The sequence below is a fragment of the Mustela nivalis genome (genome assembly GCF_964662115.1).
Source record: "Mustela nivalis genome assembly, chromosome: 2".
Lineage (NCBI taxonomy): Eukaryota > Metazoa > Chordata > Mammalia > Carnivora > Mustelidae > Mustela > Mustela nivalis.
The window spans coordinates 36,089,478-36,196,420 of NC_139021.1; the positions used below are offsets into that span (position 1 = coordinate 36,089,478).

At 40.1% G+C, this 106,943-nt stretch overlaps 3 protein-coding genes across 7 annotated transcripts; 1 reads left to right on the plus strand and 2 right to left on the minus strand.

Annotated features, from left to right (window-relative positions):
• Nucleotides 1-1,345: 1,345 nt before the first annotated feature.
• On the minus strand, nucleotides 1,346-71,231 carry SPAG1 (sperm associated antigen 1). 5 transcript variants are annotated; one of them, XM_082722732.1, is made up of 20 exons: nucleotides 70,731-71,231; nucleotides 67,074-67,215; nucleotides 65,921-65,998; nucleotides 64,529-64,688; nucleotides 56,860-56,985; nucleotides 52,933-52,997; nucleotides 51,945-52,054; nucleotides 51,080-51,185; nucleotides 47,484-47,614; nucleotides 44,099-44,205; nucleotides 39,171-39,330; nucleotides 26,708-27,070; nucleotides 26,323-26,422; nucleotides 20,684-20,836; nucleotides 16,471-16,637; nucleotides 13,628-13,760; nucleotides 12,115-12,241; nucleotides 4,206-4,370; nucleotides 2,439-2,810; nucleotides 1,346-2,330 (listed from the first exon to the last, which is right to left on the minus strand). In XM_082722732.1, the coding sequence occupies exons 2-20, from the start codon at nucleotides 67,211-67,213 to the stop codon at nucleotides 2,199-2,201; spliced, it is 2,895 nt and encodes a 964-aa protein (XP_082578858.1). In that variant the 5' UTR covers nucleotides 67,214-67,215; nucleotides 70,731-71,231; the 3' UTR covers nucleotides 1,346-2,198. The 5 variants fall into 5 exon arrangements, with proteins under 5 accessions (XP_082578858.1, XP_082578859.1, XP_082578860.1 ...); XM_082722733.1 differs by lacking the exon at nucleotides 65,921-65,998; XM_082722734.1 differs by lacking the exons at nucleotides 52,933-52,997; nucleotides 65,921-65,998 and having other exon boundaries at nucleotides 70,731-71,229.
• A 2,762-nt stretch (nucleotides 71,232-73,993) lies between these two features.
• On the minus strand, nucleotides 73,994-76,648 carry POLR2K (RNA polymerase II, I and III subunit K). The gene is made up of 4 exons (XM_082722777.1): nucleotides 76,545-76,648; nucleotides 75,901-75,970; nucleotides 75,061-75,153; nucleotides 73,994-74,375 (listed from the first exon to the last, which is right to left on the minus strand). Exons 2-4 carry the CDS (start codon nucleotides 75,959-75,961, stop codon nucleotides 74,353-74,355), a joined length of 177 nt encoding a protein of 58 aa, XP_082578903.1. The 5' UTR covers nucleotides 75,962-75,970; nucleotides 76,545-76,648; the 3' UTR covers nucleotides 73,994-74,352.
• A 4,406-nt stretch (nucleotides 76,649-81,054) lies between these two features.
• FBXO43 (F-box protein 43) lies at nucleotides 81,055-95,498 on the plus strand. Its single transcript, XM_082722740.1, is given in 7 exon segments — nucleotides 81,055-81,854; nucleotides 81,857-81,890; nucleotides 81,892-81,920; nucleotides 85,726-87,181; nucleotides 90,005-90,107; nucleotides 94,698-94,901; nucleotides 95,005-95,498. Coding segments are annotated over 7 exon segments (2,091 nt in total). The 5' UTR covers nucleotides 81,055-81,838; the 3' UTR covers nucleotides 95,254-95,498.
• Nucleotides 95,499-106,943: the final 11,445 nt, after the last annotated feature.

A 106,943-nucleotide genomic window follows, 5' to 3' on the forward strand; every position in this document is an offset into this window, starting at 1 on the left:
TGGGTGGCTGAGTCAGTTGAGCATCTGACTCTTGGTTTCAACTTGGGTCATGATCTCAGGGTCCTGGGATCAAGCCCTGCTTTGGGCTCCCTTGTCAGTGAGGAGTCGGCTTTGCCCTGCCCTCTGCTCCCTCACCCCTGCTTATGCACATTCTCTAAAATCATTTTTTACAGAAGTATGTATTATTGTATGTAGTTCCCTTCCTAATTGTATGTATTTTCCTTCCTAATATCATTTTTTTCTTCGTAACTAGTTGTGTCCTTCAAAACAGTTATTCCGAATTCTTCATCAGCTAGATTCGCAATATTGTGTGTCTTTAAGATGAATTGTTGAATTATTGAGATCTTTTGGGGGTGAAAGTTTTGATTTTCGTGTTTGTGGATTTGCATTGCTGTTCTCCCATTTCAAGTAGCCGCCGGCTCCAGAGCCTTTACTGATTACCTTCTGACAGGAGTGCTGCTCCCAGGCCCTGCTACCTTCACTTTTCAGCCACTCCACTCTTCTTGCTCCCTCTAGTGGCAGAATTCTTAAAACTTTATCTTTTCTTATAACTCACCAGGCTGGCTGCTCGACACCTATTTTCCGGAAGGTGGCGCTATAGCTCCAAGGCTCCAGTTGGCGATTCCTCCCTTGCCCACAGACCCTGGTCCCTTTTTCTGAGAACACTCTGATCAGCACACCTGTTCCCACTGCCCCATCAGGAGCATGCACGGGCACCCAGCCACATAGTGGGAGCTGCTGTGAGTTTAGCACTTGGGGCTGCGGGGTGCCTGTGGACCCGGTGGGGCAATGTGGTTGGGAGATCCTTGAGTGGGATACTTCCAGAGGTATATGGGCAGACTTCCTGCTGAAGTCTTGAAGCAGTTCGCAGCAACTGCGTTCTTTTAATGCCCTTTGATATTTTATCTGCTTCCTTCCCTTCCCTCCCCTTCCCCTCACAGTCATGGCGGTCCCACTGCAGTACCCTGGCTGCTGCTGGAGACAAATGGGATTTCTCCCGCCATGACCCACAACAGGCACTCACTGCTTTGCACCTCCTCTGAAGGAGAGGTCTGCCACCGCCAGACGGCTTGTGCAGCTAGGTGCTGGGTATGTAACTGTGGACAAAAGAGAAGGTTTCCTTTTAAGGTCTCTGAAGTTTACTAAAACTTTGCTTTGCCTGAAGACTAGAGTCACAGATTTTCATTAATGAACAAAGAACAGTTAAAAAGAAAAATGCCAGAGCTTGAAAATTATCATTTACCCACAGTGATTCTTAAAAATTCTGTAATTCTGAAAGATCTGATACTGAATATGAAAAGAGAACTGACTCTAACAACTACAGGAATAAAGGACAGTACATTGATACAGACCTGAATGTTTTATTTTAAGAAATGCCTTTACTTTGACCAAGTTAACAAAGGAATTTTCAATATGATAAGATCTCTTCACTTCAAGGTAATAAATACGGTCATGCTTAAAGGAGGAGGAAAAGGGACATTTAAACTTGGAGGAAAATGTGGAGGGGACAAAATGCAGGCTTAGTCTGCTTTTATACAGTAGTGATTTTGTTATTTACATAAGCAAGATATTTAATTTAAAATCTAGTAAAAAGTAGTAGAAATTTTTGCCAATTTTTGTTCTGCATGTTTCCATGTTAAGAAAAAAATAAGTTCCTCTTAAAGCTCTTAAATTAATAATCACTATTAATCATTTATTATAAGACTTAAGTGTTGCATTTCACTCTAGCTTACTGTAATATACAACTAGTACAAAAGGGATTTATATATATGTATCACAGCAGGAAATAAAGGTAATATAATAATCACTGTTAATGATTTTTAAAGAAATACATTTCTATCACACTTTAGAGGAATCCTTCATAGTCCAAAGAAATGTAATTCAACTCAAATTTTCAATGAGAGTAATTAAAAGAAAATGTGTACTATAAATTAAAATGTACTTTAAACAAGCTCCAAATATAATTGTTAAATATAAAGATGTTAGGTCTTGGTACGTAAGAAAATATTTACAACTGATAAAAAGCATATTGTAGAATATACATGTTCTATGTATAAAAATAAGTAAAATACTTTATACTCCAGATCAAAGGATCTTTTCTAAACCAGGTTTCATCCATGCAACTCTATTACAATACCATCCCACTAGCATTACTGCAACACATACATGCATGGAAGAAATCTAACAACAGTCTTGACTTAAAGCTCATAGTTCCTTTTTAGGGCCTGTACATCTTCTAAAGTAAAATGCTTGTTAGGTGTGCCTGAGAGGTCATCAAACAGCTGTTCAATTTGCTCCTTTTGGCCCTTGCTAATTAGTGTCAACATCATCTGGAAGAAAGAGGAAAAACTTATTAGCTTAATTAAGAAAAATGAACATTTTTGAGTTACAGAAACCCTGGAAGAAAATCAGGTATTATTAAGTTATTTTGCACTTACCTTGAACCTCTCTGCTTTACTCAGATATAAAAGATGCTGATACACCAATGAGGGATCTTTACCAATAAGATTATTTTTCAGAGACTGAATAAGGAGGAGGAATGTATCCCCTTCAAGTTTGTTACTCAACAACACTGGCAAATCTTTCGGTTCAGTGAGGGTTAAAAGGTGTGCACAGGCTTCTTTATCGTTCCGCATACTGATAGCATTTATAACCTGACCAAACTCATAGGCGTTGTTAGGCTTGGTGATGGGTAGTTTTTCATAGAATTCTGGTGGCCCACTGGTTGTGTCCCCGTTCTCAGAGACCGGGCAGTCAGTGGAGAGCTCCTCCGAGGTCCTTCCAGGCTCCTCTTCCCGGCCTTCGCTCACCTTCATGAAGGAAAAAAATGAAACCGTGACATAACAGCCACTGCACACATCCCAAGATACAATTCCTAAAATGGGAAGGAGCTGGAAAACACTAGTAAGCTATATTTTAGTCAAATTCGAAGTGAAAAGTGTGTAATTTATAATAGTAAAATCTACTCATTTTAGGAAAAAGTTTTAAATATCCATTCATGAAAGTATTTTAAATTTTTTTTATAGTTTTCCATGAAAGAAGACCCATAACAACTTTATCTTTTTCATGATAAATTTTACGCTTAATTATTTTCTTACATTTAACAGAGACATGAACATGAGACTTTTTCTTTCCTCCTTAGAGGGACAAGATTTCTGGTTTCTCTCACTTTTTGGCTTTTACTCTATAATGGAAATATAAGGTGATAAATGGGATGATATCCGCATTCGTGAATACACAAGAATTCAGGAACTGGCTTTTTTTGGGTGGAGCGTGCGCGTGCGCACACACATGGCAGGGAGGAGAGCAGCAGAGGGAGAGAGAATCCTAAGCCGGACTCCACGATGGGCTCAGAGGCTGACGCAGGGTTTGATCTCACAATCCTGAGATCATGACCTGAGCCAAAATCAAGAGGCAGACACTTAACCCACTGAGTCACCCAGGTGCCCCATGAGCTGACATTCTTCAACAAAGGCAAAGCAAAAAGCTAGAGCACAAGAAACTGAGTCTGAGTCAGGAGTGACTGTCCAAGACCTCTGATGAGGCCAGTCCTGTTTCCGAGTGCTAACAAGGCCTAAATCAATCTAAAAATCCCTATTGTGTATGGCAAGGCCACTGAAATTTTCAGGATTTCAGTCCTATCAGGATTCTCCAGGTCTACCCTGAAGCAAAGTTCAATGGCGACAGGTCCCCAGAGCAATCCGGGTGGAAAACCACGCAAACTGTAGGCCAGAGTAGGGGGGAAGGCAGAGAAAGGAGGAACTGCAGTAATGCAGAATCCCAATACCCTCCGTGGACCCAAGCTGGGAAATACAATGGCTAATTATGGCAACGGAAAATTCTGTCTCTGTAACTGGTTATTTCTTCATTGGAGATTAGAATAAAAACAAAACTGAGGACATTTTTTGCTGAACTCCTAGGAATCTGAGTTTAGAATCCAATATAAAATCCCCCGAAGAGTACTTTTTTTTTTTTTTTTTAAGATTTTTTTTTTTTTTTTTTTTTATTTGACAGAGAGAGATCACAAGTAGGCAGAGAGGCAGGCAGAGAGAGAGAGGAGGAAGCAGGCTCCCTGCTGAGCAGAGAGCCTGATGTGGGGCTTGATCCCAGAACCCTGGGCTCATGACCTGAGCCGAAGGCAGAGGCTTAACCCACTGAGCCACCCAGGCGCCCCCCGAAGAGTACTTTCAAAGATTATCAAATACCTCTTGAATCTCAATTTTCCTTCTCTCCTTTTCTTTGCTGAATGATGTTGTATTGTCCTTAATGTTAAGGAATCTGGTTACTTCTTCCAGTTCTATCTTTGCCTCAATAATACTTGAATCTAGTAGAAGAACTTTATTGAGATCGTTTAAACTTTTCTGATAATCCTGAAAAGAGGAAGGCAGAGAAAATCATTTTCATTATGAAGCACAGATAAGCTCAAGTGGGAGTGAGAATGATTAAGCTGAGTAGCACAGAACGTGTGCAGGGGTTCCCTTTAGTAGCCGGAGGATGACGTCAGGCCCACACAGTAGTCTTGAACTAAAATATTAATACCCGTAACACAGAACATCCTCCAGAGAAGAGCGAGCACAGAATCTGGAGCTGGAAGACTCAAGTTCAATTTGGGGTCACCACAGCCTTCACAGTCCTTGGTATACGAGAGGCATGTGTTGCTGCTGAGTGCAGTGAGTGGAAGAATGAAGACCCTCAGGTTAGCAACTACTAATTATGAAACGGGAACAAAATCCTACCTCATCTTTTGAGTTTCCGTTTTCTCATCTTTAAGGATAACAAAAGCTTATCTACTCTGGTTTTCACAAGGCTTGTACCAAGGATAAATGAATTAATAAGGAAAACTTTAAACCTATGTAAAGGCTGCCCAGATGTCACTTGTCACATAATACTCTGCACTTGTGTCAAACCCTTCAAAGTCGTATGCCATTCGAGCGGCTGGCAGCAACATTTGTTCTTCCAGAGAGTCAGACAACACATTGGGAAGGCTGACGGAAAAGAAAAGGAGATCTGAGCTTAACAAAACATAGCAAAGAATCTGGTAGTAGAGATAGATACCACAAAATCACAGTCTGATGTGACAAGCCATTTAAGAATTAGAGACTAGACCAATGTTTTGATTAAACCAAAATTAATTCTGTAAGGAGGCAAAGAATTCAGTGATGTGTAGCCTCCCTAAGTATTTACGACCCACTGATTAAGAATACGCACTGGAGGCCGAGGCAGCGAGTGCTTATGGGGCGTTCCTGGGGCGCTCGCCATCAGGCCGCATCCCTCCCCACCTCCACCCAGCAGGACACAAGAGCAAAAGTGACCTGTTTAAACAGATAAATGTAGTTCAGTAAAAAAGGTAAATTATTTACAAACCATAGTCCATCACATTCTATTAGTCACAAACCACATACCTCTGTGCCACAACAGTGCAGCTGGAACCGACTACAGAAAAACAATGACACTGTATGTCCAGCCCAAGTGTTCATCCCAGGAACCAAACTGGAAGGCAAGGAAGAGGGGCAACGGGGCAAGCTACGGTCGTAGTAACTCTTAACTCTTCCCATTCTCTGCATTTAGTATTAGTTTACCCCCAATAGCCCTATACATACTAACTGCTATCCCCATTTTTTAAAAAGATTTTATTTATTTATTTGACAGACAGAGAAATCACAAGTAGGCAGAGACGCAGGCAGAGAGGGAGGGGGGGGGAAGCAGTCTCCCTGCTGAGCAGAGAGCCCGGTGCGGGGTTCGATCCCAGAACGCTGGGATCATGACCTGAGCCGAAGGCAGAGGCTTAACTCACTGAGCCACCCAGGCGTCCCTGCTATCCCCATTTTTAAAGATAAGGAAACTGAGGCACAGAGAATCCTTGGGACGATCACGGCAGCAATGCCCACCAAGCGAATGAGAACACAGCTGTGGAATCCCAGTGAGAAGCCTGGAAACAGATTTGTACACTATGGTCTTGGAAATGGAAGAAGTCCCACATCACAGGGGACTTCAACTTACATTTTTGTTTTGTATTTAAAAAAAATCTGTGCCAAAAGAGCGATCTGTCTGGAAGAGACTTAAGAAAACATGAAATGACACTTTGCTAAGAGTTGCAACAGGGGCAAGTAAATGTAAAGAGAGAACGAGAGAGAAGAGTGCGGAGTCCCTCTGCCAGATCCCAAGAATGGTCAGGCAGCTACGGCCCCGTGGAAGCTTCTGTCTTAGGAAGGGGAACAGTTTTTTAAAACGTAAACAAATGAATAAAGTATGGCCTAGCACTAATGCAATTAAGAAAGCCAAGGTTTTCCATGGATCCTAATGATGGGGAAGGAGTCTCCTTTTGCTACACTTGTCAGGGAACACAAGCGCTGGAGAGACACAGCGTGCGGCAGAGGGAAGAGCAGAGCCTACACAGAGCAAGTGTGACTCCAGCAAAAAGAAGGAAAAGTTGAAGTCGCTAATTACCTCATTAGGCCTTAAAGAAAAAAAGTATAATCCCACATGTTTATGTAAATATATACTTTTTTAAAAAATTTTTTTAAAAGATTTTATTTATTTATTTGACAGACAGAAATCACAAGTAGGCAGAGAGGCAGGCAGAGAGAGAGGAGGGGAAGCAGGCTCCCTGCTGAACAGAGAGCCCGACACGGGGCTCGATCCCAGGACCCTGGGATCACGACCTTGGCTGAAGGCAGAGGCCCAACCCACTGAGCCACCCAGGTGCCCCTGTAAATATATACTATTAATAGGTGTGCTTCAACTGTAGTAACAATTCCATTACCGTCTGCTAGTCTGGGCCTTACAGCACAGCCCAGTTAATGGGTGCAAATTCCCTAAGGCGACACTACGGGCTCTTCACCGCTGCCAGCGCAGGAGCGGCACTCGAGCAAGAAAGTCTGAGACAAATACCACTGGACTTGACTCACACGTGAAGCTTACGAAACAAAACAAATGAACACGGGGGAGAAAGAAGGGACGAACCAAGAAACAGACTCTTCTACAGAGAACTGCTCCATCCGGGAGGGGTGTTGGGGCGGGGGAGGGGCGCCTGTTGGGATGAGTGCTGAGTCCCCGAATTCTCTACCGGAAACGACTAGTGCACTGTGTGGTAACTGGAATTGATACAAAAATTTGGAAGAAAAAAAATATTTTAAGTGAAAGCCCTACGATTTTCAAAGTTGCACACAGTTAAAGTCATCTAGAGAACAAAAGATCTAAGAAAGCGGGTGCTGGGCTGGGAATTAGCGGCAGGACACTGGGAGCCTCCTCGCGACAGACACATGAAGGGGATCCGGCTGTGAGTCCTGATGCATTTTATAGGCAGCTGTCGCCTTTGAGGATCCTGAAATTGTATTTGCTCGGCACATAACTCCAATGACAGGATATATAAATGAAGCTACAAAAACTTAAACCAGAAAAACCAACTGCCAGCCTCAGAACCTAGTGGGATAGGATTACTCCAATTTGGGATTATCTTTCTGCATAATACAATTTCTAGAATTCATGCCAAAGAGGTACTTTCATTAAGTACGCCTTCTGCCTTTACGTCAGGGCAACATGCTCCAAGAACCAGGCAGCCAGCATGAGGGAAACCTGCTTTCAGTCTGGACACACCCACGATCTACCCTCACCGGCTGGAATCCACACAACTCCGAAAAAGCGGAGGAAATTTTGAAGCAGCCTCTCTTACTTCAGGGTGCCACACACCAGCAAAGAAACCTTTACTTGAGGTTTAGGAAGGAGCGTGTTGCTAACAGAAGGGGGGGGGGGCGCAGGGGTCAGGTCACAAGGGGAGCCAGGGGCCTGCTGGGTAGACAGTAAAGGCCCCCACGCGCAGGGAACGTGGTGCAGCCAGCCTCGCGCAGACGGAGGCTCCCGTGCTCAGGACCCGATTACGTGTGTTCACGACCCGATTACGTGAGTTCACTCGGCTCTGGATCTGTGTCCTTTACAACATCCCTAAGAACACGCCGGGCACCCCCTCCCCTTCCTGCCCATCCCCCGCCCCCGCCCGGCGTGTTTCCGCAGCGCGAGGGCAGCTGGAGCACCACCTCAGTGGATCTAGGATCTAGAAAACAGAAAAGTCTGGGCCCTGGATGTGCACAGCTTGGATTCATTGGCTGTATTACGTAGAAAAAGGGCTGACGCTCGCAGCAAAACCCAGGGTTGACGCTCGCAGCAAAACCCAGGTTTTGTAGAAGATATTTTTAGATATTTCCCTGTCAGTGATGAGTGATGGGCATGGAACTGAAAGAATTCTCTCAAACTCGGTAAGGTTAAACTGAACTATCCCTCTCCCTCCTCCTGAACACCCCCATTATTGCACTGCACCCCTCAATCCCCAAGCCAGGAAGCAGGGAGCTACCCACTTTGCTCCTTCCCCGGGACATGTTATTCTCAGGTGTTTACCTTTAAACACCTTTGAATTAGCCCCTCACTTCCTGCTACGGCTAACCTGTGTCCCCCTGAAAATTCTTCTGCTGGGAGGCTTCACCCACAGCACTTCAGAATGCACCACATTCTGAAGAGACAGATTCTTTGAAGAAGTAATCAAGTAATCAAGTTACCATCAGGTCGTCAGGGTGGACCCTAATCCAGCAGGACCAGTGTCCTTACTAGAAGAGGAAGCTGGCAGACAGACGTGTACAGAGAGACGGCAAAGTGAAGACCCGGGGAGGAGACAGCCATCCACAAGCCAAAGACAGGGGCCAAGAATGCGTCCTTTCCTCACAGCCCTCAGAAAGAGCCATCCCGGCTGACAACTTAATCTTAAAATTAAGAACTCTAAGAACCGTAAGAAAACACATTTCTGTCATTTAAGCCACGATGTGTGGGGTACTTTTTGTTATGGAAGTTCTGGGCAAACTAATACTCTTCTCTCTTCCCCCCGCTATTTGTTACCTTCCTTCAGGCAGGTAACCCTGCTGGGCCCCCGGTGATCCAGCTTTGGCGCTGCGGCCCAATCTGACTCTTCATGTCCCCTTGGCCCTCAGGGGTTCCCACCACCTTCAGCATCAAGCCTGTCCACCACAGCGAGACCTCCCGGGCCCTCCATGATCCGACCATCTCGCCCCATCCCCAGTCCCACCTGCACCTGGCCTCTCGCTGTACCAGTTCATGTGCAACTTCGTAAAAAATGTGGGCAGGAATAATCACAGCACCTTGATTCTTAACAGCCCCAGAATGGAAACATCTAGAAGTAATTAACTGGTAAATATGTGTAAAAAAAAGACTGTGATATATTCAGTAATAAAAAGAAACAATTCCAGGTACAGAATATAGATAACTCAAATGCTATGCTGAGTTAAAAAAAAAAAAAGCCAAAGAATACAGTACATTCTATACAATTATACTGTTACTGCCAAAAAGAAGCAAAACTAATCTACAGTGATAGAAACCAGATGAATGGCTACCTGGGGGTGGGCAGAGAAGGAGGGAAATAAAGGAAAATGGGCACAGGGAACTTTCTGGAAAGATGTGAATGTTATTTACCTTGACTGGAGTGGTAGCTACATGGGGATATATACATTATTCAAAAATCAAAAACTAAATTAAGAAAATTCTACTTATAACTATCAAAAAGAATAAAATATCTCACAATAAATTTAACCAAAAAGGTGAAAGATTTGTACATACTATATATAGTGAAAACTGTAAGACACTGACGAAAGAAACCAAAGATGACAGAAATTAATGGGAAGACAGTTCATGCTCATCGGTGGAAAAATTAATACTGTTAAAATGTTTATACTACATGAAGCATCTACAGATTCAATGCAATCCCTATTCAAAATTCCAATGGCCATTTTCACAGAAATAAAACAAACAATCCTAAAACTTCTATGAACCTGGCAACACCCCAAACAGCCAAGCAATCTTGAAAAGGAACAAAGCCGAAGGCATCACAATTCCTGGTTTCAAGATATATTAAAAAACTATAGTAACCTAAACAGTAGAGTACCAGCATAAAAACAAACACAGAGAACAATAAAACAGAATAGAGATCCCAGAAATAAACCCATGCATATGTGGTCAATTAATTTATGACAAAGGGATCAAGAATTCTCACGGGAAAGGACAGTCTTCAATAAGTGGTGTTGGGAAAACTGGACCACTCTCGTATACTGTACAGAAACAGCAACAGAAAATGGGTTAAATCCAAACATAAGACTTAAAACCATAAAAGTCCTAGAAGAAAACATAGGCAATAAATCTCCTTGACACTGGTCTTGGGCTTTGGATTTGACACCAAAAGCACAGGTAACAAAATCAACAAGTCGGACACACCAAACTAAAAAGCTTCTGCACAGTGAAGGAAACCATCAACAAAATGAAAAAACTACCAAGTAGGAGAAAAATATTTGCAAATCACATATCTGATAAGTAGTTAATATCCAAAATACACAAACAACTCCTACAACTCAGTATCAAAAAAAAGAATCCGGTTAGTAAAAGAGCAGAGGAACCGAAGAGATTATTTCTCCAAAGATGACACACAGATGGGCAACACGTACATGAAAAGATGCTCAACATCACTGACCATCAGGGAACTGCAAATCAAAGCCACAATGAGTTATCACCTCACACCTGTCAGAATGGCTAAATTCAATAAAAAAGAAACAACGGGTGTTACTGAAGATGTGTAGAAAGGGGAACCCTTGTGCACTGGTGGGAATGTATGGTGGTGTGGTTATTACAGAAAACAGCATGGAGGCTCCTCAAAAAACAAAAAATAGAACTACCATCTGATCCAGCAATCCCAGCTCGGGGTATTTACCTGAAGGAAATGAAAATACTAAATCGGAAAGATCCCAGCACTCCCATGGTCACTGCAGCAATATTTACAACAACCAAGACGTGGAAACCACCTAAGTGCCCATCAGTAAATGAACGGATAAAGAAAATGCAGTGTACCTACACAATGGAGGATTATTCAGTTAAACAAAAGGAAATCTACCATTTGCAACAACATGGATGGATCCTGAGGGCATATGCTAAGTGAAATGTCAGAGAAAGGCAATTACCGTATGACTTCACTTGTACAAGAAATGTAGGGAAAAAACAGAAAACAAAAACAAAACTGAATTCACAGGTACTAAGAACAAACTGGTCATTGTCAGAGGCAAGGCAGGGGGTGCGGAGTGGGTGAAATGGGTCCAAAGGTACAAACCTCCCATTAAAATATTAAGACATGGGGACATACAATAATGTACTGCACAGTGACAACAGTTAACAACAGTTAATAACAACAGTACTGTAAGTGAAAGTTGCTACAACAGAAGAACTTTAAAAGTCCTCATTACAAGAAAAAACAACAGTAATGATGTGCGCGGGTGAGCTGCTAACCAGACTTAACCGTGGTGAGCATTTTGCAAATCGATCACTACTCTGTATACCCAAATACCATGCTACATGTCAATTATACCTCAATTTAAAAAAATCTCTGACAGGCTTACAACATGTGAAGTGCACTGTATTAGACCCTAAAAAAATTGGTTTTAAAGAAATACCATAATTTCAAGAAATGCCAGAGCCCCCTATGTTCTAATTTTTCCTTGTGATGTCATTTTCTACAAACATGAACATTCATTCAAATAGTTCCACACAGAAGAATCAGCCTAAGTAAAAGTGTAACTATACAATACTTCCTCTGGAAATAAGGATGTGGTTCTCTATCACTCTACAGTCACACTGATGACCAGCCAGTTGAAGGCCCAAATCACCATGAGCCTCCCAATCTCCACTATGTCTCTACCAACTTCCACTGAATCAATCAATCTTCCATTCCAACGCCTTCCTCCCACCCCCATAGACAACCCCAAATCTTTGGTGGAAGAACCAGTGACACCGCTGGTTGCCTTCAGTGATTCAATCTTCCTATTCCTTCAAGTAGACCTATGATAACTAAAAAAATTCCTTAGAAAATCAGGAAATAAATCCTCATTTTTGAGCTGGAAGGAAATCTTAGAAATTACCTAGTTCTACATCAATGGTAGGGGAAATGTGAAGTCTCTTCCAAGGTCATAAGCCTGATTCGCACAGAACCAGGATTAAATCCAGGATTTATGTTCATAAAATCCACATGCTATTTTCAGAGCAGCAATTTACAGATGAAAATGAAGCTTTCCTCACCTTGAGTCCTTTATAAGCCAGAGCTCGTCTATAGCATGCTTTCACGTTCCCATCATGGATCTGAAGTGCCCGATCACAGTCCTGCTTTGCCTCTTCAAACTGGCACAGTTTCAAGTAACAGAGAGCTCTGGTAGAACGTAATTATGAAAGTAATGATGCGTTATGAACAGCAAAAACAACGTATCTGGGAATTCAGACAGCTCATAAAAACCAGAACATAGCTCAGCTTCAACACCACAGCTGTCTCACAGAACCCTAACATTTTACTCCGACCGTGGCATTTTCATGCAATACATGTAATTACGGCATTGGGGATAGAAATGCCAACAAAATAACAGTCCGGGCCCCTCAAGGAGGCTACAGTCTAGTGGAAGAGAGAAACAAGTAAATCGTGCAAACACACTAATATCTAAAACAGAATGCTCTGGGAGCACACAGCTGAGAATCTCACTGCATCTGGTGGGGCTGAGGCAAGGGCAGGAGTCGTCCAGGAACAATTCCCAGAAGAAGTTACATTCAAATTGAATTCCAGAGTAGGAGGTGAGAATTATTCAGGTCCAAGGCACTGGGCTGAGAATTCAGATGTAGGACGGGAGAGTGGTGGCCAAGGGCCCAGCATAGCAGAGTCTCACAGTGAGAGTGAGAGTGAGAGAGAGAGAGAGAGCGCATCCGCATGCAGTGCTCTTGATGGGCTAAGAAAAGTGCCATATGGCTGGGTGCAGGGGTGAGGTAGAAGGGAGGCCAGGCCAGATGGTGAAGGGTCCCATAAATCATGGAAAGAAGGCTGAGCTTTCTCCTGAGCTTCATGGAGGTCCACCGATGGGTTCTCAAACGGGCTAACATGTTTACCGGGTTTTAGAATGATGGCTCCAGCTGCAGCTTGGAGAACGAGACAGAGGGAAGACGACATGCGGGGTGCTACGGAGGGTGCTGCACACATTAGGAGGAGACGTGGTGGCCCAGGACAGCGGCAATGGTGAGGGCGGAGAGAAAGGCTCCCACCAAGGAATTTGGGACGAGGACATCCAAGCTCAGGGACAGCCGGGGAGAGGGAGGAGTCAGTCAGGAGTGCAGACAGGAGTGGACTGCTCAGGTCTGGAGCCCAAGGGGAGGTGGAGGGGGGCAGGGGTTCCCACGGAAAGGCGGTAGTGGGACTGCAGAGAAGATGGACTGGCTCAGAGAACATGCAGAGTGAAACAGGGATCTACACCTCAGAAGCCTGAGAAGGGCAGGGGAAGGCAGGCCGGTGGAGGGAGGACAGGACAGCTGGGCGGTGAGCTGTCTGCACTGACGCCGAAGGGAGAGACGGTTTCAGGCCCAAATGAGCGGCTGCCAGTGCCCCCCAGCCCGCGCACCGCATGCTGTCAGTCTCTCTGAAAAACACTCACTTAGGACAATATGCTATATAAATTGTCAAAATGATGGGAAAAAAAATACTTTGGCAATTAATTTGTCTGTATTTTTTAACCAAAAAAATTAACGTAAGAAATACATAAAGTTACAAAGAACTTGCCTGTTTGTATAAATGGCACATTCCTTGTTGTTAATCTGTAAGCATTCACTGTATTTACTAAGGGCATCTTTATAGTTTTTGTCCTTTACACATTGATTTCCTTCTTCTTTAAGGGTTTTAAACATTTTTTCATCTATGGGACACCCCCCAAGGGGGAAAAGAAAAGAAGGATTCACATAAGCACCTCCACAACATCTTCAGTACATATGTAAGCAGATATTCTCTTGCAAGTTAACCTGATCACTAACTACACAGAGCTGAAGTTGAAGTGGAATGAAACTTTGTATACAAATTAAAAAGACAAACTGACTATAAGTAAAAATCATACAATTACAACAATATTTTTTTCAAATTGGAAAATAAAACCTAAGTAATCACATCACTTTACCCATATTGGTATGTCTTCTCTACTGGAGATACAAACATATACAGTGTTTGGTTTAGTAACTATTTCACAAAAAATGCACAAACGAACCTGTTCACAGCTGAGATGGACGTTTGTCCAGTACCCCATCTCCTTGGAAAAACCACACCACACCTCCCTCGTTCTCCGTCCTGCAGTTTAGGTAAAGCGAGCCCTACCCTAGCCCAACTCTTTGGAGTAATCTTTGTGTTACCATCAGCACATTATACTTCCTTGGCCTCAGTAATCTAACTCGTCAGGGATGGGCCTATGAGAGCCAATAAGCTACAACCAGATTTTTGTGGTCACTTCTGGTATCACTTGCTCTTTCTCCTAGAATATGAGAAGAGGAGCTACCCTGCCATCTGGTGATTACAAGGGGAGACTCTGTATTTCTAAGATCGGGTCAAAAAAAGCAAGAAAGAGGCCAAGACGGAGAGCTAAAGAAGAACCTCTGAGTCCTGAATCCAGCCATCCATGCAGCTACTCTACCTGCGGACGTTTCCATGATAGGAGCCAAGAGACCACCATTTTCCCTTATACCATAAAAGGCTGGGTTTTCCGTTATCTGCAGTGAGAGTCCCAACTATTACCATTTCCTGCCTTGCTCTCCTGCAGTGACCACGGCCAACTCTGCTTAGGGTTCATCTCCCCTTCCTAATGGTGCCTTTATGTCCACTCAGCTATCACCCCCCTCCTACTCAACTTAGGGGTTCAGGAGAAGCTGACCCCACCCATCAGGAACACAGGCCTCAGCCAATCGGGGCACGGCATATCCTTGTCATAGGGACGGCTCAGGAATGGGCACGTGACCCATTAAAGAGGTACCAACAGAACAGGAGTCAAGAAAGTAACAGCATAGATAAAAAAGCTAGGGCTTGGTTACCCTACCCAAAAAGCTAGGGTAACATAGTTTCTCACTTTTAAATTAATGCCACCCAAAGCAGTGGTGTCTCTCTCCCTTTGGACATTCACAGACCTCTACCCACAAAGCCTACAACTGCTAAGGTTCTATTATTTTCAGTCAGGACTGGAGCCCTGCTGAACCTTCAGTTACATGAGCCAAGATATTCCTTAAACCATATTAAGTCAATAGATTTTCTGTACTTGCAACAGAAGTTTTCTATGACACATAAAGTACGAAAACCTGAAGTTTTAAACCTATGTAATGAAATCTACCTAATGGAGTAACTTGATAGAAAACTGGAATCCATAAATTAAAATTTCAAATATACCTTTAAATTTCCAATCTAAACATCTTGATATCTGAAACTTATAGTATAAACTTGGAATGTAAACAATAATCTTATTTGTCCCCAGCACAAGGGCATAAAATAGTAACTTTTTGCCCTTTATTTCAAATCACAGAGTATTTCTAATGTTTTGTGTTTCAAAAGACCACACGATGGGACCAAATGACACTCCCCATACATCCTGCTGTATGTAAGCCCTAAAATAGAGTATCACAGGGATTCCTCCCTGCCCATTTGCTGAAAAGCTTTCCTTAAGCTTTTCCTCTCCCACTGTATTTAAGCTTTTGGCACCTATTCTAATAACCACATAAATCTGGAGAGAAAGCGCTGATTATACTCATGCTTGTGATTAGCTGACACAGATCTGCAGTGTAGTTAGACGTGCCCTTTGTTAATACACAACTACACTTAACTGAGCAAATGCTTTGTGGGAGACTCCACTGATAGCCAGCTCTAGAAAACCAGAGAGCTCCAAGGTTTTCTAAGAACTGCCGAATAATCTTAAAGCCTTAGTAGATGTTCCTGCATTTCCCTTCTATTCAATGAAGAGGATGAGGGTCTAACGGGAGCCACATCATGACTCAGGAATCTCAGGGTCTCTACAAGATAAGCCTCAACCAGGGACCCACATGGAGTCCCTAAGCAGGAAGGAGAAATGGGGCCCCAACCGGCTTTTAGCAGAAAGCAAGAGTGGGGTCCCATTTATTAAAGACTTTTCACAAAGCAATGAGGTAGGTACTACGGGAATGTAGATATGCTAACAACAATGATATAAGGCAGAAAGAAATACCTGCTAGATATTTATGTGGTAGAGCTTTGTTCTTTTATTTCAAACACACCAATCTTATTACTTGAAGCCCTGCCACATACAGGTGTAGGAAAGAACTACATGCTACTTCTTTCTAAAAATAATACTGTTAACTAAACCTTTATTAAGTATTTTGTATGCAAATCTCCATTTATTCCTGAGAACAAGCCACAGGACAGTTATTCTAATCCTCCCCTTTCATACACACTAGACAGTGGATGTGGGAAGCAACTTCTTACAACTGTAGAGGGCAAACAGGGTCTTAACTTAAACCTGGGTCTGATGCCCGAGTGCATGCCCTTATCCTTCTGCTTTCCTGTGAAAACAGACACGCAGCTCAAGGTAACTTCGAAAAGAAGGATGTGTAGGCTTCCCCCACCTGCGATGCTGGGCTGGGGCCGGCTGCAGGAATCTCCCCCTTGGTTGGGGGGCGTCTTGGCCACAGGCTGCCAGGCTCGCACATGTGCAGCAGTGGGCACAGCAGGAATGGGTGACAGCTTCTCCCGCCAGCTTGGTCCATCCAGATTCATTAAAATTCTTGTTATTCTAAAAAGAAAATGAGTTTTCTCCATTGATCATGTCATTTTTTTATATCACTGAAGCTCAAATCAACAGTAAGATTTACAGTGCTGCATTTGTGTACTTCCCTACAGAAAACACAGTCTTAAGCTATCTGCTGTCCCCATAAATGGTCTTTAAAAGGATTTTTAAAAGTTGCCCAAAACTATGTTAACTTTAGATCCTTTTTGTATCAAAAGAAAAAATGAAGGCATTTCTAATTGGTTTAAAAATTTTTAAATGCATATGTGATGTGATAAAAAAGTAAAATATAAAGGTAAAATTTAGGAGGCCTAGCAGAAATGTCCCACATGATTATCTAATGTAATTACTAAACTGATAATGCATTACTCTTGAGAATAATCAAAAACACTTAGAATGTCTATGCCCAAACCATACACCAAAGACAGATATACAAGACCGCATGAGGGCAAGCTGCTGTATGGAACACTGTTTTTGTTTCCTTTTTGGAACATTATTTTTTCTTAGAACATTTTTTACATATGGCTGAGATAGTCTTACCTTGAAATTTTTTTGGTCTCTACAATTATCCAATTACTGTGCTTTCATATACACAATGATGAAAGGCAGGATATTGGAAGGGCCCTTACGTTATTAATTTACCTAATGGCCATCATCAAGTTCAGATTAACATCCCTGATTACCACTTCGTCATCATTTTAAACATACATATTTAAGTTTAAAAACAAAACTGAATTATGTCTTTCAAATGAAACTGGTTTAAAAAAGGTGTTCCAAGACTGAGAAGATTTACAGGTAATTAGTAGAACACATTCAAGTTAGCTAACTCAGCAGTACTTTTTGTGTGAGTAGTTTTTATATTTATACAGAGACAGATACAACCCACATACTTTTTTTACAGTTTTTTTAAACTAAAATTTCAATAGTGATCTTTGGTTATGCAAACCAAATTTCATACATCTTAGTGTAAAGAAACTAATTTCAAAAATAATGTAAGACCACCCACAACTGCAGAAGAAAAAAAAAAGCTTTAGAAAAGAGAATTTTCAAGCAAAACTTGTATTACCAGCAGAGAGGAAGGAAGAAGCAGCTGAAAAGAGATGATGTGTTGCCAGGGAGTAAATAAGTATATGCAGGGAAATTTAACATATAAGATTCCTGGAGAGGAAGAGAGGAATATGGTTAATGGAAGACAGAAACAAAATAAACCCAAATGTTTAAATTAAAAAAAAAAAAAAAAAGCTGCTGTTGCTCACATGGAAAAGCAAGCATAAATATGGGATTCATGAAAAAGAACAGTGAAATTTTATGAGTATTGTATAGAAAAATATATATGGCAAACCAGACAAAGCCTCCTCATCTTCTTATACAGTAACAGAAACACTCAATTAAAAAATGAAAGAATCTTAAAACTCAATCTGTATAAAAGAACCTAAGTACATATTAAAAGTGCAACACAATCCTCAAAAAGCTAAACATAGAATTCCCATATGACCCAGCAATTCCACTCCTAGGTATACCCCAAGAGGAACGGAAAACAGATGTGCAAACAAAAAGTTGTACACAAATGCCCACAGCAGACGATTCCCAATAGCCCAAAGACGGAAACAACCTCAACGTCCATCACTGATGAACGGATAAATAAAACGTGCTATGTCCATACAATGGACTGTTATTCAGCTACAAAAAGAAACAAAAGCACTCACGGAGTCTACATACAACATGAACCTTGAAAACGTCATGCTAAGTAAAAGAAGCCAAGCATGAAAGGCACGGACTCTAGGACTCCCAGGGACCACCCAGGGCAGGTAGAGCCGCAGACAGAGAGCAGATGAGTGGCTGCCAGGGGCTGAGAGAAGGGATGAGTGGCTGTTCATGGGATACAGGGTTTCCTTTGGGGATGATGAATGTTCTGGAACCAGAGAGAGGTGGTAGGTTGTACAAGTGTACGTGTGAACTAAAGGCCACTCACTTGCGTACTTTAAAATAGTCCATTTTATGTTCCATGAATTTTACTTCAAAATACATAGTGCAGAAGGTTCACAGATAGGAGTAATCACAGCCTCTCAGGTAACTACCCCTCCCTTCAGACCTTCCCGCCTATCACTGTGAACTGGCTTTCCTACAACACCTCCCAAGAGGCCCTTCCTCGCTGTCGGCTACTTCAGCTGTCTTCCCACTTCGTTTCACAGGAAGCCCAAGCTCTGTGAGAAGATCCTTCTTTCCCAATTACCTTGGAGATGACCGGACAGATGATGGCCAAATTAAAAGCCAACCAGAGGAGTGAATTATACTCTCTGTGTTGAAGAATGAATTCATTCAACACATCTTACTGACGTTATCTACTGTATGAAATACTTCAACTACACAGACGGATAAAATACAATTCCTGACCTCAAGGAACTTCCAGTAGAATGACAGAAAAACAATTATACAAAAAGGGAGGGACAGAGAATTTACAAATGATATGGAAGCAGGGTAATAATAGAAGGCACCGTGTTCCGGGGGAGCTGGGAAGGGCGCCTGAAGTAATGTACACTGGAGTGTAGGTGGGTCTATCGGGGAAAGTCATTTCCTGGAGGAAGCAAGTCCTCTCCTAAAGGACAGGAAGGAATTAACCGGGCCAAAAAGAAGAAAAGTGTCTCCAGGCAGCCGATGACATTTCAGCAAGGCAGCTGTGCCACAGGGCAAATGGTTGAGACTCCCAGGTGACGCTGTCCAAATTTTACAAGCTCAAGATCAAGAAGGTTGTGAAAGCCCAAGGCTCGATGAGGCCCCATTTCAGGTCCAATAACCAATGAATACCCCTTTCAGACATGGGTCAGACAGGTTCTGCGGGACCAGAATGGACACTCCAGGAAATGGCTGTTGGCTCTACATACAGATCTTTCTAACAGTCCTCTACAAAGTGCAGTGGGACTGTGGGGGAGGTAAGGTATATTTCATCAAATGAATTCATCCAAAACATGCCATTCTCCTCTTGCACAATTTTGCTCAAGGTCTCCTCCTGTCCCAACAGTCCTCTTCAAAGACCTCGTCAGGCGCTCGCTCGCTCTCCAACAAATGAAGCCTACACAATGGGGCCCGGCCTCCCTGTGATCTCCCCACCTTACTAACATATTTTCACTGCTGGGGATAATCTGTCTTATATTTTTTTCCCCTAGCTATATTTGGTTTGCTTAAATACAGAAACTAGGTTATTTTTTCCTTTTTTGTCTTGGTGGGGGGCAGGGCATGGTACATCAGACCAACACAGGGCACAGTGTAACACACAGAGTAAGGTATATTCTAGACAAATGGGATCAGAAAATAGAATACATAACTAGCAATATTATCCAAATCATAATTTTTTAATTTCACTTGAAAGCAATTTATGAAGTCTGGAAATTCTTACCTTCCCATGCTCACTCAGGGGGCAAATAGGTCATAATACAAATTAGATCCAAATTCTTTGCTATTTCACCATATAAATTAATACTCATCCTATGATGAGTGTCTATTTAAAGGGCACAGAACACAAAATCTAGCAGGCTCATGAAGACATCCACTCTCCTGAGGAGAAACAATAAGCGGCTATGTTTCCACTGACAGATGTGGTGCAATGAGCATGTGCAAAACCCTGTAGGAGAAGAAGATTCGATATGGCAGTTTTCACTACATTCCTGGATCTTGTCCTAGAATTACTACTGATTTACAACATCACTGAGGACACCTTCCTAATGCCACAGATGTTTACAAATACTGTAAAATTAAATTCTGTGCATTCCGAACAGCAAAGATCTACATTCTAAGCTTAAAAAAAATTTTACTGTAATTAATGGACCAGGACGCAAATATAAAGGTGTTAGAGGACAACTCAAAGTGGATTATAGGACAGTTAGAAATTAAGCTAGAGACAGAACCCTCTGGTTTTGATGGGAGTGAAAACCATGCATGCAAAGTGAGTAACTGAGGACATGTCTACACTCTGACAGTGTTCTCAGAGGGGAGAGAAAAAAACATGTAATTCCAGTACAGAACAAGACGCGAGACACCGCCTCAGGCTGGCTTACCTGTTAATACTGTCGTTTGCCAGCTGGATTCTGCAGTCTATCTGCAACACTGTTTTATAATCCACATAAGCTTTCTGATACTGCTCTAAAGTTTCATAGGCCATTGCTCGACGAAGAAGAGGTTTGACTGAGAATGGATGAAGTTCCAGAGCCCTAAGACAAAAACATTATGTCATTTGTTTTGAAAATTACTCAGCTTCTAGTAACTAAATATACACTATAGTACTAGACTTTCAGAAAAGGGTACAGTTGGTATTTCACACCAAGGACACAGGAATACACCAGAAAGACAAACTCAGGGCTAAAGAACAATCAAACTTGCGGTTATTTCCTTTATTTTATTTACTTTGGGTTGGGGGAGAGGGAGAGAAAAAGTCCTAAGCCGGCTCTACTCCCAGTGCAGAGCCTGATGCAGGGGCTTGGTCTCACAACCCTGAGGTTATGACCTGAGCTGAAATCAAGAGTCGGATGTACCAACTGAGCCACCCAGGTGCCCCCAGTTCCTTTATTTTAAACCTGTAGCAAAGCACATTAGCATTTACTCTTCCCCCACTGAGACAGAGCTCCCTGGCAGCAGAGAGTGCGCCCCACCCTCTCCAATGCCCCATCCCTTCCCTCTGCCCTAACAGAGCCGACCATGGCACCAAATACAAAGTCAGCTTTCAACAGATTCTTGTTACCTACTGATAGATTAAAAGGAAAATTTTTATTCACACCTGTGTTTAATAAGGCACAGAACAGAACCACAAAAATCTGCATAACATTTTGAAAATCAGCTCCCTTAATTTCAGTTTATTATGATTTACTTGCTGGCAAAGGGCTTCAAAAATGGACCAGAGGGAATCAAGGAAGTAAGTATATGATGATTTCTTGGAAGTCATGAATTTTCATCTTGCATTTTTTTAGGCTATGAAGTATTTCCAACATCACCAGAGATGTATTTCAAAGTTATGTTCCTTGGTTTTGTTTGAAGTAACTGTTTAAAGCTACTTCACAAACAACAGACTTCATTACATTCTGAAACAGAACAATCCAGAGACCGTATTTATGAATGAGAACTATCATACACTGTTTTTGCAAACATAACTGGAACTATAAAACATGGTGAGCAGAAATCCTAGGAAAAACCTACTTGCTAAACACCCAGCAGGAAGGGTCTGTGGCCCCGGCCCCCTATATCGGGGACGGCAGGTCTGCTTCTCAGGGGTCACTCTTCTGCTACAAGCAGTTTTCACAGCGGATGTGTAACGGGCTTCAGGGAAAGCACAAGTGAGGGCTGCTTTACTTCTTCTCCAACAGTCGTGGGGATCTGCTGTCTACTCCTGTCTACAGTAATCTGGCAAGGAGGAAGCTGACAGGACACCTGCCACCTGACACATCTGCCGCTGGAGACTCTCACCGAACTGCCCAAGAGGGCAAGTTCAAGTTCATACTGCAGGTGAGGAGATGGAGGGGAAAGGAGTGTGATCTGCCCACAGGGCAGTTCTTTTGAATTTTGGCTTTGGGAAAGCCAGGACAGTGCCTGTTCCCAGTGCCCAGATCACCACCTGGCCCGTGGGAGGCACTTAGCCAATACCTCCTGAATGAACCTATGCTTTGCCTACCACACACATACAAAAATACCATAAATAAGGGAACTCTGCTGGAATCATTCACAATTCTCCACATTGTAGAGATACTTCACCGCAAAGGTGGGTATGCTCCCAGGCTGGGCACCGCAGAGGCTGTCACTGACCAGCGGTAAGATCTAATCAATTTTGTTCTGCCTGGGTGTGTTACCACTGTGGGTTATTTTAAGGATCTCTGCTGTACTGCACTGGGATTAAAAATTTTTTTTCTGAAAAATGTGTATTACTTTTATAACTTAGGAAAGTCAAAGCAAAGTAAAACTAAGGGGTGCCTGGGTGGCTCAGTCATTAAGCGTCTGCCTTCACTCAGGTCATGTTGGGTCCTGGGATCGAGCACCGCGTCAGGCTCCCTGCTCAGTGGGTAGCCTGCTTCTCCCTCTCCCACTCCCCCTGCTTGTGCCCACTCTCTCACTGTATCTCTGTCAAAGAAATAAAATATTTTTTTTAAAAAAGTAAAACTAAGATCAAGTAAAAACTCTTAAAACACTAGAGAACTGATCTCTGAGCAAAAGAATCCATCACTTTTATTTATTTATTTAAAATATTTTATTTATTTATTTGACAGACAGAGATCACAAGTAGGCAGAGAAAGAGGAAGGGAAGCAGGCTCGCTGCTTCACTGAGAGCCTGATGCGGGGCTCAATCCCAGGACCCTGGGATCATGACCTGAGCCGAAGGCAGAGGCTTTAACCCACTGAGCCACCCAGATACCCCAAGGATCTATCACTTTTTACCATTCCCTTAAATCTAGCTTTGTTTCATACTTAGGGGATATTAACAACATGAACCAAGATGACAAACGTGTATGATACTCCTACAACTACCCAATGTCACCACAATTACCCCATGTTCCCTCAGACTTCCAATACCCAAGGTGCTATTCAGCCACTGAAGACGGACCCCAGGTAGGCACAGAATATAACACTGAGACGATGCATTCAATTTTCAGCACTCCGAGCCCAGTAAATGCAAGGGTTTTTTTTTTTTCTCTTTAACCACAATCCTGAAAATGAACATGAGCTTATAAATGGAAAGTCCACTAAGAAAAAAAAAAAAGGGCATTCATTCATAAAAACAGAACTTTTAAGCCAGAGCTCACAAAGGCTTAACTATTCAAGTTAATAAAGTTAAGACCCTGCCGAGTTTTAATTTGAAGCCTCTCAGAAAGCAGCAAAAAAGGAGCAAAAGCAGAGAATTACCAGGCAACATTCATTTTTAGTCAATCTGTCAAATTATTCTCAATGGAAAGTCATCAGAAGGTTTTTTTTGGTGTAGTGTAGATAACCTCAAAACGTTCTCTAGCATGGGAAAAGAGGGTTTGTTTTTGTTTTTAGCTGATAAACAATTCTGAAAACATACAGCAATTTCTAGGACAATGGTTTTAAACTTTTTTCCCTGATTCATGGTTCACCTTGAAGACTAAAATAGAAACATGGAGACGCTGTGGTCTGGAGAGGGGCAAGGCCCAGAGTCCCCTTGAGCTCCTCAAAAGCCCCTTACTCTCCTAACAATGATCCATCCTCTCAGCACACCCCTGGGACACACCTCAGAGGAAGTGTTTCAGAGCAGGCCCCAGGTGTTCAGATGTGTAAAATCAAACACTTTTCCCCCAAACTGTATCAAAAGTTATTCTTCATAGGTCAAGCTACGAAAGTTAATTCACAGGTTCCCCTCTCTCCCTTATTTGAAAGTTTTCCCCCGTGAGTTTATTTTAGTTTTTTCCTTAAGTTTGACTCCTATTACGACATGTCTTGGAATAAGGGCTCATGGCACACAAAACAACTCTCCAAAGAGCGGGGACAATTCAGTGAAAAACTAAAACATAGGTTTCCATGAAAATGTATGGAATTTTCTTTAAGTGAAAAGGAAATAGTCCTACTTTGGCTACTAAATGACTGCTAGTTCATACAGATTAAAATACATTTATTTCAACATGTTCACAAAAGCAAATCATGGTTTCTAGCATTAAAAGTAGTTTGAGGTTCACTGCTTTGGAGTAAAATCACCTCATGCCCCTTAGGTTGGGACTCACATGCCAGGTATCAAGAAAACACCTAAGTAGGTCGGGCTCCAGAGAGGTCAGTACTGACCAGCAAAACAGGATTCCTTGGCCTAGAACACAGCTCTTATCTAAGGACATCTTAACTAAACCACCGCCCATCTCCCTCCCCACCCTAAAGCCTGTCTCCTGCTCTCCTTCCAGACAAACCTCCATTCTAGCCTTCTTAGACACTGGGGCTGGAATCCCGTCTTTGACTTCCTCCCAGATGTACACTGAAACACAACAAATTTTAGCAAGAAAATGCTACCTTAAACCATCTCACTTAAGGTTAAGGTGAGCCCGCTGTTTTGCTGTAGCTCTAACTGTAGGGTTCCCACATTTTAACCGTATCTCTGAACTCCCTCACTAGAAAGACCCAAGATAAATCTAAAGGTTAATGTGTTAGCCACAGACACTTGTGCTGCCTATCACAATGTGCTTGATATTCCACAAATTTGTATGGTCTTATTAGTTAAATGCAGTGGTAAATGTTTACCAACCAGCTCTCCTGAGAAGAAAAACCCAGATTTGAGGTGCTTGCCAATTTTCATCGTGTCAGTACTCCAACCATGACAGATTTCAAGCTACCAATTTGACTTCAACCAGCTCCTAAAAATGTAATAATCAATGTGAGCCAGCCCAACAGTGGATGGGGTCTAGAGTCAGGGCCAAGTGAATATAAATAGTATTTATTTTAAATTTGAATATCTAAAATTTGCATAAAAAAAAATCCAAGCCCCTCAACACCTTATTTTTAAAGATTTTTTTTTTTTTTATTTGACAGGCAGAGATCACAGGTAGACAGAGAGGCAGGCAGAGAGAGAGAGGAGGAAGCAGGCTCCCTGCTGAGCAGAGAGCCAGATGCGGGGCTCATCCCAGAACCCTGGGACCATGACCTGAGCCGATGGCAGAGGCTTTAACCCACTGAGCCACCCATGCGCCCCAACACCTTATTTTTAAACTGTAGGCACAGATAGTAGCAAGTTTTTACCCCTATCAATACACTGATACTAACACTGAAAAAAAATAATAAATTGTTCATCTTATAATGAGGTTGTCCACACAAGTTATTGTTCAACCTAGGGCTTCTGAGAGTGAAAAGGGGAGATGTTAGTAATTTGCCAGACAAGAAGAGTAAATCAGGACTGTGAGGGTCAAGCCAGAACACACAACTTATTTTTTAGATGCACTACTAGTAGCTTCTTTCCAAAGGATTTCTGAAACAGGCTTACTACTTGATGGTGGAAGAGAACAAATTTTTCATGTAAATACATTCACCAACCTCAGTATGTAACTTGTTGAGTACCATGGTTGCCTACAGTGCTTGAGGGATGCAAAGCTGTCTGAAACATGGGTCCTGACTTCATGGAGCTGAAAATCGAGTGTAGTGGATAACGCAAGTACCCACAGGTGTGAGAGTGATAGTGTACCGGTTAGAGCCATGCAGGGGACCAGGGAACCTGAGGTGACCAGGAAGGCAAAGAAGAGGCGGCAACTGAGCAGGGATTTCAGAAGGCAAACATGTGTAGAGGGCATCACAGTGGCCCAAATGAGAGCAGAAAGCTTGGGGGGGGGGGGTCAAGTTGTAAGAGGAGCTTATAATTCTCTGCAACACCACACTGAGCCACGGAATACCTGTTTGAACTGCAAAAATAATGCTTCAGGAAAAGTTGTTCTGATGCTACAGTGGAGGAGCCAAAGAGACTAGATGCAAGGCTTCTCCAAAATCTAGAACTAACCTGAAAAGAGCATGGATTAAGGTGGTGGCTGTGGAAATGAAAAGAGTTCGCAGTCTTCTATTAATTGTATTCGTATATATGAAGGAGAAAAATTTATCATTTTTATGTAGAATTCAATTAACATGTCTTTAAAGTCTCTAAGAAGTTAGATTCCTGCAGAAAATTCATTAAGCAATGAAATACTGCATTCATTCATCACACTGCTGACAAACCTGAAAACGCGCCGTTTACCTGTTACAGTCTTGAATGCAGCCGCTGCAGTTTCCTTCTTTTAGGTAACACGCCGCTCTATTTGAATATAAGATACTTAGATCCTCTGCATTTTCGCTTCCTAAAATCACAGTTCATTAAACACGGTTAAAATCCATTAGCGCAATCCCGGCTCCGCAGCAGGCCGACGCCTGAGGTCTCCGGGGGTCACTGCGGTCCCACAGGCCGCCCGGTGCCCGCAGTGGCCGCCGAGGGCGAGCCAGCGAGGGACGGACGCAGACGCGCCCCGCCCGGGCACGTGCTGCGCGTTCCAGGGTGCCGCTCGCCCGGGGCCGTCCCACCGCGCGCTGGGCCCCGTCCGCACCAGCGCGAGCGCCTGTCATCCGGGCGGCCGCCCCTCGCCTACCTGCGGGCTCCAGCTGCGCGACCGCCGCCGAGTACTTGAGGGCCGCCTCGGCGAACTGGCCGCTTTTGAACAGCTCGTTGCCCTGGCTCTTCAGGTCCGCGGGGCCGAGCGCGGCGGCGGGGACCGGGCCCGCGGGAGCGGCGGCGGCGGCGGCGGGGTCCCCGGCGCCCCGCCCGCTGCCCGCCGCCGCTGGGGCCCGCAGACGGCCCCGCTTGTCCGCGCCGGCCCCGGGCGCCCGACCCCGCCGCGGCGCGCCCTTCTCGGGCCGCTTGCCGCCCTCGCTTTTGCCGGTCAGCTTCTTCTGGATGTTGCCCATGGCGCGCGGCTCGGCGGCGCTCCCGGGTCCCGCCGGCTCCGCGGCCTCTGTGGGAAGTGGATGCGGGAAGCGAGTGTTTGCATCATCAGGAGAAACTACCTACCGCGGCGGCCGCGGGGGAGCCCGGCGCAGACGCGCGTTGCAGCGCTCGCGGGGGCGGGTCGCGGCGGTGGCCCGGCGGGCACCGCCCCCGCGGGCGGAGCAGCGCTGTTCCCGGCACCTCCAGGGGCACGTCTGCCGCGGGGCCGAGTGCGGGGCCTTGCGCTCCCCGGGCCGCGCACCGAGCCACCCCGTAGTTAACTGGTTGAACGCCGATGGGCTTGGGACGCGAGCACGGCTCCTCAGAATCATTCCCTGAGTCAAAGAATCCGTGGCAGGTACAGCTTACAAAAACGTACCTTTCTCCCATTTCCGATTTATGAGTGCATGAAGTTACCAAACCTTGAGTACGATCATTGCACCCAAGAACGGGGTGCCCTTTTTCTTATGTTAAAGAACTGGGAGAAAAAGATAATTTGAAAGTAATATAAAATCCAAGTGAGTTAAGTCTTTTTAAATGAATTTAGCAAAGAAATTACATAATATAGGCCCCAAGTTTTTTAAGTGAGCCTTAAAAAACATCCATTACAATACCTTATTCAAGCTTAAATTCCTTTGATCTTGATCGAAAGACTTCAGGCATTAATCATAGCTTTAATAACTGATTACTGAATCTATTATTTTTAAATATGAAAATGATGTATAAATATTTCACGGATAGGTGTCTTACCAATATTTAAAACAAGGCAGTTATTTCACAGCACTGTTAAAAAACACTTAAGTACATGGGGCACCTGGATGGCTCAGAGCGTTAAAGCCTTTGCCTTTGGCTCAGGTCATGATCTCAGGGTCCTGAAATTGAGCAGCATCAGGCTCTCTGCTCAGCAGGGAACCTGCTTCCCTCTCTCTCTCTCTGCCTGCCTCTCTGCCTACTTGTGATCCGTCTGTCTGTCAAATAAATAAATAAAATCTTAAAAAAAAAATACACTTAGGTACAGAGACTGCCAACAAATTCTAATCTGATTTCTTTTTAAAGTAGGCTCCATGCCAAACACAGGGCTTGAATTCAAGACCTGGAGATCAAGAGTGGCAGACCGCACCACTGAGCCCAACTAAGCCAGCCCCTCTAATCTGATTTTTTAGTGGATGTATTTTCCACTGTGTTTCAGGAGTGGTAAAGCCAGGATTTGAACCACAAGGACAAGGAGAATTGAAAACCACCAGTATTTAAATGAAAATCAGTGGGTGGTCAACCTAAGGCAATCATTTAATATAAAAACACACAAATTAGTAAATATGAGTTTCTATATAGTGTAATAAACAAAAGAGGCTTCATTATGAAAGCAATAAAAAGATCTTGTTATAACAATAAATCCCCAGATTGGAACCAGTAGGATTATCAGAGCAAGACTCCAGTCTTCTTTGTCTGGTATCTGCTGCTCAAGTCCCCACCCAGCATAAAAACAGATGAAAGCACAGATTCCTGTCAGCAAAAACAATAGACAATTTAGTATTATTCTCCACTCCTTTGTATGTTATCCCCTCACATCTTACCAGTACTGTTACTAAAGAGCTGCAGATCATTTAGAACATCATATGGGTCAAGATCTTTACATATACCATTTTCCATTATCATTAATCCTTACACCCAGTATTATCTCCCCCACTTTATAAATGAGGCAACAAAGACAGAAGGGAAAAGCTAAAGGCTGTCCCAGAGCCAAGAGAGCTAGAAATCAGCATAACTGGTTTACGGAATTCAAATGAAATGAACCAAAATTAACTAAAAGCCATACCTCTCTCCTTAAGACTGAGATGTCCTTGAACAACTCTGATAGTCTCTAAAGGTAAGCCAAGGCCTGATCCTGAAAGACCTGTGAGTCCTGGCATGTACTGTACTACCTGTGGGACATTCCAGAAGTGTTGTTCAGAAGGTGGCTCTAAATGCAGTTCAGAGGTGTGGCCTATCTTGAGTCTTCAGATAAGTCTCAGTTGACTTGGGAGTTGCTGATATAAATAGGATCATTAGAGTCTGGGTGTGGATGAGGTCACTGAGATCTCCGGAAGGATCCCTAAGAAATACTAACACATAAAGAATGATAATAAGAAAAATCTTCAATGGAGATGGAGGAGTATCTAGAAATGAGAGAAAGCCCAGGAGGGAGTACTGCCTCAGAAACCAAGAAAGAATATTTTAGGGAGGAGGGAGTCAACAATAGTTAAGTATCAAAGGAAGGGACGGCCAGCAGCCTCAGCTGCCTAAGGCCTACCAACGACCATTAGATCTAAAGCCATGAGGATTTAGTTCAGTAGGCTTCAGTAGCTTGGGTAGTTGGTAGATGCAAAAATACCCAACAAAACACTAGCAAACTGAATCCAAGAGCATAGTACAAGGACTATACACCATGACCAAGTGGGATTTATCCCAGGAAGTAGTTCAACAGTGCAAAATCATAGAACACACCACATTAATAGAATAAGGGGGGAAAAAAACCACATGACCATAACTGACAATGAATAGGCACTTGACAAAAGCCAACACCCTTTCATGATAAAAAACAGAAAACTAGAAACAAGTGAAATTTCTCAACATGATAAGCTACATTCATGAAAAACCCAATCAACATCATCATACTCAATGGTAAAATTCCCAAAGCTTTCCCCTAAAGCTCAAGAACAAGACAAGGATGCTGTCTTCACCACTGCAACTCAACATTATACTGGAAGTTGTAGCCTGATCAATTAGGAAGAAAAAAAAATACAATAAAAAAGCATCCATATTGGAAGGGAAGAAGTAAAACTATTTATTAATAGATAACATGATTATTACATATATTTTATATTATATATATGGGTGTGTCTATGTGTATGTGTTTATATTTGGGGGTATATATAATCCTAAAGAACACACATACACACACATACACACACACAACTACTACTGCTACTACTACTAGGGCAAAAAAGCAAATTCAGCAGTTTCAGGGTACAAGATACACCAGCAATGAACAATCTGAAAATTACAAAAGCAATTCCATATACAGTAGCATCCAGATGAATAAAATATTTAAGGATACATTTAACCAAGGAGGTGAAAGACTTGTATGTAAAAAACTATAAATTACTGGATTAAAACCAGTAAATGAAAAGATATCTCTTGATCATAGATAGGAAGGCTTAGTGTAAAGATATCCAAAGTAATTTACAGATCTGACATAATCCCCTATCACATTTCTACAGGCTTTTATGCAAAAATGGAAAAGGAGATCCTCAAATTCATATGGAATTTAAGGGGTCCAGAGTAATCAAAACAATCTTGAAAAAGAATAACAAAACCAAAGGATTTACACTTCTGATTTCAAAATTTACTAAAAGCTTCAGTAACCAAAACAGTGTGGTGCTGACATAAGGATGGACATCAAGGCCAACAGAATAGAACCGAGATTCTATAAACCCATACATCTATGGCCAGTTGATTCTTGACAAGGATGTCAAGTCCATTCAGTGGGAAAAGCAGAGGCTAACAAATGGTGTTGGGACAACCAGGTTTTTACATGCTGAAGAAAAAGCTAAGTTTGACTCCTTCCTACCTCAATCAATCAAAATAAGTCAGTGGCCTAACTATAAGAACTAAAACCACAAAATTCTTAGAAGACAACATGGGGGTAAATCTGCATGCCCTTGGATTTGATGATGGATTTTTATTTAGCACACTGAAGCCACAGGCAAGAAAAGAGAAAAATAAACTGAACTCCATCAAATTTTAAAACTTTGCATACATGGATATTATCAAGCAAGTAAAAACACAACCCACAGAAAGGGGGAAATTATGTGCAAGTCATATATCTTACCTGCAAGAGTCTAGTATCCAGATTATATAAAGTATATTCATAATGGAACTATAAAAAGACAAGCTAATTCTTAAATGGGCAAAGGACTTGAATAAGCATTCCTCTAAAGAAGATACACAAATAAAAATAATAATACACACATAAAAATGGTTAATGTAATAAGTGGAATTCAAATCCTCATATATTGTTGGTGGGACTATAAAATGCTGTAGCCATTTTGGAAAACAGCCTGGAAGTTCCTCAAGAAGTTAAACAAGAGTTATTTACCAAATAACCCAGCATTCTACTCCTAGTTATATACCCAAGAAAATTAAAAACATGCACACACACAAAACTTGTACATGAATTTCATAGCCACATTATTCAGAAGAGCCAAAAAAGTGGTGATAAGCCAAGTGTCCATCAACAGATGGAGAAAATGTGGTATTATCCATGCAATGGGGTATTATTTGTCAATAAAAAGGAATAAAGTACCAATACATGCAGCAACATGGATGAACCTTAAAAATATTATGCTCATGAGGGGTGCCTGGGTGGCTCAGTGGGTTAAAGCCTCTGCCTTTGGCTCAGGTCATGATCCCAGGGTCCTGGGATCGAGCCCCGCATTGGGCTCTCTGCTCAGTGGGGAGCCTGCTTCCCCCTCTCTCTCTGCCTGCCTCTCTGCCTACTTGTGATCTCTGTCAAATAAATAAATAAAATCTTTTAAAAAAATTATGATCAGTTAAAGGAGCCAGACACAAAATGCCGCATATGTTATGTTTCCATTTATATGAGATTCTCAGCAGAGGCAAAGCCACAGAGACAGAAAGTAGATTAATGGTGGCAAGAGGAGGGTGATGGATGTGACGGTTAGTGGGTATGAGATGTCTTTTTGTGATGATAAAAATATCCCAGGATTAGACAGTAGTGATGGTTGTACAACTTTGTGAATATAGTAAAATCCACTAAATTTGAAAAGGGTGAATTTTATGAAATATGGATTATATCTCAATTAAAAAAAAGAATGCTTATTTTACTTTACTCTTTTTTTTCTTTTCTGTTTTTCCATTTTACTCTTGACAACAAAGGATACTTTACTGTTGTTTGTAGGTTTTTTTTTTTAATCCCCCATCTAGGTCAATTTGATGGGAGAGAAAAAAAAATCTACCTTTAATTTTCTTTTTTTGTTAGCAATACAAAATTTGTTGATCATTTAATTTCTCCGTTAGTGATTAATTGTTCATATGCTTTGTTCATTTTCATACTGGGCTCTTTTAACATTTTCTTATTATTTTGTAAAAGCTCTTCGTATTTTAAGGTTATTGACCCCTTGCCATTTGTCCTAATTTATCATTTACCTTTTAATTTTTTTATAGCATCTCACTGATAATGGTTTTTCACTTGTATTTTTTTTTTACTTTTTTTTGTTGTTGTTGTTTGTTTTATTTTTGTGTGTGTGCTTTTTTTTTTGTAAATGAACTTTTTTTAAAATTTATTTTTTATTTATTTTCAGCATAACAGTATTCATTATTTACTTTTTTTTTTTAAGATTTTATTTATTTAACAGAGAGAGAGAGCATAAGCAGGGGGAGCAGCAGGAGAAGCAGGCTCCCTGCGGAGTTCAATCCCAAGATCCTGGGATCACAACCTGAGCCAAAGGAAGATGCCCAACCAACTGAGCCACCCAGAGCGCCCCTGGTTTTTCACTTTTCCAGTCAACATCATTCACCTTTCTTTTCATGATTTTATCTATTTTTTAAAAAGATTTTATTAATTTATTTGACAGAGATCACAAGTAGGCAGAGAGGCCCGCAAAGAGAGAGGAAGGGAAGCAGACTCCCTGCTGAGCAGAAAGTCCAATACGGGGGCTCAATCCCAGGACCCTGGAAACATGACCTGAGCCGAAGGCAGGGGCTTTAACCCACTGAGCCACCCAGGCGCCTGATTTTATCTACTGTTTTAACTCCTGGAAATCCCTACCCTTCCACCTTCCTGATCCCACCATAGAATTGACATAGACAAGAGAAATAACTTTATTTTATTCTTCAGCTTGCAAGTTACTACTTAATCTTCTTATATTTCATTTTTAAGTAGGGATTAAGCATCAGCAGAACAAGGGAGGTTAGATGCTTATTTTCCTGTGATTACTTCTCCCAGACTCTGTAAGAAGACAGAATAAACACCAAAGTCTCTGACAGCTAGTGGTACACTGATGCTCTCAGTGCTCTCCACTAGGGAAGGAAAACTCAAAGTGATGGGGAGTTCCCAAGAAAGCCCAGGAACTCAAATCCTTGGGTCTAATCAGCCTGGCAAATAGGTATTCCTTCAGATGAGTCCCTAGGAGGACAAGTGTCAGTTGTCTTCTCTCTGTACCTGATACAGAGCCAGTGATCAGGGTCTATTTAACCAACTGTACTGACTACGTCATACCTTAGCCAGGATGAGCTGGGCCTGCCCAGCCCGGGTGGCACTTACAGGGGAGCAGCGTTATCAGCCGAGCTCACACAACACTCAAAGCTGCATTTTCCCAGGGGCTTCAGCGCTCCCTGCACCATACCCCATAATGACCAAGAATTCTTTCTTGGAATGTGGTGGGAAGGGGAAACATATGTAAGGATCCCATCCTGATAACCTTCCTCTGGGCTTTAATAGGATTGCCTAAAAGTGACTTGCATTTCTCCTGTCTTGTCCAAGGTTCCAGGACCTCTTTGTACATGTCCTCTAACAATGGACCTTGGTAGAGGTGAGCATGAGACAGTCCTATTGACTTCATTTCGTTTTAAAAGGACTACTTCTGAGCTTCCAGCCATTTATTCCACCTAATTTTGATTTGCTTTCCTGATAAAAGGGAACTAACTAGTCTTAAAATTTATATTCCTATCAAGACATTTTTCTTTTCAGAATCTCACATATTTTTATGTATTCCTTAATCTACCAAATAATTATTGAGGGGCACAAATGCCAAGATCATAAGTGATTCGCTTAGGGGCATCTGGGTAGTGCGCAGTTGGTAAAGCATCGGCTCTTGATTTTGCTCAGGGTCAGGAGATGGAGCCCTGTGTTTGGCTCTATGCTGGGGCTGGAGCCTGCTTAAGATTCTCTCTCTCTTCCCCCCATCCCCACCCAGCAACCCAGCAACATGCTCTCCCTCTCAAAAAAAAAAAAAAAAAGGAAAAAAAGAAATGGTTTTCTTAAAGCTCTGGCTGCTTGGAGATCTGAACAGGAACATTGTTTCTCTGTGGTTCTGATGTTAGGGTTAACACCTGACTCAGAGAGAAACATCAACCTATTAAATGATATTACACAACAATTTTGCTGACTCACTTTTCTAATCACAGAATATTACTCATTGCTTAATGATTAGCCCTTTCCTGTTTATCTGTTTGTGGGAGGAGGGCCTTTAGAATCTCCACCCCCACCTCCAGCTTTGAGATATAAGTGACAGGGAACACTGTATACATTTAAAGGGTACAACTTGGTGATCTGATACAGATATGTATTGTAAAATGATTACCACAGTAAGGTTACCTAGCACACCTATCACCTCACATAACTTTTTTTTGTAATGAGGACATTTAAGATCTACTTTCTTAGCAACTTTCCAGTATACAATATCATAGTGTTAACTGTAATCACCATGCTGTACATTTCCTTCCCCAAACTTACTCACGGGTGAAAGTTTGTACTCTTTAACCAACTTACTCCCAAAACATCCACCTCTGGCAACCACCATTCTACTCTCTATTTCTACAAGTTTGGATTTTTTTAGATTCTACACATATATAAGATCACACAGTATTCATCTCTCTCTGACTCATTTCACTTAGCATAATGTCCTAAAGGTCCACACATGCTTTTGCAAACAGCAGATTTCCTTCTTTTTTGTCGCCTAATATTCTAGTGTAGGTGAGTATGTGTCTCACATTTTCTGTCTCCATTTATCTGCTGAAGGACACTTAACGGTTATTACTGATGAAGGATAGTTGGAAGAAAGGCAAGAAGAGACAAGGATAGCTTCCCACTCTAAGAGGAAACCACCCATAAAAGGATTTTACACCACACTGGATAGAGCCTTCCACCCTTTCCCATGTGACAGATAGATGACAAAAGCCTGATTGGATGAAAGGCCCAAGTGGAGGGTTAATCAGATTAAAAGAGCCCACCAGCAAGCCCATAAACACCCCTAGACTTAGAAACTCTGGTGGCAACCCTCTCGGGTCCCCTCTCTCTTTGGGAGCTCAATAAACCTTGCTTTGCTGCTCACCACTCTGTCTGGTCTACCCCTTCATAATTCAAAGTGGCATGACCAAGAACCGCAAGCACCAAAGGAAAAGAAATCCTGCACCATTACCATGTCTTGGCTCTTAAGAATGCTGACATGAACACAGGGGTGCAGATATCTCTTTAAGACAGTGTTTTCATTTCTTTTGGACATATACCCAGAAATGGGATGGGTGGACCATAGGGTAGCTCTGCATAAACAGTATAGAGGGACCCTCTATACTGTTGTTCATAGTGGCTGCAAAAGTTTGCATTCCCACCCACAGTGCATGGCGTTCGCTTTTCTCCACATCCTCACCAACACCTGTATCTCCCATCTCCTTGACGACAGCCATTCAAACACATTTGAGGTGATATCTCATTGTGGTTTTGATTTGCATTTTCCTGATGATTAGTGATGTTGAGCACCTTTTTCCTATATCCATGGGCCATGTGAATGTCTTCTTTGGAAAACTGTCTATTCAGTTCCTATGCTCCTTTTTTTTTTTTAATCAAAAATAATCACAGTAGTCTTTAACTCACTTGCTCTTCAACATAAGTTCAGCTTCTGGTAAGTGTTGTTGGTACAATACCAGTGAGCACGAGGGAGATAAACACCAAATTACATGTTTGTTTGACAAGGCAGCCTGGTGACATTCAGTCTGGATTTTATAGAACCTATGCTTTCCTAGTTGGCATCCACTACCCACTTTTATGAGACAGACTTTGAGTCACACAGGTTTAGGCCCATACCCTAGCCATGTGATTAATAGCCCATGAAAATGTGGCAAATAACTGAAACTTTCTAGGCTTTCATTGCCTAATGTATAAAAGTGTGGGTTACAGCTTCCTTGAGGATTAAATAAAATAACCTATTTAAGCAACCTGTAGTTCTTCAAATGTGCTAATCCTTCAAAAAAATAGTAATGAGAAAGGCAGTTATGTCAAAATGGAATAAACACACTCTACCCATCTCTCCCCTTCAATATAACTAGAAACCCGAGACAGAACTGATGGAATAGCCACAGGAGGACCCTGAAAAATAAATGGTAGCAGGCTAGCTGGGAAAAGGGCCTAGAACCTGAAATACCACCAGACCAGCAGTGAGCTGCTCCGTTTTCTTTCCTCTGTCATCTCCTATCCTGGTCCAAAGGCTGTCCAAAACCCAGAGCTTGTGTCAAAATCTTGGTTTCTTTTTTGTTTGTTTTGTTTTTCCTTTCTGTCCAATCCCAACCCCCAGCTAATCCTACATCAGCTGCAGTGGTCATGACAGCCAGTAGGTACATGTAAAATCTGGAGGGAGAGAAACCCTTATCTCTGGTCGGAGAAACTGTGGTCCCGAGAATGTTCCCATTGCTGTTCTTCTCTATCCTCTTGCTGCTCAATCCTGGAGACACAGGGTCATGGGAAGTGTGCAGTAGAAAGGGGAAAGTAAAAGTCTGCCTTTCTAGCTGGAGGAAGAGGAAGGAAAACCTCTGGGCACCAGAAGGAGTGGGGAAGAATCACAGAGAAGGGGAAACTCAAGATAACAACTGCATATGAACTGGTCTCACCCTCCAGGCAATCCGTCTGCATAGTGACCCTAAACATCATGCTAAATGTTTTGAGAAGTGAATTACAGGGAAAGACCACTGCCCAGACCCTGGCTGGTCCCTGAGTGGTGTACAGATGGGACAGATCCAAATAGCACTGCAGAGGTTCTGAAACTAAACTGACATTAGAATCCCAGTCCACAGAAGTCGGGCAGGAAAACTGTTACCCAAACCTAACCAGACTGATTAACTGCCTAAAAAAATTCTCCATAAGATTTAAGTAAGACTGAAAATCGCATATCATAATACTTAAAATTGCTAGTATACAGGACAAAACTATCTAATAAACTAGGAAGAAAGAAAATCTCCACATTTGGCAAGGGAAAAGATGATTAAGAAATATCAGACCCCAGTTAAAACAGATGTGAATTATCAAACCCTTTAAGTGACTATTATAACCATGCTCCAAGACATAAAGGCAAACACTCCTGAAGTGGATAGAAGGGTTTAAAAACTGCAGAGAATTGAAAGATTAAAAAACAAACAAACAAACAAAAAAAGAACTAAATGGAAATTTTAGAATGGAAAAACACAGTTACCAAAATTTAAAATTCACTGAATAGGAGCAACAGTAGATTTGGGATCAGAGAGTTAAAAAATTGGTGAATTTGAATATAGATCAATAGAAACTTTTCAAGCTTAATAATGGAGAGAGTGAGAAAAAAAAAAAAAAAAGAAATCCCCAAGGACTTCTGGGACAAGTCCTAGGTGGTCTAACAATTGTCATAACAGTCCCTGTGGGAGAAAAATTGTGTTGCCCTCCCAGCCCCCCCAAAATTTGAAGAATTTTGACAGACCAATGGTTACCAAGGTTTCAGGTGGGGAAAGAATTTGGCCATAAGAAGAGCAAGGAGGGGGGGCCCTGGGTGGCTCAGTGGGTTAAGCCTCTGCCTTCGGCTCAGGTCACGATTTCAGGGTCCTGGGATTGAGGCCTGCCTTGGGCTCTCTGCTTGGCAGGGAGTCTGCTTCCCCATCTCTCTCTCCTTGCCTCTCTGCCTACTTGTGATCTCTGTCTGTCAAATAAATAAATAAAATCTTTAAAAAAAAAAAAGAGCAAGTAGGAGTCTTTGACATGATGGAATTGTTCTATATCCTGTCATGTGATTTTATACCTGTTAGAACTCTATAGCAAAAAAGTCCACTTTTAGTCTGTGTAAATTTTTAAATAATAATTTACAAATAGGATCAACTGATCTAGTTTATACTGTATTTTGTCCCAGGTAAGATATTAAATGATTTTCTTTAAGATACTTGGCTTGATATCTTAAGATAAAATATAAACCCTTAGAACAATATTTGTTGCCAGAATTTATTTAAAATCTGTCTGAAAGATGAGTTTCAATCCTTGAAAAACTGTTTACTTTAACTTCCCCTTTTTCATTCCTTTGATGCCCTCTCTTCCTTTCCCATCTCCATGGTGCTCTTACTCTGATTCCTTTTTGCTCTTCCCCCCTTCTTTTCTGTTCCTTTGTCTTTACCCTGATTGCACTGATATTTTGTCTTGAGCTGTATATTTTACATTATATTTCTGTATTAAAAATATTAAAATTTTTACTTTAAGTTGAATGAGCTAAACATTTTATACTTTTCTCTCAAAATTAAAATATTCTGTCAAATTACTTACAAGTTAATTTTTGCCTATGAATCATTTTCAAAACTGTTAGTTTCCCTTTGGTTGCTTGGGAGCTCTCAGAAAAGGGGTAAATTCGTACCCCTGCCCTTGTTATGGGAATAGGTGCATCTTCCCCTTTAAAGGTGATATAACTATCATTACTATATATTATTAAAATGAAGTTTATCTAGTCTAGATTCTCTTAAAAAATGGTACCAGAAGTGAAATTATACCTATTTCTTTTGCATATTTAAAAATTTTTTGAGAGGCACATAAGCAATTTCCCAACAATGCATTCATCCCTGTGAAGAAAACACATCTGGTTGACAACCAAGTAGCTGGATACAAAACAATCATCTAGGAGAGGGATTTAAGGTTAACTTGCAAATTATCAATAATGTCAACATACCATGATAAACAAGAATTGAATTGAACACTAGAGGAAAGGTGTCAGGTTAAGCAAAAAAATGGGTTGGGGAGATTGTATTAAGAAAAACAGTAAGAAAAAATTTGGGGCGCCTGGGTGGCTCAGTCAATTAAGTGTCTGACTCTTAATTCCAGCTTGGGTCATGATCTCAGGGTTATAAGATCGATCGGTTCTGCTGCTGGTATCGATCGTCTCTCTCCCTCTCCTTCTGCCCCTCCCCTTGTCTCTCTCCCTCTCTAAGAAAAAAGAACAAACTTATTTGTGGATTTACACGGTGCAGCTAGGAAAGTTTTGGCAGACTAAGAATTTTGGTAGAAATAGGAAATTTGAGCCAGCCCATATAAAAAGGGATGTTTTTGCATAACTAAAAGAGGAAAAATGTTTTACTTTTATCTCCACTGCCGTCTTCCTGGGCTCTTCCGCTGTCCTTCCCACATTCATCCTCTGAGTTTTCTATTTCCTGGATAACCATTCTCTTCCCTTTGGTTTGAGCCCTAGATGCAGGTTCAGAATTTTTCAGATCTCTCTCAACCTCCGACAAGGTCTTCTGCAACATAATCACCATGTTAAAGGAAATGTTTTCCTTTAATTAAAAATACAACCATTCTGTTAGGTAGCTATATGAAAATACTAAAAAATAAATAAAGATGGGGTGCCTGGGTGGCTCAGTGGGTTAAGCCTCTGTCTTCAGCTCAGGTCATGATCTCAGGGTCCTGGGATAGAGCCCCCACATCGGGCTCTCTGCTCAACAGGGAGCCTGCTCCCTGCGCCCCCCCCCCCCACCTGCCTCTCTGCCTACTTGTGATCTCTCTCTGTTGGATAAATAAATAAAATCTTTAAAAAAAAAATGAAAGTTAATAAAGATACATAGGACACCACTTTTTATGGGGATTTTTTTTTCAAATAACTTCACTGCTTTGTCTGATTATAATCATACATGTCCATTGCTAAAAAAAAAAAAAAAAAAAGCATAATGAGCATGAAAAAAAGAAATCATCTTAAATTCTGCCACTCTGATAACAGTGTCATTCTGACATTCTGACATATTCTAATATATTTTGACACATATGTACAGAGATAGTTTTATAAAAATAAAATCATACAACATATATTTTTTAGATTAACGTTTAAAGTTTTATGTTTAAAGTTTTATGTTTTATGCCAATTAGAATGAAAAATATGTATATAGCAAAACATTTTCCTCCCCCCCCATGCCCATTTTTAACAGCTTACGGAGGTAGAGTTCACAAAGTCTCATGCTTAGAATGCACGTTAATAGATTTTGACATAATATATCCCTCATTCCCAAAAGTTTCTTCCCATTTTTTAAAAGATTTTATTTATTTATTTGAGAGAGAGAGAGATAGAGTGTGAGAGAGCATAAGGAGAGGAGAAGGAAACTGGCTACCAGCTGAGCAGCAGCCCCATGAGGGGCTTGATCCCAGGACCCAGATATCTTGACCTGAGTCAAAGGCAGAGACTTAGCCAACTGAGCCACCCAGGCATTGTGGTTCTAATTTACATTTCCCTAGTGACTAATGATATTGAGTAGCTTTTCATATGCTTATTTCCTATTTACATATCTCTTTCGGTGAAGAGTCTGATACTCAAATATTTTGCTTTTTTAAAATGTGCCTGTTTGTGTTCTTATTATTGGGTTTTTAGAGTTCTTTGCAGTTCTTACAGATCTTCCTCAAATTACAACGGGGTTATGCCCTAATTGGAAGGACCTATTTTATATTTTTATATTTTAGCAAGAGGCTTTCATTGAGGTTAAACAAAAACCTCATTGTTTAACCCTTAAACTGTCCCTGCTTCCCTTCCCCCAGGGGATTCACTTAAAAACAAGTCCTGTTTAAAAAAAAAAAAAAAAAACAAGTCCCGGAAACCAGCTCCAGGTAACAAAGCCCAGATACAAGGGTGGGTCAGGCCAGTGAAGACTTGGATCAGTGGGAGGTTGCATACTGTCTAGGTAGCTACCAACGAGTATGGGCCCCGCCCTTTAGAAGCCTTTTTGGCGCCAATCCTAATCAAGGTGTAACAGGCTGGTTCAACTGTCTACTAGGGGAAATTGTAATTCAGTTGGTCACCTAGCATCACTGTGGAGTTTCCTGTGTGTTACAATCTCATTGGTCACCTGTGCGTGGCCAGGCCCGACCGCATAGCCTTTGCCCTTAAAAGCTAGTCTATGAAACAGAGAAGGGTCGCCCTCTCTTGTAAGAGGTGCATCCCTGAATATTCAGTTAGATTCTTGATGCTTGGCGCAAAATAAAGCTTTGCTTGACCTTTGCTTTATATCAGTCTCGCTCCTTTAATCACGGACCCGTTATTGGGGCATAACACTAATAACCCCACTGTAAGTTGAAAATGCATTTACCACACCTAACCTACTAAACAGCATAGCTTGCTTAGCCTCGCCTCCCTTAATCGTACTCAGAACGGCTTATATTAGCCTAAGGTTGGGCAAAATCCTCTAACACAAAACCTGTTCTATAATGAAGTGATGAATATCTCGTGTAACTTATTGAATACTGTACTGAAAGTCAACAACACAATGGTTGCTTGGGCACAGAATGGTTGTGGGTGTATCCGTTTCCCGCTATGAGTACATGGCTGACTGGGATCTGTGGTTCGCTGCCCCTGCCCAGCATATTGCTAGTCTGGGAAAAAAAATGAAAATTCGAAGTTAGGTATTCAATAGAAACCAATCACTTTTGTACCATCATAAAGTCAAAAGGTTGTTAAGCCAAGCCATTGTAAGTTGGAGACCGTGTGTATATTCACGATGAAAGTCTTTTTTTGGACATACCATTTGCAAATTTTTTTTTCCCAGTCTATGACTTGTCTTTTTTTTCCTTTTGATAATGTCTTTTAAAGAACAAAATTTTTAAATTTTGATGAAGTTCAATTTACCAATTTTTCCTTTTATGATTGTGCCATTATGTCACATCTAAGGAAGATTTGTCTAATCCAAGGTCATAAAGATTTTATCCTATGTGTCCTTCTAGCACTCTTATATTCCAGGTTTTACCCTGAGGTATATGATCCATTTTGAGTTAATCTTTGCATTGGTTAAGATGCAATGGTTAAGTCATTGTGTAGTGACATTAAAGGTGGTTTTCCTTGTTTTAGTTTTTTTTTTTTTTTCCGAATATTGTCATGTTAACTTTTCAATAAATATACCACTAAAGAATGAAAGTACTATGGGAAAAAAGATGTGTTCTTCAGCCAGGCCCTAAGCCTAATCCACTGAAATGCTAACTTGACAAATACATAGGACTTCAACTGCCAAAGATGAGAGAGAGACAGATAACCCAATAGGTGTGTGTGGAAACAGAGACAACTCACTGCTGGAAGACAGTTCTCCATGGGTTTCTCACATTTCTAAGTATGTTGTGAGAGGTGGTATAAATAACACTTGTTCTGGACCATCTTTTTTAGGATGTGTTACTAAGAGCAGCCTTGGAAAACAGAGTATTTCTCTTCAGAGAAGAGAGGAGGAGGTGCTTTCCAGTAAAATAAAGATATTTCCCTCCATAACAGAATTTTGGGCAGGTTTCCTTGTATCCCATTATAAAAGACAGGGGTGTCTGAGATTTGGGATTCCTCAGCTGTGATACAAACCCAATGAGAGCAGCTCTATCTGGGTCACTCTGCACCACCCCCATGGGACTTGGGGGTCAGGGGAGCTGACACAACCTTGAAGCTCATCAGTTTGCTGTAGTGTGAATGAGAGTCCTTTGTGTCTGACCCAGAAGTCTTTTCTCTTCTGCTAGACCATCTTGTTAATTTGTAAGTAGGGTAAAATCTCACAGCTCACACTTAATTCTAGTCGTTAGGCCTCAAAACAGCCCCCGGGCTGCATACCTCAGTCGGTCTGCTCAGTCAGGCCGTGAATGTCCTCAGTGGCACTACGCTTACCATGCACTCTTCTGTGGCCACGGAGCGCGCGCCTGATCCTACCTAGGAAACTTCCATATCACTCTGCATAATACATTGAGATTGCCTCAGAGAAAGCATTTTCTACAACACTTCAGTAAAGAGACAAATCAAATATTCCTGTTGTATGATATCACCTACTTGTCACATCTAAAAAAGACAGGCTTATAAGAACAGAAAGTAGAATGACTATTACTAGGAGCCAGAAAGGTACAGGCTTAAGGATACAAACTTGTAATTAGTAGTTGATCAAGTCCTGGAGAGCTAAGGTACGGTACAGAGATTGTAGTCAGCAAGACTGTATTCTAAACTTCCAAGTTGCTAAGAGATGAGAACTTAATTGTTCTTACCACACACACAAAAATAATAATAATTATGTGACGTGACAGAGGTGTTCGCTAAAGCTAAGGTGTGATCGTACTGCAATACATTAACGTGTCAAATCAACACAAGTACCCTTATACACAATGTTACATATCTAAATAAATAAATGTCCTTCAGAAGTAGGCTTAGAGATTTGGACATTTTCAGAGCCTGCTTTCTTCCACTTCAAATAGCTATTAACACTTTCAGGTATTTCTGGGATATACCTAGTTTTTGTTTTGTTTTGTTTTGTTTTCTTTTGGGATAGACCTAGTTTTTAAAGCAGTAACCTAATTCTCAACATCATTCATCCAACAAGACTGATGTCATTTTAACAAATACAGAAATAATAACTGCGGATGCCTGGGTGGCTCAATGGTTTAAGCCTCTGCTTCAGCTCAGGTCATGATCCCAGGGTCCCGGAATGGAGGCCCGCATCAGGCTCTCTGTTCAGCAGGGAGCCTGCTTCCCCCTCTCTCTCTGCCTGCCTCTCTGCCTACTTGTGATCTCTGTCAAATAAATAAAATCTTAAAAAAAAAATAAAATAACTGGGCATCTAGGTGGCTCAGTTGATTAAGCATCTACCTTCAGCTCAGGTCATGATCCCAGGGTCCTGGGATCAAGCCCCAAATTGGGCTCCCTGCTCAGCAGGGAGTCTGCTTCTCCCTCTCCTTCCTTCCCTGCTGCTGTGCTGTCTCGCTCACTAGCTCACTCTCTCTCTCTCAAAGAAATAAAATCTTTTTTTTCTAAGATTTTATTTATTCATTTGACAGAGAGACAGCGAGAGAGGGAACACAAGCAGGGGCAAAGGGAGAGGGAGAAGCAGGCTCCCCGCCCAGCAGGGAGCCCAATTTGGGACTCGATCCCAGGACCCTGGGATCATGACCCAAGAAGAAAGCAGATGCTTAACGACTGAGCCACCCAGGTGCCCCAACATCTTTTTAAAAATTGAAAAAAAAAATAATAAAAAAGAACAACTATAGAATTAGGTGAAGTAACTTTCTGTTACTTACTTTGGCCAACTCATTATCAGGTTCAACATTCAGTACTTTATTCAAATCTTCTATAGCTTCCTGGAGCTTGTTCTGATGTTTATATGTAGTGGCACGGCGCAGAAGAGCTGAAAATTTATCCAAAAAAGTTGTATTTTTAACTGTGGTATCATGGTGAGAGACTATTTTTCAAGTAGAAGGATACAAATAGAATAGCTTAGTGTGCAATTGGGCAAAGCTTAATTACACCTACTTTCATACTGTTGTGTGTATAGAAAATGATACTGGGGTAAACAGAGGAGGCTGCCTTGGGCAACAGTCCCCTCCCACAACCTGATCCTCCAATAGCCCCAGGCCCTGCCAGCTCCTCCAAGCACTCAGAGACCGGACCCTCACAGGCACCATGCCGGACTGCGGTATTGGGAAGCTTTTCAAGAAACAGTAACATTTTCCTCTTAATTATCACCACTAGCATTATTTTGCCTTTTATGAAAATTGAGAAAATCCTTTACTCAAATTTAGTCATTGCTGACCAGCAGATGGCTCAGACTATGAGCCATTAGCAAAGGCTTTATAGCAACCTATAAAATGATTAGAAGAAGGTATTTCACACAGGGAACTGACAGAATCCTGACGACGAGGTTGGCTCAGTACAGAAATTGAGCACGTTGGTAATTTATGTCAGATTTTCTGTATATTTCAAATCATTTGACAATTATTTTTTACTATTGAATTATTTTAGTAGTAATACTAATAAGGAATGCCTTTATAGTCCCATCATTATCCCTGTATTATCAAAGAGCTTCATATAGTTAGTTATTATTTTGAAAAGAATGAGGCTTAGAAATTCTGAAAAGCAAGAAATTTATATCCAATATATTTTTTTATGTTTTATATCCAATATATTTTAATATGCTATCTTACAACATAGAATGAGCCATGAAAATCTACAGGATAAATCATTGTCATAAATTTAACCCAAACTGTATACTATACTTTAAGTACAAGTTTAGCTATTACTATTACTACTCAGAAGGGAACATCCATAAAGAAGTAGGCATGATATAACAGTTAGCATTTTTTTAACTTTTCATTTTTGAAATAATTTTAGATGTATGGCAAAGCTGCAAAGATACTACAGAGAGTTTTCACATGCCTTCTTCCAGCTTTCCCTCATGCTAACTTCTTACCTAATTATGGAATATTTGCCAAAACCAAGAAATTAACATTGGTATTTTATTATTAACTAAGCTACAGGCTTGAGTTGCATTTCACTAGCTTCTCCTCTAAAACATTTTTCTGTTACAGGCTGAACTAAAATACCACACTGCATTTAGAACAATTATATTTTGAGTTAAACATAAAGTTTTGAGAAGGAAATTATTTATTCACTTAAGCCAACATAAGACTTCTTAATGTTTTCTAGCCCTACTCATTACTAGACTTGGCTCTATCCAGTTTGTTATTTATTTTTTTATTTTTTATTTTTTATTTTCATATATTTATTTTTTTAAAGATTTTATTTATTTATTTGACAGAGAGGGCGAGATCACAAGAAAGCAGAGAGGCAGGGGGAAGCAGGCTCCCTGCTAAGCAGAGAGCCCAATGCAGGACTCCATCCCACGACCCTGAGATCATGAGCTAAGCCAAAGGCAGAGGGTTAACCCACGGAGCCACCCAGGAGCCCCAGTTTGTTTTTTAAGTAGTGAAGAATCTGGTGCTTTTGAAATCACTCAAACAAGGAAAAGTGGAAACATAAAGTCATTCTGGTAGCAGATGAGCACTGTGCTTGAGTGTAGGCTCTGGAGTCCACTGCCCAGTGCTGAGTCCTGTCTGCCATTCGCTAGCTGAGTGATTGTGGGTGAAATGCTTAATCTTTCTATGCCTGAGTTCCCACTTTTGTAAACTGAGTGTACTAGCAATAGTATCTGCACCTCTACTCAGCTATTGTGAAATTAGTGGAGTTAATACATGTCAAGAACCTGGCACAGTGCCTAGCACTGTGTTGGTGGGGGCCCATCAGGAGATTGCCAAACTTTTTTGCCACCTCCTAAAACTGGGGAGCCCACCCATACTCTGTGACAGAGACAAATTACAGGCGCAAGAGGATTTTGCTGGCAAAAGGAGGGCAATCCATGGCAATGACTGGGCTGATGTTCCAGGATCTCCCCCCTAAGCATGCCTATGGCTTCTGCACACCCATGTTCACGGGCACACAAGGGTACATTCCGTGTGAAAAAAAGTAAGTGTTTACACTTCCTCAAATCCGTAACATTTAAAGAAATAGAGTGTATTACAAATTATGCTGCTCCCTCGTGGAGTGATTCCTTCTCCATCACAGAGAAAGAGAGCGGAGTCTGACTTGTATAGTCAGGCTTAGACCTGTATAGTCAGGCTCAGACCACAGCAAGGTTGTGCAGCCACTGAGACAGGAAATCCAAACAAAGATATAGTTAGCTTTGGGCACATTTAATTTAAAATGTCTATGGAGGGGCATCTGGGTGACTCAATCAGTTAAGCGGCTGCCTTCGTCTCAGATCATGATCTCAGGGTCTTGGGATTGAGCCTCCCATCAGGCTCCTCGCTCAGCAGGGAATCTGCCTTTCCCTCTGCCCCTCGCCCCTCTTGTGTTCACTCTCTCTCAAATAAATAAATAAAAATAAATAAATAAAATGTCTATGGACATGTAGGTGGAAATGCCCAAAACGCTACTGGCAGAAGGTTCTAGACCTCAAGCAAGGGCTTATTATATTAATGTCAGAAATTTTATATTAAATTACACTTAGATATTTTTCAGATAAAAAGATAGTTCAACAAGCCAGTAACAAAAAGATAAATACTGAATCATTCCACTTAGATGAGATACCTAGAACTGTAAAATCATAGAAACAGAAAGGAGAATTGTGGTTGTCAGAGACTGGCGGGAGGGGAAAGTAGAGTATTATTGTTTAACAGGCAGAGCATGTCAGTCATGCAGGATTAAAAAATAAAAAGTTCTGGAAACGGAGGATAGTGAAAACTGCACAACTATATGAATGCATTTAACACCACTGAATTGTACTGACAAATGATAAAGATGATAAGTTTCATGTTATATATATTTTACCACAATAAAAATAACTGAAAGATAAAAAGAAAACCAACAATGGTTCAAATATAAGCTTGAGATCTTTCTCTAAAACCATATATATTTTATTTAATCTCCTGGGATTATTAACTACTTCACACAAATAGCCAGGAATTTAAATTCCAAGTTAAACTTGAAGTTAAAAGTAACTTTATGAAAGTGATGATTCACAGAAATTAGAGTGTATTTGAAGTAGGCTTAATATAATCATAAGGAGTATCTACAAATAGTCTAACAAATCCTGACATAAATTTAAAGCACTCTGTGAATGTTTTTTACCTTTCAAGTTTCCAGGTTCTAACTCCAAGACCTTTTCACAATCCCGGAAAGCACTGTTCCAGTTCTGTAGTTTGAGTTCTGCTTGAGCACGGTTGTTATAGGCCACCACAGTGGGGAGCACGGATATACTCCTACAAAAGAGACACTTATTGGCAAAAATAGACCAGTGGAAAACTTAAGTAGATAGATAAATTCAGCTAAAATTGTGAAAACAATTATAGCCTGTGTTACGGGTACAGCTGTGTCCCCCAAACTCATATGCTGAAGTCCTCACCCCAAGCAGCTCTGAATATAACTGTATTTGGAGATTGAGTTTAAAGAGATGATTAAGTTAAAATGAGGTCATGAGGGAATACCCTCATCCATTATGACTGGTGTCCTTATAGAAGGAGGAGATTATGTCAGAGACACATGCCGGGGAAAGACCACTTGCAGACAGAGAGAGAAGATGGCTACCTACAGGCCAAGAAGAGGGGACTCAGAAGATACCAGCCCTATTGACACCTTGATCTCAGATTTGCAGCCTCCACACAGTGAGAAAATAAATTTCTGCTTTTTGAGTCCCTCAGCCTGTGGCACTTTGTAATGGCAGCTCTAGCAAACTATACAGCCGACATCATCAAGTATAATAAAATATAGCTGTGTAGACACACTGAATCAATATTTAGACAGATGCTGAACATTCAGTTAAGCAGTTTAAGGTTGACTCTGGCTATAGAAGTAAGCTACATACCCACAGATCTCGTAAAAAAACAGATTAGTTAACATCAAATATCAAATACATTATTTTGACACCTCGGGGACAATTTCCTAGTACCAAAAAAATGGAGCAATCAGCCACAACTAATATCCTATATTAAGTTGCTATGGTGAGTTTACTTTGTAATCTAAAAAGAAGAGTTCAGTTTGTAATCTAAAACTAGACTTAAAAAAAAAAAAACTAGACTTAATTCTAAGGAAATGATCACAATTTAATCAGAAAAAGTTAATGGAAGGAGAGAGTATATTTACTGAGGAGTACAGACTTTAAGAAATTTTGTTACATTAAGGGTATGAAAGCCAAATAACTGATGAAAAGAAGGACTTAAAACCTCCCCTGTTATTGCTTAATAAGTTGATTTGGAGTGCTGTGAAATGATGCATTCCTACGTATAGGAAAGATAAGGGGATCAGTGCACTGAATTTTATAAAGCTGGAAAAAAAATAGAAAATGAAAAGGGAAAAAGCCACAAAAAGTAGCAATTTACTAAGATCATTAAAGATGAATATAAAGAAATCACATGGTTGGGTAGAGACCAAAGACAGACAATACAAGAATGACTAATACAAGTACCTGACACTGAGTGCCTCCTACATGCCTGGCACAAATACCACATTCATTTAATACTCACTACAATCCATGAAGGAGGTATTACTGCTCTTTCTACCTTACAGATGAGAAAAACAGATATGACAGAAAGGCTAAGCAGCATGCCCGAGGCCACAGGCTAGTAAATGAGAGGCAGGACTCAAACCTAGTGTACTCCAGCACCTGCTGTCACTGCCACCAAGTTATCCTGCCTTTGTGTTGTTTTATTAAATCCTCACAGCAGCTCTGAATTAGGCACTGTAACAACCTCATCAATTGAGGAAACCGAGGCCAGAGAGGCAAAGAAACTGCCCAGGGTCAGAAAGTGGCAGTTGAGTTTCCTTACTGCTATGCTGCTTTGACTGCACCACTCTGATTTCTTAAAAGAGGAAAAATTATGCTCCCTGTAATAGACTAAGAGATTCTCTACTGGTGGAAATCTACAAGAAGAGAGAGAACAGCATCAAGCTGATTTCCACCTGCGTGAAAAGGGAAGACAAATACTGAGTGAGAGATAGATTAATAGCCTTTTTACCTTGCATGTTCATTTAAATAGGGGAAACAAACTTCTGTAGAGAAGCAACATTGAAGAAAAAAATCTTCCTTCCAAAGGTGAAAAAAAGATCATAGAGAGTTTATTTCTAACATAGCGTAAGGGATTCTATAAGCACAGTGAGTTTGTAACAATAATTTAGGAAATTAGTCTACTTTTTGTTTCCTGTTAAGAGCTTCAAAAGTACACGTAAGTGGGGCGCCTGGGTGGCTGAGTGGTTTAAGCCGCTGCCTTCGGCTCAGGTCATGATCTCAGGGTGCTGGGATCGAGTCCCGCATCGGGCTCTCTGCTCAGCGGGGAGCCTGCTTCCCTCTGTCTCTCTCTGTCTGCCTCTCCATCTACTTGTGATTTCTCTCTGTCAAATAAATAAATAAATAAAATCTTTAAAAAAAAAGTACATGTAAGTGGACACCTGAGTGGCTCAGTCAGTAAAGTGTCTGCCTTCAGCTCAAGTCAGGATCTCGGGGTCCTGGGGTTGAGCCCCACACTGGGCTCTCTGCTCAGCAGGGAAACTGATTCTCCCTCTCCCTCTACCCCTCTCCCCGCTCATGCTCTCCCTCTCTCAAATAAATAAATAAAATGTTTATTTTTAAAAAGTCCATATAAGTATTTATTAAACATCTACTATGAACCAGGTACTTTATTGGGCCTGGGGATACAAAGTTATAAGAAAACTGATAAGGCCACTCTGCTCTGACAGAGTTTACAGTCCAGTTACTATCAAAATACACAAATTTAAACTGTACCTTCAACAAGTACCACAAAGGAGAGGCAAGACTGCTCTAAGAGCCTATAAGCTGGGAGTCAGAGGTGGGGAGGAATGGAGTAGGGTGGAGACTTAGCTTTGTCAGGGAGGTAAAGGAAGACTTCCCCAAAGAAGTGAAGCATAGGATGAGATCTTAAGGTAAATGTGAATTAACTAGATAATGATAAGAGGAAAGAATTTCTACACAGCAGACCCAGCATATGCAAAGGCCCTGTGGTGGGAGGTAGCATCATGAAGTACCAGGATTAGATCCAGGCAATCTAATTGCAGAGCCTGAGTTCTTACGCTCTATACTATATGAACTTTCTGTCACATTCCATTCAGATGGCTTCTATTTTCTCTGGAAAATGGGAAAGTTGGGACCTCTGTCAAAACTGGGGATCAGGGAGCTTAAGAGGTTGAGAAAAGTATTGAAAAATAAGGCAAACACAAGTGAATTTATGGTAAATCATAATTATAATATCTTCAGTAATTCGGACACAGACTTTTTAACTTATTTATATCATTTCAATGATTAAATATAAACATTATCATGTTTTTTAAATGGCAAGTTTAAACCACAACAAGGGGTTCCTGGCTGGCTCAGTTAGTAAAGCATATAACTCTTGATCTCCAGGTCCAAGCCTCATTTTGGGTGTGAAGCATGCTTAAAAAAAAAGAAAGGTGGGGCGCCTGGGTGGCTCAGTGGTTAAGCTGCTGCCTTCGGCTCAGGTCATGATCTCAGGGTCCTGGGATCGAGTCCCGCATCGGGCTCTCTGCTCAGCAGGGAGCCTGCTTCCTCCTCTCTCTCTCTCTGCCTGCCTCTCTGCCTACTTGTGATTTCTCTCTGTCAAATAAATAAATAAAATCTTTAAAAAAAAAAAAAAAAGTTATATAAAAAAAAAAAAAAAAAAGAAAGGTAACAGAAACAACAACAAAAATCTGCTCACCTAGTATAATACATCACAGCCTCTTCATAGTCCCCTGAGTTAAAAGCTTCATTTCCTTTTTCCTTTTCATGAGTAGCAAGAAAAGTCTTTTCCTTCTCAGTTAGACCTAGAAATAAAAATAAAATTGAACAGAATTTTTAAAAAGTTAAAATCCAAAAATGCTTATTTTAAGAGAAACAGTCATCTGTGAAGTAAATAAAAGAAACATTTCCTGTTTAGGAAATGTTTCCTTAAATAATTCACAATTTGGGAGGGTTTAAATTTTTTAAATTATTATTAGTTGTATTTCACTTTATCTTTTTTTAAAGATTTTATTTATTTATTTGACAGAGATCACAAGTAGGCACAGAGGCAGGCAGAGAGAGGGGAAGCAGGCCCCATGCTGAGCAGAGAGTCCGACATGGGGCTCGATCCCAGGACCCTGAGATCATGACCTGAGCCAAGGTACAGGCCCAACCCACTTAGCCACCCAGTCACCCCTGTATTTCACTTTAAAGGTGCTATACACCTATGGACTTTGAGTGAAAACAAATAAATGCCATATCATTTTGTTTTGAGGCCAAAAAAAAAGGGGGGGGATTTGGAAAAAAACGATTTGAAAAATATAAAGAAAAATTATAGTTAAAAACTAGGTTTATGTTTTTGAGTCTTACTAAATTTAAGTAGTGTAACTATTACTCATATAAAATTAAGTAGTTAAAGGATGAAACTGAATTTGTTAGAAGTGGTAAACTCTAGGAGAAAATCCATAAACTTTTAATGGAAATCTATAGCGCTTAAAGAGAAGTTTATCTAGTTTGATAGTTTTTATTATAATTTTGAAAATGTGAAAACTATGAAATTATTCTTATTTTTTCCCAATTACCTGCTGTGTCTATTCTTGTCTCAATTTTAGACAAATGTGACTTGTTGTTTACTATAGTTTTTTCTTTGTAATCTTCATCAATTTTTGAACATTCCTTTTCCACATCAAACCTTAATGAAAGAAAAAAAAACAAAAAATATACAAAACAAGCAAGGAAATTCAATTTATTATTGATAGTCTTATGTCATACCACTGTGCCTTTAGAGACATATTCTAAAAATGCATAACAGGTTCATATTATAAATCGTCTGTATTTGCTCTTAGAAACCACGTAATTCAAGTGAGGACTTCAAAATTAATCAGAACTTTGTCATTAAAATGTGACTAATTTATCTCGACTTAAAGTTTTTGTTCCTTTTTATTTTTGATGGGCATAGGATTACCTGAATTATTTTTGGTTGCTTTTATAAATGAAAGGATGTTGTAGATATTTATTTAATGAAAAAATAAGATCAAAAGTGCTTATGTTACAGGATTTCTTTTAGCTCCGTGTCCACAGTTCTTGGTCATGCCACTATGAAAAATCAAGGGGTAGACCAGAGGAAGAGTGGTGGGCAACAAAGCAACATTTATTGAGCTATTGAGGCATAGTACAAAACTCCTGAAAAGGGAGGGACTTGAGAGGGTTGTAACCTGGAGTGTCTACATCTAGGGATTTTTATGGACTTGCCAGTGAGCTGTTTTAACCTGGTTAACCGAGATGGGTCTTTCATCCAATCAGGTTTTTGTCATCTATCATGGGGGGGCAGGGAACATTGGAGGACTCCTTTTAAGGGTGGTTTCCACTTGGGGGAGCTTGGGGCTTGCTCCTGCCTGCCTTCCTTCCAACTGTTGTTCATTACTTACACCGGATACTCTTAGTACTCTACCAAAAGTAACTTGGCAGTCTTGATATGTTCAGACTTATAAAAGTTAAGAAGTTACTATAATATTTTATGGTAGAGAATTTTTCAGTGACAAATTTTGTATTATGAAATATAAAACATACTTATCCCATTCTGCATAATCCCTCGGAATTTTCTTTTTAGGTCGTCTGCTATTAGAATATTTTTCCTGAGAGAATAAAAGAATATTTTATGAGACATATTTAAGATTAGTAGGTTTTATGATAAATACAGTGTGAAGGATTTAATTAAGATATACTAACTGAGTGGATAAGAAAAATAGGTCCTCTTGAAGTTATAACAATTCAAGTACTGTAACTATTAACATACAGCACATTAAAAAGGATTTTAAGTCGGTAGTTAATTCTGGGAGCAATCTATTGGACTTTAAGTATGTATATAAGATTTAAAAACTCACATGTATGAAATGTGATTTTTTAGCAATTTTCTTATAATAAAAACATAACCAACTATCATCCATTCTTTTAAAACCTAGGTATTGGAGGGATGCCTGCGTGGGTCAGTTGGTTAAGGTCTGCTTTTGGCTCAGGTCCTGACCCCAGAGTTCTGGAGGTGAGTCCCACATTGGATTCCCTGGTCAGTGGGAAGCCACTACTCCCTCTGCCTGCTGCTCCCACTGCTTGTGCTCTCTCTCTCTCAGACAAATAAATAAAATCTTACAACAAAAACAAAAAACAAACACTAGCCATTGGAGAAATAAGAATAACTACTTTGCTATATTGGAGATATTTTGTTTGCAACAAAAGACACCCGACTTGGACTAATCCTATTTAAAAAGAATAAACTAGGACGCCCAGGTGGCTCAGTCCATTAAGCATCTGCCTTCAGCTCAGATCATGATTCCAGGGTCCTGGGATCAAGTCCCGAATTGGGCTCCTTTCTCACTGGCAAGCCCGTTTCTCTCTGCCTCCTCTTCCTGCCACTCTGCCTGCCTGTGTGCTCACTCTCTCTCTGACAAATAAATAAAATCTTAAAAAAAAAAACAAAACTATTGGCTTACATAACCAAATTGATGAAATTACAGGTGTACTACTAGCTAAAGGATTGTATACTCTCTCTCCCCAGCTCTCCCACTCTCCCCCTGTCCCTAGTGTCTGCTTCTTTCTGCCCACAGATATCACTTTCTCCCCACTGGCTACTTGCTTTTCCCATATAGTAGGCACAGTGGCCACAGGCAGTACAGGATTCTAACCTCACAGGCCTCCCAACCAGAAAGAAGGAGAGTGACTCTTCTCTCCACCTTTAGTTAGAGAAATCTCGGGAAGGACTCGGCATTCCCTAGCTTGGGTCATGCGCCCGTCCCTGACCAAGCACTAGCTTGGTGCTATTCATTGGCCCAGCCTAGGTTGCAGGCCCACTCCAAGCACTTGTGGAAAATGGGAGGAAAGCAAACAAGAGCCATAATGCTCATCAACAGTTTCTTAAATGGTTTCTTAAAAGTCAGTCACAATCTGAAACCAGTTTGAATGGGTTGTTTACTCATGCACAATTTTGTAACACTGGGTGTGGTCATCCAAAGTTACACAGATCTTCCAAACACGCATATATTTCATTATACAATTTAAAAATCTTATCCATTAATATCTTTTTTTAAAAGATGTTATTTATTTGAGAGAGAGAGAGAGATCACAAATAGGCAGAGAGGCAGGCAGAGAGAGAGAGGGGAAGCAGGCTCTGTGCTGAGCAGAGAGCCTGACGTGGGGCTCAATCCCAGGACGCTGAGACCATGACCTGAGCCGAAGGCAGAGGCTTAACCCACTGAGCTACCGAGGTGCCCCTCCATTAATATCTTCATCAAGCTCATCAGAAGAGTCTTTAAGTATCCCCTTTAGGGGAAACTTTTTGTTACAAGCAGGTATTTAAGAGCCGCAGAAGAACATGAAATACTCTTAAATTGTGATGAAAAGCTCAAATTTTCTCACTGGGAAAAGACACTGCCAGTTGTTTTCCTTAAAATGACAGGCCCACTTCATTCATTTTCAATACAACGTTTGTCAAAAACCCAAGTCTGAATAACTATAATTTGTCTGTCAGTCACTCTTTCCGGTTAAACCTGTTCTGGAAAAGAGCTGACTTCAGCTGACAACTCATTTACACGAGTCTTGCCTCTCGAAATAAGTGCCAGGTTTTACCTCACAGTCAAGTGCTTTTTGAATACTTCTGTCACACAGAATATTAGAAAGAGGTGTCCTCAAGACTTAAGACTTAACAATATGTTAAATACGTTATAAATAAAAACGTTTTAAATACGTTTTATTGTTTCATCAAAGACATTTTTAAGTCAGATTGGAGTTTTTGACTATAAATAGGGAGCCGTGGAGAAAACAGCGACTACCAGCCCAGTTTGGCGCCACTCACTGCCTTGATTCATGCTAAGGCCCGACAGCTTCACCTTCAATACAAATGTCAATGCAGTGAAAAGAACAAAGCAGTAGCATTATTTTTAAAAATAGCATTGACTTTCCAGACCCTCTGGAAGGATCTCTGGGAGAACCAGGGCCCATAAATTATGCTTTGGGAATCACTGTACCACTATTCTCTCTATCCCATGGAACTATAAACTCCTGTTATATATTCAGGGCACAGACTTAACAAAAAATGGGTGTTCAATAAATAGAAATATATTGATAACAGATAGTGGCATCCTTTTTGAGGATTACAGTGTACCTCATTTACATGAGCAATTCTTTTTTTTTTTTTTTTTTTTTTTTTAAAGATTTTATTTATTTATTTGACAGAGAGAAATCACAAGTAGGCAGAGAGGCAGGCAGAGAGAGAGAGAGAGGAGGAAGCAGGCTCCCTGCTGAGCAGAGAGCCCGATGCGGGACTCGATCCCAGGAACCTGAGATCATGACCTGAGCCAAAGGCAGCGGCTTAACCACTGAGCCACCCAGGCGCCCTACATGAGCAATTCTTAATGGGGAGGAAAAAGATGCAGGAAGGTAAATTATTAGCAAGTAGTGTAATGAGGAGCTATGGATTTTTTTTTTTTAAATAAAATTGAGTATTCAAAGAAGAAATGAAAATAAAAAGAGTAAGTTAACCCAGAATGAAGAGACTTGAATAGGCAATCTTTCAGAAATGATAGGAATAAAAGAAAAAAGTAGGGCAGAGGGAACGGAATGTGGGGTCCACATGAAAGGCCAGAGGCTCCCAATGCCCAGGACAGATTCTGGAACAACAGGGTCAGGTAGATCTTCTGGCCAGAAGCTCAGTTTTAACTTGAAGTTAAGTATAAATGGACCTGGGACTCCCAACAGGTCCCTTCTCTACGGAACCCATGGGTAAAAAAGGAAAGGTCTACATGACAAAATAGGGATCAGCCACAGAGAAATCGTCATAAGGGGCTGGAATAATATGCAGTAAACAGAGGAATGACATCTTCAGCAGATTCAGAGTATCTGTTTAATACTTTAAATCCCGAGTTCATCAAGTAATAAACTATTTCTTCTACATCTTCACTGGACAGACAAAAGTATTCCCTGAAATTCTTTCCAACTGAATTGGATCTTTTTTTTTGTTGTTTTTTAAGATTTTATTTATTTATTTCACAGACAGAGATCACAAGTAGACAGAGAGTCAGGTGGGTGGGGGGGGGCAGGCTCCCCGCCGAGCAGAGAGCTCAGTGTAGGGCTCAATCCCAGGACCCTGGGATCATGACCCGAGCCGAAGGCAGAGGTGTTAACCCACTGAGCCATCCACGTGCCCCCACTAAATTGAATCTTATGTGCTCATCAAAACTGGTCAGAGAAGAACAGAAGTCATAACAAAAGAAAAAATGAGAAAAGGCAGTGAGCCCAAGAAGCAAGCCTTCAAAGGGAAATGCGGTTTCATCTGGATCTCCAAGTGATGAAACACGCCTCCTGGAGAAGACAACAGCATGCGGTCAGTTTCAAGATAATCCCCAGCTCTCGGAGGACATCACACTGTGGTTATTCTGATTAAACATTAGCTCTCTTAGCCAAAAACAATCTTCTGCCCCCCCCCCACCTCACCCCAAAACAGCCTACCTTACTAACATGAACACAGCTGTTTGAACCACGAACTGGAGGCAAATGATCTTCCATTGCTGGAGATGCTTCAGTTTCATGAAAGTGCATTTTATTTTCGTCTTTTTTAATTTCCGAAACCCAACTCTGAGAAGCAGGAGAAAGAAGAAGATAAACATACAGTTTGAAGTAATTAACCAAGTGTTAGAATTATACATTATCATCATTTCCTATGGGTCCATATTTTGGGTGACAATTTGGTCATGGATTCTACCTGAGATGCCCTTCTACTATGCTTTTAAATTGTGGTAAAATACACAAAACAAAATTGATTATCTTCACCACTTTCAAATGTGCAATTCAGTAAAATTATGCATATCTGTGCTGCCCTTCCTTCTTCTATTATTTTGCAAGTTTACTCTCAACCCTTCCAACAAGCTTTCCCTGAACTGCCTGGTTGGGCTAGAAATGTTCCTCCTCCATGTTTTAACAGAGATTTAAAATAATTCATGTACTATTCATCTCTCTCACATTTCTGTAAGTTCCATGAGGGTAGAACCTATGTCTTAGTCTCCTCTTTGTGATTCAGGAACCTAGCACAGTGTCTGGCACATAATAGGTTCATAATCATGTTTATTAAACTGCATTGTCACAGGTTCTAGGAAGAAATTGAGTGAGAGACTTGTTATCTGTGAAATTCTATTATTGTTATTCAGCAGCTATACGGTGAAGGTCTCATTAAATTAGGCGCCATGATACAGCACTAAACTATACTATCTGTCCTAATTGTGCAGGAGGCAGGGGAACAAAATGGGAGCACAGAGGTGAAAGAAGGAGAAAGAACAGAAAAACAGTAAGAGGAGAAAGGTAAAAAGGAAGAGGAGCCATTACAGAGGAGGACAAAGAGTAAGAAAGAGAATGGGGGCAGAAGGAGAAGTGGCAGGGAAAAGCATGAAAGAAAGGGAGAAGAGGCGAAGTCAAGAGGTAACTGAAAAAGAATATGCAACTGGGAAAAAAGCAGCTTCTGCAACTAAAACTATGCTGTTACTCCACAGACAATAAAGTCAAAGAACTCTGGACACAAACTGTCATTTTAACTTGTAGATTAATTACCACGTTTCCAATTTTAAGTCAGTAAATAGCAAAATGAGAAAGCAGAAAATTTATTTTTTAAAGATTTTACTAATTTATATATTTGACAGAGAGAAAGAGAGAGAGACAATGTACAAGCCAGGGGGAGCAGTACAGGGGAGGGAGAAGCAGGCTCCCTGCTGAGCGAGGAGCCTGATGCAGGGACTCAATCCCAGGACCCTGGGATCATGACCTGAGCCAAAGGCAGACGCTTAACCTACTGAGCCACCCAGGCACCCTGAAAAAGCCAAAAGTTTAAAAAAACATAGCATTCTGGGTTAGAGAATGCATATTCCCCCAAATTGTCTTCAAATGGGGTGCCTGGGTGTCTCAGTGGGTTAAAGCCTCTGACTTCAGCTCAGGTCATGATCCCAGGGTAATAGAATTGAGTCCCACACAGGGCTCTCTGATCAGCAGGGAGCCTGCTTCCTCCTCTCTCTCTGCCTGCCTCTCTGCCTACTTGTGAACTCTCTCTCTCCTGTCAAATAAGTAAATAAAATCTTTAAAAAAAAAAAAAAACTGTCTTCAAATGTTTTCAAATGTAATACATTAATAAAGTAAATTAATATATTAATAAAGTAAAGTAAAACAAAAAATTGTTGCTCCAGGGACACCTGGGTGGCTCTGTCGGTTAAGCCGCTGTCTCGGCTCAGGTCATGATCCCGGGGTCCTGGGATCGAGTCCTGCATCGGGCTCCTTGTCCAGCAGGGAGCCTGCTTCTCTCTCTGCCTCTGCCTGCCACTCTGTCTGCCTGTGCTCTTTCTCTGACAATAAATAAATTAAAAACAACAACAACAACAACAACAAAAAACCCCTGTTGCTCCAGAATCTGTTTTAAGAAGTTATTTCTTGGGGCACCTGGATGGCTCAGTCGTTAGGTGTCTGCCTTTGGTTCGGGTCATGATCCCGTGGTACTGGGATCGAGCCCCACATTGGGCTCCCTGCTCGAAAAAGGGGAAGCCTGCTTCCCCCCTCCTACTCCCCCTGCTTGTGTTCCCTTTCTCACTCTGTCTCTGCCAAATAAATAAATAAAAATCTTTTTTAAAAAGGTTATTAAGCAAAATGAAACCACAAAAGAACTCAGAAAATATAGGTAAATATGCATCTGGTGGAGAGGAAGCTTTCTCAAGTATAAATGCAAGAAAACATAAGGGATAAAACCAAGGGAAAAAGGTGTTTTTTAATGAATAAACATGAAAAACACCACACACAAGATTTAAAAGACTAATGACAAAGGAAAATTTAGAATATATGCAACAGAACTATTACTCATAAATAAGGAACACATGGACAGAAAAATCAATAAAGGGACCTCTCCCCCTGGTCCTGATGGAGTAATAGGGACTGGATCTGCCATCCTGCTTAAACTCTAGAAAACTGGATAAATATATGAAACTGTGGTTTTCAGACATCGGACAACAGGTAGCACGGGAAAATGATCCTTGAAAGAAAGGAAACAAAGGAGGGATTGGGACCTGCACTGGCCCCAATTTACTGCCCATAATTTCCAGGCTATAGAACAGGGAACAGAAACCCAAACAGCCCTGTGGTCTCACTGAATTCAAAAGAACACAGCTCAGCCTTCAGGGAGGAAAAGATTACAACGATCTGGGATGCAAAATATCCAAGAGGAGGGAGCCAGAGAGAGAACTCTAAGGAGGACCTAAGCAGCACTGTATCTGTTATGGAAATGTAATTAAGCGTCAAAACCTTTCTTACAATGAAAAGGTGAGGCCCAGATGGCATCAGTGGTGAATTCCGGGAAAATATTCAAGGAAGAAATAATACCAATCACACACAAACTTTCCTAGAAAATTTAAGAAGAGAGAACACTTCCCAATTCATATTCTATGCTGCCAGCATTACCCCATTACTCAAACCAGACATTACAAGAAAACTACAGGCTAATATCTCTCATGGTTGTATACACAAAAAATCCTTCATAAAATTTTAGCAAATTAAGTCCAGCAATATATAAAAAAGATACAGCACAACTAAATAGAGTTTATCCTCGAAGGCAAGCTGGTATAGCATTTGAAAACAGAGTACATAATTTACCTTATTAATGACTACAAAGGAAATCTTATATTCCTCTCAATAAATGCAAGAAAAGCACTTCATAAAACTCTACACCCATTCATGTAAAAATTCTCATCAAACAAGGAATAGAAGGGACACTGCTCCACTTTATAAAGGGTCATGTCATAAAATCTAAAGCCAACACTGTACTTAATAGCAAATGGCTGGGGGCACCTGGGTGGCTCAGTGGGTTAAGCCTCTGCTTTCGGCTCAGGTCATAATCTCAGGGTCCTGGGATCAAGCTGCATTGGGCTCTCTGTTCAGTGGGGACCCTGCTTCCCCCCCCTCTCTGCCGGCCTCTCTGCCTACCTGTCATCTCTCTCAGTCAAATAAATAAATAAAATCTTTTTTAAAAAATTAGTTAAAAAAAGAAAACCCAATAAATCTACAAAAAAGCTACTAGAACTAATTTGTAAATTTAAGAAGATCACAGGATACAAGGTCAATATAAAAGATCAATTAGATAACTATAGACTTGCAATATACAAATAAAAATTGAAATTAAACTTCCACTGATATGAGGTATTTAGATTAGTCAAACTTATGAAACAGAAAGTAGAATGGTGGTTGCTAGGAGCTGAGGGGAGGGAGAAATGGAGAACTATTGTTTAATGAGTGTAGAGTTTCAGCTCTATAAGATAAAAAAAAAGTTCTGGAGATTGGTTGCACAATGATATGAATATAACACTAATGAATTGCACACTTTTTATTATATTCAGAGATTTTTAGTTATATTGACATTATTATATTCAGAGATTTTTGTTAATATATCACTAATGAACTCTACACTTAAAAATGGCTTAGATGTGGTGCCTGGCTGGCTCAGTGGGTTAAAGCCTCTGCCTTCAGCTCAGGTCATGATCCCAGGTCCTGGGATCAAGCCCCACATTGGGCTCTCTGCTCAGCTGGGAGCCTGCTTCCCTTCCTCACTCTCTGCCTGCTTCTCTGACTTCTTGTGATCTCTGTCTTTCAAATAAATAAATAAAATCTTTAAAAAAAAATGGCTAAGATGAATGCAAGCTGGTGCAACCACTCTGGAAAACAACATGGATGTTCCTCAAAAAGTTGAAAATAGAGGTACCCTATGACCCAGCAATTGCACTACTGGGTATTTACCCTAAAGATACAAACGTAGGGATCAGAAGGGGCCCGTGCACCCAAATGTTTACAGCAGCAATGTCCACAATAGCCAAACTATGGAAAGAACCTAGATGTCCATCAACAGATGACTGGATAAAGAAGATGTGGTATATATACACAATGGAATACTATGCAGCCATCAAAAGAAATGAAAGCTTGCCATTTGCGATGACATGGAGGAACTAGAAGGTATTATGTTTAGTGAAATAAGTCAATTGGAGAAAGACAACTATCATATGATCTCCCTGATATGAGGAAGTGGAGATGCAATGTGGGGGATCGGGGAGTAGGAAAAAGAATAAATGAAACAAGATGGGATTAGAGGGAGACAAACCATAAGAGACTCTTAATATCACAAAAAATTGAGGGGGGGGGCTGGGGGAAGGGGGTAGGGAGAGGGTAGTGGGGTTATGGACATCAGGAAGAGTATGTGGTATGGTGAGTGCTGTTAAGTGTGTAAACCTGGAGATTCACAGACCTGTGCCCCCGGGGCTAATAATACATTATATGTTTATTAAAAATTTTTTTTTAATTTTTAAATGGCTAAGATGGTAAATTTTATGTGATATGTATTTTACCACACCAAAAATAAATACATACATACATATATAAAATTTCATAGTTAGGGTGACTCAGAATGAGCAAAAATAAATGAAATTTAAAAACATTAACTTTTACAATAGCATAAAATATATTAAATACTTAGGAATAAATTAAACAAAAATATGCAAGAACTGCACACTGAAAATTACAAGACACTGGCACAAAAAACTACAGAAGACTTAAATGAACAGAAAACAAACAAAAGTCCATGAATCAGAAATTTCACTATCATTAAGATGTCAGTTATTTTGAAATTGATCCATAAATTCAACACAATCCCAACCCAAAGACAAGCAGTTATTTTGTAACAACTATCAAGCAAAGGACCTAGAATAGCCAAAACAACTATGAAAAAGGGAAACAAAGTTGGAGGACTTTTTCGATCTGATTTTAAGACTTAACCATAATCAAGAGAGTGAGGTACTGGAGGAAAAGACACATTTAGATTAACGAAAGAGAATAGAGAGTCCAGAAATAGACCCATACATACATGGCCAATTGATTTTTGATGATTATACCAATAAGTTCAATGGGGAAAGGATAATCTTTCATTAAGTGGTACCTGAAACCTTGGATATCTATATTATATGTGTGTGTGTGTGTGTGTGTGTGTGTGTACCTCAAAATTAAAACAGATCCTAGACCTAAATGTAAGAGTTAAAATTAGAAACTTCCTAAATCATATGAAGAAACCTGGGGATCTGGGATTAGACAAAGGCTTCCCAAATAGGACACACAGCACACACTGTGAAAGAAAAATTGATTTCATCAAAATTTAACACCTTTATTCTTCCAAAGTCACTGTAAAAAAAATGAAAAGGCAATCCCCAAAATATTTTTTGCAAAAATATTTGCGAAAGATGTATCTAATGAAAGACATGTATGAAAGACATGTATTTTACAACTCAATAAGAACAAAATACTCCAATTTTTTTTTAATGGGCCAAGTATTTAAAGACTTCTCACAAAAGAGGATTTATGGAAGGGAAATAAGCACATGAAAAGACACTCAGCAAAGTTAGTCATTAGAGAAACGGCAATTAAAGCCATGATGAGATACCACTGCATACCCAACAGAACAGCTGAAATTAACAAAACTGGCAGTACTTAGTGTGAACCAAGATGCAGAGCAACAAGAATTTTTATCCATTACTGGCAGGAATGCCATTTTGTTCATCAACTGGTAAATGGATAAACTGAGATATCCATATAATTCACTACTACTCAGCAATTAAAAGAAACAAACTATGGACATGCCACAATAATGACACATCTCAAAAGCATGATGCTAAGTGAAAGAAAACACAAAAAAGACCATATACCGTCTGACTGTATTTATAGAAAAGTCTCAAAAACACAAACCCATAATGGTAGAAAGCAGGTTCCGGGTTACCAGGGACCAGGATATGGGGTCAGCACTGACTTCACAGGGCATAAGGAAATTTTTCAGAGTAATAGAAATGTTTTAGAGCACAGACAGGTGTCTAAACTCAGTGAAATGTAGGCCATTAAATTTTTATTTGAATGTAAATTATGCTTCAATAAAGCAAATTAAAAGAAATCACTGAAGATACAGGCCATTAACAAAAGAAATTCAACTTATGAACAGAAAAATTTAATGTTGTAGGGCACCTGGGTGGTTCAGAGGGTTGAGCCTCTGCCTTTGATTCGGGTCATGATCTTGGGGTCCTAGGATGGAGCCCCAAGTCGGGCTCTGTTCAGTGGGGAGCCTGCTTCCCACCCTGTCTCTGCCTGCCCCTCTTCCTACTTGGGCTCTTTCTCTGTCAAATAAATAAAATCTTAAAAAGAAAAAATTAATCAAACAAATACATAAGTTTTTCAATTATTTAATTAATTAAAAAATGATTATAGAGGGTGCCTGGGTAGCTCAGTGGGTTAAAACCTCTGCTTTCGGCTTGTCATGATCCCGGTGTCCTGGGTTCAAGCCCCACATTGGGCTCCCTGCTTGGTGGGAGGGCCTGCTTCCCCCACTCCCCACCCCCCCGCCTGCCTCTATGCCTACTTGTGATCTCTGTCAAATAAATAAATAAAATCTTTTTAAAAAAATAATTATAGGGTGGCTTAATCAGGTGAGTGTCTTCCTTCAGCTCAGGTCATGATCCCACCATCCTGAGATGGAGCCCTGCATTGGGCTTCCTGCTCAGCCCAGAATCTGCTTCTCCCTCTTCCTCTCCAACCCCCCACCCCAACTCATGTTTGCGCATGCAGGCACGCACACTCTCTCTCGAATAAATAAAACCTTTAAAATTACTATAGTATCCAATGAAGAATACCTTAAATGGGTACTCCTATATATTGCTGGTGAAAAGAGAACAAAGGTACAACTTTTCTGAGAACATGGTACTGTGTTTCAACAGCTTCTGAATTATTCACATCCTTTGATCAAGCAACTTAACTTCCATTAATTTATGCTGAGGAAATAACCAGTGTGGTACAAAAGAAATTATGATCCAGTATGTTTGTATAGCACAATTTATAAAAGCTGAGCGAATTACCTTTCTTTGATAGGAAAGTCATTTAAAATACGCACGTGGATGTCCGGACACAAACATACACATTCATATTATTCTGGGTTTGAGAAGGAACCAATACTACCTAAGTGATTACCACTAAAAGCCCTTCACTGACAAAAAGGAAAGAAGCCTGGGATTTTAGAAAAGTGAAGGAGACACAGATACAACATGAGAATGTCACAAAAACCAGGGTCACTCTATACCTTTATATCGCCGTCAATTTCTTCCCATTCTTCTGCTGTAAAACTGGCCGCTGTTGCTGCAGGTTTATCTTTCCTCAAAGCTCTACTTTCAGGAGCCAAGCCTTTAAGACGATTTTCACAGAATTCCGTAAGTTCAGGATAATATCCTTCCTCACCAGACCTTTAAAAAAATTCAGAACTTTGGAGTCACCACTTTCTTTAGAGCCCATGTACATTTGCAGGCTGGGCTCCCTGGAGCAGTGGGGCTCTGCGGAGCTGTCCAGGGCTGCCCCTGCACTGGGAGGGAGGCTGGGCTGTGTGGGGGCGTCCCACATCCCTTCCTCAACCAGCACAACCTTCATTTTTAGCCGTTAATTTATGGAGTGATGCAGTGAAGGAAAAAATGGAGCTCCAAAAACACCAGCTTCCATCACACACTTTGGAAAGTTGAGTAAATGACATTTTCTCTCCTTTAACATGTGTTCATTTTGTTACACAAGGTAATTTTTAACTTATAAATGAAAATTCAATATTAGAGACAGGCGGAAAGTGAGACTGGATGTTCTTCCCAAGGAGGAGTTTGTGGCTCCTTTTTTCCCCACAAAGGGATAGGAAGAAAATGGTAGAGGAGTGGTTCAGAACAGCAAGCCTCCAAATTCAACCACTCAAGGAACAGAATTCGTTCCTAGAGAGTTGTAAGGAGAACTCTGTTCTTTGTTTTTGAAGGAAAATCAATCTTTTCCCCTTCTGTTATAGATCTGTTTACCTTTAAATTCTTAGAAAAATAGAAAAAAAATCCCATTTTCAAATAAATTTTTCTTAAACATAAATTCTGGGGATGCCTGGGTGGTTCAGTTGGTTAAACGTGTGCCTTCGACTCAGGTCATGGTCCCAAGGTCCTGGGATGGAGTCCCATGGCCGGCTCCCTGCTCAGCGGGGACCTGTATCTCCCTCTCCCTCTGCCCTCCACTTTTGATCTCTCTCACTCTCTAGCTCAAATAAATAAAATCTCTTTTTAAAAAAGATTTTATTTATTTATTTGACAGACAGAGATCACAAGTAGGCAGAGAGGCAGGCAGAGAGAGAGGAGGAAGCAGACTCCCTGTTGCGCAAAGAGCCCGATGTGGGGCTCCATCCCAGGACCTGGGATCATGACCTAAGCTGAAGGTAGAGGCATTAACCCACTGAGCCACCCAGGTGCCCCAATAAATAAAACCTTTACAAATAAGTAAATTCTGAATCAATACTATATAAGTGAATTAAGTTCTTCACAGAATTTCTTAGAACCAACAGTGTGGGGCTTGCAAACTCTTCGATCACATAAACTGCTCATTTTCTTTACCAGTTGGCCACACATAAAAGAAAATGTTTTTCTACTGCTGAGAAAAGGAAAAAGAAAAATACGTGTCTCACTCTCCGTTTCGGAAATGAGGAGGTTGTAACATCGACTGTGTCTGGGCACCAGCGGGGATGCTGAGGGAGGACAGGAGGCTGAAGGTGATGAGAGAGAAAAAGGAGAGGACACAGTGATGAGGAAGGGGGTCAGAGGGAAGGAAACAGAGAACCACCATCAAACAGAAGGAGCACTACTGATGCCGGGGGAGGAGGGATTCATGCTCCACAAGGGCTTTCACAGTAACAGGCTACTCTCCAAATGAAAACCCCTCAGGACACCCCAAATGGGGGGTACCCGCTGGGAGGCCCCAGACCAGTGCTGCCTGAAGTGGGATCCCTTGGCCATCTGCATGTCAGTCAGCCAGGCACTTGTTAAAAAACGAGTGGGCCCCACCCCCAGGTTTCCTGAAGCAGGGTCCCTGGGAATGGGACCCTCAAATCTGCATTTTATTTTATTTTTTTTTTTAAAGATTTTATTTATTTATTTGACAGAGAGAGATCACAAGTAGACAGAGAGGCAGGCAGAGAGAGAGAGGAGGAAGCAGGCTCCCTGCTGAGCAAAGAGCCCGATGTGGGGCTCGATCCCAGGACCCTGAGATCATGACCTGAGCCGAAGGCAGCGGCTTAACCCACTGAGCCACCCAGGCGCCCTCAAATCTGCATTTTAAACAACCATATAAAGTTTGACAATCACCACCGCGGGGCCCTTACCCCGAGAAGGTCAGGATTCCCTGCTTTCTGGTCCCACCTCCAGGCCTCCCCACCAGCTCTCAGGAAGTCACCATCCTGGTTGGCAGGTGGTATGGGGTGGCGGGAGTATCAAAGATCTTTATCAACTGTAGCATGATGAGTTAATCTTATTTCCTAATGGCTACTCTCATGGCTACTTTATCTTTTCTAGGAAATGTGGAGGAAGCAAGAAAAAATGTCCTCTTGCATACTGATGAGCCTTAAGCGGCAAGCTGGAAGTAGACCTAGCCAGAACCTTCTAAACTAACCACAGGATCAAAACAACTATTTTGGAACCTAACGTGGGGAAAACAAAACAAAACAAAAACCTCAACAATCTCAATGTGTGAAAATGTTCTGTAACATTTCTAAGAGTACCAGTTTTCAGAAGGCAACAATGTAATTGGCATACTGAAACATAAAAGGATTTTTGAATGCTTACCTGAGCACATAAAGAATTTTTTCCAAGTGTTTAACATCTGAACATTTTTCAATATACTTAAAATCCAAATGTTCCACAGGAATTTTAAATGTTTTTGTTGTTCCAAAGCCCCATAATGATGGATAATTGTTGGTAGTCATGGCTGTAATGTAGTATAGGAAAATAGTTATGAAGCAAATATGTATAGTAATACTTAAAACTAAATAATAGGAAGCATCTAGGCATTTCTATAACATTTACTTTTTTTTTTTTTTCTATGTAAAAGGAGGTGTGTTTTCTCTAAGGAAGAAGTCTACACATTTTTAACTCTCTCTCCTTGATAAAAACAGTTATCAGTCATGGAACTAAATTACTAAGTATCATACTTAGATTACCTCAATCTCCACTTAAGCAAAATTGTAACACAAAGCACATTGTGGTACTACAGAATAGGAAAACACTTTTCCTCTACTCATTTAAGTTCAGTGTCTGAGACTCCCCAGTTAAACTGATAAAAACACATTAACAGGAGAAAAATGTTTATTTCATACACTTAACGCATGCAGGGGCAGGGCTTCATAGAAAAATGAAAACCCAAAGAAACCTCTAGGTTCGGGAGCCTATATACTGTTTTAAAAAGGGGTGGTAAGTTGTGGATAAGTGATTAGACAAAGGAAAAGGGGGTTTGGCTTTTAGGAGAAGGTAAATATATGAGAGAAACTAATGAAAGATAATGGTTTCCTTATTAAGATTTGTTTTTGCAGCCTTATCCCAGTTCTGGGCGCCTGGGTGGCTCAGTGGGTTAAGCCGCTGCCTTCGGCTCAGGTCATGATCTCAGGGTCCTGGGATCGAGTCCCGCATCGGGCTCTCTGCTCAGCAGGGAGAAAGCCTTATCCCAGTTCTGTGTACTATGATGTGGATTGTTCTCCTCCTGGTAGGAGAGAAGGGGAAGAGGGGACACCTTTACAAAGGGAAATTTATGCCCTGCTATTAAGCAGAAAGGGAGAGGGTGAGAATTCTTCCTGTTGTTTTCAGTTTGATATATCCTTATGCCTAAATGGCTTATTTGGGGATGGCATATTCTGATCCCCTTAGGTGCTCAAACTGCCTTTTAAGATAGCTTTCAATGTTGATTTCAGTGACTTCTGCTTCAGCGGTTTGTTCACACCCCAAACATGCTGTGATTCAGCACAAACATAAATAAAATCCTTTGTCCTTTACATCACCCTCTTTGTCATTCCCTGCAACCCACTCCAGCAAGACACTGAGCCCATACCTTTCTCATAACATATATTTTAATTATGTATTTTTGTCTTCCCTTCTAGATTGTGGGATCTCACTTTATTCATTGTCATATATTCAGGGCTAACAAAGTAGTGCCTTATACCCTTAAGAAACACTTGCTGGGGGCGCCTGGGTGGCTCAGTCGGGTAAATCCTCTGCCTTCGGCTCAGGTCATGATCCCAGGGTCCTGGGATCGAGCCCCGCATTGGGCTCTCTGCTCAGTGGGGAGCCTGCTTCCCTTCCTTTCTCTCTGCCTGCCTCTGCCTACGTGTGATCTTTGTCTGTCAAATAAATAAATAAAATCTTTAAAAGAAAAAAAAAAAAAGAAACACTTGCTGGAGTGAATTGGAAATTAGAGGGCCTCAGACTGTTTTGCTTTAGTGATACTGCTGCTAACGATGATGGTAGTAACACCACTGACAGATAATTACACAGTTCTTAATGTGTGCTGGGCATCACCCTAAGAATTTTACATGTATTACTTCATTTAATCTTTCCACTACTATATCAGGTAGGTTTTATTTTAAGCAGAGAGCAGTAATAAGAGTTACCAGTTATGGAGCTAAATTATTGTGTACCATGGATTATTATCTCACATAATCTTCAAACCTCTCATGAAGGGAATTAATAATTACTCCCATTTTACAAAAAGGGAAATGTTTGTGTTTTAAGTAACTTGCTCAAGGTCATATAATTATTAAGTAGTGACTGAGGATTTGAATCTCAGGAGGAAACTGCAGAGCCCACACACTTAGCCATCATACCCAGACTTTTCAAATTATGGGTGGCAACCCCTGAAATGAGTGAGCTGCAATTAGCATTGTTTTTTAATGAGATACACTCTAGAACAGCAACACAAAAATCTGACTACTTCACATACTGTGAATACTGTTTTGTAAAAACTTTTATGTCGTGTCTATACAAACAAATGACAAATGTGTGAATATAAATGCACATGTTGCAAAATATATTTCTCATCATGAGTCACTGTCAAAAGTGTTTCAAAAACCACTGCAGTAAAACGTATTGGGTTATAAATTTTAAAACATGAAGTAGCAATGGGCCTAATTGACCAAAAGTATTTCCTTCAGCATGCCACTCTCTGGGATTCAGTCATACATCAGATTTCTGAAAAAAAAAAAAAAAAAAAAAAAAAAAAAGACAGAGAGAGAGAGAGAAGGATTGGTGTCAGCTTCTCCTCCATATTCCTGCTAGCTTTAACTGGGCATAGAGCACAGAAGACATCAGCTTTCAGATGAGATCCAGCAAAGAAACGAGATTATGGTTTTCATGCTATACTGGCAGGGCCCAGAATGATAAATGATACATTCATTACAAGGATAGACTTAAGAGTAGAAACTATGGAAAACAACATGAAGAACTTTTAAATTACTGATGCTGCCCAGAACAGAATGGGTTGCACTAGAATTTTTCTAAAGAGTTGGCGGATCTTTGATGGAAGAACTTAAGCATCCAATGGGATTAAAATAGATGATCTCGAATTTGTCTTGCAACCGCTGAGATTACACGAATTGAATAAAATACAGTGAAAAACATTTTAAATGAGAGCCATCTCTTATCTAAGCACATGAATTTCATTCTGCACACGGTTTTAACATTTCTCTGAAAATCCTTTTTGAGACTTCCATGTTTGTTTTGCTTTTCCTGGTAAGATGCACATTTCAAGACTACTAAATGTTAACTTTCAAGTTCTAAAAAACGAGTCATACAACAGTTCATTTGCTCTCGTTAGAACCCTCCCACATCCGGTTGGAATTTCTTTGATTAGGAAAAGCTTTGATTCTAGTTGGATTAATCTCTTCTAGGTCATCCTGATCCACATCCATTTCCCATATTCCCTAATCGGCTGACAGAAACACCTCCATCGGAAAATGAGATGGTTAATTAACACGAAGACCTGTTTTCCTCCACTAGGGAACTTTCTATCCAGCAACCACAGGGTCGAGCGCCCCCTGCAGGCCGAAATCGAAAGGAAATGGTTCCCTTTGCCCTAGCAACGGTTTCTGTGTACAGCACCGCCGGGAGCGGCTGGGGGGTTGGGGGGTTGGGTGCGGCCGCGAACCCAGAGTTCTACAGTCAACCCAACTGTCGGGAGGCACTTTGGGACCCTCTGAAATTGCTCCCCACTCCCCAGCTTTGGTCTTCAGGACTGGTCGCCGCCGGCGGACCCCGGCAACCCCCATGTTGCGACCCTGTCCCAACATCCGCTATCCTCTGCCACAGTAAACTAAAGCCCCCCGTTTATTCATCCCAGAACCCGCTCCCTCAGTCGATTCCGACCGTGCATTTGCTTTTCGGGACCCGCCTTTCACCCCAGTTCCGAAGGGAACTGCGACGGAAGATGTAACTTACTCCTGGCCGGCAGGTACTCACCTGGTTCGTAGACGCCACGCAGAGGATGCCGCCCGGGCACAATTTACCACCCGAGCCGCAGGTGCGCAGCTGGGGGCGCGTCGCCCCGCCTGAGCCCCCACCCGCCAGAGGCCGACCGCCGGGGGCGGGACCAGAGCCTCTGCGGATGATTGGCTGGCCTCGACCAGCTACCTCGCCGATAGGCCTCACAGCCCAGCCTCTCACACAGACGACCATTTAGGCCACGAAAGGAGTCCAAGTGGGAGAGGCTCCTTTCTCCTTAGCGTTCGTTTCCGATCGAGTTTAAACGCCGTTACTGTTCTGGATTGTTACACCGCCCGCAAGATAAATTGATAACTACTCCTATTTAATTATAGAACTATAATTAAACGTTCAGAGTATCTACAACGTGTTTCAGAAAGAGCAATCTGAAGAATATGGAGGCAGCAAGCCTAGTAGCTGGGACACTAATCTTCAAACTAATCTTGCGTGGAAAATAATAATACAGCAATGGTGATAATAATTAACATTGATTAGGCTAAGAGTTTTTACGGATTCATTTTATTTTGCAACTAACCTGTGAGATAAGTGCTATTATTTCCTGCCTACCTTATAAATGAGGAAAGTGTACCCTGGTGAAGTCACACTGTTAACAAAGGACACTGGATATTTGAAACCAAAGCCTTTCACCGAAGTCTGTACTGTTTACTGGGCTCTTAAAATATTAGCCAAGCCATCACTAAGTCCCATTAGCTCAACTTCAAAATGTTATCTTACGCCAGCCACTACTTAGTCCCTCTATTGCTATCACTCTGGCCTGCCATAATCGTTATCCTGAACTACTGTAGGTGGTCCTTAACTGGCTTCCCCATCCATCCATCCCTACGTTACCCATTCTCACAGAACAGCTCAAGTAATCTTGTCTTAAATCGTGTTATACTCCTGTTTACTCCCATCATGAGACCATAAATAAGAAGGCCTCTGCCTACCTCAAAGTTGGAGTCACATGGGCTTCATTCTAAAGTGAAAACAAGGCAAGCTTGCTTTTTTCACCCCTGAGACATTACACTGGCTATTTCCTCAATTTCAGGAATGCTCCTTCCCCTTGTCTTACTATGTCAGGCTCCTTCTCATCCTTCAGCCTTCTGCTCAAATAACTACTCCCTCCTAATTTTCTACACAGAACTTATTCTAGGAAGTGTGGAGATGTCCACACATTTGTGTATGTGAGGAGGAAACTTGTTTTTACATATTCTCAGCTTACACCTTCTCGACTTATAGTCTTATGAATGGCTTTTTTTTTTTTTTAAGATTTCTAAGTAATACCTACACCCAACATGGAACTTGAATTCACAACCGTTGAGGATCAAGAGTTGTACGCTCTACTGACTGAGCCAGGCAGACACTCCTGAGACTATTTTTTGTTTGTTTTGTCTTTTGTGGGGTTTTTTGGAGAGAGACAAACACAGGGTGGGGTGGGGTGAGATGTGCAGAGGGAGGAGAGAGAGAACTCTCACCTCACAACCCTGGGTTCATGACCTGAGCCAAAATCAAGAATCCAATGCTTAACTGACTACGCCAACAAGGAGCCCCAAGACTGGCCATTTCTGATTTCAGCTACTGTTTTCACATTTTTCACAACTTTAATCTCTGAAGATTAACTTCAGAGCCACAAAGCACCATACTGACCATCATAAATTCCTCCACATTGACCATGAAGCTTACGTTAAGTGAACTGGCTAGTCACTGAGAAGCAGGGCTGGATTTGATTCAATCTCCATGCTTTCCTCATGGACATGCATGTCCATAGTCATTGGTAAACATTTTAAGCAGGGGACAAGTTACGTGTTAACTTTAAGCTCAGATTTACTGATATTTATACTTATACAAGACTATTTGAAAGTCTTTCTTTTTTTTAAAGATCTGCTGTTACTTGTTTTTTAAAGAGAGAAAGGAGGGGAGGGACAGAGGGAGAGCGCCTCTGTGCTCAGTACAGAGCTTGACACTGGGCTTGATCCCACCCTGAGATCATGACCTGAACTGAAACTAAGAGTTGGATGCTTAACTAACTATGCCACCCAGGCACCCCCCAAATCTTTTAAAGCAATTTTGTATCTATTTTACCTTTTTTCCCATTAAAACTGTCCAGGTAGGCAAGAGGTAAAATCACTTCCATTTTTATAGATGAAAGGGACACAAAGAAGTGACTGGTTGAAATGCTGGTCTTGAGTTCCAGTGGTAATACTTTTTCCACTAAATCACTGTCTAGTTAACCAAATAATAATATGCAATTAAACTAATGATACATAAAAGACCTATGATAAAATCAAAACAGCTAAGAGCAATATGTCATCCCAAGTGTTAGGATTTGTTTAGGGGACTGTCATATTTATTGGGACTCTTTTGTCTGAAAAAGACAAGGTCAAGAAGAAACAGCAGAATTACAGAAGTTTGAAAGGTATGGCTAAAGGAAAACCGGGACCTAGGAAGCACTCTGAAAAATCTGAGCATGGTAGTACTTTGTATAGCATTTAAAACATTTATAGAACTTAGTATTCAAGGATGGTAATAGAAATACAGGTGCTTTTTTAAAATGGCACAGTTAATTTTTTGAATGTCAGAGATACACACAGCTATTAGTGAAGGTGGAATATACCTATCTTCAAAATGAATGTTAGGTGACATCCCATAATGATGGAATCCTGGAACAGATGGGAGGATGAGTATGGGAGTATCCATATCCCTAAGATCAGGGCAAAACTTTTAAACATTTATCCATAGGCCAGTGTAAACCAGTCCCTATACATATTTTTTTATGTACCCTGAAGGCAGAATTTTTTACCTTCCTGATTAAACCTCAGAAACTGCACCAGCCTTAATAATCTGCTTCATCCACTTTACTGCGAGTTGATTTTTCCTTACAGATGCAACCATTAAAGTTTCTCTCCCCTCACCCAAGACTCAAAATACAGTCAAGCCTTATATACAAATACAGAAGGCCTACATCAAGTAAAAATGAAAAATTTAACTCAAAATAATGCATGCATGCTAAGTACATTGGTATACTCAATACAAAATGATACCGGAGAGTTTACAAAGTTGGTGATGTAAAACAATAGTTTCCAAGGAACTTACTTAATCAGACCTTCACAAGGCCCTAGAAAACATTTTTAACAAGGCCCCCAAAAGATTCTAGGCCTTAATTAGAAGTGTAGTTTAGGGAAGCACTTTAAACTTTCACTCTGTGTCAGATCACATATAAATAAAAGTTATAAATCACGTAATTTTTTAAAAGACTTTATTTATTTATTTATTTAACAGAGAGAAAGAGAGGGAATATAAGCAGGGGTAATGGGAATGGGAGAAGCAGGCTTCCCACTGAGCAGGGAGTCTGATGTGGGGCTCTATCCCAGGACCCTGGGATTGTGACCTGAGCAGAAGCCAGACTGAGCCATCCAGGTGGCCATAAATCACGTAACTGAAAAGTTCTTTATAGAAACTATCAAATAAATATCTACATACAAGATGGTTTTTAAAATGAAATGCTATTTGTATTCATAAAGATATATACACTAATCAAAAGCTATATAACATTAATAGCAAATCCAAGTACAAATGAAGATAATCCTCCAAATTCCATGTTTCATCGAGCATCAAAAACCACCACTGTATTAAAATGAGTTAAGGACAAAAAAAAATTTAAAAATTGTATGAAGGATTTAACACTTCCAAGTCACTTTTTCTTTGCAATCAGCTAGTTATTTAATCTACAGTGTATAGTAGATTGAAACTCAGTATTTACTATGATATTTGGAAATGAAAAGAAAAAAAAAAGACATCAATTTCTAATAGTCCCCTTTCAATGACACAAAAGACTAATGCACCAAAAAAATACTAAAGCAATGTTATCAAAGTAACTTAGCAGTTTAAAAAATATTTTAATTGTACTATTAATTACCACGTAATAATGTACTTTCAGTCTTGTGGCTAATTTGTAAAACTTACTTTATCCATTAAGTAGCATTCATACACAGTATTTGTATTTATTTCTCTGTATAATTTAGTTTGTCCATAAACTCAAAATCAAGGAGTATAAGTAAAATTCGGATCCTGTAAAACAGACTTATGAGAACTAAAATCAACTAATATTCAGATATTTAATATATGCCTCTACACTGAATTTTTATTATGAACATAAAAATTAAATGATTATGAAAATCCTAATCAAGCCCCTTTTTTGGTAGTCTAAGTTATTACCTTTTTTTAAACACCAGAAATTCATGTTTGACTAACAACCCAATCATCATTCTTCACGTCCACCTATTTCATATTTAGCAAGTTAAAAGGATACATCTTTTAGTCCTTTTCTTGTACATTATTCTGTATCCACATTCTCTGCATCTGATTGGATCCCTCGATTTTATTTCATTTTCTGTGTGACATTCTAAAAAAGAAAGCATGTTTATTCGTGTCTAAAGGGCAAATAGGATAAAAAAGCAAATTATCTTAACTGTATTTTTCACCCAAAGCACTAAAATGTACTCAATCTTAAAAGTAAGGTGCTATGACCATGCTGAAAAGAAAACCACAGGCCCCAAACAGCCTCATTTAGGTTAAGATGCCAAGTCAGTAAACCCAGTAAACCAACGCTTAACACTTAACCTAACTGCAGTTTCAACCATGCAGAAATGTAACCTCTGACCAGTCACCATGGGAATTTGTCAGCATTAGGGAATTTACTGCTTTTCTGTTCCTCCTCTTAGAAAGGCCATCTTACCTAAAACAATGGATTCTTTGCTAATAATTTCCTTTTTTCCACTCCTCTCTACCTTTAAAAACCTTTCTTTTTCTGTAGCCCTTTGGAGCTCCTATCTACTTGCTAGATAGGATGCTGCCCGATTCATGAATCCATTATATAAGCCTATTCCACCTTTAAAATATACTCAGTTGAACTTTTATTATTTAACAACAATATACTAAGGAGGAAAGAAAAAAGAGTTATGGGCAGTGCACTTTTCTTGGACAGAAAATGAATTCTTAATGAGAGAACTCTTTTTTTTTTTTTAAATAGTTGATAGTATTCTGCTTTATAAAATTTAAAGATGAGAGACTCATTCAAGACAAAGTTAAATGTAATTACTTCAAAACTCTGAAGTAAAACACTCCTACTTTATGTAAGTTCTATTCTTACCTCCGCAGATATATATCATTGGCTGCTGCTTTGGAGGTTGGACGTCCTTCTGCGTGTCCATTGATAACCCCTGAAATCACAGACTCAAATACTGAGTATCTCAAAAGGGCTCCTCACAAATCCAACCAGGCCTCATTTTTCTCAGGAAAACCGAAAAAAGTCCAAATTCCTAACCTGTACTTTTTCAAACCCATGGGTAGAGCTAATGGACGAAAAACACAACGTACTGCGCACTTACCCCCCAACTGGACACAATAACTTTACACTTACTATTTCACTATAATCTTTACAACAATTCTAGGAGCGATTACTCTTACATTACAGATGAAGAAACCCAGCCTTGTAGAAGTCAACTTGCGCAGAGCTATTCAGCTATTACGAGGTAGGGGGACTGGGATCTGACGGCAAAGCTCGGTTTCCATTTAACCCCAAGTTCTACTTTTCCAAAATTCAGCGGAAGGCAATAAATTATATCCTTCAACACGGGAACGTGCGAACCGAAAATAAGGGGAGAATAACCCCCCAAAGCCAAACAGGGCAAAGGATTAATATCATCTACTCAATCCCCAGCTTCTCCCAATTCTAGTCCCATACCGGACCCTTTTAACCTTGAGGGTCTTAGCTGTTTGGGTTGAAATACTCACGTCTAAATACAACCCACCAAATCCCTAACCACGCAGCCCGAAGAAACTCCGTACTCTAAAACTTCCGGCGGATTGTGGCTCCAGGTTGTGTCTCACCCAACTTCCGGCGCTGGCCTATGACGCTTCTAGTCCCCGCCCCTTCCGCCCCGGATGTGGCAGGGGAACTCGGATTGTCGTATCGCTTGTACACAAGCGATAAAGCCGAGAGTTTTGTGTGTTAGGCTCTGTAGGGAGGGGGTCCGTGTTTCGCCCCAGCTTATTTCGCTTTTCAGGATAGCAGAGCATTTCAGGAGGGAGTCTGCTCTTCTGACTAGTCAGCAGAAAGTAAACTTTTCCAGGAGGGCTGAGGGTTAGAAGAAAAAGCGAAATGACAGCTGCCCCTGGAATCCGAGGCTGACCGTTACTCGGAGGAACACGGAAGGAGCGACTCCATCATTGATTTTCGCTTAAAAAAGCACTTTTCAGATTGTTTTTCCTTGGTACCTGTGCTGGGCCAGTGGAGCAGGCGCCCCCTATCCACATAATTTCATCTTTGCTTTTTGAAACTTTCCTAGGCTCCTGTCGTCCCTCTGACCTCCTTTTACTTGTTTTAAAGGAAAGGCTAGGGGCGCCTGGGTGGCCCAGTTGGTAGAGCTTCCATCTCTTGGTTTCGGCTCAGGTCGTGATCTCAGGGTCCTGCACGGATCCCAGCATCAGGCCCTGAACTCAGCATGGAGTCTGTTTGAGGTTCTCCCTTTCCCTCTCTCTCTCTGTCCCTCTCGCTCCGGCTGTCTCTCTCTCTAAAATTAAAAAAAAAAAAAAAAGCAAAGGCTGTATGAAGGCAGCTACATAAATTAATTCCACTTAAAACTGAGGGATATTGGTAGCAGTCACTATCCATTGATTGACCTTTCCATCGCATGTATTCCTCCCTAGATGAAACAAAACGGTCTGTGCCGTGGAGGTGTGTTTTTTGAAAGATCAAAATCAGTGAGATTAATAGAAGTTGGATTAACAATGTTTACATTCGTTTACTGCTTTCAGAGGTTTTCACTGATAACAGAAGGAAGAAGAAAATAAAGTAATTAAAATTTAGAAAATATTTGTTTATAGTTAAGCAGAGAAACAGACTTCTTTCTCCCCAACATGTCTTTGATTTCTTATTAAGCAGAATATACTGCTTTCTAGTCTTCCCTCCAGCAACCTGAGAACTTTCAGCTTCACCTTTCACTTCCAGAAGGAATTCAAATTGATTGCACCACGTTGGGAGATTTGACTTCATCTTCTTGGTCTTCCTAGCTGCCAATTTTTTAATTTCCAAGGAAACATAATGGATTTTCTTGCTGCTTCCTTCACAGACCGGCCAACATACAGCCTAAGTATTTTGACCATTAGCTCTCAACCAAAAAGAAGAGGGTAATGAAATAAAACAGTCGACATAGGTTTTCCTACAAAAATTACTAGATAAAACTGTTGTTAAAAGAGAAAGATGATGGAGGGGCGTCTGGGTGGTCAGTCAGGTAAGTGTGTGCCTTCATCTTAGGTCATGATCCCAGGGGCCTGGGATTGAGCCCTGCATTTGTCTCCCTCAGCCTCGGAGCCTGCTTCTTTCTCTCCCTCTGCTGCTGCTGCTCTCTCTTGTCAAATAAATAAATAAAAATTAAATTAAAAAAATAGATGGAGTGATCCAGAAAGTATAGCTTAAATCAATGCACACGTTATGGGATTCTGACTCTCCAGTTGAGGTATCAAAATGATTCTGGCACATAACACAGTCTATGGAGATCAGACTGGATCAGCACATGTAGGCTAGAAATGGATCCTGGGGCCCTGTGGAAGGGTCGGGTAATTAGAAGTGGTATCAAGGAGATCCAGAATTTCAACAAAAGTCCATGTTAATGCTAGTTCCCAATCCAACACCCTCTTTCCTATCAGCAGGATCCAGTAGTTTTAGGATTACTATGGAGCATGGTCAATGGAAATTATTAACACTGGTAACAGCTAACTTCTCTTGAGCACTTACCATGTGCAGATATCACTGCATTGCTCTCTCCAAATGAAGGCAGTTGTCTTGTTATCTTGGATACTAGTGCTTTTAATTCCTTAAAATATGGTTGTGGAGATGTAAGTTGCTATTTTCCTCCCTGAAACTGTTTTTCATATTCCTTCATCTTATTTTTTTAAAGTATATCAGCATAGCTTAAGTTATCGTGATTGGAAAAGACTTTCATTATGTTTTGCTGGATGGTCCCCAAAAGAAGAATTAGATCTTGTGGAAAACAGTTGGGTTTAGAATTCTAAGGTCAGTAATGGGATGACTTCCAATCCAGAAAGGAAGCAAAAAGGCCAAAGACTATGGCGGGCAAAGAATAGGAAAACATGGCTTAGTTACTTGTATTTGGAGTATATGAGTAAAACCAGGACAAGCAATAGGTAACTAGATTCCTTTTTGCCCTTTTGGTTGGGGGCAGTGGGGAGGAGAGTAAAAATTATTCTTAGGATAGAAGGGAGTTATGTTATACTTTTCTGCTCTTTAGTTATGCTAAAATAAAAATAAATTAACTAGAGAAAGAGAAACCGCAATGTTTCAGTGGTGTTTGGGATTTTGTGGATTTTTTTAAGCCATAGGCAAAATTCCCTGCCCTGTTTACATTATAGTGGGAGTGAGGATCAGACATTAAACAAAATAAGTAAGTAATATGACATTTTTATTTTTTTAATTTTTTTCTGAGTAGTTTATTTATTTGTCAGAGAGAGAGAGTGGACAAGCAGGGGGAGCGGCAGGCAGAGGGAGAAGCAGGGTCCCTGCTGAGGGGACTTGATCCTAGGACTTGATCCTAGGACCCTGGAATCATGACCTGAGATAAAGGCAGACGCTTAATTGACTGACCCACCCAGGCATCCCAGTAATATGAGATTTTTAGAAGGTGTTAAACTACACAGAGAAAATTCAGCAGAGAACAATGATTGCAAATGCTGTCCTGGGGCAAGGGCAAAATGGCTGTGATAGAGATTTGTTTGAAGAGCTAGAGAGGGGACTACTCTATCTTGGTACATGTGGGTGTCTTCTAGACATAGCACCTTTTAGAGAGGTGCTATCTTGAAGCATGTATAATTCACCAGTTCCTTAAGTCCTACAGGTACCTGAAACATAACAACCTCATACTAAATTAATCTTATTTTCTTCCAAATCTGACCTCTGTGCTTCCTCAATCCCTGCCCCCATGCACTTGATTCTGCTAACAGAATATGTTGAGTCCAGGTTCTTCTCCAACCCCACTGGCTTCCAGAGTCATGCAATAGCTCCCACCCTCATGCAATGCAACCCTCACCTCTTTTCCTTCCACTCTCCCTTCTGCCACCAGAGTGATCTTTCTAAAATTAAAATGCTCTGCAATGCCTAGAGGATCAACAGACTTTCAAATGCATCTGAAATTCTCCTTGACTTGGCTTCTTCCCCTTCTCAAAAAAACCTTTTTTGCCCCTTTCTTGAAATAAATCTGAATTTCTAGGTAGAACAAACTATTTAGAGTTTGCCCAGCTATTCCAAGTTTCCTGCTCTTGCACATTTTGAAATTGAAATCACCTGTTGTCTGACTTTTACATTGTCATTCATCTCAAAATCCACCTCAAATCATGGTCTTTATAAAGTTAGCCCTATCCCTTCTCCTTCCTTAGGGTTAGTTGATCCTCTTTCCTTGGTGCTACTACATCCCTCTATTACGGTGCTTGTGAGCCCCTTAAGGTCATAACTGTGCTGTGCTCATCTTTGTATTCCCAGTACCTCAAGTAGTGACTGGCAGAACTTAGTGTTAGTGAGTTTGATTTTGGATATATTTCATTTTGGGTAACTAAAGGGCATCCAGACAGAGAAAGAAATATCCAGTCGGAGGACTGTGGTGGTAGCTGCTATTATTGGCTTAAAAGTGATGGGAGAGGTTCTGCATAAGAATTATGTAAGCACATAATGGTAAAGTTAAACAAACAAACAAACAAATGCTGAGGTAGGGAAAAGGCAGAGAAAAAGAAGCCAGAAAAAGGAGACTAGGAGGAAGCTGCCAAGAGAGCCTTGCATAGAGTAGGTGTCCGGTGAATAATATAAAATATCCCATCTAGCATAATCAAGCATAACCCCGTGTAGAGATGCTGTAACCAAGTTAGTCATGCCCTTCAGACCTCATCCTGTGTATAGCTCTACTGCTAAAAAGGCGTCATTCGGTTTGTAACCTGCCTTTTATATCTCAACGAACATTTTCATTGAATACTCGCCTGCATTATTTTTAATGCAGGACCCACTACAGGATTAGTGGCCTTTCTATATAATGCTCCCCTAGGTGAGAATGGGGAGAGGCGGAGCCCATGAAGTTAGAAAGCCCTGCTGAGCTTTGGGTAGGGGTGGAAGGGTGGGAAAAGGGAGGACGAGACCTCCTCGGGGGAAGCGGGGACCCGGCCTGGGCCTGCGGGTCGCGGGGCGGCCGGCGGGGGGCGCTGCGGAGGCGAAGGAAGGGGCGGCGCGGGGCGGGGCGGCGCGTAGCGGTTACTCAAGGCGGGCAGTTCAAACCGAAGGAGGGAAACGCGGCGGCCCCACGCGAACGTGGCGTGGGGGTTGCCATAGCCGGGCATCCCTGGGGGCGAGGCGGCGGCTCCTGCCCGGCGCTCCCAGCGGCGGCTGCCTGTCTCCCCTCCCTCCTGGCCCCGCCGCCGGGTCGGTGCGGGTGCGTCTCGGTCTCCAGGTGGGCGGGAGTGGAGGGCCCAAGTGTGTGCGGGCTTCCGGGCGGCTCCGGGTCCGGCCCCACTTTGCTTTCCAGGTGCTGGGACTAGAGAGGTGCCCGGAAGCCGATCTCTTACCGGCTCGCTCCGCTCCAGGGGACGCCCACCCACCCTCCGCCTTTCGGTGGCGTTCTGGGTCCTGGAGGCGGAGCCGAGGCGACCCCCAGTTCCCCCGCCAGCTGGGCCTTGGGAAGGTCCGGGAGGGACGAACGGGGCCAAAGGACGCCCTGGTGAGACCGTTAACCCCCCACCCTCTGATAGCACCTTGGGGGAGTAAAGGGCAGCGCTGCGGCTTCCACTGCATTTTCAGAAAACCCGAATTTGGGAAGGTTCCTCAGTTCCCAGACTAGCTGGAGAGGACAGGGATATTGAAATGACCGTTAATCTGGAAAGCTGAAAGAAACTCAGAATGATTTAGGCCTTTTCATGTGTTTGGAATAATCCGTGCGGTATGTACTTTACGTACCTTTCAAATCTGAGCGGTCATCACGCTGCTGCACGTTCCAATTGTCCAAACTAGAGTTTTGAATTGGTAATACTTTGGCATGAGTTTTAAAGGCAAAGTGAAAGATTTTCTTGTTTGGAAACTCACCTAACTGACATCTAAGAACTCAAGACTTACTGATGGTAAGATTTTCCACTTTAACAAATGAAAATTTGGTTTTAATATAGTTAAATAGTAAGTATTACATTCTCTAACTTAACAAGTGGTCTGAGATTGAATTATAGTTGACATACAATATTACATTAGTTTCAGGTGACAGCATAGCAATTCTATATTTTTATACATTATGAAATGATCACCTTGATAGGTCTAGTAGTTACCTAGTTATATTTCTAATATGATATATATAATTATTATATAATATATATAAGTACTCTAGTATGATTATCTAGTTATTATCTAAGTTACTACAATATTATTCATTGTATTCCTTATGGTGTGTACATTCCCAAGGCTTATTTATTTTTATTTTATATATTTTTTTAAAAGATTTTATTTATTTATTTGACAGAGAGAGATCACAAGTAGATGGAGAGGCAGGCGGGGGGCGGGGGAAGCAGGCTCCCTGCTGAGCAGAGAGCCCGATGTGGGACTCCATTCCAGGACCCTGAGACCATGACCTGAGCCACCCAGGCGCCCAAGGCTTATTTATTTTATACGTGGAAGTTTGTACCTCTAATTCCCTTCACTTATTTTGACCACCCTTTACTCCCATCCCCTCTGGCAACTTTGGATTTGTTCCCTGTATCTATGAGTCTTTTTCTTTTTTGTTTGTTTGTCTGTTTTGTTTCTCAGATTCCACAGTAAGTGAAATCATATGCTTTTTGTTTTTGTCTGACTTATTTCACTTAACGTAAGACTTTATGAGTCCATTCATGTCACAAAGGGCAAGATTTCATTCTTTTTTTATGGCCGAGTAATATTTCAATGCATATATGTACCACATTTTTATCAGTTCATCTATCAATGGACACTTAGGTCTCTCCTATATCTTGGCTCTTGTAAATAATGTTGCAATGAACATAGAGGTACATATATCTTTTCAAATTAGTGTTTTCATTTTGTTTAGATAAATAGCCAGAAGTGGAATTGTTGGATCATATGATAGTTCTATTTTTAATTTTTAAGGAAGCTCCATACAGTTTTCCACAGTGACTGCACCGATTTGCATTCCCAGCAGCAGTGCATGAAGGTTCCTGTTTCTCCATATTCTTGCCAATTTTTTCTTTTTTGAGAACAAATAGAGATGTGTTCTCAACACTCAGGAGCCAGGTGTTTAAAATATGAATACCAAGGAGGCTCATTTGATTAATTAGTGAGCTGTTGAATCAGTAAAATTAAGTAAGTCAATGGTCATTTCAAAATTTTGCACGAGTCTTTTTAAATGATTTAAAAATTAAGTTTTGAAGAATCAAGTTTTGTTTGACCAACGTCTTGGGATAATAAAAAGATGGTCTTGATGACAGAAGAGAAAGCACATTAGAGGTAATTTCAGATGGATAGATGAACAGAAAAAAATTATTTTTTTTCTTTACATGTGTATGTTTATATCAAGTGGCTTATGGGTGGTAGGGGGAGAGGATTATCTGCCTTCCCATTCTAACAATTTGCTTGTTTCCCAAATTCTAGCATGGTGAGACACCTAGTGGTAAGGTAGAATAGTTACAATTGCTCTAAAATTTAAGAAGGATTTCCTGACCTAATTTTAACTTGCTTTGTAGACTGATTCTCAAAGAAAAGGAAATATTCATATGTGGAGGTGCAATGTGAAAGCTCATTATATGTCATTAACTTAATATTTGGAAAACAAAATTGTCTTGAAGCATAATACAAGTTATAGAAAGCAAAGTTTGATTATCTTGGCTGGTAAGCACGTACAGAAGACAGCAGTCATTCTTATGATCTCTGGTGATCTAAATCAGAAAATAACATGTATGAGATTTAGCATAATTGGATATAAGTTTAAAAGGTTGAAAAACACTTAGATATTTTGTCCAGTAGTAATCATCCCAAGATTATTTTACCATAAAAAATCTTGTTTTGTGGTTGAAATAGCATTTATTGTTGTTGTTTTTAAGAACTCATTCACTTAAGCACTTAATTACTATGCATATACTCTCATTCATAAATATAAACTCATTCACTTAGGCACTTAATTAACCTAGGCATAAGTATATTACTTTCTCCATTATAGACAACTAAAATATACTTTCCCAGGATCTTTCAATAGAGAAAAATCATGCATTTGGTCTGGAGAAAACTTTGAAAGAATGACAGTTTTCTTAGTGTTCTTTGAATAATCTGGAGAAATACCAGAAACTATGATAATTTTCTTCCCTTCACACCCTTTAAGATTTGAGTTTTGAAAAAGAAGGAATGTGATAATACTGTTAAGAAAAGGTTGAGGAACAGACCTGTACCCCTGGGGCAAATAATACATTATATGTTAATAAAAATAATTAATAAAAATTTTAAAAAATAAAATACAGGAGTTGACTGCTGAAAAGAACAAAACGCTGGGGAGAAAAAAAAATCAAAGAGAAAAAGTAAATTAAAAAAAAGAGAAGGTTGAGGAGGATTTCCTAGTGTTGTTCCTTACACATATAATTACTGGGTAACTCATTAAGTAATTACAAAGTAATTTACTTGAATTCTATACTTGTAATTTCAAGAATATTATTAAGGGTGAGTTTCCCACAAAGAGTTGTCTGTTACCTGTGAATTCAAGCCTGCAACTGGACCTGATGTCTTAAAATTTAGAAAATGAGACAAGAATAATATGCTAGGTTTGTGATGGCCCTGTATCTCTGAGGCACTGGTTCATTTTGGTTAGCTCAAGAAGAAATGTATTAGTAATTTATCAATCAGCCAAGGAGTCTTTGCAAAGTAATGCATCTGGGAGCTCAGACCTTGAGAATGGTCATGGGGATTGGATATCTGTGAGAGGCCTATGTTACAAGTATGAATAACATTATCCTGGCATTGCTTGGTCAAGTTGCAGTCAAATCTAGTGGCAGCACTTATGTTCATTAATCCATGAACATGACACATTTCCAAAAACATGTTCAAAAATTGGCATAAAGTTTTTTTTTTTTTAAGATTTTACTTATTTATAGAGATCACAAGCAGGGACAGAGGCAGGCAGAGGGGGGGGAGCAGGCTCCCCACCCAGCAGAGAGCCCGATGCAGGGCTCCATCCCAGGACCCTGAGACCAGGACCCAAGCCGAAGGCAGAGGCCCAACCCATTGAGACCCCCAATGCCCCTGGCATAAAAGTTTTTTAAACAGCTTTACTTAAATACCAGAACTTTGAAGGGAAATATCCAGCTGACTAGATATAGGCCAGTATGAATAAGCTAGAATATTGAAACTATTATTATGTATTGTTAAAATCATAAGGTAATAAAATCTAAAAATGATGCAGCCAGATTTTTCCCTCAAGTGTAGTTTAAGAAAATATTTGTGCGTAGCACTTAGACTATGTTTAATCGAATTGTCTGTGAATATGTATAACTCCCATATTTTGGTTTTTGTGATGCTAAAAGTTGGGTAAAGTAATATACAAATGAGTATATAGTAGAGTAGATTTATTTTTTATTTATTTTTTAAAAGATATTATATATTTACTTGACAGAGAAAGAGCACACCATCAGGGGGAGCAGGCAGAGGGAGGAGCAAACTCCCCGCTGAGCAGGGACCCCCATGTGGGGCTCCATCCCAGGACCCTGGGATCATGACCTGAGCTGAAGACAGACACCTAACAACTGAGCCACCCAGGCACCCCCTAGATTTATTTTTTAAAGTAACTTTTCTTATTGCCATAACATTTTCTGTTGTTTTTCATATTCCTAACAAGTAATATATTTTGGTATAAGCTGCTAGACTACTCATTTCAAAGGAAGAATAAAATTTGTTTTCCCTTTGTAGAAACAGATTTGAAGATGTCAGAGAGACATTCAAGTCAAGCTTGCCCTGGAGCGGGAAATAAGGTGGACCGTCCTGCTGTCAATTTCAAATACTCCAGCTTCAGAGACTTTTGCTCCACATCTTCATTTCAAGATAGTGGCTACAATGAGTTCTTACAACCTTGCAACTTTGAGAATACAGATAAAGAATTTTTTGGAGAAAAAGAAAAAGGCCCAACATTAATCCATGAACATCCTGAAACTTCAAATCTGGGCTTAACTCATACTTTAGAATCTCCAACTCAAAAAAAGAGATTTTTCTTTTCTAGGAAGGAGAATGATAAAACTCCAGAACTTTGTGAAACCCCTAAAGTCAGTGGAAAAAAACGTTTACTGCGTAGAAGGTTGGACATATCTTTCTCTCTCCTAAAGGGGGACTTTGAATCACAAAATAGTTCTCTAGAAAATAGTATAAGCCAGGTTCTCCACTTAGAAAAAAATATTCCAGGCAGTGCTTCAAGTTTTCCAAGACAAACCAGTTTTAGTCCTTTAGTTACTAGTTCTTTGAAAACAGAAGAAGCAACCTCCAGCAGTCAAAAATTGAGACTTAATTTTTCTCAACAGAAGACTTCCACAGTTGATGATTCCAAAGATGACTGTAGCCTATTTGAGGTTGAATGTATATCTCCAATTCAGGGTAATAGTTTTAAAGACTCTATCACACATGACCTTAGTGATAGCAGTCTATTTATTAATGATGAGAATATATACCCCAAACTTCTGGGCTCCTCTGCTAGTGGAACATCTTATGGAACAAACGAGAACTTATGTGTGACTCCAGTAAGTAGTCTTGTAGCAAACATTAAATTTAATGCAAGTCAAAGGCTCTCTCCTACAGCTGAAGTGAAGGGCAATATTTCAACACCTGAAGATAGTGGTTTTAACTCACTTTGTTTGGATAAATCGGAAGATTCCCTCTCTGACCAGGAGGGTTCTTTTCGAGAACTTTGGAAACAAAAGGGAATGGTCAAAGTGGAGGACACCATAAAAAAGTCAAGACATCTTCGAAGGCTGAGAAGATTGTCCACGCTTCAGGAACAAAGCTCACAATCTGAGACAGAGAGGGACTCTGACTTGGAAGCAACACCAGCAGCTGCTTCAGACACCTCGGAGAGTCAGCTGAGCAGTTACAATGATATTTTAAGCTTTAAGAATTTATCAAAGACCCCAGCCTTGCAGTTAGTGCACGAGCTCTTCATGAGAAACAAAAGAAAAAGATTCCAGCAAACTGGTGCTCATGAATGGTTAGAAGAGAAGGATGGGGAGCAAATAGCCATACTACAGTGTGTCCTTGCAGGACTGATTGGCAAGAAAATGGGTATAGAAAAGCTGGACATCTTAACAGAATTAAAATACAGAAATTTAAAACATATTCTTGCTATGATTTTAGGTTCCTTGACTGCAGAAAACCTATGCAGGTAAGAAATAAAAATTTTTTTCTGAAGTAAAACTTCTTGTCACTTTTTTTTTTTTTAAGTTGGAAAGCTTTTCTATGAGTTGAGTAGTTGTCCTGTTTTTTATTTGTTATGTTTTTTTATTTCTGTCTTTATCAAAGTGTTTTGTGAGCTTCCTAAGAGTGGTTTACTGAGCTTCCTAATAGGGTTAGTTCTGTTTAAATTCTTGTTTTAGGGGTGCCTGGGTGGCTCAGTTGGGTAGGGGTCCAACTCCTGGTTTGGGCTGGAGTCAGGTTGTGGGGTGGAGCTCTGTCTTGGGCTTTGATCTCAGTGGGGAGTCTTCTGGGGGATTTTCTCTCCCTGCCCCTCCACTACAACCTCTATTTCTCTCTCTTTTAAAATAAATAAGTAAATCTCTAAAAAAAAATGAAATCCTCTTTTAGAAGCATCAATGTAGTCTTCTGGATAAAGTTCATGTCACTGTCATTTGGGAAGAGTGTTTCTAAATGTTGAACTTTAAATTTGCAAGATGGTAAGCTATATTCCACAAAAGTTATTTAATGATTTAACAGTTCATATCTTGATTTCAGATTGCAAATTGTATTAAAGTTATGACACTTGGCCAGAAATAATGCAAAGTATTATGGTAACTAAGAAATGATAACATACAAAAGATACCATTTAATTATTTAATCTAAATTCTAGAATCCAAAATGATGGTTAGCTTTCATTTTAGGGCTTGGTTGTCCCAGAAACCGAGGGAATATGGATTAGTGCATTTTCATTGCTAACAGGGCTGTGTAATGTGGTTACTTTTGGGAATTTCAAGGAATTAGAAACTGAAGAATTTTTGTTAACAAGAATTCTAGTATATTGGATGCTGCTACATGAAGAGAAACAGATATTTAGGAGGACTGAGGACAGGAACTAGGGTTACAAAGACTAAAATGAGACTGTGTTCATACTGGCAATTTGGGGGAGTTGCAAGACTATCCGAAGACTAGACCCTTGGGAATGCCATGGCTAGGAAGGAGGGAATTCTGTAGAACAGGACTTCTGCAAGGCAACAGCTGGGGAAGGGTATGCAGGAGCGTTTGTGAATTTGATTTTTGATAGAGATATGTCAAGAGTTTGGGTCATAGAATCCTTGCTGGTTTTATGGCTACTACTTCTATTAAAGCCCTTCTTCACCTTTCCTCCACAAATTATTTGTAGGCCATTGTAGAGAATTGTAGAATTTCAGAGCTGGAAGTCTTTGGGGATATCTAGTCTAATCACATATTTTGAAGATGAGGAAACTGTGTTCTAGAGAATTTAAGTGACCTGCCAACAGTCATTCAAGGAGATAAGAATATATCTAGGTCTATAATTGAGCCCTCTGATTTTTTTTTTTTTTTAAGAGAGGGAGAGGTAGGGGCGGGGGCAGAAGGAGAGAGAATCTTAAGCAGACTTCACGCTGGGTGTGGAGCCCAATGCCAGGCTTGATCCCAAGACCCTGAGAGCATGACCTGAGCTGAAATCAAGAGTCAGACACTTAACTGACTGAGCCACCCAGGTGCCCCGAGCCCTCTGTTTTCCAATCTAATACTGTCTCACAAACTCATATTAAGATTTAAGGCCTTTCTAAATAAACTTGACCCAGAATGTACTTGGTGTAATCCAAGTGGGACGTAGTGTACCTGAATGTATATGCCTTTTAAAGAATGTTTGAATGAGAAAAATTGTTTAAGAAATCAAGGAGAGGGGCGCCTGGGTGCCTCAGTGGGTTAAGCCACTGCCTTCGGCTCAGGTCATGATCTCGGAGTCCTGGGATCGAGCGCCACATTGGGCTCTCTGCTCAGCGGGGAGCCTGCTTCCTCCTCTCTCTCTGCCTGCCTCTCTGCCTGCTTGTGATCTCTGTCTGTCAAATAAATAAATAAAATCTTAAAAAAAAAAAAGAAATCAAGGAGATGGCTGAAATATAGGAAGTTTATTTTTATATGCTGTAGTATTTGGATAGAGACCAGTTAAAAACTTGTGTGATACTTTTGGGTGCTCGCTTGTGGGAACAGTTGATATTCGGTCATATTTTTGTAATTACCTCTTCTCCACAGCCCTCCAAATGCATAGTATTTGTACTGCAGAATGCGTGTATAATGTTAGCAGAGTTGATTCTCAGTAATGTGAGAGATTATGGTCAGTTGAAATAACTGTGGCAAATACCCAATTGCATAGCTCCTTTCTGCCCCATTAACAGGTGACTTTCTGCTTTTTCCTTCCCATCAATCTGATACAAGACACATGTACTGGCTTAGGGAGAGGCAAGGCAATTGAAGTGGCCACAGTAACCGGAAGGACAGTATTACCTCCCTAACAGCAAGCGGCCTTTTTGTAATTGTCTGATCTTATTCCCTTTGAATGATTTAAGTTAGAGTAATAAAAAAGACCAGATTAGCAGCTGAGAGATTATCTTTTCTTTCATAATTTGTATAGCCAAAGTTATTGATGGGCAATCACTGGATATAAAATTGAGATTTTCTGTTTGTTTGCTGTTTGTTTGTTTGTTTGTTTGTTTTTAAAGATTTTATGTATTTATTTGACAGAGAGAAATCACAAGTAGATGGAGAGGCAGGCAGAGAGAGAGAGAGGAAAGCAGGCTCCCTGCTGAGCAGAGAGCCCAATGCGGGACTCGATCCCAGGACCCTGAGATCATGACCTGAGCCGAAGGCAGCGGCTTAACCCACTGAGCCACCCAGGCGCCCCACTGTCCAAAATCTTTAAAACAAGTTTTTCTTATTAATTTCCATATGCAAAAAATGTTAATTTTGTGGAATATATGCACTATAAAGACCAATGATTTTGTTGTAGTGTTTGGAAAGTGAGCAGAAATTGGCGTGAAATTATTGTTCAAGATAAAAAAGCAAATCGGAGGAGGAAATTCTATATCTCACAACTGAAAGCAGATTCTGAGGTAATGTATACAATACTTTTCTCAAATGGATTTGTAAAAATAATAATCGCAAATTGCCAGACAACCCAATTTGGTTTTCCTGCTATCTTTTAACCATTTTTCATTTAGCAAACATTCACTCATGAATGTTTTACCTCTCCCAAACTCCATTTCCTTCCAGTCCATAAGTGAAGTAGACTGCCCAGCATCAAGAGCATCCTAGGGTTTGTTGTTGAAGTATGTGTGCTGTTAGCAGGGTTTGAATACCAGTGCTCTGCTGGATCCTATTCGTAATTAGATGTCCTTATAACATTTTCTATCTAGTCTTTTGAGCGGATACTATGTGCCAATTGCTCAGATTACAATGGTGAACCTTTCTGAAGTGGTGCCCACTCTCTTGGAGCTCATGCCCCATGGGTGATATAAATAAGCAGGTGATTATAATACAGGTGTGTTAGGGGCAACCCAGAGTTTTTTCTACCGGGACATTTTAAAGGGGCATTTGATACTTGGGAATCAAGGGAAGGCTTTTCAGAAGAAGCACAACTCTGCTGAGACCTGAAGGAGGAGTGAGTGGCTTACCGAGTGAAGATGGGGAGGAGCGTTTTCGCAGCATCGAGGAAGGCCTGGAAGTGAGCGAGTGTGGCAGACAAGCACTGGTAAAGCATCATAAGCTTGTATTTTCTTGAAGATTTGAGAACCAGCTTTGAATTGACAGGAAAAGTTCTGCAGAAGCTGATTAATTCTTCCGAGCAACACTACTTTGTGTCCTAGACATCTCATAACTCTGGCAACCATGTGTGCTGTATATGCAACTTTCAGACCTTTCTTGGCCATCAGTATTAAGAGAAACCACAAGAGTTCACTCTCTTCTCCTTGTTTTAGTAAAAAGCATTTCATGACGTAAGTAAATTTCTAATTTGACAAAATATGATAATTGAGCTGACACATAGTTTAAACAAACATTAATACCTAGATACAGATTGGTATGTTTCTCATTATGATGAAATATCAGGGACTGCACCTAACTAAAATGTTGACTTTCCATTTTACTTTGAAGAAAAGTTTTAACCTTTTTTTACCTATGATATTGCCTTATAGTTTACAGTTCCTGGCCACTTAACTGCTGCAGCTTCTGGCCCTGGGAGCTTATAATCGAGAAAATATAAATTGCCTTCTTAACTTCTGATCTTTTTAGAGTGCTGCTCTATGTGCTAAGGACTTACTTTAAAAAAAAAATTTTTTTTTAAAGATTTTATTTATTTATTTGACAGACAGAGATCACAAGTAGGCAGAGAGGCAGGCAGAGAGAGAGAGGGAAGCAGGCTCCCCACTGAGCAGAGAGCCCGATGCGGGACTCCATCCCAGGACCCTGAGATCATGACCTGAGCCGAAGGCAGTGGCTTAACCCACTGAGCCACCCAGGCACCCTAAAAAAAATTTTTTTTAAAGATTTTATATATTAATTTGAGAGAGAGCAGCAGAGGGAGAAGGAGAAGTAGGCTCCCCACTGGGCAGTGAGCCAGTGGATCACTGGATCCAGGAGCTGGATCCTAGGACCCTGGGATCATGACCTAAGCTGAAGGTAGATTTTTACCCAACTGAACCACCCAGAAGCCCCTTAAAAAGACAATTTTTTTGAAGATTTTATCTCTTTATTTGAGAGAGAGAGAGGGTACAAATGGGGAGAAGCAGGCAGAGAGAGAGGGAGAAGCCAACTGCCTGCTGAGCAGGGAGTCAGAGTGGGGCTGGATCCCAGGATTCTGGGATCATGATGTGAGCCAAAGGCAGATGCTTAACAAACTGAGCCACCCAGGTGCTCCCGAAAAATTTTTAAGCAAGCATCTATTAATATTAAACTGTTAGCTCCATGTCCATTGTACATCCTACAAGGAAAGAAATGTGGTTATGTTTGGCAACACTTAAGGTAATTCTAGATAAAATATTCTGTCTTCATCTCCTGGCCACCACTTCTTTGTTCCAACTTTATTTCTTAAAGGACTATACTTTTTCCTTACTTGAACCTTTTTCTCTTATTATGGTTTGCTTTTTAATTTTTTTTTAAAGTAAAACAAGTACACGGTTTAAGAAGTCAAATTGGGCTACAAGGCTTATAACAAAACACATTCTCTTGCCTGTCTCTTCCTACCTTTGATTCTTGCCCCAAGTTAATCACTTTCAGTTCTTCATTTGTTCCTTTTCAGATTTGCCTCTACATTTCTAAATAGCATGCCTTTCCTGCTATTTCTTGGCTTTTTTTTTTTCTAAGAATTTGTTCTCCAACTTCTCACCACTTATACCACTACCTACCCACCCACCGACCCGTCTCTCTGAACTCCTTTCTCCTTTTCTCCTGTCTCACTAATGTAACCACACCACTATTCGGGAGTGAATCAGAATTAGGTGCTGACATTATTAAGATTATGTTGACATGAGTTTTGATAGCTGAAACATGCAGTACACTATGATTACACCTTTTTTCTATATAACTTTTTTTTTCCAGAGTTAATAATTGCCTAGTTTCTTTCTTTTGTTTTGCTTAGTGTTTCTCTGTACAGATCCCCGATTCATCTCCTATTATCCACCAGAACTGGAAATCTCCTCTGTGTAAGTCCAGACAAATCAGGTATTCTTCCTGTTCCTTCCTCTCCCTAGAGACATCCTTCCTGGTGCACTTTGCCACCCTATTCTGATACGGACCGGTTGCTTTCCACATAAACTATCTTAATGTGTATCATTGACCCAAACAGAAACATTACAAGACAAAGTTGTTTGAGGTTTTCCTCATACTTGTGTAATGTCTCTGAAATCTCCTTATGTATAAAAGTTAGAAGGCAAACACCAGCTAGGTGTATTAGGATCTCAATTTCATCTATTTGCTTTGCAGCCGTAAGAATGAGTGTTAGAATGGGGATACGCCTTTTCCATCGAATTTCTTAATTTACTGTACTCCTCACTGTTCTCTTATAACCATGGAAAGGAACAACCATACAGGGACTCCACTTTCACATTTAAATATCTTCCTGTAACATGATGTGACTTTGAAAAATTTTCACCCTCACGAATATGTGCCTTGGTTGTCTGCTTTGCCTCCTTTGCTCAGAGATGGAAGCACACGTTTTAAACTCTAGGAGGCCTGGGTTTAGACTGTTTTATTCACTTGGCACCTTTAGGAGTTCTATAAATATTTGTTAAATAAATGAATATTCTTTAGCTGAAATGTGTTTCAACAATGTATCTCTATTCATTTTGTTGGTTCATACACAATCACTGTGTTTACCAACCACATCGAAATCCATCAAAATTTTGGTATGCTGTTGTGTCGTGTTCTTGTGTCCTAGGCTGCAAGTTATTTATACAAATGTCCTATAAAGAGATGTATGGAGTCCTTGAAAAAGTTCATTTGTATTCATTCCATTTTTAGAAAACCAATATTCATCCATTACACTTAATGCCTATGTTGTTTTAACTGTTAATCACAGAATTTTTCACAACCAGCTAATCTTATTTCCTATATTTATCATTCTATAATTTCTCTTATTTTTTCTCACCTTCCTTTTAGGAGCCAATTGTGGCAAAGGGAAACTATCAAGGGAGAGGAAGCACAGTTTTAGGTAGACACATGAGGAAATTCACTCTCAGTACATTTTATTTTGAGAAATGTTCAAGAATGCCAATTTGTTAAAAAAAAAAAAAAAAACCAAAACCTTGTATTTTTCCATTATCAACCTGAACAAAATAGAGGGCTTATTGAAAATATTTCTAGGCTGAATATTTAAGTAATGTGGAAATCCAGTTTAGAGAAGAGATACCTTTTTTCTCTTTTTAAAATACCAAAGATTTTTTTAATTAAAATGTAAGTATAAAAATGATTCCAGTACTTACACATATTGTAAAAACTAACTAAAATAATTAGATTTCATGGTTTAATCAGGCCCATTATTCTTCTGACATGTGGCTAAGGTAAGAAACCTTCAAAGAATTCCATGATACCCCATAGCAAACTTTACAAAGATTTGCCTCTTCTTAAACTTAAACAATGAATCTTGGAACACTGAAAAAATAAAATAAATCTTTAAAAAAATTAAAAGTTAAAAAAACCCAAAAAACAACAACAAAAAAACCTTGACTTAAAAGAGGGGTTTGGCCAACTCCAGTCTGTGGGCCAATCCTGTCCATCATTTCTCTTTTTAAAGTAAGTTGCTTTGGAACACAGCCTTGCCCTTTCATTTACATACCACTACAGCTTCTTTTGCTAAAATGGCAGTTGAGTAGCTGTGACTATCTGGCCTGCAAAATGTAAAATATACACTATTTGGCCTTTTTCTGGAAAGTTTGCCAACCTATGCCTTAATCAGAAAAATAACCAATCATGCAAGCTTAAAGCTAACATTTATTGTTTTAACGTCGTTCCTCTATATTTCTTTGATATTTAAATGTTAGATGAGAGATTTTTCATCTAAAAAGGAAAGGAAAAAGGAAAGTTTTAGGGAGAAAATTCTAGTGGAATTTAGTGTGAAATCCCTTTCGGTGTTTAAATACACGTGCATCAGAAAACTGTTCTGGAACTTTTGATATTACGGTACTGACCTTTCTTCTCCTTTACTGCAGGGAGCTAGAGTAAATGTTGAGGATGCCGCCACTAGGCTCCATCTTTTAAATCGATCAGCTTTAAGATCCGTGCAAGCTCAGGCTAAGATACCAGGTTTTCAAAAAGGAGAAGTTTCAACATTTTCTCCTTGGGGAGAAGTTTTGACACCTATAGCAAGTTCTTCTGTTACCCCCTTAAGTAGTAAACAGGAAGAATATGTTAAGGTGAGTATTTCTCATAAGTTATTAGAAATAAATATTTAGAGTTTGAAATAAAGTGATTCTCTGGATGAAATTGGAAGATTTAGTGTGTATGCTCTCACTGCAGGTTGCCAAAACACTATTTATTGATGAAGCCTTAAAACCTTGCCCCAGGTGCCAATCCCCTGCTAAGTACCAGCCATATAAGAAAAGGGGACTGTGTAGCCGCACAGCCTGTGGTTTTGACTTTTGTGTGTTATGTTTGTGTGCTTATCATGGGTCTGAAGAATGTAGTAGAGGAGCAGCAAAGCCAAGAACTAGAAAAGATGCTCTTCCAGGAAGTGCCCAGAGTAAACGGAATTTAAAACGCCTTTAAAGAGACTCTCAAATAAAAGAAGCATTCCCCGTAAACAACGTTTTGTCTGACTTAAAATTATGGCTATTTTGAAAGCATGCAACATTTCCCATTAATAACAGATGGTGATTTATTTCCTCTTTTGTATATATCATAATCTATGTCTGTATTCTTTAAAGTGATGAGTTTGGAAAAAATTTTATTTTGCTGTGTCACATTTTCCCATTTTAGTAAGTGTTTTTAAATAAAGAGTTTTTAATGTTATATATATGTATTTAACTGTTTCATGTAACCTTTGAAAATTGTGCATTTCATCACTCTGTGTTGAAATGTTCTTCAATCACTTTTTACATATAGTTTTCCAAGTAATATTACAAATTTTAAACTTGAGACAGATGGCCTTATAGATTTGGAAAATAAGTATTTGACTGAAATGAAATATAAATAAAATATTTTCAGAAGTTCTATTGAATTTACTCTATAATTTCAATCTTTTAATTTAGTGAAGATCATATGTGAGCAGATTAAGTAAAATTTACTTAATGATTACTAAGAAGACATAAAAGTAACTTCTTAGACATAGGTTGTTATTCAGAATGAGAATCTCAGTCAGTAAATCCTCATAAGTCATGTACTTCATTTAAATACTTTTTAAAATTCCAGAACTATAATCATAGATTCCATTTGTTTTCTTTTTTTTTTTTAAAGATTTTATTTATTTATTTGAGAGAGAGAGAATGAAAGAGAGAACATGAGAAGGGAGAGGGTCAAAGGGAGAAGCAGACTCCCTGCTGAGCAGGGAGCCTGATGCAGGACTCAGTGTTGGGGCTCCAGACCATGACCTGAGCCAAAGGTAGTTGCTTAACCAACTGAGCCACCCAGGTGCCCCTCCATTTGTTTAATCTAGGCTCAGTATCAGCATTGTGACAAATTTGGACTAGCTAGAAAAGATTGTTGTTGGGTTTTTTTTTTTCTCAACAGTTAGTTTCGGGTTGGGTCTTTTTGTTTGTTTTTAAGATTTTATTTATTTGACAGAGAGAAACACAGCGAGAGAGGGAACGCAAGCAGGGGGAGTGGGAGAGGGAGAAGCAGGCTTCCCACTGAGAAGGGAGTGCCATGCAGGCTTGATCCCATGACCCTGGGATCATGACATGAGCCAAAGGCAGACCCTTAATGACTGAGCCACCCAGGTGCCCCTGGATTTGGTTTCTTAAATAACAAAGTTTACCGGATTATTTATAATGTACCACTTTCCGAAAATGATTGGGGGTAGCATGTTCCATTTATAGAATAGAAGCAAGAAAGAGCTAAGTTCTATTGTTGAACAAATTACTACAACCAGTGGAAATTTGAAGACAGTTTCATATTTCTTTGTCTTTAGGTAACCGATGTGTGTATATCTCTCTGTACACACTATACACACAGATTTAAAATGTAACTCTTTTTTTTTTTTTTAAGATTTTTTATTTGTTAATTTGACAGAGAGAGAGAGAGAGAGATCACAAGTAGGCAGAGAGACAGGCAGAGGGAGAGGGGGAAGCAGACTCCCCGCTGAGCAGAGAGCCTGATTCAGGGCTCCATCCTAGGACCCCGAGATCATGCATGACCTGAGCCGAAGGCAGAGGCTTAACCCACTGAGCCACCCAGGTGCCCCTAAAATGTAGCTCTTCTTATACAGTATTTTAATAAGATAATTTAAAAGTGTGAATTGGGTATAGATACATTTGTTTCTTGTTTTTTTTTTTTTAAAGATTTTATTTACTTATTTAGAGGGTGGAGGACAGGTGAGTAGGGCAGTGAGAGGGATAAGCAGACTCTGTGTGGCGCCCAATATGGGGCTCTATCCTACCACCCTGAGATCATGACCTCAACCGACTGGGCCAGCCAGTCACCCTCAGATATAAATATTTTAGAAAAATCTGTCTTAAATTTTAATTTGTTGTTTAACTCACTAAAAATTTTAGCTGCTAAATATTACATTTTATCTATATGCTTTCTAATTCCACAAAGAATTTTTGGAGGCTAAATATAAATATAAGTAAGTTGTCAGTTGTCTTTAATAAGTTACAAAGTCTATACATTTTCTATCAAATTTTCTGATTCAGTTGATTCTAATCAAGTTGAGTTCTCAGTATCTGCTTAATTTCCTGAGGTATCTTCCACATCAGGGTCAATATACTTACTAACAATGTTAATAAATATTGTTAATTAAAGTTTCTTTGCATTTAGGAAACTTGTTCCCAGTCCTGATTCTTTTGATTTATGAAGACTACTCCTTGACCTCTCTTTCTGGGGCTTAGATCAGATCGTATCCTCTTCTGGCATATGAACATTTTTGTTATTTTATGCTCTTGATTTCTGCCTGGCCTAAATGACATTTCAGAAGTGACTTCTTTTTTTTTTTTTTTTCCTTTTAAGATTTTATTTATTTATTTAATACAGAGAGAGATCACAAGTAGGCAAAGAGGCAGGCAGAGAGAGAGGGGAAAGCAGTCTCCCCGCTGAGCAGAGAGCCCAATGGGGGTTTGATCCCAGGACCCTGACACCATGACCCAAGCTGAAGGCAGAGGCTTAACCTACTGAGCCACCCAGGTGTACCCAGAAGTGACTTCTTAAGTTGTAAACATCACAGATCCAGTTTCATGGTATGCTTTTTAAAAATGAAATGCAAGATTTTCTATTTTATATAATTTAAAATGTTTATTTCCCAATGTCCTGTGGATTTTTATTATTCTATTACAGAAAACAAAAAAGGAAGGACAAGCATTTCTTTTGACTCTTTATACTTGAAATTGTCAGCATTGAACTGTAAGCATCTGGACTCCTATCTCCTGTCCATTAGGGAACTAATGATTGCTTTGTGTGGTATGATCCTACTGCCCCAGTAGTGTGATCACCTTTTTGGTCTTGTGGCTACTCAGTCTATTCCAATGTAATATTTTATCTTACTCTGCTGTTGAAAATGTAGATTTTACCACATTTCATTTTAGAAATCAATAATATTCGTGTCTATATTCTTGTCTACAGCAGATACTGTTAGCAACGGAGTTTCACATTTTTTATATTTCTGGTTTTGATTGGGATTTGAGTACTGTGATCAAGTAGTTATGAGTAAAATAGTATAAGGACTTAATACCACATATTCTAATGATTTCATAATAAAAATTCTGAAGGAAAAAGATCAGAGTAGGAAATCCAAAGATAAGCTTTTTATTTGTAGGCTTTATATGTGTGATGGGGTTAAGAAGTAGTTTAACTGGAAGAAAATCACACAGTATTCCTGAATAACTTTAGTAAACAAAGGCTTTAGCTACCCAGAAAATAATCGGCATCCTTATTATTGTGACTGATGATGTATTCTAGTAGCTGACTGGAGCTGTCATCTCAGGCTGTCTACTCCTGTAGTGCCCTGTGCTTTCCCTGTCACAGGACTGAGTTTACTTTCTTCAGATCGTTTGTTAATTTTCTTTCCCTGTGAGACTATCAGCTCCAGAAGACTGAAACCATATCTTGTTTGATTTAAATACTGTTGCATCCCTAGCACCTCGCCCAGTGCCTGGCAAGTAGAAGGTACATAGTAAGTATTTAATGAGTTGATTTTTTTAGTGCGACTAGTAATTTTTATCAAGTAAACCATTACAACTCAATCCTAATGATCTGTTAATTTCATAATATTTGATCTTAGTGATTAATGCTTCATTACACAAAAAAGTGAGATCTAAATGATTTCTTTTTTAAATTTTTAAAAATATTTTATTAATTATTTATTTGACAGAGAGACACAGGGAGAGAGGGAACACAAGCAGGGAGAGTAGAGGGAGAAGCAGGCTTCCTGCCAAGAAGGGAGGGACCTTGGGACCTGAACCAAGGGCAGATGCTTAACAACTGAGCCACCCATGTACCCCCTAAATGATTTCTTAAATGCTTCCCACATGTAAACAGTTGACTTATTTGATTTACTCCTTTTAGCTACTGTTCTTACAGTTTGTTAGAGTGTAATGGAAAGAACACTAAACTAGGAGTCAAAAAGCCAGAGTGGGTATTCTAAACTACTTACTAGCTGTGCCCTTATGCAAATCACTTATTGATTCTGAGCTGATTTCTGCTGTCTATAAATGAGAGAAATTAAGAGAGTTGGTCACTGTTGAAACTCTAAGTGTTACAGTAATCTCTGTGTTATGCTTTTGGCTAAATATGAATAGAATAAAACAAAATACCATTTGTGGGGCTAGAATATATGATCTTGATATCTTTCACATTATGCTGAATAAAACTATAAAACCAGTCTCTAACTTGCTTGTAAAAAATGTCTGCTTAAAAACAAATTAATCTAGGGGCTCCTGGGTGGCTCAGTGGGTTAAAGCCTCTGCCTTCAGCTCAGGTCATGATCTCAGGGTCCTGGGATTGAGCCCCGCATCAGGCTCTCTGCTCAGTGGGGAGCCTGCTTCCCTCCTCTCTCTGCCTGCCTCTCTGCCTACTTGTGATCTCTGTCAAATAAATAAATAAATTCTAAAAAAAAATTAATCCAAAACAGACAAACAAACAAATTCATCTAGGGACACCTGGGTGACTCAGTCAGTTCAGCCTCTGTCTTCTGCTCATGTCCTGATTCCAGGGTCCTTGGATAGAGTCCTGCATCAAGCTTCTTGCTCAGCAGGGAGCCTGCTTCCCCCTCTGCCTGCCACTCCCCCTGCTCATGCTCTCTCTCCTTTCTCTCTCCCTGACAAATAAATAAAATCTTTAAAAAATTCAACTAACCATAAACTGAGTGTTTACTCTGGATAGACATTGTCCTAAATCCCTTTGTGTTAACTCATTTATTCCTCACATTGACTCTATAAGGCAGTTATTATCTTATTCCTCTTATATATCAGGAAGTCAAGAATCAGGTTAAATAATCTAAGATCATTCAGATAACAAGTGGGGAAGCCAACATTCCAACCAGAGGTAGTCTGCCACTTGTATGACAAGACTCTGCAGAATCCCTGTTGATAAATTCAATATGCATATAATTACCATGTCTTAAATGGAAGATTGTTTTGCCATTAAAGGAAAATCTATTGGTATGTCAGGAAAAAAATTCTAACTTAAAACAGTTCTGCCCTAGAGTAGCTCCTTAGCTCCGTAGTTCCTCACAACTTTGTAATTTGGAAAGCTAAATGGATTGCACAAATATACTATTATCTGAGAGCTCCATTCCAGAGAAAGGCTACTGCTCTAGTCCCAAGGTCTTTGTAATTAAAGACACAAGTCATGAAAATAAGCATTAGCACATTCCAGTCATCACTACTTTTTTGATTATTGAGTGAAAGTAGTAAGAAAAAATTTACCAGTTATTGATAAGTCTACTCTGTCTTTCCAAGAAGATTCCAATATAAGATTAAATTGTATGATTCAATCATTGGATGATTAAATTTCACACTTCATTTTTGTATTTTTTTTCTCACTGCTTAATAAGAACATAAGGGAAAGGAGGAGCAAACAGTTAACCTTCTACTGGTTTAGGATAATCTATCTCTCCCAACTGTGGTCTGCCCCCTTGACAGTCGTGTTAGCTAATGAATAAGAATATTTTTTCTATTTTGACTTCTAAGTAGAAGTAGGAAATAGTAGAAGTAGGAAATTCCTGTCTCCAGGAAAGACAAGAATTAACTATTTTTCATTCCCTAGTTTGGAAAATAAATGGTCAGAAACTTGTCATAATTGATACAAAGAGAAAAAAACACTTTAAAAGTTACCTGATCATTTAGGGGCCCCTGGGTGGCTCAGTGGGTTAAAGCCTCTGCCTTTGGTGATTTCAGGGTCCTGGGATCCAGCCCTGTATCAGGCTCTCTGCTTGGTGAGGAACCTGCCTCTCCCTCTCTCTGCCTGCCTCTCTGCCTACTTGTGATCTCTGTCTGTCAAATAAATAAATAAAATCTTTTTTAAAAAGTCACCTGATCATTTAATACTAGCATTTCTATGGGCACAAATATGGACATTTACAATATTTCAGATATTTAAGTACTTCATAAAGTCTTATGGATTTGTTGGCAATAATTTAAGGATAGAAGTGCTATTGAGAAAACAGTTTTGATACTTACATGGTGTAAAGCTAAGTTTTTCCATTGCCTTTGTTTAATTTACGATTCACAAAATGACAAAAATTTACTGAACATTTTCAACATTTGGTCTCTTATGTTTCTTGCTTGAATTAAATTATTTATATGGCCTGTTTTAAATTATGTCCCTTAGGGATAGTGTAACATATACAGAAAGTACTTTAAATGTCTTAAAATATGGAAATAACACATTACTGTTTTTGTATCAAAGGGAAGTATTTCAAAGATCACACTAAACATTCCACAAGGGGGCACCAAAGACTCATTTATGGTGCTTTTGGCCCTTCTTCAAAAAAGTTAATTAACTTTTATATATTTGACTCTAATGTACTGTGACGTTGCCAGGTAGGGGAAGTGTTCCTTGACTTAATTTTAAAAATGCATACAGAATAAATTTAGTTAATAGTTATTACTCAGCGTTACTAATTAAAAGATTTTAGCTGGCTTGCAAGATTGCTCTGTTTCCTGGGATGACTTTTATTTTATTTTATTTTATTTTTTTTTTTTAAAGATTTTTTTATTTATTTATTTGACAGAGAGAGATCACAAGCAGGTAGAGAGGCAGGCAGAGAGAGAGGAGGAAGCAGGCTCCCGACTGAGCAGAGAGCCCGATGCGGGGCTCGATCCCAGGACCCTGGGATCATGACCTGAGCCGAAGGCAGCGGCTTAACCCACTGAGCCACCCAGGCGCCCCTGGGATGACTTTTAATAGAACACCTTATTGGCGGGTGGGTCTGTGCCTTGGCCATCTGTATTTACTTGCCCAACAGCTCTGCCCACCTGGCTCCCTCTTCATCGACAGTAGAGCCAGAAGAGTGGAAGGAGCAGTAGAATCATGGAGGTGAGTTCTGGTTTTGAACGATGGTGGCGTGCTACCAATTACTTCCTTCTGGCATTCTCATTTCTGCAGAAAAGTGGTGCTTGCTTGGTTCAGGTCCTAATCACAGTCTTCCCTAGATTCTGTAAATGCTTCCTAACAGGTCTCTTTGCTTTTACTTGGTCCCCATCTAAATCTGTCCTAAATAGCCATTGTCAGGTTATTTGTACTAAAATGTGGCTCCAATTATATTGCTTCCTATTTAAAATGTAACTGAATTTAGGATCTCCTAATGGTCCTAACTTTCTAGCAATCTCTCTCACCATTCCACTCTGTACACTTTGTTCTGGCCAAACTAGACTCCTTACTGCTTCCTAAATTTCCGCTCTGCTTTTTCCCACTTTCCTCTCTCTTGCCATACTAAATCCCATTGAACCCAGCTAATCCTTAGTTCTTTCCATGAATCATCTTTGACGATCTCTCCAACAAGATGAAATTTTTACCTCCTTTCAATCTAGTGTTTATGTCTTTCTTGTACTGTCTCTGACATGTCCTTTTTGTGTTAGATTCTTGAAATCTTAATAAATAAATAATAAATAAATAAATAAATACATTCTTGTAGTCTTCCCCCATTAGCAAGTTCCTTAAGAACTTTTGCTCCTTAAGAGCAGAACTGTTTTATTCACCTCTCTACCTCCTTTAGCAGAATGTCTTATACACGATAGATGATAGAGCAAATATTAATCGAATTGTTGAATTAATGATTGTCACATGATATGATAATGAACCATATGAAAATGATATGCTGAGTGGGAATTAAAATACATACATATGTATAAGTGTATACATACATACATATGTATAAGTGTATATATACATTGGCTGTTAGGGGCAGAGCATATTGCCTTTAGAGGTGAAATATGCATCACTTTAGAATTAAATGGTAAAAAAAACTACCCATGCAGAAAGTTAACGTGACATTTAAATTTTTATGTGCTAGGGCAGCAAAGATATTTTTGTGTTGGCATTCAAAAGAAGGAAATATATACTCAAGACATTGTGCTTATATTAAATAAAGGAAGAAAAGTGATTTTCCTTTTTTTCCAGCTTGACATATAATTGACATAGAGCGTTGTGGACGTTTAAGGTGTACAACATTGATTCGATACACTTCTATATTTCACAACAATCACCACCATAGTATTAGCTATCACCTCCATCCCAACCCATGATTACCATTTTTTTTCTGTGATGAGAACATTTAAGATCTACTCTAAGAACAACTTTGCAGTATAGTTGACCCTTTAACAACATGGATTTAAACTGGTTGGGTCTACTTTTATGTAGATTTTTTTTTTTTTAAAGATTTTATTTATTTATTTGAAAGACGGAGATCACAAGTAGGCAGAGAGGCAGGCAGAGAGAGAGAGAGAGGGAAGCAGGCTTCCTGCGGAGCAGGGAGCCCGATGCGGGGCTCGATCCCAGGACCCTGAGATCATGACCCGAGCCAAAGGCAGCAGCCCAAACCACTGAGCCACCCAGGCACCCCTATGTAGATTTTTTTTAATACAGTAGACTATTGTCAGTATATTTTCTTTCTTATGACCTTCTTAATATTTTTCCCTAGATTACTTATTATAAGAATACATTATGTTATTCATAGAACATACGAAATATGTGTCATTTGACTGTTGATATGATCGGTAAGGCTTCTGGTCAACAGAAGGCCATTAGTAGTTAAGTTTTGGAGAAGTCAAAAGATACGTGTGGAAAAAAAAAAGATATATGTGGATTTTCAGCTGTGCAGAGGGGTTGGTGCCCCTAAACCTCACATTGTTTAAGGTTCAACTGTATTCTCTATTTGTAAAAACTGCAACATCCTGGAGCAATATTAGAGTTTTAAAACTTTAACTAGGGAAGGGTTAAAAATGGAATTATCTCATCAGTTTGTGCAAGAAGCAAAGTAATGTAATGGAATATATTGACAATTATAATAAATCTAAACCAGCAGGTCCAGATGGTAGTTATCTTGGATAAGTTAAGAAATTGCCTAATGAATGTATTAAACTAATTATATTCCTTTTTCAAAAAATCATGAACTGTTCAGAAATAGAAAAAAACTGCTGTTTTTCTAGTTAAATGTGATACGAATGTGAGCAGTTGTTATTAAATATAGATATGCAATTTCACAAAAAGGAAAGATAATGTTTGTCAAAAAGAGAATGGAAATAAACAACACATAAATTTTGTAATTTGTGTTTCTGATCTTGCCACAAGGGCAGTTACTTTAGGGACTGAGGTGGGGGTTGGTATAATATGTTATTAGACGTTGAGTTGCCATCCATCTCCTAGGAAAAACATTCTACTACACTGTTCTGTCAGTCTGGTTCTTGTATGTGTAAAAATTAAAAAATGGTTTAGCAATGTGGAAATAAATGAAAACAACCCAGAGAAGAGCAAGCAAAGGGCATTTATTCAGAGCTTGCTCTGGCAAGGGAGTCAGCCACCACCCTATGCATTTGGTAGACTCCAAGGCAGGCATGAGGGGGAAAGCTGTGGAGTGGAGAAAGGGGAAGATTCAGGTGTGTTCTGACCGAAGGTTGCTGGCCTGGGGGCTAACTGCAATCTACAGGGCAATCTTTGTGATTGGTTTGGGAAGTTTTTTGGCTTTCTCTGGTTGGTCCTTAACCGGAAATAGGGACAAAAATTAGGGAAACTGACAGTTACTGACCATGACTTGACCATTCTGGGTCTACTGCTGTAGAGGTTGTGGTTTGGTTGGTTTCCAAGACTGGTTGCTGCAGAGATTTGAGAGAGTTCTATTGGCATATATGGTCTGGCCATTGTCCATTTGTATGTTCAGACTCATTACCATTAAATGAGACTCATTACCATTTAATCTCATTACCATTAAAAATTAAAATCACAGGGATATAAATTTCAGACTTTGGTACTATTTCTGTTCACATTCAGAAAAGTTTAGAACTATGCTTAAGTGGGACCCTACCACATCAAATTCAAGAAAGGACTAGTACTTCTAAGTCATTAAATAGGTATGATGCCTGAAATCATGCTTTTGGTAGTGTACACACACACACACACACACACACACACACACACACACACAGTATCATATCTCTCCAATAGTACTTGGGAGAATCGTTGAATAAATCCTTGCAGCTTCTCCTCCTGAGCAGGTCACAAAGTAGCCCTAATGCAAATAAACGTTTGCAATTTAGGTCAGCCTTTGAAACATTTGGTTTAGGGCTTACATCTGAAACCTGATCATTTTTCTTTGTCCACAGCAGCTTAACATGGTATCGCTTCTGTCCCATGGTCATGTTGGCTTCTCATTAACAGTTTTAGCTGTTTTTCAGGGAGACTGAGATGCTCTCCAGAGTTCCCCAAATTGAAGGACAAGTATATTACACAGTCTGTTTCTAAAAAAGGCCCTCTTGAGCACAACCTTCAAATTTCCTAATGATATGTCCAGAATCAGAGTAAACAGAAACTTAATTTCATTTATGTAGATACAATTCCCATCATAAACTTTTGGTTTTGGACAGCACCAGCTTTCAACAATGATACAGACCAATTGTAGAAAAAGGCGTTTCTGGAAAAATGAACTAGTCGGGGGGCAGAGACAGAATAAAATATTTCAAAAGTAAATTAAATCTAGTCATCAGGAAATGCACATCAATCCCACCAAGAGATAACCACTTCACACCTGGTGGGATGGCTACAATAAAAAAGTTAGATGATAACAAATGTTAGTGAGGACGTGATGATACCAGAACCCTTAACTCACCACTGGTGGTAATATAAAATGGTTCAGCCAATACGAAAAACAGTGTGACACTTCCTTAAGAAGCTAACCATAAGTGACTCTTAATCTTATAAAACAAACTGAGGGTTGCTGGGGAGAGGGGGGTTGGGAGAAGGGGGGGTGGGGTTATGGACATTGGGGAGGGTATGTGCTTTGGTGAGTGCTGATTCACAGACCTGTAACCCTGGGGATAAAAATACATGTTTATAAAAAATAAAAAATTAAAAAAAAAAAAAAAAGCTAACCAGAGTGGCCAAACAAACAGTAGATTACCCTCGGCCCCAGCAATTCCACTTCTAGGTATATATAACTCAAGAAAGTGAAAGCATATGTCCACATAAAAACTTGTACATGGATGTTCATAAAGCATTACTCGTAATAGCTAAAAAGTAGAAAACCCAATGTTTACCAACTGATGAATGGACAAACTGATATATCCACACAATGGAATATTATTCAGCAATACAAAGGAATGACATACTGATTCATGCCCCATTTTGGATGAAACTTAGAAACATGCTAAGTGAAAGAAACCAGTCATGAAAGCCCAACAGATGGTATGATTCCATTTATCTGAAATGTCCAGGACAGGAAAATACATAGAGGCAGAAGATAAGTCAGTGGTTGCTTAGGGGTGGGCGAGGGATGAATAGAGGATAACAGCTAAAGGTATTGGTCTTTTTTGAGGCAATTAGTGTTCTAAAATGGATTTTTTGATATGAAAGGATAGTTGGATTACTTTGATTATATTAAAAATCATTGAAGTGTATATTCTAGATAGATGAATTGTATGATATATGAATTACATTTCAATAAAGCGATTACAAAAAAATTAAATCACCAAAACATTAGAATAACTTTTAACCTACTCATGTGGACTCAAGTTACGGTCTTTGTGATTCTTGGGTTGTTTTTTAAAATCGCGTGAGAATATTTTTAGAGGGAAAGGTTGCGTAGCAGTGCTGTT

Excerpts from the sequence above, each read along its gene's own strand:
- SPAG1 (XM_082722732.1), bottom strand. The coding sequence starts at position 67,213 with ATGACTACCAACAATTATCCATCATTATGGGGCTTTGGAACAACAAAA. Across the intron at positions 52,998-56,859 it reads GCTGTGTTCATGTTAGTAAG|GAAAAATATTCTAATAGCAG; the intron begins GTAGGCTGTTTT and ends TTATTCTCTCAG. Across the intron at positions 39,331-44,098 it reads CTGATAATGAGTTGGCCAAA|AAGACCTTGTCGGAGGTTGA; the intron begins GTAAGTAACAGA and ends ATTATGTTGCAG.
- POLR2K (XM_082722777.1), bottom strand. The coding sequence starts at position 75,961 with ATGGACACGCAGAAGGACGTCCAACCTCCAAAGCAGCAGCCAATGATA. Across the intron at positions 75,154-75,900 it reads AATGATATATATCTGCGGAG|AATGTCACACAGAAAATGAA; the intron begins GTAAGAATAGAA and ends TTTCTTTTTTAG. Across the intron at positions 74,376-75,060 it reads CAAGAAAAGGACTAAAAGAT|TGGTGGTTTTTGATGCTCGA; the intron begins GTATCCTTTTAA and ends ATTTTAATACAG.